This window comes from Stenella coeruleoalba, assembly GCF_951394435.1.
Source record: "Stenella coeruleoalba genome assembly, chromosome: 12".
Lineage (NCBI taxonomy): Eukaryota > Metazoa > Chordata > Mammalia > Artiodactyla > Delphinidae > Stenella > Stenella coeruleoalba.
The window spans coordinates 59,997-204,175 of record NC_137158.1 but is presented as its reverse complement, the minus strand read 5'-3'; the positions used below and the strand labels follow the sequence as shown (position 1 = coordinate 204,175).

Here is a 144,179-nt window from a genome sequence, read left to right as displayed (position 1 = left end):
CCTTTCCTTTTCTTTCCATGAGACCGATCACAACCAGTGCTGCAGATTCCATCGAATTAAGGAATGCTGTGGCCTACATGTGTGAATGAGCTCAAGTGAGTAAAGTACTGAAGTAGAGGACAGCTAAAGTGAAACGTCTTCATGAACGTCCACGTGGCTGAGCAGCAAGTTAACCTTTCCTACATGTGCTAAAGAAGAAGAGTTGGGTTTTGTTTTATTTACTTTTCCCTGGACTGTGTTGAATGACTATCATCTACACGTTCAGGCTACTTTTGGTTGAGGATTAATGCACTGGGAGAGCTGAGAGAAAACTGAACAATAGAGCTGTCTTTTTCTTGACCAGTTCACCTTAGTTTCCCAAACTCTAAGTCTTTCCCGAATTCTTTCTCCTTTTTAGTGTAGTAAAAGGAACATAACACAACATCCACCATTTGGATCATTTTACAATTCACTGCACCATTCAGTGGAATTTACTACTGTCACAGTGTTGTGCAACTATCAGCACTGCCGAGCTGCAAAACATCTTCATCAACCAAGAGGAAACCTACACCCATTTTAAGGAGTCATTCCCTATTTCCCTCTCTTCCAACCCCCTGGCAACCAATGATATAGAATCCTTTCTGTGTGTATGGATTTGCCACTGCTGGACATTTCATGTAAATGGAACCATACAGTATGTAGCCTTTCATGCCTGACTCCTTTCACTTAGTTGCATCCATAATGTAGCATGTGTCAGAAATCCACGCACTGTTATGGCTGAATCCTTCATACCCTTTGAATACAAAATTAAAACTACGCTGAGAGTGAAGCTCTGTTTTAATGGCACATCTATTAGGCCAATTCATTGAAAGAAGCTGAAGATGGAGATATTGTTGTGAAATGATAATCGTTGAGAAGCCTCAGCCAATTGGATAATGAAAAGTTTGGGAAATGTTGCAAAAAATTATCTGCTTTACGTTAAAAGCCTATTAAACAAGGATGCAGGAGATTGTCTTTTTCTTGCAGGTAACTTAAATGAGGCAGAAAGAAATAACTGCCCTTTAGAACACATTTTGAAAGGATTCTATTTATTCTTAATAGACGAATGGGAGTACAGGAAGTTCACATCCAATATGGACTCCCTGTCCAAACACTGTTTATCGTTCGAGCCACCACTATCGAATTATATTTCTTGAGAGTAAGGCAGCTCAATTCCTGCATATTACTTTCTAAAATTCATCCATCACATCCATTAATACAGTATAAACAAGAGTTGTTCATGTTTAAGTGCACTTCAAATATCAGGTATAAAGAACCCCCAGTAAGAAAAAGAATCCTATATCTCTTGCCAGAATGTGGTCAGCTCTGGGGTGCTCTGCTAGCTGAAAGACACATTCATTATTAAGGGGATAGAGGCTGTTTAAGTGGGATGAGAGCCAAAAAATTGTAACTACATATATGTGTGAAGAACAGTGCTAGGTTATCTCATATTCTATATCAGTCAAGGCTCACCGTTTTACATACGTGAAAAGCAAAGTTAAAAGTGTATTAGTAGGGCTTCCCTGTTGGCGCGGTGGTTAAGGATCCACCTGCCAGTGCACGGGACACACGTTTGAGCCCTGGTCCGGGAAGATCCCACATGCCACGGAGCAACTAGGACCACGTGCCACAACTACTGAGCCTGCGTGCTAGAGCCCATGAACCACAGCTACTGAAGCCCACGGCACCTAGACCCCGTGCTCAGCAACAACGAGAAGCCACCACAATGAGAATCCCGCGTACTGCAACAAAGAGTAGCCCCCGCTCACTGCAACTAGAGAAAGCCCGCGCACAGCAACGAAGAGCCTAGGCAGCCAAAGATAAATAAATAAATACGCCTATTTTTAAGAAAAGTGTTTTAGTAACTTACTAAAAGGCACGCAACCTGTAAACGTGAGCAAGAATTCAATCCCAAATCTGTCACACTGAAGTTTAAGCTAATACTTGAGATTAATAAAAACAGCAATAAATTAAAAGTTCAGAGATATTTTTTATTTCATACTTTCACTAATGCTCTTTGGAGATAAATCATGTCATTTATATGGGCCTTAGTTTTCACAACTTTAATAGTTGGAAGCTTGACTAGATGATCTGTATGTAGTCTTCCAATTCTAAAATGTTCCACTAATTTGGATTGCTACAATAATTGCCCCTGCAATACATGCATGCTGCCACCAAGTAGCAGTAGAGACTACTAGTTCCTTTTTTACCCCTAGTGGTGGTGCATTTTGACAGCGGACTTATCCGTCAATAGTACAACCTGTTAGTATAACTGTAAGATAACAAAATAATCTGGTATTCTTTCCTGTAAAAGAGAAGCTTTACATTGTGTCTGTGAATCGTACCAGAATCACCTGTAGGTTTTTAAATATAGAGGAAATCCTGAACCCACTGAATGAGACTCTTCAGAGACAGGACTTGGGCATCTGGAATTTTGGGTTCCCATCATCTGTATATTTTATTTCGTTTTATTTTTGCCTATGTACAATATTTGTCACATCCTTTTGAATCTTTAAAACTTTCTTTTTGTTTTAAATTTTAGAATATTCCACAATCTTCACCTACTTTTCATAAGGTGTTATCTGTTATGTTTATTCGATCTTGTGCTTCTCCTGGTTAAGACTTCTTTCTTTCCTTTTTTTGTTTTTTTCGGGGCCCTGCCTCATGTCTTGCAGGATCTTAGTTCCCTGACCTGGGATTGGACCCCAGGGCCCCAGCAGTGAAAGCGTCATGTTCTAAATACTGGACCACCAGGGAAGTCCCAAGATTTCAGTTGTAAATGACTTCTTTCCCCACTCTAATTCATTCCTGGGATCAGTTTCATGTTTGGACATTAAAGCAACCTTGCATTGCCAGAATAAAGCTACTTTGATTCTGATATATGATTGTTTTACATACCATGGATACAGTTTGTGCTTCTCTTTACACATTTTGCATGCATGTTCAAAGGAGAAACTGGCCTGTGATTCTATTCTCGTAATATTCTTTATGGATTTTTTTGTTGCTTTTTTAAGATTCTATACTTTATGTTTTATTTATTTATTTTTGGCTGCATTGGGTCTTCATTGCTGCATGCGAGCTTTCTCTAGTTTCGGCGAGCGGGGGTCTATTCTTTGTTGCGGTGAGTAGGCTTCTCATTGCAGCCTTCTGACCCCATGGGCTTCTGACCCCATTCGTCAGTGCTACTTCAGGTCCTCACCCCTTCCCTTCTGACCCTGGGCGGTGAAATCCTCTTTCTGCGGCTGGCGTGCGGCAGAAAGTCAATGAGGCAAGAGTAGGTTTGGAGTATCCAAGGAGCAGAAAGGATGTCAGCGTGTGGAAAACAGAGCGAGCAAATTGGAGAGGAGAACGAAACAGTCAGAGAGGAAACAGAGGCCCAGATTTCTAGGTCTGTGGAGGCACTCTGAGGACTTTGCATTTTCTGTGAAGAAGCCACTGAAGAAATTTGAGTGACATGATCTGACTTATGTTTTAACAAGATCTCTCTGGATGCCACACTGATTAGAGACTGTAGGAGAGCAAGGACAAGCCCCAGAAGACCAACAGTTGATTCAAAGAAATGATTACTCAAACATGGTCCCCCTCCTCAGTGAAGACGCAGAGCAGCAATTGGCAAATAATGGCCACGAATCAAATCAGGCTCTCAGCCTGGATCTGTGGGACTGTGAGCTAATAATGGTTCTCACGTTTAGAAAGCTTGTTGAAGAGGAAAGAGGAGGAGAAGCTACAGAAACTGTATATGGCCCACAAAGCCTAAGATATTTAAAATCCAGAAAATGCTTTCCAACACCTGACGTAAAGCGTGTGGCTGGTAGGAGGTCCTCAACCAAATTTGGAAGAGGAATACATGAGTCAGTTCCTGAAAACACTGTAAAGTGATAGGTGTCAAGAAACATTTACCCCTTCACCCTTAACCTTCACAAATGATGCCAGTTCCATTGAGCTATTGAAAAATACATTCTGGCTTTCAGAAAAATACCCAGAGGACATTTTCTCACATACGCAAGGTCATAAACAACTGTCAAGTGAAGTTGAAATAGCAACAAATCAAATAATAACAAAAAACATTTTTACTGAGTTTTAAATCTTACAAAGCATTTTCATGTTCATTATCTAATTTAATCCTCCAATCAACGTCATGAGATAGTTATTATTTCCCCATTAGAAATGACCACATATGAAATCCTGAGTGATTGCTCAAGAAAAGCTGAAATCTTGAGTGTTACATCTATTAAGGCCATGGTTGGGTGTTTTCCCATGGGAACATTGGATGCTAAAATCCACAGGGATTTTCAGCTCAAGATGGCAGACTAGGAAATATATTGACTTTCTGTTCCTCCTGAAACCATATCTAAATAAAACTGTAGAAATACCAAAAGTAATCAACCAATAAAAGCCAAGATATTCTGGAAGTCATCAACCACAGAAAGATTTCAACACATTTCGAGAAGGCAAGCAATGAAATGGAGAAGCCATGAATAAAATAATGAAGAAAAAAAGGCTGAGCCTAAGTAAGGTCTGCACAAAGTCACTCAGCTTTTGCTGAGCTCTGGTTATAGTCAAGGGCAGAGGAAAGAAGAGGGGCTGAAAACAAGGAGACAAACGTCATTTTAGGAAAAACACTTCATTTAATGAGCTCCAGGGAACACTCAGCCTGCTGCCATACTAACTCATGAATTACAATGGATTGTTGGTAAGCAAGACAAGAAAACAGGGAAGAAACAAAAGAAACAAAAATCAAGACACTGTTTCTAACTGAACTCTTCTCAAATGAGATCGAGGAATTATGGTTCAATGCCACAGCTGTAAATCATTTCTGCTCTTGGAGAGGTTACAAAGGGCTTATAATATTTCCCTTGTTTTCAGACAGAATTTAGGTCTGAGCAAAAGCTTTTGTGTCCTCCAACCCCAAAATTTATTGGGGATGGAAGCCCAGATTTGCTGGGACATACCATAAAAAGAATCTCATGAGCAGAGGGTCAAACTGATTTTGGAATATATGAATTATGCCCAGTGTGAGTTTCAATAGGTTATATATATATATATATATATATATATATATATATATATATATATATACACACACACACACATTTTTACTGATCTATATGATTTTGGGTTCTGAAACTTCTGCATGTCACATGAGTGATACATAACAGACAATGTCAGCCCCAGGAGGGAGAAAACACTCCAATGAAGCAAGCCAAAGAAACAAGTTTTAAGCAAGGTCAAGTGATGTGTAGACCAGGATTGTTCAATTCCTACCTGTCATGCTGAAGCTTCCAGCTCCTGAATAACAACACATGCTTCCCTTGTCCTAGACAGCCAAGAGTACGTCTCCTCTCTTGGGCATAAGAATCCCTAGAGTTACATATGTGTAGTAAAGAGTGGACCCAGCTGTCATACTCACAATGACCAAAGTGTGTTGATCGTACTTTATACCAATACATCGCTCCACGCTGAAGTTGCAATAAATGATATATTTGCTTTCTAGACATATGAATGAGACGCCTTACTGGATATACTCCAGGAAGGCCAGAGAAGCTGGCTTCTAATCCATACGGAACAATTCACTGGTGAATTTCTTTCAGGATAACCCATGATTTATCTAGAATATCATCTTTACATATCTGGATCCTTCAAACTAGACAAAGGGAAAATACGGGCTTCAAGCCTCAGTTAGAAATATGGAATGGTGCCATGCTGACAACTGGTGGTCCCTGACCTGTATCTTCTGAGATTAGAACACAGTGTGGTGGATGACCAATTCATGCGTTGAACAAAAGAAGACCTCCTACAGGGCAGTGTAGCTGTTCGTTACAGGTATGGCACTTAGGGCTAAGTACCATAAGGACTACAAGAAAAAAAGAAAAACAAGTAACACATGAAGCATATACGATAAGGAGGCACCACAGTCCAGAGCACAAGCTCTGGAATCACACAGGCTTGGATCGAATCCCGGCTAAGCCACTACCATCTATATACCCTGAAGGACAGGCCAAGGTTTAAATGTTCTTTTACCAAATTGCAAAAAAGAAGTGAAGAAAGAACCTATCTGCCAGGAAGGGACATCGTGGGCTGCAGCATCCAGTCGGATCAGGGCTCTGCATCTCCTGCTCAGAAACCTTGGCCACCTGGCTCATGGTGATGCTGGCAGCTGAGCAGCCCTGGAGAAGGCGATCCTGTCTCCAGGTCTCGCAGAGGAGCTGGGCAGGTCTGCGGACGAGGTGGCCCACACCCTGGTAAGCTCTGGCTGCCTCCTGCCCTCAGGTCTGAGCAGGCTCTGGCCTCTGGGCCCCGTGGTGGGGAAGGCCTGGCCGATACATACGCAGGGCTGAGGGGCCTGCAGAGCCAGTCCCCAGGCAAGGTGAGCTCTGGAGGAGGCTTCCACAGTCCCCAACAGTCTCCGCATGGTGGCCCATCTGGTGCCAAACACTTGCCACCGACAGCCAGAAGTCCCAGCCACTAGAAAGTCCAGAAGGGGCCCCGCCCTTTGCCTTTGGGCCGGGGTTAAGCCAGCAGCTGGGCTTGCATGTGACCCCTGCCTCACCCCCTGCCCCGCCTGCTCTTTCTCTGTGACATGTACAATGGATATGTCATAAAGCCAGACAGAGCCAGTGCTATAAATTCAGAGGAGTTAGAATCTAGGAAGAGGCTCTCCCACTTTCACTCTCTGCTCTCAGATCAGGCAGGCAGTACCTCTAATATGGAAGCTATGGACACCACACCTCCTTCACACGCTGTCCTCTTCCATTCTGCTCCTGTTTTCCCCAGCACCCCATTTACGGCTTTGGCGGGCATCGGTGCCTCAGCAGGAAGCACGTCAGACCCCGAACCTATGGACACCACACCTCCTTCACACGCTGTCATCTTCCATTCTGCTCCTGTTTTCCACAGCACCCCATTTACGGCCCTGGCAGCAATTGGTGCCTCAGCAGTCAGCACCTCAGACCCCGAACCTATGGACACCACACCTCCTTCACACGCTGTCATCTTCCATTCTGCTCCTGTTTTCCCCAGCACCCCATTTACGGCTTTGGCGGGCATTGGTGCTTCAGCAGTCAGCACCTCAGACCCCGAACCTATGGACACCACACCTCCTTCCCAGGCTGTCATCTTCCATCCTGCTCCTCTTTACCCCAGCTCCCCATTTACGGCTTAGGCCGGCACTGGTGCTTCAGCAGGAAGCACCTCTAACACCAAAGCTATGGACACCACACCTCCTTCGCAGGCTGTCATTTTCCAGTCTGCCCTGTCTCCAATAGAAGCACTACCCATTTCACACCGCTGTTCCAAGTTCTGGGAACACACCACCCAGTGATAGCAATGCCTCAGCCCATGCCTCGACTCATTTACCTGCAACGTGAGCCAACAGATAGACCAACACTTCAAAGTTATGACAGAAAGTTGAGTAAGTTATACGCTTGGAATTTCATTTATTATTATTAACAAGCACAACTGTAGTGCTTAGACTATAACAAGTACTATTCTAAGGGCTTACCAAATATTAACTCACTTATTCCTCATAATGGCAACCCTAGAGGTAGGGAATATTCATAATGTTCACTTTTCTGGGGGCAACTGAGGCCCAGAGACGTTGAAGAGCTTGCCTAATGCCACACAGTAAGTAGGTGGCAAAACCCGGGATTAAAACCAGACCGTCTAGACTTTCATCACTTTGCTGTGTCACCGTACTGTAAGTTGTGGTTAGGGAAGGAACTAAATTGACAAGACTCTGAACTAAAAGGAGAAGGGAGAAATGAGAAAATGAGTGATCCTAGAAACTAGAGTAGAGTTAGGCTCAGAAATTTCTGGTGATGAGACCCGGAAGAACAAGAACTTGGTTGGAATATTAACTTGGGGTAGTATCTGAATCCATGGAGAAATGGTTTTGTTTTCTGTAAAATTTAGAAAGGTCAGTTGGATGAAGATTAATGAAGACAAAAGTAGAAAGGAAAAGAAAAAGGTGCCTTAAGGGAGACATAACCACTTCCCTCTACGTACCCACAGGTGGGGTCCTGTGGGAAAGGATGGAGCTCTCTCTACCGGGTTGGTCACCAGGCTGAACAAGGAGAAACATGGCAACCATTGTACTGGTTTTGATGATCTCTCAAAACCAAGGCTTCAGTTTCCAAGAACGACCTACGGTAGCATAACTAGTGTGTGTCACACATGCCACTAAGCGTGTTTCCAGTCACACATTTTAATTGGAGAACTACTTCCTATGAGGTAGGCATCAGTTCCCTATGGCTGCTGTAACAAAGGACTACAAATGTGCTTGCTTCTAACAAAACCCACTTATTTTCTTATGGTTCTGGAAGACAGAGGTCCAAAACCAGTTTCCCTGGGCTGAAACCAGAAGTCGACAGGGCCATCCATCCTCCTTCTAGAGGCTCTAAGCGAGAATCTGTTTGTTTCCTCGCCAGCATTCCTTCACTTCTGGCCACATCAATGCAACCCCAACTTCGTCATCACATTCTCTTTGGAGTACAAATTCCCTCTGCCTCTCTCTTACGAGAACACCAGTGGTTATATTTGGGCCCATCCAGGTAGTCCAGGAGAATCTTCCCATCTGAGAACCATTACTTTCATCCCACTGGCAAAGTGCCTTCTGCCATTTAAGGTGACATTCACAGGTTCTGGAGAGTAGAATGTGGACATTTGGGGGCAATGGTATTATTCAGTCTACTACAAGGTAGATACTATTATCTTTCTCAGATGTAGGAAATGACGTTTAGGGAAGTAGTTTGTCTCAGGTCTACAATTTCCAGAGTAGAGACTTAAATTCTGCCACCGACACTTTAGGACACACCCTAAACAACTTGAATCTGTGTCCTTAACTACTGCATAATCCTTGGTTAAGAGTCACACTTAGGTATCAAGACCCAATTGAATACAACACAAGTACTGTCTCCTCTTTCACTATGTTTGCCTGGTGTACTGATGAATCTTGCCCAGAGCAGAAGAGTTCAGAAAATTGTTATGCAGGTTTACGAAGAGAAAGCATTTACCGTTTGACGTGCCCGGAGTAACGGAAGGCTTTTTCAAATAAAATATGCCACCAAATAGTCAAGTGTCACAACAGAGGTAACCCCGTGGGAGTCACGAGGAGACTAAAATTATCTCCAATTGTGCAGGAGAGAAAAGTTTCACTGAAGGCAGGTGTAGTTCAGCCAAGCCCTATAGCACAGAAGTAGGAATGTGGGTATGTACGAATGGGAAACACTTTAATGCAGAATGGATGAGAAATATGCATTCGACCTATTCTAAAACAACTGGCTTATTAACTCAGTAAATCGATTTAGTCAGTCAAACTAGCTTTAGCTGATTACTTATCCAGGGAATAGCTGTTTAGAGTAATTTTTGTCATAGAACAGTAAATAAAATGGTTGAACTATAGCTTTAGGCTTGCTAAGTGAAAGAGATTGCTCTAGATGATTTTCAAGTGACTTACTTGGTAGTACTCACGAAATTGGGGGTTAACAATTGCTTAAGAAAACAAAGAGAATTGATTTTAAATAAAGTACTTACTGTGTGAACTATCTGTTCAGTAGCTCATGTTAAATGGATGTTTATAATCCCCACTGGACAACCAACTACTTTTTTGCAAATGGCAATGTGAATTGCTCTCGCATAAACTATAGCAATGACCACCTATCTAATTTGTTGTCCAAACCAGAAATCTTCTAACAATACTGGTGTCCTAATAAAAATAAGCACGAAGGGAACACACACTGGGTGTCTCCCGTGTGCCTGTGCATGCATCTATATCTCACTGAAGCCCCATAACAGCCCCCAAGAGAGGGACTCTGAGTGTCCCCGTGCTGCTTGTGGAGAAACAGGCACAGGAAGGTTCAATAGTCTATCTACCTGATATCACACAGAGGGTGGGAGAGCCCGTTTTTAAACCACCTGCCTCCAATTCCAGGTGCCAGGAGCCAGACTCAGCCTACAGCTCTCTTCTGCTCGCCTGGAGGTGAAACAAGGTGTCATGATTAGTCAAATCCCGTCTTCACTCATCAAGGTAGCTTGAACACCTGCACGTCCTCCAAGTAGCATGTAGCATAAGCAATAAGATGTTTGCCCCGTGATCGTCCAGGAACTTGGAATCAGCTGTGCCTGGTTAGGCTGAGCTGGTTTAGAGTGGAGAGGACCACCGATCTTCCACCTGGGCAAGTGCCTTTTGACCTCCTGCCATCAGAGGGCCGAAAACTCCAGCCTGAGAATGTGCTGAGGCCTGTAGCCTAGTTACGCCAGCTCAGAACAATGATGAGCACACGTTTTTCCAATCACCTTTCCTCACGCTCCCCATGCCTCATACTGCCCTGCTTCTTTATTCTTTATCCCACAGATACCCAAAGCCCCTTGCCTTTGGGGAGGCGGATTTGAGACCTATTGTCACGTCACGTCCTCGCCTGGCTGCCCTGTGAATAAACCTCCTCTTTGCTGCAAACCTCAGCATTTCAGTGTTTTGGCTTGCTGCGCCTCAGACGGAATGGTTGGGAGCAGTGGTACAGGACCCTTGCGTGTGAGGGAAGCTGGTTCCTAGTAGTCACATTGCGGATGTTTTCTCCTCTCGGGGTGGGGGTGGGGCAGACATCCTGCTCTTCCGGAAAGGGAGAAACACAGGTGCCAAACCCTTGCCCTCAGCGTCACCGTCACCTAGGAGCTTGTTAGAAGCACAGAATCCAGGCCCCACCCAGAACTACTGAATAGCAGCCTGCATTTAACAAGATCCCCAAGAGAGGCATACCCATATTAAAGTTGGAGAGGCACCAAGCTGTCATCGTCTTCTCCGCAGCTAATGAAAACGAAGCAAAGATTCATCCCGAGCCGACTCTGCCTCAGTCACCTGGATATCCCATGAGCTCATTTAATCCTCCCCAGAACCTGCAAATGAGACTGAGGGTCAGAGTGGTCTAGCACCCAAGGTTCCATAAGAGAACATGACCAAGGCTCACTGGAGCCCAGACTTCCAAAAAAGGCGGCCCCTGAGCACAGCATGGCACCACCGCAGCCCAAACCGTGGGCCTGGAGGGTAGGCCAGGCTCCCCACGCAGAGTTCACACCATTCGACAGATGCCCACGGCAGACCACAAGGCAATATGAGAAGTAACTTCTGATTGTGGAATCTCTGAATTTTGAGATTTAAAGAAAAAATCTGTTTTCGGGGGATGGTTAAAACAGTTCTACCAAGGAGTAAAGAGAGGGCATCTCAAGGCCCCTTCTGGACTAAGAATTTAATGCCTACTTATTGAGAGATGCTCCGTGCATTTGCTCAGCCCTACGTCAAGATGAAGTTCTCTGTGCCCTAGAAGCTTAGGTTCTAAAAAGGCCACAGAAATGGGTGAGACCTAAAACATGCCAGAACAATGCGACGGCCTTAATCAGACTGTCTTTGCTTTGCCGTGCTTACAAGTCACTGACTTTAAACTGAATATGGTGTCATGTCTTTATGTTTCTTGAAGCTTTTGTTTTTCAAAAGATCATATAAAGATTTTCTTCCATGGTAAGACTTTTATATTGTATTTTTCTTAAACTGGACTGTGGCACATTTACCCTCCATCAGATGATTGCTTATAACTCACCTTGCTTTGTTAAGAATACCGCTAGAGGCTTCTATGTCCCTACTAAAGAAAATACAATTTCAGGCCCATTGAAACCAATGAAAATCCAAGATTTCAGAGCACAAGGTAATGAAACTTCTCTCTGTCCGCGTCTTTACTGCTTTTAATCTGTTAACAGTCCCTAAGTGTGTCAGATGAAAGGTACTGTCACGGGAATTGACATCATTAACAGCATTCCATACAGGTAAGTCTTGATTGTTCCAATTTCTCAAAAAGTTGGACATATTTCCTGCCTCTATGACATCTCTAGGGTGTGTGGAAGAAATAAAAAAGAGGCCTGTACAATGTATTTCTCCAAATATACACACAAATAGTTTGCACATACAAACAGGGAAACCTTATAAATAACGTATGGGGAGCAAAGGATTGTCGGTAACGGAACTACTCATTTCGAAAGACAACACTGTCACCAAGTGTCCCCTCACCAAAACTGACTGGGAATTTTTAGGGGCCACCAAACCAGAGATGGAGATTTTTAGGCACATTCTTGCCAGAAAAGAGAGCCTAGGGCATAAACCACTCAGCTTGTTGGCACGAATGCCAGGGCAACCCAAGCAAGGGGATATACAAGCCTACGTAACGCCTGGAAGTAGGAAGCTTTGGGGGACTACACCTGGGCTGCTACTGGCCTCCCTCCCCAAAGGGACAAGGAGAGCAGAAACCTGGATGGAGTCAAGAGAGAGAACAAAGAAAGGCAAGGCTGGGTATGGAGCAACGTGTGGATCCAGGAGCATGTGTCTCAGAACTGCCGGGGCTCTGCAGACCAGCTGCATCCCCATTCTCCTTGACCCTCATGGGTATAATGAACTCAGGATGGGCGCATCCCGGCTGCCAAGTCACTTCCACCTGTCCATGGAGTTGACAGTTACTTGCTCACAGTGAACCAACCTCTCTGGACCTAACAGCTACTGCAGGAGGCGGTAGTGGAGAACAAGGTGACGACAACGACCAGATGCGAAGGAGGAAGAGACGTTCAGCGGACCGACTGGGTGGACTGATGGTGTGGGGTTAAGTCTGCAGAGCTAAAGGGGCCAGATGTAGAAAAGGGAAGGGGAACCATGAGGATATGGTCAAGCCCCATCGTACGGATATTTCATCCATATGTTGTATGCAAATCCCATTCAATTTGCTCTGAGTGAACAAGAGAGAACAAAATTATCCTTTAAACCATGTCAGTGACTTTATTTACCATCTCATTTGATGAGCTCATAGCCCAGGGTCAGAGGGAAATGGGAGCTGTGAGTCTGCCATCTCTCAGGAAGTCTCAGGCCTCAGAGGCCCCTCAGAGCCAAACTACCTCACCTTTTGCACTTTTCAAGCAACCTTATTCCTAAGCGCGAGTCACCCTCTTCATCAGGTTTTCCAAGAAACAGCAATCTCTCCCAATGAGAGAGGAAAAATGGGCTACTTTGGCTTGCTGAGGCACAATAGGTAGTTCTCCAACATGGTACCTGCCTGGGGATTTTTCAAGAAAATTAAGCATCAGTGGTGATTTGTTTGTCTTCACGTAACGTATGACCCAGGTGTGCTGAGAAATAAGAAAAGGACGAACGAATCAAGGGCGGCTGATCCAAGGAGGCAAGGGGCAACTTCCACAGCCTACGTGGAAAGCTAGAGGGAGGGAACATCCAGCTGGTGGGAGCTGAAGACAGGGGCCAGTCCTCCTTGGGCTCGGGATGCCACCCCCTCTTCCTACATCTTCACGCTCTCCTTCTCTGTTGGCCCCTCCCAGCCATATTAAAGAGCCACAAGGAAATGCTCTCCTCCATTCCATACTCCTCTCCTCCTATCCACCCCTCCCTTCTTTCCCTTTGCCATCAATTTCTTGACTTGCCCCCCATTTCTCCCCTCCCATCTACACTGCGGTCTGGTTTCTGCCCCACTACTCTCATGAAACTGATCTCCCTGAAGCTCCCAATGATTTCTCCCTTGACAAGTCCAGGGCACTACTTCTCAATCCTTATCTTTGTGACCGCCAAGCCGAGTCAGATCTTAAACAACGTCTCTGTCTTGAAAATCTCTTCCCTTGGCTTCCGCGCCACCTTTCCTTTTCTTTCCATGAGACCGATCACAACCAGTGCTGCAGATTCCATCGAATTAAGGAATGCTGTTGCCTACATGTGTGAATGCGCTGTGAGTAAAGTACTGAAGTAGAGGACACCTAAAGTGAAACGTCTTCATGAATGTCCACGTGGTTGAGCAGCAAGTTAACCTTTCCTACATGTGCTAAAGAAGAAGAGTTGGGTTTTACTTTATTTACTTTTCCCTGGACTGTGTTGAATGACTATCATCTACAAGTCCAGGCTACTTTTGGCTGAGGATTAATGCACTGGGAGAGCTGAGAGAAAACTGAACAATAGAGCTGTCTTTTTCTTGACCAGTTCACCTTAGTTTCCCAAACTCTAAGTCTTTCCCGAATTCTTTCTCCTTTTTATTGTAGTAAAAGGAACATAACACAACATCCACCATTTGGATCATTTTACAATTCACTGCACCATTCAGTGGAATTTACTACTGTCACAACGTTGTGCAACTATCAGCACTGCCGAGCTGCAAAACATCTTCATCAACCAAGAGGAAACCTACACCCATTTTAAGGACTCATTCCCTATTTCCCTCTCTTCCAACCCCCTGGCAACCACTAATGTAGAATCTTTTCTGTGTGTATGGATTTGCCACTGCTGGACATTTCATGTAAATGGAACCATACGATATGTAGCCTTTCATGCCTGACTCCTTTCACTTAGTTGCATCCATCATGTAGCATGTGTCAGAAATCCGCTCACTGTTACGGCTGAATCCTTCATACCCTTTGAATACAAAATTAAAACTACGTTGAGAGTGAAGCTCTGTTGTAATGGCACACCTATTAGGCCAATTCATTGAAAGAAGCTGAAGATGGAGATATTGTTGTGAAATGATAATCGTTGAGAAGCCTCAGCCAATTGGATAACGAAAAGTTTGGGAAATGTTGCAAAAAATTATCTGCTTTATGTTAAAACCCTATTAAACAAGGATGCAGGAGATTGTCTTTTTCTTGCAGGTAACTGAAATGAGGCAGAAAGAAATAACTGCCCTTTAGAACACATTTTGAAAGGATTCTATTTATTCTTAATAGACGAATGGCAGTACAGGAAGTTCACATCCAATATGGACTCCCTGTCCAAACACTGTTTATCGTTCTAGCCACCACTATCGAATTATATTTCTTGAGAGTAAGGCAGCTCAATTCCTGCATATTACTTTCTAAAATTCATCCATCAAATCCATTAATACAGTATAAACAAGAGTTGTTCAAGTTTAAGTGCACTTCAAATATCAGGTATAAAGAACCCCCAGTAAGAAAAAGAATCCTATATCTCTTGCCAGAATGTGGTCAGCTGTGGGGTGCTCTGCTAGCTGAAAGACACATTCATTATTAAGGGGATAGAGGCTGTTTAAGTGGGATGAGAGCCAAAAAATTTTAACTACATATATGCGTTAAGAACAGTGCTAGGTTATCTCATATTCTATATCAGTCAAGGCTCACCGTTTTACATACGTGAAAAGCAAAGTTAAAAGTGTATTAGTAGGGCTTCCCTGTTGGCGCGGTGGTTAAGGATCCACCTGCCAGTGCACGGGACACACGTTTGAGCCCTGGTCCGGGAAGATCCCACATGCCACGGAGCAACTAAGACCATGTGCCACAACTACTGAGCCTGCGTGCTAGAGCCCGTGAACCACAGCTACTGACGCCCACGCACCTAGACCCTGTGCTCAGCAACAACGAGAAGCCACCACAATGAGAAGCCCGCGTACTGCAACAAAGAGTAGCCCCCGCTCACCGCCAACTAGAGAAAGCCCGCACACAGCAACGAAGAGCCTAGGCAGCCAAAGATAAATAAATAAAAACCTCTATTTTTAAGAAAAGTGTTTTAGTAACTTACTAAAAGGCACGCAACCTGTAAACGTGAGCAAGAATTCAATCCCAAATTTGTCACACTGAAGTTTAAGCTAATACTTGAGATTAATAAAAACAGCACTAAGTTAAAAGTTCAGAGATATTTTTTATTTCATACTTTCACTAACGCTCTTTGGAGATAAATCATGTCGTTTATATGGGCCTTAGTTTTCACAACTTTAATAGTTGGAAGCTTGACTAGATGATCTGTATGTAGTCTTCCAATTCTAAAATGTTCCACTAATTTGGATTGCTACAATAATTGCCCTTGCAATACATGCATGCTGCCACCAAGTAGCAGTAGAGACTACTAGTTCCTTTTTTACCCCTAGTGGGGGTGCATTTTGACAGCAGACTTATCCGTCAATAGTACAACCTGTTAGTATAACTGTAAGATAACAAAATAATCTGGTATTCTTTCCTGTAAAAGAGAAGCTTTACACTGTGTCTGTGAATCGTACCAGAATCACCTGTAGGTTTTTAAATATAGAGGAAATCCTGAACCCATTGAATGAGACTCTTCAGAGACAGGACTTGGGCATCTGGAATTTTGGGTTCCCATCATTTGTATATTTTATTTCATTTCATTTTTGCCTATGTACAATATTTGTCACATCCTTTTGAATCTTTAAAACTTTCTTTTTGTTTTAAATTTTAGAATATTCCATAATCTTCACCTACTTTTCATAAGGTGTTATCTGTTATGTTTATTCGATCTTGTGCTTCTCCTGGTTAAGACTTCTTTCTTTCCTTTTTTTATTTTTTTCGGGGCCGTGCCTCATGTCTTGCAGGATCTTAGTTCCCTGACCTGGGATTGGACCCCAGGGCCCCAGCAGTGAAAGCGTCATGTTCTAAATACTGGACCACCAGGGAAGTCCCAAGATTTCAGTTGGAAATGACTTCTTTCCCATGCTAATTCATTCCTGGGATCAGTTTCATGTTTGGACATTAAAGCAACCTTGCATTGCCAGAATAAAGCTACTTTGATTCTGATATATGATTGTTTTACATACCATGGATACAGTTTGTGCTTCTCTTTACACATTTTGCATGCATGTTCAAAGGAGAAACTGGCCTGTGATTCTATTCTCGTAATATTCTTTATGGATTTTTTTGTTGCTTTTTTAAGATTCTATACTTTATGTTTTATTTATTTATTTTTGGCTGCATTGGGTCTTCATTGCTGCATGCGAGCTTTCTCTAGTTTCGGCGAGCGGGGGTCTATTCTTTGTTGCGGTGAGTAGGCTTCTCATTGCAGCCTTCTGACCCCATGGGCTTCTGACCCCATTCGTCAGTGCTACTTCAGGTCCTCACCCCTTCCCTTCTGACCCTGGGCGGTGAAATCCTCTTTCTGCGGCTGGCGTGTGGCAGAAAGTCAGTGAGGCAAGAGTAGGTTTGGAGTATCCAAGGAGCAGAAAGGATGTCAGCGTGTGGAAAACAGAGCGAGCAAATTGGAGAGGAGAACGAAACAGTCAGAGAGGAAACAGAGGCCCAGATTTCTAGGTCTGTGGAGGCACTCTGAGGACTTTGCATTTTCTGTGAAGAAGCCACTGAAGAAATTTGAGTGACATGATCTGACTTATGTTTTAACAAGATCTCTCTGGATGCCACGCTGATTAGAGACTGTAGGAGAGCAAGGACAAGCCCCAGAAGACCAACAGTTGATTCAAAGAAATGATTACTCAAACATGGTCCCCCTCCTCAGTGAAGACGCAGAGCAGCAATTGGCAAATAATGGCCACGAATCAAATCAGGCTCTCAGCCTGGATCTGTGGGACTGTGAGCTAATAATGGTTCTCACGTTTAGAAAGCTTGTTGAAGAGGAGAGAGGAGGAGAAGCTACAGAAACTGTATATGGCCCACAAAGCCTAAGATATTTAAAATCCAGAAAATGCTTTCCAACACCTGACGTAAAGCGTGTGGCTCGTAGGAGGTCCTCAACCAAATTTGGAAGAGGAATACGTGAGTCAGTTAGTTCCTGAAAACACTGTAAAGTGATAGGTGTCAAGAAACATTTACCCCTTCACCCTTAACCTTCACAAATGATGCCAGTTCCATTGAGCTATTGAAAAATACATTCTGGCTTTCAGAAAAATAACCCAGAGGACATTTTCTCACATAGGCAAGGTCATAAACAACTGTCAAGTGAAGTTGAAATAGCAACAAATCAAATAATAACAAAAAACATTTTTACTGATTTTTAAATCTTACAAAGCATTTTCATGTTCATTATCTAATTTAATCCTCCAATCAACGTCATGAGATAGTTATTATTTCCCCATTAGAAATGACCACATATGAAATCCTGAGTGATTGCTCAAGAAAAGTTGAAATCTTGAGTGTTACATCTATTAAGGCCATGGTTGGGTGTTTTCCCATGGGAACATTGGATGCTAAAATCCACAGGGATTTTCAGCTCAAGATGGCAGACTAGGAAATATATTTACTTTCTGTTCCTCCTGAAACCATATCTAAATAAAACTGTAGAAATACCAAAAGTAATCAACCAATAAAAGCCAAGATATTCTGGAAGTCATCAACCACAGAAAGATTTCAACACATTTCGAGAAGGCAAGCAATGAAATGGAGGAGCCATGAATAAAATAATGAAGAAAAAAAGGCTGAGCCTAAGTAAGGTCTGCACAAAGTCACTCAGCTTTTGCTGAGCTCTGGTTATAGTCAAGGGCAGAGGAAAGAAGAGGGGCTGAAAACAAGGAGACAAACGTCATTTTAGGAAAAACACTTCATTTAATAAGCTCCAGGGAACACTCAGCCTGCTGCCATACTAACTCATGAATTACAACGGATTGTTGGTAAGCAAGACAAGAAAACAGGGAAGAAACAAAAGAAACAAAAATCAAGACACTGTTTCTAACTGAACTCTTCTCAAATGAGATCGAGGAATTATGGTTCAATGCCACAGCTGTAAATCATTTCTGCTCTTGGAGAGGTTACAAAGGGCTTATAATATTTCCCTTGTTTTCAGACAGAATTTAGGTCTGAGCAAAAGCTTTTGTGTCCTCCAACCCCAAAATTTATTGGGGATGGAAGCCCAGATTTGCTGGGACATACCATAAAAAGAATCTCAAGAGCAGAGGGTCAAACTGATTTTGGAATATATGAATTATGCCCAGTGTGAGTTTCAACAGGTTTATATATATATATATATATATATATATATATATATATATATATACATTTTTACTGATCTATATGATTTGGGGTTCTGAAACTTCTACATGTCACATGCGTGATACATAACAGACAATGTCAGCCCCAGGAGGGAGAAAACACTCCAATGAAGCAAGCCAAAGAAACAAGTTTTAAGCAAGGTCAAGTGATGTATAGACCAGGATTGTTCAGTTCCTACCTGTCATGCTGAAGCTTCCAGCTCCTGAATAACAACACATGCTTCCCTTGTCCTAGACAGCCAAGAGTACGTCTCCTCTCTTGGGCATAAGAATCCCTAGAGTTACATATGGGTAGTAAAGAGTGGACCCAGCTGTCATACTCACAATGACCAAATTGTGTTGATCGTACTTTATACCAATACATCGCTCCACGCTGAAGCTGCAATAAATGATATATTTGCTTTCTAGACATGAATGAGACGCCTTACTGGATATACTCCAGGAAGGCCAGAGAAGCTGGCTTCTAATCCATACGGAACAATTCACTGGTGAATTTCTTTCAGGATAGCCCACGATTTATCTAGAATATCATCTTTACATATCTGGATCCTTCAAACTAGACAAAGGGAAAATACGGGCTTCAAGCCTCAGTTAGAAATATGGAATGGTGCCATGCTGACAACTGGTGGTCCCTGACCTGTATCTTCTGAGATTAGAACACAGTGTGGTGGATGACCAATTCATGCGTTGAACAAAAGAAGACCTCCTACAGGGCAGTGTAGCTGTTCGTTACAGGTATGGCACTTAGGGCTAAGTACCATAAGGACTACAAGAAAAAAAGAAAAACAAGTAACACATGAAGCATATACGATGAGGAGGCACCACAGTCCAGAGCACAAGCTCTGGAACCACACAGGCTTGGATCGAATCCCGGCTAAGCCACTACCATCTATATACCCTGAAGGACAGGCCAAGGTTTAAATGTTCTTTTACCAAATTGCAAAAAAGAAGTGAAGAAAGAACCTATCTGCCAGGAAGGGACATCGTGGGCTGCAGCATCCAGTCGGATCAGGGCTCTGCATCTCCTGCTCAGAAACCTTGGCCACCCGGCTCATGGTGATGCTGGCAGCTGAGCAGCCCTGGAGAAGGCGATCCTGTCTCCAGGTCTCGCAGAGGAGCTGGGGAGGTCTGCGGACGAGGTGGCCCACACCCTGGTAAGCTCTGGCTGCCTCCTGCCCTCAGGTCTGAGCAGGCTCTGGCCTCTGGGCCCCGTGGTGGGGAAGGCCTGGCCGATACATACGCAGGGCTGAGGGGCCTGCAGAGCCAGTCCCCAGGCAGGGTGAGCTCTGGACGAGGCTTCCACAGTCCCCAACAGTCTCCGCATGGTGGCCCATCTGGTGCCAAACACCTGCCACCCACAGCCAGAAGTCCCAGCCACTAGAAAGTCCAGAAGGGGCCCCGCCCTTTGCCTTTGGGCCGGGGTTAAGCCAGCAGCTGGGCTTGCATGTGACCCCTGCCTCACCCCGTGCCCCGCCCGCTCTTTCTCTGTGACACGGACAATGGATATGTCATAAAGCCAGGCAGAGCCAGTGCTATAAATTCAGAGGAGTTAGAATCTAGGAAGAGCCTCTCCCACTTTCACTCTCTGCTCTCAGATCAGGCAGGCAGTACCTCTAATATGGAAGCTATGGACACCACACCTCCTTCACACGCTGTCCTCTTCCATTCTGCTCCTGTTTTCCCCACCACCCCATTTACGGCTTTGGCGGCCATCGGTGCTTCAGCAGGAAGCACGTCAGACCCCGAACCTATGGACACCACACCTCCTTCACACGCTGTCATCTTCCATTCTGCTCCTGTTTTCCCCAGCACCCCATTTACGGCCCTGGCGGGCATCGGTGCTTCAGCAGGAAGCATGTCAGACCCCGAACCTATGGACACCACACCACCTTCACATGCTGTCATCTTCCATTCTGCTCCTGTTTTCCCCACCACCCCATTTACGGCTTTGGCGGGCATTGGTGCTTCAGCAGTCAGCACCTCAGACCCCGAACCTATGGACACCACACCTCCTTCCCAGGCTGTCATCTTCCATCCTGCTCCTCTTTACCCCAGCACCCCATTTACGGCTTAGGCCGGCACTGGTTCTTCAGCAGGCAGCACCTCTAACACCAAAGCTATGGACACCACACCTCCTTCCCAGGCTGTCATTTTCCAGTCTGCCCTGTCTCCAATAGAACCACTACCCATTTCACACCGCTGTTCCAAGTTCTGGGAACACACCACCCAGTGACAGCAATGCCTCAGCCCATGCCTCGACTCACTTACCTGCAATGTGAGCCAACAGACAGACCAACACTTCAAAGTTATGACAGAAAGTTGAGTAAGTTATACGCTTGGAATTTCATTTATTATTACTAACAAGCACAACTGTAGTGCTTAGACTATAACAAGTACTATTCTAAGGGCTTACCAAATATTAACTCACTTATTCCTCATAATGGCAACCCTAGAGGTAGGGAATATTCATAATGTTCACTTTTCTGGGGGAAACTGAGGCCCAGAGACGTTGAAGAGCTTGCCTAATGCCACACAGTAAGTAGGTGGCAAAACCCGGGATTAAAACCAGACCGTCTAGACTTTCATCACTTTGCTGTGTCACCGTACTATAAGTTGTGGTTAGGGAAGGAACTAAATTGACAAGACTCTGAACTAAAAGGAGAAGGGAGAAATGAGAAAATGAGTGATCCTAGAAACTAGAGTAGAGTTAGGCTCAGAAATTTCTGGTGATGAGACCCGGAAGAACAAGAACTTGGTTGGAATATTAACTTGGGGTAGCATCTGAATCCATGGAGAAATGGTTTTGTTTTCTGTAAAATTTAGAAAGGTCAGTTGGATGAAGATTAATGAAGACAAAAGTAGCCTTAAGGGAGACATAACCGCTTCCCTCTACGTACCCACAGGTGGGGTCCTGTGGGAAAGGATGGAGCTCTCTCTACCGGGTTGGTCACCAGGCTGAACAAGGAGAAACATGGCAACCATTGTACTGGTTTTGATGATCTCTCAAAACCAAGGCTTCAGGGCTTCCCTCGTGGCGCAGTGGTTGAGAGTCCGCCTGCCGATGCAGGGGACACGGGTTCGTGCCCCGGTCCGGGAATATCCCACATGCCGCGGAGCGGCTGGGCCCGTGAGCCATGGCCGCTGAGCCTGCGCATCCGGAGCCCGTGCTCCGCAACTGGAGAGGTCACAACAGTGAGAGGCCCGCGTACCGCAAAAAAAAAAAAAAAAAAAAAAAAACCAAGACTACAGTTTCCAAGAACGACCTACGGTAGCATAACTAGTGTGTGTCACACATGCCACTAAGTGTGTTTCCAGTCACACATTTTAATTGGAAAACTACTTCCTATGAGGTAGGCATTAGTTCCCTATGGCTGCTGTAACAAATGACTACAAATGTACTTGCTTCTAACAAAACCCACTTATTTTCTTATGGTTCTGGAAGACAGAGGTCCAAAACCAGTTTCCCTGGGCTGAAACCAGAAGTCGACAGGGCCATCCATCCTCCTTCTAGAGGCTCTAAGCGAGAATCTGTTTGTTTCCTCGCCAGCATTCCTTCACTTCTGGCCACATCAATGCAACCCCAACTTCGTCATCACATTCTCTTTGGAGTACAAATTCCCTCTGCCTCTCTCTTACGAGAACACCAGTGGTTATATTTGGGCCCATCCAGGTAGTCCAGGAGAATCTTCCCATCTGAGAACCATTACTTTCATCCCACTGGCAAAGTGCCTTCTGCCATTTAAGGTGACATTCACAGGTTCTGGAGAGTAGAATGTGGACATTTGGGGGCAATGGTATTATTCAGTCTACTACAAGGTAGATACTATTATCTTTCTCAGATGTAGGAAATGACGTTTAGGGAAGTAGTTTGTCTCAGGTCTACAATTTCCAGAGTAGAGACTTAAATTCTGCCACTGACACTTTAGGACACACCCTAAACAACTTGAATCTGTGTCCTTAACTACTGCATAATCCTTGGTTAAGAGTCACACTTAGGTATCAAGACCCAATTGAATACAACACAAGTACTGTCTCCTCTTTCACTATGTTTGCCTGGTGTACTGATGAATCTTGCCCAGAGCAGAAGAGTTCAGAAAATTGTTATGCAGGTTTACGAAGACAAAGCATTTACTCTTTGACGTGCCCGGAGTAACGGAAGGCTTTTTCAAATAAAATATGCCACCAAATAGTCAAGTGTCACAAAAGAGGTAACCCCGTGGGAGTCACGAGGAGACTAAAATTATCTCCAATTGTGCAGGAGAGAAAAGTTTCACTGAAGGCAGGTGTAGTTCAGCCAAGCCCTACAGCACAGAAGTAGGAATGTGGGTATGTACGAATGGGAAACACTTTAATGCAGAATGGATGAGAAATATGCATTCGACCTATTCTAAAACAACTGGCTTATTAACTCAGTAAATCGATTTAGTCAGTCAAACTAGCTTTAGCTGATTACTTATCCAGGGAATAGCTGTTTAGAGTAATTTTTGTCATAGAACAGTAAATAAAATGGTTGAACTATAGCTTTAGGCTTGCTAAGTGAAAGAGATTGCTCTAGATGATTTTCAAGTGACTTACTTGGTAGTACTCACGAAATTGGGGGTTAACAATTGCTTAAGAAAACAAAGAGAATTGATTTTAAATAAAGTACTTACTGTGTGAACTATCTGTTCGGTAGCTCATGTTAAACGGATGTTTATAATCCCCATTGGACAACCAACTACTTTTTTGCAAATGGCAATGTGAATTGCTCTCGCATAAACTATAGCAATGACCACCTATCTAATTTGTTGTCCAAACCAGAAATCTTCTAACAATACTGGTGTCGTAATAAAAATAAGCACGAAGGGAACACACACTGGGTGTCTCCCGTGTGCCTGTGCATGCATCTATATCTCACTGAAGCCCCATAACAGCCCCCAAGAGAGGGACTCTGAGTGTCCCCGTGCTGCTTGTGGAGAAACAGGCACAGGAAGGTTCAATAGTCTATCTACCTGATATCACACAGAGGGTGGGAGAGCCCATTTTTAAACCACCTGCCTCCAATTCCAGGTGCCAGGAGCCAGGCTCAGCCTACAGCTCTCTTCTGCTCGCCTGGAGGTGAAACAAGGTGTCATGATTAGTCAAATCCCGTCTTCACTCATCAAGGTAGCTTGAACACCTGCACGTCCTCCAAGTAGCATGTAGCATAAGCAATAAGATGTTTGCCCCCTGATCGTCCAGGAACTTGGAATCAGCTGGGCCTGGTTAGGCTGAGCTGGTTTAGAGTGGAGAGGACCACCGATCTTCCACCTGGGCAAGTGCCTTTTGACCTCCTGCCATCAGAGGGCCGAAAACTCCAGCCTGAGAATGTGCTGAGGCCTGTAGCCTAGTTACGCCAGCTCAGAACAATGATGAGCACACGTTTTTCCAATCACCTTTCCTCATGCTCCCCATGCCTCATACTGCCCTGCTTCTTTATTCTTTATCCCACAGATACCCAAAGCCCCTTGCCTTTGGGGAGGCGGATTTGAGACCTATTGTCACGTCACGTCCTCGCTTGGCTGCCCTGTGAATAAACCTCCTCTTTGCTGCAAACCTCAGCATTTCAGTGTTTTGGCTTGCTGCGCCTCAGACAGAATGGTTGGGAGCAGTGGTACAGGACCCTTGCATGTGAGGGAAGCTGGTTCCTAGTAGTCACATTGCGGATGTTTTCTCCTCTCGGGGTGGGGGTGGGGCAGACATCCTGCTCTTCCGGAAAGGGAGAAACACAGGTGCCAAACCCTTGCCCTCAGCGTCACCGTCACCTAGGAGCTTGTTAGAAGCACAGAATCCAGGCCCCACCCAGAACTACTGAATAGCAGCCTGCATTTAACAAGATCCCCAAGAGAGGCATACCCATATTAAAGTTGGAGAGGCACCAAGCTGTCATCGTCTTCTCCGCAGCTAATGAAAACGAAGCAAAGATTCATCCCGAGCCGACTCTGCCTCAGTCACCTGGATATCCCATGAGCTCATTTAATCCTCCCCAGAACCTGCAAATGAGACTGAGGGTCAGAGTGGTCTAGCACCCAAGGTTCCATAAGAGAACATGACCAAGGCTCACTGGAGCCCAGACTTCCAAAAAAGGCGGCCCCTGAGCACAGCATGGCACCACCGCAGCCCAAACCGTGGGCCTGGAGGGTAGGCCAGGCTCCCCACGCAGAGTTCACACCATTCGACAGATGCCCACGGCAGATCACAAGGCAATATGAGAAGTAACGTCTGATTGTGGAATCTCTGAATTTTGAGATTGAAAGAAAAAAATCTGTTTTCGGGAGATGGTTAAAACAGTTCTACCAAGGAGTAAAGAGAGGGCATCTCGAGGCCCCTTCTGGACTAAGAATTTAATGCCTACTTATTGAGAGATGCTCCGTGCATTTGCTCAGCCCTACGTCAAGATGAAGTTCTCTGTGCCCTAGAAGCTTAGGTTCTAAAAGGCCACAGAAATGGGTGAGACCTAAAACATGCCAGAACAATGCAACGGCCTTAATCAGACTGTCTTTGCTTTGCCTTGCTTACAAGTCACTGACTTTAAACTGAATATGGTGTCATGTCTTTATGTTTCTTGAAGCTTTTTTTTTTAAAAGATCATATAAAGATTTTCTTCCATGGTAAGACTTTTATATTGTATTTTTGTTCAACTGGAGTGTGGTTCATTTACCCTCCATCAGATGATTGCTTATAACTCACCTTGCTTTTTTAAGAATACCGCTAGAGGCTTCTATGTCCCTACTAAAAAAAATACATTTTCAGGCCCAATGAAAATCCAAGATTTCAGAGCACAAGATAATGAAAATTCTCTCGCTTCATGTCTTTTACTACTTTTAATCTGTTTATAGACCCTAAGTGTGTCAGATGAAAGGTACTGTAGTGGGAATTGACATCGTATGACAGCATTCCATACAGGTAAGACTTGATCCAATTTCTCAAAAAGTTGGACACATTTACTGCCTCTATGACATCTCTAGGGTGTGTGAAAGAAAAAAAAGAGGCCTGTACAATACATACAAACAGGGAAACCTTATAAATAATGTACAGGGAGCAATGTAATGTCGGTAACGGAACTACTCATTTCGAAAGACAACACTGTCACCAAGTGTCCCCTCACCAAAACTGACTGGGAATTTTTATGGGTCACCAAACCAGAGGTGGAGATTTATAGGATCCTGAGATGTTTGAAAAATGGTTTTGGACGTCCTCCTTGAGGAAGGCAACAAGCGCCATCCCAAATTGCAAAAATGGCTCCAGGTTGACTCCTTGTGTCCTCACTCTTTGTAATGTAACATTCCAACTTCTCCCATCAAGAAGCAGACTTGATTTCCCCACCCTTAAAGTTAGGTGACTTGCCATGGCCAATAGAAGGCAGCAGACACGATGGTGTCCCACGATGCTTCTACTCTCCCTCTCGGAGCCCTGCTACCCCCATGAGCACAAGCCCCAGTTACTAGCTGGGACATAAGAGGCATGTGGCCCCGTCAGTCCCCCGGCCCGGCTACAGCCAGCCCACAGCTGACCCCACAGGGGTAGCAGCAATTCCAGCCATGATAAGCAGGGTTGTGAGGAAGAATTAAGTGCATAAGTGTATGCTATAATTTATAAACCACTCTGTCAACCTACGACATTATTTTTCAAAAGCATTTTTGTTATTTTGAATCCCTGCGTGGACATATTGAAAACAGCACTCCAATGATTGCTGGAGAGCAAAGGATGCAACCTGAAATTGAGAGTAAAATATATTAGTTTATCCAGATTCACATATTTGTATAAATTACTAGAAAATCATCTGAAGAAAAACAGACCCCAATGAAAAAAACAGTCCAGGGTCAGCTGGGGAGTGGCTGTGTTTGGGAAAGTGGTCACACCAGGGACTCTCCAACAGGAATGGTAATGTTTCACTTCACACACTGGCTGGAGGACACAGGAGTGTCTGCGATGTTATAATGTGAGCACGTTGCATGTAAAAGCCACTGCTGACCACATCTAGGGGACCTGATGCGTGGGAGCTGGTAGTGGGTGGAGGCATCCAGAAGGTGGTGGTAGAAGAGCAACGTTGTACACGTAACGCCTAAGGCCTGACCAGAGGACGACCACTGTTCTAGAAACTGGACACAAATCCAACTTCTACGGCCAATCTTAGAAGACAAACTGAGGCATATTTAAAGTTTTAACACTTTATGTGAGCAAAAATAGATTCAATTCAGGCACCACAAAGCGGAAGAGGTGAGGAGCACTCCAGCCATAGGAGCTGCAGAGATGTTTATTTTAAAAGGGCAGAAGCAGAGCAAGGAAATGACTGATTTGCTATGGCTTTAACGCTTAGTTGGTGGTTTGTGACTGGGTGTCCTCAGCGGTTTTCGTCACCCTGAGGCGTTGACAGGCTTAGATTTTGGTTGGTTTACGTAGGCAGCCGCATCGCTAGAGCCACTGCGGTCTAACGGCCTCCTTGCAGGGTTAATTTACTGACACCAATCGTCTGAGTCTTTCCTCTCACTCAGTCACTTCACTTCCTACGCCTCAGTTTCTCCTCTGTAAAGTGGATATTCAGTAGTAAATTCTCGGAGTTGTCAGTACAAATAAATAAACAAAGTGATTATTAGTAACCACGATCATGTCCTGAATGCACGGAACACGTCACCGTTTGCCAACCACCGTGTCAAGTCAGCAGAAACTACAGAAATTAAGGGCTCTCCGCAGAAATTCACACACCCGCGCACCAGGTAACGGACCACAGGCAAACGTTCACTCAGCCTTTCCTGTGTCCCTCATGAAGTGCACACTCTCTCCTGGGCGGCGCGAGCACAGACACTTAGTGGGAGTTTACTTTTAAAATGCGCTGATACAATCATGTCTCACTTTTGTTTGGATCAGTCAGCAAACGCGTTTTCGAAACCCCAAATTCTCCACACCGCCTACCTTTCGCGCCGTCCTAGTCTCGAAGCTTCCACCACTGCTCCTCAAGCCGGGTCCCCTTGGGAGGCGGGGCTGCGTGCTGGCGCACGGGGCGTGCGCTGACGTCCTCAAGCCCCGCCCCCAAGGTCCCGCCCGGAAGTTTAAACCGCCGCGCCGCGTCTCGCGGGGCGTTGAGGCCGGCGCCAACAGCTGGCGATGCGGGGTCACGGGGTCGTGGCATGGAGGGGGCCGGCGTAGCTGGGGCCCGTGGCCCTGCGTCTTCCGCCTGCTACATGGGTCCTGCCCACGCTGCGGCGCCACAGCCGCCGGGTGGTGGGCGCCCGAGGGGCCGGGAGGCGAGCAGGGACCGCCAGGCGGCTGTGGGCATCGTGTCCGCAGCCAGCGTCCCCGAGGCCACGCTCCGGCCATGATCACTCGGTGAAGCTGCGCCGCGACAGCGTGGCCGACTTCTGGCGCTGTGAGGAGCTGTGTGCGCTGCAGGACTCGCTGCCTCTGCCCGCCGGTCGCGCTTCCCTGCGGGAGGGCTGCTGGACTTCAATGCCGACCGCCTCCGTGGGGTTGACTGGACGCCGCTCTTGAGCACCCTCTGCCCGTGATCTGTATCCAGAGTTTCTTCCAGCCACGGCTTGGCGAGACAGGTTTGTAGTTCCCGCTTCCAGGGGCCCTCATGTGGGCGCTGAGAAGCGGGGTTTTAGATGGTGCAAGGTGGAGGGTGGGCACTAGAACCGGTGCCCAGTGCCCGGGTGTGCGTGCACTAGACGGGGCGTGCGGCTTAGGACCCCTGCCAGCTCGGTGACCCCGGCCGAGTGCTTTAAGGCTTCTAGGTCTCAGTGTTCTCATCTGTAGCATGGGCTTAACAGGACCCACTCTCTGTGGAGGTTACAAGGTCTCACTCTGTTAATGCTTGTAGACTCTACAATGTAGAACACTTAGCACAGTTTGGAGCGTCGTTAATGGTTGCACAGATGTTACCTGGTGTGTTGAATGACTTTGCCTGGTACAGACCAAAGCGATTGGGAAATTGATATATCCCAGCTTCATTTCCTGTCCATTCAAACAGGGCTCAGGAAAAAGAAATTTTTTTCAATAGTATCCTATAGTGGAAAGAGCACCAGTGTGAAGGCAGCTTAGGGTTTGAATTCCAGGGCTTATGCTCTCTGTGGCCTGGGCAGGTTTCTTTTGCGCTACAATCCCCACACTTGTAAAATGACATTAAAAACCACTCTTTCTGTGGGTTCTTAGAATTAATTAAGCAGGTTATGTGTGTAAAGTATCCTGGTACTTGAATGAGTTGTCAGAACCAAGGGCTGCTGGAGACGACGCTTCTGCCCTAGGTAAGCTCCCCTTCTACTGGGTGGCAAGTAAACACAAGCACAGTAGTCAGTGTTCTGGAAGAAGTGAGTTCTGGTGCTACAAAGCATAGAATCTCTTTTTTCTTTAATTTAATTTTTATTTTATATTGGAGTATAGTTGATTTACAATATTGTGTTAGTTTCAGGTGTACAGCAAAGTGATTCAGTTATACATATATCCATTCCTTTTCAGATTCTTTTCCCGTACAGTTTGTTACAGGATATGGAGTAGAGTTCCCTGTGCTAATGCAGTAGGTCCTTGTTGATTATCTATTTTATATATAGTCGTGTGTATATGTTATTCCCAAACTCCTAATGTATCCCTCCCCGCCATCTTTCCCCTTTGCAGAGCACAGAATCTTGGAAGGGAAAGTTCAGGGTAGGCTCTTGGAGGAGGCGCCATCCTTTCTGAGGATATGTAGAAGCTCCTGGGGTGGCAGGAGGGAGCAGTGTGTGTCAAAGTTTGAGAAATATAAAAAAATATGGCAAAACTCAGGTACAGGACTGGAACTCAGGGTTTGGGAAAGCAATGAGAGTTGATACTGGAAACCTAGTGGGGCCCCACAGAAAGGGGCCTTGTTTGTCATGTCAGAAGTTTGGATGTTTATCCTGAAGGCTGTGGGAAACACCAAAGAACAGTGAAATGGAATTCTGGTTTAGAGGCTCACTGGGACCTCCATGTGGAAGGCAGTTGATTGGGTGCAGCGTGAATTGTAATCAAAGGGTCCCACTTAAGTTATAAAAGGTGGGACTGGATTTTGCAGATCTGAGAGAGAATGGGTGAGGCCTGGTGACCAGTTAGAAAAGGGAGGGCAGCAAGTGTGGGTGACAGTTTACAGCTGCATCTTTTTGTGAGATACAGAGCACAGTAGTGAGGGATTGGAGGTGGGGAGAGGATCTTACTTGATCTTCAGTGCTTTAGAGGGGCCTGGTAGAGGGGCCAGGTCTGGGCCCAAGATACAGATCTGGGCTTTCTGGAAGGACAGGTGTTTGAAGGCATGGGAGAGACTTAAGTTATCCACAAGAATATCCAAAGAGTCATAGGTCTGAGAGTTTTTTAAGTGGGTATATTTGAGGATGTTTATAAGCTGAGAGAAAGTAGCTAGCAGAGGAAGGGTGTGAAGATCTAGGAAAGGAAATGATTGTTCGTTTGTTTTCGAAAAGCTGAATACTTATCGTGTGCCTGGCCCTTTACTAGGATCTGGGGTTCACACCATCTGTTCTCTCTCCTGCAAAGACAGTTCAATTCATCCCCTGGTGAACAGAAGTCAGATTATTCTTTGCATCCCATTCAGGTGTAAGAACTGTTCTGTACCTCTGAAGGGACTTTACTTAAGCAGAGTAATAAGTTAGAAATCAAAAGAAATTAGAGCTGGAAGGGACCTTAAAGGCCACTGTACTTAATTTTGCCACATATTTTACATTGAATGTAACAAAAACTTATTGTTGAGCCCATTCTCTTCAGAGTTCCTTCACTGAACTTCCTTTATGTCTTGCATCCAGTGGGGCTAGCTTGTAGATTTTGGCCTCCTCTTAAATTTGCTTCTTCATCCATATTACATTTTGCCCAGACTATGGCAGAAACTCCTGGGTGGTTTCGCAGCTCCTGGGCTCAACTCCTCTAAGTTCATCTGCCTACTCGGGTTGAGTGATCTTGTAACATAAAAAGCTATGCTTAAAATAATGCTGCTAATGGCTTGCCCACACAGAGTTAGTGCATACTAGCCACGCAGCGTTTGCCCTGCCTAGAGGCGTGTAGTCTGAACTGTGCTGGGCCAAGCCTCATGGGGCTCTTTTTTTTTTTTTTTTTTTTTTGCGGTACGGGGGCCTCTCACTGTTGTGACCTCTCCAGTTGCGGAGCATAGGCTCTGCACGCACAGGCTCAGCGGCCATGGCTCACGGACCTAGCCGCTCCGTGGCATGTGGGATCTTCCCGGCGGGGCACGAACCCGTGTCCCCTGCATCGGCAGGCGGACTCTCAACCACTGCGCCACCAGGGAAGCCCCGTCATGGCGTTCTTTGGCCCTGAGGAAGGGGAACTTTTTGGGATCACTTCCTTTGTCTAATTGGTCCTTCAGCAGCGGGGCGCCTTTTTCTAATCAGCGGAGGCACCCTTACTCAGCTAGTGGTAGTCCCAGGCCTCATCACCTGTGGGATAAAAGCCATGCTCTCTCCCAGGCTTGCTTCTGCCAGCTCCTCTATTTTCCTTTGTGTCTCTTCTCACACTTGGACCCCTGGCCTTTAGTCGTCCCCACCTGAAGTATTTACAGTGCCCAGCAGGAGTCAGGCTTGAGTGTCTTTTCACAGATGTTCCCTCTGCAGTTAATGCACCTCCTACTCCAACTCTGCATAGCCTCATCTTTCTAGATTCTACTTCAGGGTTCTCATGAAGCTGTCACTTAGATATAACTTTTTGCCTCCATAGGCACCTCTGTGCATAAAGGTTATGTTTATTTATCTCATGTGACTGAAATTTTGAGTTTATACATCTTCCTCCTTAATGAAGGCTTTAAGGGCAGGAGTCCTTTCTAATCCTTAGCACAGAGCAGATGCTTTTTTTCTTTTTATTTAGGTGCTTTTTAATGATGATAAAATGTATGGTTTAAACCACTCATTTTACAATATTTTTGCTTTAGGTTGTGACAGAAATGAAGTTTACAGAAGTCGTGTTCCTGCGATAAGAAATAAAGATGTGACCTTCCAGTTGTGTAAAGCTCATGAAGGCTGTGTAAGTGCATCGGGTGCGCTAAGGAACCTGGAGCTAAGTGGGCTAGTTCTGAGAGAGAGAGACTTAACTATGTTAACAAAAGTAAGCCTTCATTGTGTCCTGCCAACCTTTGATAGTTGCTTTTGGGGCAAACTAAAGCAATAAAATTTAAAACTGTTCCTCCCCATTAAAGGGATTGAATATTTGGCCACTTTGGTGAACCTGTGTCTTGCGAATTGTCCAGTTGGAGACGGAGGTTTCGAAAGTGAGTTTCAGTCTTGTTTAAGTCTCTTCCCATTGGACTGGTCTCGTGATTTCCTACACACCATGTCTGTCTACCTTTTCCTGTCTACCTTTTCTTGGTGTTGTGCATGCGTGGCTTGTCTCCTGTACCTGCTCAAACCTGGGTCCATTTTCATTTGTACCATGGAAGTTTGTCATGCTGGATACTGTCAGAATTAATCTTACTTAAGTTTGTGTTAAGCCACAAACCACACGTTTTGTATATTTCCTGTTTTTTGTGTTTCTTTATATTTTTATGGTTTCTCTTCAAGAAATATTATGGGACGGGAAATAGCAAGATGTAAAGAGCAAAAAAGTCATCATTCTCTTTAAATTGTTAGAACATCTATCTGCAATCATAATTATAATGCACTGTGGTATGTGTTCAAATAGGAAATATATGTAACGTCCCGTAGGAGCAGCAAACTCAGTGGTGTTGGTGAGGGTGTATGATGGACCTAATCACAAAGCAGGTGATTCTTGATTGGGGTCCTGAAACATTAGTGTACCTTCCCTGTGTCCATTAGTGGTCTGAAGGGGTAAGGAAGCCTGCCTTTCAATTTGAGGAAACAGAGGGTTTGAGGTCCTCCCTCTTCTATTGCTCTAGTATACTGCATAGCAGCTAATAAAATACTGGGTTTATAGTTGACATTTAAATCGCTGATTGATCATCAAGGTTGGCATGTATCATTGGAACTGAAAATCGGAAGAGTCTTATGCTCTTTAGGTTTTTCTTTTTTTTCCTTTGTCTCAAAAGTATGTAGTACTTTACTGAGTGGTTGGGAAGAAAGTTTGCAGTATCCAGTGTATTCAGTTTTAGTACTAAATAGAATTAAACTGTTGCTGTAAACTGGAATAACTTTGTTACTGACAAGCTTTAGAATGCATCAGTTCATCAATTACCTGTTTGGGAAGATTGTAGTTAATGATTTTAAGAATGTGGCTGTAAACCGCCAATTGACTCAAGAAAAGCAAATAAGTTAAGATTGACAAACGTATAGGCTCTTCATCTTACTGTGTGTGTGGGTTTTTTTTTTCCTTTTAGTTATTTGGCAAGGTGTAAAGAACTCTATCACTCTTAAGACAGTAAACTTCACGGGGTATAATCTGACTTGGCAGGGAGCAGATTACATGGCCAAGATCTTAAAGGTGATTTTATGTTTAAACTTTCATGAAAACATATGTGATTGAAGCACATTAATACATTGACACAGATGGCAGTTAATTTTTGTCTTTTGATACCTGTGAGTGCATCTTTCGTTTTGTTGAAAGAATAAGACCAGTTTTCAGTTTGGGATTCTACCATTTAGTAAAGATAGTCCACTTAATTTTAGAAATAGGAGATTTAATATATAATACATAATAATACTTCTATGTATTTTTAGTTACTGAAAACATTGATTGTGATGCTGTGAAGAAACTATTATAGTTTATAATAGTCTTCAAGATTTAATTTAGTCTTCAAGACTAAATTATAGTCTTCAAGATTTAAATGAATCAAGTGTCTATTAGCTGCTGTAGTTTATAAACTAATAAACATCACTACATCGGCAACTTGTAAATACAGTTTTTAAACTAATGCCTTAACAACTTTACAGTGGTTATAATTACTGTATTGAGGCCTAAGTTATTTAATAATTTGACATGAAGTCTTTTTAATAGTTTGGTGGTGCAGATCAGGGATAGGTAAACTATGGCTGGTGGGCCAGATCCGGCCCGTCGCCTGATTTTGTAAAGATTTTGTAAAGTTTTTTGGAACATAGTGGAACCCATTGTTTACATGGTAGCTATGGCTACTTTCAGCCTACGCCAGTGGGGTTGAGTAGTTGCAACAGAAACTGTATAGCCCACAAAGCTGGAAATGTTTAAATTTAGATTTTAGAAATTGAAAAATTCTTTGAGCCTATACAGGGCAAGTCCATTGACCCCTCGGGTAGAGAACAGTCAAGAACTTGGGTGCCGAAGCCAAATGGCCTAGGTTCAAATTCCCTTTCTCCCTTTTCATAGCTAGTGACCATGGACAAATCACTTAACGTCTATGCCTCGTTGTGAGGTTTAAATGAACTCATTTGTATAAATAGTGCTTGGCACATACTAAGCACTGTGTAAGTGATTGCTGTTATTTCTGCTTGGAGCTTTTATAAGCCATTGTTAATAGGAAAATGACACTAATGATTTTGCTTTTAGAGTGTCAAAGGCACTTTGAGTCTTTTATGTTTTCAAGAATGTAACAAGGCTTTTTTGATTTAAAGTCAGTGTTCCCGGTTACCAAAATTGATTTTATGAATATAAAGAATTGAATGTCTTTAAGACAAGACTTGTGGTTAAATGTCAAACCATTATCTTCCCAAGGCACATCAAACTGGCTGTGCATAGTCCAGGCCTCTGAAGTTTGTGTCCACACCCTAGGTAGCATGTAAGATCCATTTTGTAAATATAGTTTTAAAAATAATGCCTGGGACTTCCCTGGCGGTCCAGCAGTTAACACTCTGCGCTCCCAATGCAGGGGGCCTGTGTTCGATCCCTGCTCAAGGAACTAGATCCCACATGCAATAATTAAATGATCCGGCAGGCCGCAACTAAAGACCCGGCACAGCCAAACAAAGAAACAAATAAATAAATAAATACTTTTTAAAAATAAATAAAATTCAATAATGCCTTAGGAGTTAGGAAAAGAAAATATTAGAACCTATTTAGCTTTGTATCATTTAAAAATATCTGTGTAGTTTATAATGTACCTAAATTATATGTATAGAACTTTGTGTATATAATTTGTTAAAAAATAAGATGCATATTAAAAAGTTTTCTTATGGGTTGCCCAGTCAGGTGTTTGGAGACCATTGGAGGACAGAATGATGAAATTTAGAGCCTCAGCAATGATAGAATTTAGAATCAATTCCCTGACTTAGAAGATAAGGAAAATAATTCTTAGACTGTAATTGAGTTATCCAACTTTACATAACTGTTCAAAAACAGGTCATCCAGTGGCTGGAATCTAATCACTGACCGACTAGAATGTGGGTCACTGGACTCGTAAAGCAGAACTGACTGTTTAATTTCTCAGCTTGATTCTCCTGGCATATATGCGTGATATGTGTGTGTGTAAATCTCTGACATAATAAGCCATGCTCAGTAGGCACATCCTGTTTCCTTATTGAAGCATCTTAATTTCATCCCATTAGATCTTTGAAGTATCAGACTACCAGAAGGCATGAAGAAACCTGAGCTGAGAGTCTTCGTTCCAGGAGACCTGATCTTGACTGTATGCCTGGTTTGAGGCGCAACGCTCTGAACTGTAACAAGCTCATTGGTGACCTGGGTGCTCGTGCTTTTGCAGAATCTCTTAGTGAGGATTTATGGCTTGGAGGTAAATTCTTAAATTGAAAATACTGAATTTTTAATGTAATATATGCTTAGCTTTTGGCATGATACTGTTGTGATAGGACTTTTTTTAAGGCCTCATTTTTCTGATAGCTTTTATGTTGCTTTTAAACTTTCTCTAAGAGTTACATATATTCTTTACAGAAAATACAGAGTAACAAGAGAAAAATTACCTATAAATTTAACACCCAGACATAATCACTGTTCATTTTGGTGTATATATTCTCAGTCTTTTTATTGTTTTCTATAAACATATTTGTACACTTAGGGATTACAAAAATAGAATTGTAGTATACTTGCTATTTCATATTCCTGCTTTTTTCATTTAATGAGGTATCATGTAGTGTTCCATCATATTGATGTCCTATAATCAGTTCTTTGCAATTAGATTGAGACAGTTTGCTTTTCCATGTCAGAAACAATGTGAATACGTTGTATATACATCTCTGTGTCCATCGGGCTTACTTCTGTAGAATAAGGTACTACAAGTGGAATGACTAAGTGTGACATATTTTTAAGACTTTTCATACACATTGCCAAATTACCACCCAGAAAGGCTATGCCAATTTGTAGTCCACCCCAAGAGTGGATGTGAATGAAGCCTGCCTCTCACAAACACTGGCTGGTAGCACTTTTAAAAAACTCTAAGACTACAAAAATGAGTACCTCTCCCTTTTTTATGCAAGTGGGATTACTCCAAATTTTATAACTTTTTTCAGTTAATTCAGTATGACCATCTTAGCAAGTCAGTAAATTTGCATCTTTTTTTTTTTTTTTGTGGTACGCGGGCCTCTCACTGTTGTGGCCTCTCCCGTTGCGGAGCACAGGCTCCGGACACGCAGGCTCAGCGGGAATGGCTCACGGGCCCAGCCGCTCCGCGGCATGTGGGATCTTCCTGGACCAGGGCACGAACCCGTGTCCCCTGCATCAACAGACGGACTCTCAACCAGTGCGCCACCAGGGAAGCCTTACTGCATCATTTTTTTTGTGACCCTTCAGTGTTCCATTATATGAATATGCCACAGTGCACATAGCTTATCCGATCTTGTATAAAAGGTATGTCCAGTTTTTCAGTTACAAAAAGTACTCTGATATATATCCTTACCTATATCTCTGACTATTTCTTTTGGATCAAAAGGATATAGACATTTTAAAGACTTCTCTTACAGAATCTTGGCTTAATCTGATAGGAGAATAACCACATTTTGTTTTATTTTGTATTCATTTGATTTACTGGTGAGTTTTACTGGCTGTTTGTATTCATTTGGCTAGTTGGTTAATTACACCGGGCGTCCCTTCTTCTGTAGTGACAGTTTGTAAGGGTTGTATCATATGCTGTTAGATCCATATGTCTGACTTGCTATTTCTGTATGTCATGGGGCGTTGAAAGACTCTAGTTATTTTAATGTGATGGTCCACTCAACACTTAAATGACTCATGATAGTTTCCTTTCATGTAATATTTTTAAATACCTGTGCTTTTGCGATGATCCCTTTTGATTAAATGAGTAGGTTGTTCAGCCCCAGAACTACTAGAATTCATGATCATTTGTTCTGGTTTTTGTCTGACCTTTTACTGCGAGAGTTCTTGACCATCATACTTTCATGATAGGTTTTTAGTGTGTATTCTCTATACACACGTTGTTTGAATTTGTTAATTGTTTGTATCCTGGAAAACAGTACTTTTCTAATGTTGTACTTCCCTTATGGTTTGAGCAGATAATTCACTGATTAAAGTGATTTATACTTGTAAATTGTTCTTATCTCTACTCTGAATAGAGGTGAACCTAGATACTAAGCCTGCTTCCACCAAGAGCATTATTTGCTTCTTGTGCAACCTCTGAATTCTTGCAAGGAGTACTTTATTCATTTGTCAGTTTCACAAGTAATTTTTTTTAATACCTTCTGTGTGCCAGATACGGGTTTAGGCACTACTGATAAAGCAGTGAACCAGACAGACAAAAGTCTTGCCCTCATGGAGCTTACATTCTAGTGAAGGAGTTCAGATAGAAATTAGTAAAGAGATAAGTAATATAATTTTAGAGAGTAGGAAGTGCAAAAATATCTAAATGTAAGAAGAGTGAGGGGGGCAGGTAGGACTCCATTGGACAGGTTAGTTAGGGGCCAGCTTCACTGGAGAAGTGGCATTTGAATGGAGACCTGAATGAAGAGAGGAGCAAGCCATGGAAGATCTGGGGTAAGCACATTCCAGGACAAGGGGGCAATGAGTATGCAGGCATGTAGGTGGGTGGAGTATTTAAGGAAAAGCAAGAAGGCCAATCTGGGCAGAGTACTGAGTGAAGAAGAATGTGGTGTGACATGAGGTCAAGGAGCTAGCCAGGGGTCTGCTCTTGTAAAGTCTTGAAGGCCAGAGTAAAGATGTGGATTATTCTAAATGAGTAGAGGGTTTCGAACTGGAAAAAGGCATGATCCAAATAGTATCTGAATAAGGTGACCTGGTATAGAGAATGGACTTGGGAGGATAAAGAAGAGAAACAGGGAGACCAGTTAGGAGACTATCACAGGGGTCCAAATAAGAGATGTTTATGGCCTAGGTTAGGTTGGAAGTTTGCAGCAAGTGAAAAGTGGCTGAATTCAGGTTGTGTTTTCAGGGTGTAGCTAACAAGACCTGCAGATAGATTAGTTGTGAGGTATGAAGGGAATAGTAACAAGGAGTCGTTGATGATTATGTGTGCAACTGGGTGGTATCACTTAGAAAAAGGGGGCTGATGGGAGGAGCAGCTTTTGAGGGAATATCAGGACTTTGATTTGTTATCTTAGATGCCCTTTAGGTATCTAAGTGTCTGGACAGTGCTCAGACTGTACTTTCTATCCAAAGGTATCCAAAGCCACTTTAGATGCAAAATGTTTACAGTTGACTTTTGTTGCTGCCAAAATAGTAGCCATTGTGGGCAGTCTGCAAGATGGCATCTTAGGTTTCTGAGGAAGAAATTAGAATACACAAAGGGGTATTAAGGGTATAATTACATAATGTAGATTTCATATTTAAATTTATGGGAAAAGCAATAATTAGTTGGCTTTTGGTTTTAAATGGAAATAGCCACTCATTGGGAAATAATTACTCTAACTTCAATTCATTTTACTTTAGATCATTCTGTGATGAAAGCAATTATCAAAAAAGTTCTCCAGATGGAAGGAGTGCCAAGTCAGACATACATAACATGTTTCAGTTCGCTCAGGAGAATTTCTCTTTAATGGCTTGTTTTTCTTTCTTTCTTAAAAGAAAATTATCAAGGTACTTTCTGCCATCTTAAAACTAAGTTTTTAGTCAAATCAAATGGCTTTTCTGTTTTTGAAAATGTTGTGTGATGCTTTAATTTAGGTTCCCAGAAATGCAGATTGAAAACCTTTTAACTTTTTATTTTCTGGAACATATTATCGTTAGTCACAAATAGTCTTTTTTTTTTTTTGGTGATAAGAATGAATAGCAGGAGCAGCATTTGTGAAACCAAATCTAATATGAAACTGACTCTTTCTTGTGAGTAAATTTGAACTTTGAAACAGCAAAACAATAAGGTTTGATATAAAGCAAAATAAATATTTTATGTTTATGATCTGCCAATTTCCCAGAAAGAGTTTTGTGGTGACTTTAGTTATATACCGGATACATTAAAATCACCAATGGACAACTCATCTTTTATTCAGGTTCCCTCTGAAAGTTTTAAAAATTTGTTGACTTAATATCACTGAACGGTTCACTTTAAAATGGTTAAAATGATAAATTTTCTGTTTTGTGTAGTTTACCACAATTTTTTTAAAATGTGTTGTTTGAAGATTTTTGGGTTTTATAAAGGTATTGTATTAGCATAAAAATGAAAAATTTAAAAGACCACCTCTAATTGCATTATCCTATCTAGCAATATTTACATTTTTATTTTCTCTTCCTGCTGTCTATAAACATAATTCCACATAACTTCAATATAATTTGCCATTCTTATCTTTTCATACTAAATTTAAATTCTGTGATTCATAGTTATACTTTTTAACATTGTATTCACAAGGTTTCATTGAGTTGGTCAATTTTTTAAATTGGTGAACAATTGGAAATAACCTAAAATAAACTATTGTAAACATCTTCATAAATACAGCTTTTTTTTTTCTACTTAAAGATGTATGTTTTTGATTCTCTGTTAATCAACTTGCTTGGACAATAGTGTATTAAATAAGTTGTTAAGAGTGTTTATGAAGTCAAAAAAAAGCTTATGATTGTCTGCCAATTGTTATTTCAAGAGAGTGATATTTTAATAATCAAATAGTACATACAAAGAAGTTAAGATTTGTGGTGTCACACTAATTAGATATTATTATTAAAAATTTATATCATGTGTACAGTATTCTTAAAATAGCTAAGTTGACTTTTGCTATGATATTAGAAATGGAAATATATATATTAATAAAGCATGTATATTAGGAATTCTGTAAAATTAGTACCTGGTGGTATATAATAGGGCATCATGGAATGAGAAGAAAACAGTTAAACGTTTTTTTTTTTATTTAGCATGATGAAACAAAGTGGAAATATAACTGCAATGTACAAACTCATTGAGCTATTTTAAGAGTAATTTTATTTCTTGGGCTTTTTTTTTCTATTTGCCTCAGTTATTTGGAGACATAGAGGTAAGCCAATCAGTATCTGGGTATATACCTAGATCCTGGTGAGTGTAGGGTGAAATAATGGTGTGAATTCTGTCACATTTATATTGTCATGATGTATGCCTAAAAACAGATGGGAACTTTTATTAGAAATTTTTTTTATCTCCTAACAAGAAAAGTGTAATTTAAAAAACTTTTAATACAAATGTATTTGCATTCGTTTCTGAAAGTAAAGGAAGGGTATACACATACAAACCACATGCATACAAACATTTTTTTGACCGTAATTAAGTTAAAAAACACAATAAAATAGCACAAAATGAACTGAGCTCCTATATATTTTTAAGAGGCATGTAAATCACACAGGATCGTGTGGTGATTATCAATAAGCTACACTCTATGAAATATTTGTCCTATATTACCACATACACTCCATTTTACCCTGCATCCTAATGTTGCTAAACTATAGTAGAAAGCAACAGCATAGCACAGGGAGATCAGCTCCGTGCTTTGCGATGGCCTAGAGGGGTGGGATAGGGAGGGTGGGAGGGAGGCTCAAGAGGGAGGGGATATGGGGACATGTGTATGCATATGGCTGATTTGCTTTGTTGTGTAACAGAAACTAACACAGAATTGCGAAGCAATTATACTCCAATAAAGATCTATTAAAATAAATAAATAAAATAACACAAAATATAGTAGCTTTGAAGGATAAATATAACCATTTTAACCTATGATGTTTGTTTTCAGTAAATTCAAATTCAATATTTAAATGTGAATTTTAATATGTGGCTTGTTCTAAATAAAATATTAACACGTAGGTCTAGTTTTTGCAACCAAATATTTCATATAAAGATACTTGCCTCTTTACTACTGAAATATAGGATAAGTATCCACATTTCACTCTTTTATCCAGTGGGTTTCATTTGTTTTTTTGTGTGATTTCTGTATGAAATCAAAGGAGCAGTGAAGGTTGACAGGCTTATAGGAGAGTAACATTGACTCACCTACCACCCAGCAACTTGCAGCCTTATAACTTTTATTGTTTTTACATAGAAAAATTCATCTTAAATTGAAATTTTGGTCTAATTCTGAAGATTCTGTTTGGCAGAAGTCATGGGTGTATCTGTGTTTCTGTGTCCTTGAGATTCAGAAATGCCAAAGGTGTTCTAAGATTCAGTAAACTTGAGTGTTTCTGCATAATACATAAAATGTATCATACTTCGGGATTATTTTAAAAATTTATTTTTGCATTTCTGCACATCTCAATACTTTTAGTTAAAATAACTTGTTACTGTAGAGAACTTATATTTTTTAAAAATGCTGGCTTATGTAAAACCTTTGTACAAAACGATCCTCTTTTTAATGGCCTTGGCATCATTGTCAAGTGCCTGTTTGATTCCTTTCAAAGTGTACACATGTGACAGTTGCTCTGTAGACCTTTGGTGCATCTTGATTCCTTCTTTTCATGCTTTGTCAAACATAGGCTTGGCCGCAAAGCAACCTGTAAGTAATGGAAGGAAACACTCTGCTGGTAAAGAATGTTATGGTCCTGAACCTCTACCACCTGGTGTGTCTGGTTTCCGGCCGTGGCGTACTGCAGAACGTGCAAAAAGCAACAGGTAACGTGTTTGCATTCCCTGTCTTTTTCAATCATTCAGAGTCCTTTATTTTGGAACTTCTGTTATGTGAGCGGTCTCTGGTGCTTTCTATAGAGGAAAAAAGATAACTCACACATGGCTTCTGCCCAATGAGCCCTCTAAGGAAGAAAAACAAAAAGTAATTAGGAGTTTCAAGTTGTTTCTCAAGTGTCACAACAGAGCTAACCCCGTGGGAGTCTTGAGGAGACTAAAATTATCACCAATTGTGCATGTGAGGAAAGTTTCATTAAAGGCAGGTGTAGTTGCGTGAAGCCCTACAGCACAGAAGTAGGAATTTGGATATGTACGAATGGGCAAAAAGACATTTTAGACAGGGGAAATAGTTTAATACAGAATGGATGAAAATTATGCATTAGACCTATTCTAAAACAACTGGCTTATTAACTCAGTAAATCAGATTTAGTGAGTCAAACTAGCTTTACCTGATTTCTTATCCAGGGGATAGCTGTTCATAGTAATTTTTGTCACAGAACAGTAAATAAAATGGTTGAACTATAGCTTTAGGCTTGCTAAGTGAAAGAGATTGCTCTAGATGATTTTCAAGTGACTGACTTGGTAGTACTCACGAAATTGGGGATTAACAATTGCTTAAGAAAACAAAGAGAATTGATTTTAAATAGTACTTGAAGTAGTTACTGTGTAAAATATCTGTTCAGTTGCTCATGTTAAATGGATGTTTATAATCCCCATTGGACAACCGACTACTGTTTTGCAAATGGTAATGTGAATTGCTGTTGCATAAACTATAGTGTTGAATCCCCAGTCTTTGCACTTGAGTTTAGCAACTTTGTGGTTTCCTATCTTCTTCCTGAGACACTTAATCTCACATCCATCCTCCTCACACAGGGTGGTAAATTAGAGAATGATTAATATCACCATTTAAAGAAGTGAGACTGAAATCTCAAGCATCCTGAACATAGGAACTGAAGGGGCCTCTCAGCAGTTCAGAGAGTTATTACCGAGCCAGTCACCTGAATTCTGTTCAGTTTTCTCCATAGCAGAGCCCTCCAGGTCCTTGTTTTGAGCTTATTTATTTTTATACACAATTCTGTGTGGATACTGTACATAATACTAAATAGTTGTATTAACTGGGTTTAACTGGTGATGTATTTACATGAAGATCTAACTTCGTTTTGTTGATATCTTTTTAGGGGCTTTCCATTCATCAAAGCTCGTGATGTATGTAATCAGTTGCTGGTGTTTAGCTATCATATTTATGATATATAGGACTTGAATTGGGAAAGGTGGATGGTCATTCTCCTTGCTTTTTAAACTGACAGAGCCTTACAAGAAGCATTTCCCTCTCTGAAATAAATCCATGTAAAACATGTTTGGTCGCTCTCCCAATGCAACTGTGTAGTTGTGTGGATTTGGCACACAACTGGCAGCCTTGTGGTTATGCCTGTAAACAAGGAAGCCTGTTTTCCAGTCCGCAAATCAGCTGTTACCCAGTGAAACGAACTTGAGTGCCATTTCTGACCCCCTCACATGGAGCTCTCATACTGAAGAATGTTCACATGTTTTCAAGAAACGTTGTTTGCGGGCTATATGTACAAATTCCTGATCTGAAAGCCAATATAAAGCAACATCTCCCAAACCTCTGCTCTCTCACCAAGGCCACACACATTCCCTCGCTTACGGCCTCATGGCAAGCTAATACTGTCAGTATCAGATTCTCCTTCCCAGTGGTTCGGGGAGACTGCATAGTTGCTCTGTGAAAGGCACCACTGCTGAGGTTGAGAGAAGAGCACCTTAGGTGTCAGTCCTGCCCTTGCATGCCCAGAGAGAGAGGTGTGCACCTCGTTCTCCTGTTACGGTTTTCCTGTGCTGCAGGGTTTGCTGCTTGTTGTCACAATGATGTCCTAGTGACTTGTCTTCTGCGTGGTTATATAATCCCAGCACGCTTCTTTATGATCTGTAGACTTTTATGGGGTTGTGGCCAGGTCAGGTTTTAAATGTTTGGAACTGTCCTATTGAACAACATTGCAGTGGCAGTGAATCTTGATGGGAGAATTGTATTACTGTTACCCTAGTTTTGGCTTAAGTGTGGTGAGAAGATGAAATTTTTGATGGGTTAGTTTTAGTTGTGTATGTGTATGTGATTTCTTTTTTAAAATGCTAATGTCTGTTATTCCCAGCTTAGATATGTTGACTTTCTGATTATTCATCGGTCCCTTTACTGATGTATTTTCCTCTGAAAAACTACATTTTCTTCCAGACTGTTTGTGTCTGATGGTGAAGAATAAATTTTTCATTTGCAGTATAAAGTTGATCTGAGAAAAAATGTTTACCTTGGCTCTTCACTTGGCTTCTGTGAAAGAAACTTAATAAAATAATATGGGCAATTCCCATTACTAATCCTAACCATGTACAACAGAGGTCTGGACAGTAACATAGCAAAAATAAGTTCCTGTAATTTTACTTAGTCATTGCCTGTTTTAGACTAAGGAGCAGTGAGAGACATTTATAAATAATGATACCTCAGATCACTTTTGTTAAATGTCCTCTAATATTTGGATATTTGGATCTGGCTTGTGTTATCTTTTTTTACAATCTTGTCTTCTTTCTTTGCACTTTAGTGTAACAACTCTGTGATTTCCTATCTTCTTCTTCAGACACTCAGGTCCATCAGAATTTCCTGTGACTGTGACAGTAGAGAGTCCTTCCTCCTCAGAAATCGAAGAGGCCGATGATTCCTCAGAAAGTGTTCAGGAAGAGCCAGAGAAAATCCGTTTGAAACAAGAAGCACTGCAGGTACAAAGTTATCACTTTAAAGCTATAGAGAAGATTCTTTTTCAAATGGAAGCCTGATTGCAACACGCCACAGCTTGTGTGAGGGTTCTGTTTTCCCCTCCCATCTGCATTGTATCCCCTTGAATGGTTCCTTAAGCTTAGACCAGGGTGAATGGTGGACATTTGAACTCTAAGAAATAAAAATCAAAACATGTCGTTAGTAATATATTTTCCTTTCCTTAGAACCTTAGTATATTAGATTTAGGGAGAACCTTAGTGATCATACGATAAAGAAATTGAGTTCTGAATGAATATAGTCAGCTGATTCAGTGTTTTTGTTTTACAGATGAGGAAATTGACAGTTCTAGCTGAACTCTGTTTTTATAAGAGGAAAATATGGCCTCATTTTAAATAAAAGTAAAAAAAAAGTTTTGATGTTGATATTCTCCTTTCCTAAAATAAAAAATATCAAGAAGCTACATTCTATTACCAACTAAACCTGACCTCTAATGTCATTCCATATTTTTGTTTGTATGGACAGAAAAGAAAAATTGATTTTCATAAGAAACTTTTGTACCTCAAAAATAATATATTTCTTTTTTTTTCAGCTTTAATGCAGAGCTGAACATTTCTAGTAAATAAAGGAACACCATTTGGGGGGACCTTGTCTTTGTGCTACAGAGTTCATGTTTAATTTTTAAAAATTATTTAATGTGATTTTCTTTTCATATGAAACATGAAACTTGACAGGTTTCAGAACTAATTATCCCATTATTGTAGGACTATGGGAATTACTCTTTGATTTTCAAAAGAGAAAGTTAGATTTTTATTTTTTTAATTAAAATTAATGATAATATAGAGAAATTTTAAGAAAAGAACTTAGAAAATTATGAAATGTTAGAGTAGGAGAAATCTATAGTTCGTGTAGGGTTACCCCCCTTTCGTTTTATAAATGAGCACCTACAATTTGTAGCACGTAGTGGTTTATTAGTAAATGGCAGAGTACGACAAGGCCCTAGAGCATCTAACCCTTCCTTGTCATTCCTTGTCATTTTAGATGTGATGTATTCATTTCCTTCACGAATAGACCAGGAGATTGTATTTCTAAAAGCAATGATAGACACTGGGGAAGACCAAGAAGTTTAAACACTGGACCACAGAATAGCAGATTCAGAAGGTACTGAGAACCCTTTTAGCTCTTCTCCGTTTTCACAAGACACTACAATGATGGTATCAAAGTGTTTAAGTATATAAGCCCACAAGAATCAAGAGATTTCAACATAGTTTTGAAAGACGGAAGACAAGTGGAAGAGTGTGAAACTGAAGCAGTAGGACAGAGGAAAAGCATCACCTAGAATATGCACAGCGACCACCTGCAACTGAGGAGGATTCTGACCCCACCTGCAGAAGTAGGCCCATGCTCAGATGCGCATGTAGGAGAGAGGGTGGAGTTAGTTAAAAGTGTGACTGAAATAGGGGAGCTCATGGAAGGGTTGTGTTTGGAGGAGTGGACTCCCAGCCCCTCCCTCACACTCCTGAAATGAGATGATTTCATTTTGAAACCAGTGAAACTGGCAAGAACTAGGGCAGCTAGTGTGAGTTTTTACACCCTAGAAAATTGTGTTTGGGGGAGATCCTATTACAGTTACTCCCCGCTTTTTCCTGCATAAGAAACCAATCAATCGTTGACTTCAGGGAGCTTTCTGCACTCATTCTTAAATAGAAAATAACTGTCATTTGCGTGATAGTTGAGTAAAGCTTCCAACGTGAGAGGGGGAAAAAGAGTGAAAACGTATCCTAGTAGGACGAGGGACAATTTAGGGAACAAAATAATTTAAGAAAAAACCCTAATTAGTATCCTGAGAGAGGTTTAAAAAGAGCTGTAAAAAAGCTATAAAATAAGACTAGGGTGTTAATTAAAAAGAGAATGGTCAGAAAGCAAGAGAGGTCTCTTGGAAATGAAAATATGGTTGCTGAAATAAATTCAGTAGGAATTTAAAAAATTTCTCAGTATATAAAAAAGAAAGACACAATGGAAAAAGTGATAGAAATATGTTAGAGAGGCTGCATCTGGGAGATCCAACATGTTACTATTAGAAACTCCAGACCCAGAAAAAAAATGGAAGGAAGCTGTCAAAGGGCAACAAAATTCCCCACAGCTGAAAGTAGACATCAGGCCTCAGATTGAAAATAGTTACGCAAGATGAGCAAGAATAGACTCATACCTAGGCACCCTTCATTGTGAAACTTTAAAATACTGAAAAAATAAAATAGAATAAAATACTGAGAGGATACATCCATTCCAGAGAGAAAAATACTGGCCACCTAAAAAAAAGAGTTAAAATCTGACCTTATCATACCTGTCATCAGCACCATGGATCCTGGAAGGCATTAGAAAGATACCTCCAAAGTTTTTCAGGCACATAATTTTCACCCTAGGGGTTTGTATCCAGCCAAACTATCAGTCATAAGTGGAGGCTGAAGAAGATATTTTGTACACAAAGAAATTTGAAAAATTGACCTCCTGTGCTACACCTTAAGCTATTTATAGAAATAATCCAGCAAAATGAGGCAATAAACCAAGAAGGAAGGTAATAGGGGATTCGGTGCAGATTGCAGCTAGTCTAGAGTGGAGAGGCTTCTATTGATTGTGTGATTGAGAGCTGAGAAACACCTTGAGGCATATTGTACTTACTTGGTATTAGGCACTGTTGGAAGGGAGGAGGGAGAGGAAGAGGAGAGGGAACTTGAACTCCAGAGGACGAAAGGCTATATGGACATAAACATGAAGCAAACTAAACTATCATTGATTTTTAATGTACTATTGGTGAGGAAGAGAAGAATCCACTTAAACTTGACACTATAGATGTCCCCCTTTTCAGTGACACACAGGGGTAATGACCACCTGTCTAATTTGTTGTCCAAACCAGAACTTGTCCAAACTCCTTACACTTCAATAGTGTAAGGAGGCGCTCTAATGCTGTAACATCAGGACAACAGGTATAAACTGGAACAGCCCAAGGCGGCTTGGGGTATGTGGTCACCCTGCACAAGGGCAGTGACACTGGCACAGTATGGAACAAGGTGTAGTCTGTACACAGAGACACAGTACATCTGCAGTGGGCAATATTAATTTAATTGTAATAATGGCAATACTGTCTTGGTTTGCAGCTTTTATCGTCAACTTGCATGTAATCACTAATAACTAAAGTAAACTATACTTAGTATGTATTAGTATTAAGTTGGTATGTACTGAAATGTATTGTGTACTAGTATGTACTTAGTATATATTAGGCTCTAAGTGTTTTTGCATATATTAACTCATTTAATCCTCTGAATAGCCTTATGAGGTTGGTGCTAATATCATTCCCACTTTTTTTTTTTTTTTTTTTTGGCGGTACACGGGCCTCTCACTGTTATGTCTTCTCCCGTTGCGGAGCACAGGCTCTGGATGCGCAGGCCCAGCGGCCATGGCTCACGGGCTCAGCTGCTCCGCGGCATGTGGGATCCTCCCAGACCGGGGCACGAACCCGTGTCCCCTGCATCGGCAGGCGGACTCCGAACCACTGTGCCACCAGGGATGCCCCATTCCCACTTTTGAGAACAGGTAACTAAGACAGGGAAGGAACTTGCCCAGGCTGTACCTATTTTAAGGTTGGATTGAGGCTTTGAGTTGAGGCTCTCTGCCTGTTCTCTTAAACCTTACTCCTTACTGACTCTCGAATAACAGAAGACTTAACTGCACATAGAACAGAATATAAATTTCAACTTTGACAACGTAAAAGCTAGGTTTGGAAGGTAGACAGGAGGTAGAAAAAAGGGAAGATGGTATGAATGTCCTCATTTTACAAAGCGTGACGTTGAGAGAGTTTATAGTTGATCAACAATGTAGGTTTTTAAGTATATCACTACAAGTCAAAGAGATCATGAGCAGTGGAATAACTCATGATGACATTACAGAGCAGTGTGGACATAGGAAAGAGTGTAAAGGAACTAAACCCTTACTTATTAGTAAGTTAGAAAGTGAACAGATAATGCCTCCAAATTAGTGAGAAAATAGTCATGTAAGAGTATTACTTGGAAATGGAGAAGAATTCAAATAACAATAGTTGGACCTCCCTGGTGGCGCAGTGGTTAAGAATCTGCCTGCCAAGGCAGGGGACACGGGTTCGAGCCCTGGTCTGGGAAGATCCCACATGCTGCAGAGCAGCGAAGCCCGTGCGCCACAACTACGGAGCCTACGCTCTAGAGCCTGCGAACCACAACTGCTGAGCCCACGTGTCACAACTACTGAAGCCTGCGTGCCTAGATCCTGTGCTCCATGACAAGAGAAGCCACCGCAATGAAGAGTAGCCCCCACTCGCCGCAACTAGAGAAAGACTGCACGCAGCAACGAAGACCCAACACAGCCAAAAATAAATAAATAGTAATAAAAAAATAAATAAAAAATAACAATATTGATGTAAACCTCATGAAAAAGGAAATCCAAACAGCCAGTAAACAGAGAAAAGTGTATGACTTCATTAAGTAATAAGAGAAAAGTGAGTCAAAACCAAGGAAACTACATGCCAATCGGATTGACAAATACATAAAGAAAGTCTGGTAGTTTCAGGTATTGTAGACCTGAAGTACTATGAGAATCTTCTACCCTGTTTATACTGGAGTATAAATCGACACAACTACTTTGGAAAGCATTTAGCACTCTCCATCAACTGAAGGTACATAAATAGCCTGTGAGCCAGCAGCCCTCACCCCCGCCCTGTGTAAATGCACCAGAATAACTGGTACAGCAGGATTCCTGTCCATGATTTGCATTAGCACAAACTGAAAACAAACCAAATGTCCATTAAGAGTCAAAAATTAAATAAATTTTGTGTATTCGTACAGTGGCAACACTATCCAGCAATAAAATTGAATGAACTAGAGCTACAGGCAGCAATGTGGATGAATTTTTTAAACCAACGTTGAGAGAAAGAAATAAGATAGAAAAGACTTCCTATACTATGATCCTCTACATGAAGTTAGATGTTGACAAAACTAAACTCTTTTGTTAGGGATGCATGCAGGTTAAAGGAAAGGATTGTCAAGAAGTGAGGATGGTGTTTAACCTGGAAGAGGGAAGGAGCTTGTGATGAGAAAAGGATATGGAGGGGGCGGTTTGAGATGCTGACAAGTATCAATACTTTCAGATTCGAGTAGTGTTTATGTGAGTATTCTCTTTTTATTTGTCACATTGACAGTTTTTTTCTGTGCACTTCTCAGTACACATATCGTATTTTACAATTAAAAACCTGCGTAAAGAATCGGTCGCTTCTTGAGTGCTGGATGTGGGAGTGGGATGAGACCATTTCATTTTAAGCCCTTCACTACTGTTTGCATTCACATGTTCATTCATTCAGCATTAATTGAACATATTCTATGTACCAAGCACTCTTCTAATTTTATATGTGTTTTAACTCATGTAATCCTCACAAGAGCTCTGTGATATGGGAGCTTATCTCCATTTTATAGATGAGGAAGTTGAGGCCTAGAGTTATAGAACTTGTCCAAGGTTATATAGCTAATGGGTAGTGCCAGGCCCATTTGCCTCAGAGAATCTGAATTTTTACAATATAATCTAAAAGAGAAATTTAATTACTAATTATAAGCAAAAAAATTGCACATTAAAGAAGATGACACGTTTTCATCTATCCAGTTAGAGAAAAACACACAGTCTGTCTTTCACACACATACAACTTGTATTGGCAGGGATTTTCCTTATTAAGCAATTATTTATTGACCGTCTACGCTGTGCTAGGCACAGGTGCTGGGGGTAAACACTTAATAAAATACACCCCTATCTTCAAATAACTTGCACTCTAAGTGAGGAAGTAAGCCAATAGTTATAGTAGAGGTTATATACCAAGTGATACATCGCTGATGGCAGTGTAAAATCTCAGAAATCTTTTGGAAAGAAGTTTGGAGACAGGTACCTCAGAGCCTTAAAAATGTTCATTTGCTTTGATCTCAAACTCATTTTTATGGATTTATTGTAAGAACGTTATTCTCAATATGGAAAAAAGCTTTCATGCATAAAAACGGTTATTGTCTGATAATATTGAAAAGTTGGAAAGAATTTAAATGTGTAAAATGGTTAACCAGTAAACCCACTCAGTGGAATATTTTGTAGCCCACAAAAAAAAATCACGGTTATGAATCCCCGATTATATGAGAAATGATTGATTTCAATGTTAAATGGAGAAAAGTTGAACATAAAATTTGATATCTAATATGATGGAAGCTTTGTCCCAGAAAAATCACCCTAGCCAGTGTACAGAAGGGAGGAAGGAGAGCAGATGACAGGAAGGAAAATTATTCCAAAGCCTTATCATTAGTCTTACTTAAGTAATAGAATATCAAGCAATTTTACTTTCTAACTTTTTTGGTTCCATATTTCCGTGTAAGGGACATGAATTATGAATACTTTGTAGGAGGAGGATACACTTTTTCACAAAAATTTAACACTTCTAACACAACTAGAAGATTGATTAAACCATCGTATTAAAAGTAGAGGAATTTTGCATTTTTTTTTCCTTTTTCCCCATTGAAAACTTGACTGGCTTTAGTAATGGAACATTAAAGAATTTGAAGTTCTTAGACTCTCAATTTTTTAAACATGTTCTGAATATAAAAATATATGCTCATTGAGCAAATGTTTGTAAACAATGAACAGCTTCTTGAAGGAAATAGAAGCCACCTCTGCATGTACACACACCTAATCTGCTCTTTTGTCTTAAAAAAGTATCAAAAATATTTTGCCATGTCACTAAATACTCTTCTACATCAGAGAATTTGATTGATTAAGCTTTTGCATCATCTCCCAGGAAAAACGCACAGATATATTATGAATGTAGAACTCCTGAAGCCCATTCATTAACTCTGGTTGAGACCTCTTGTCATTCTTTTCTTAGTGGCTTCATGGTGCATTCCTTCAGACGGTGAGCTGTTTTTCTTTAAACCAGTCCCAATTTGGAGGCTCTTAGCTTTCTTCTAGGGTTTGGTTATAAACAATCTTATGACATCATGTTGGTAGATAAATCTTTGCCCACATCTTTGATTTCCTTAGGGTAAACCCCTGATGTAGGATTATTGTTAGGTACCAAGAGTTACTCTTCAGAAAGTGATACCAGTTCCTCTCCCAATGATGGCATATAATAGAGTTCCTCATTCTTTAAGTGATTGTTCAAAGCAGTTAAAAGGTATAAATATACCGTACTGTTTTCATAAGTATAGGAATTCTGATTGATTGTTTATCGCTGCATAAGAAACCACCCCGAAACAGTGGCCTAAAACAATGACAGTCATTTATTTTGTTCACGAACCTGGAGGTTGAGTAGGATATTGATTCTTTTACTACACTCTTACTGACTGAAAACAATACCTATTTGACTAGCTCACAGCTCTGCAGGTCAGAAGTCCGGGCACAGCATGACTGGGTTTCCTGCTCAGATACACACGGGAACATGTGAGTTCCCTCCTGAGAATGTTAAAGCACGTGAAATTTAAGTGTAAGACATTGAGCCCCAAACGTTGGATGTTCACCATAGTTTGTGTGGGTCACAGAGCTGAAATCAAGATGTCAGTCTGGCTGTGTTAGCATCCAGAGGCTCTGGGAAAGAATGGCTCCGAGATTCTTCGGCTTGTTGGCATAATTCAGATTCTGCAGTTGCAGGACAGAGGTCCCCATTTCCTTGCTGGCTGTCATTCAGGGGACAGTCTCAGCTCCTAGAGGCCTCTCACTTGCCTTCCCTGCCACACCATTGGACTTCTTCAGAGCCAGCAATGGAGAGTCTCCCTCTTGTCCCTTTTGTACTTCAATTCAGGAAGAGTTCAGGTCCTTTTCATGGGGTGCCTGAGTAGGTCACATCCACCTAGAATAATCTCCCCATCTTAAAAAAACAACTGATTTTGAACCTTAATTCCGTCTGCAAAATCCCTTCACTGCAGCACCTAGATTTAGAGTTTGATTGGATAAGTGGAAGGTTTGTGTACTTCAGTAAGTAGGAGTCTTAGGGGCTCTGTTAGAATTCTGCCTATTGCAAGCAGTGTCCCCACTTCACGGACCGAAGTGTCTTATTTCCTGAAACTCCTAAGGGAGTTTATCAGTGTTCATTTTATTTCAGTGACCTTGGTGAATGGGAAGACTACCACCTCCGTGAGCAGGAATGGCACCCAGCTTCCTGAGTCCACAGTGTGGCTCTGCTACTTAGTGGTGTGACCTTGGCTGTGCTGCTCTACTTACTCTACTTCTCTGCCTCTGTTTCCCTCATCTGTAAAATAACATGGAGTTAGTGATTGTTCTTTCCTCGTATGGTTTGTTTTTTAAATAAATTTATCTGTTTTTGGCTGCGCTGGGTGTTTGATACTGCTCTCGGACTTTCTCTACTTGCGTCGAGCGGGGGCTACTCTTCGTAGTGGTGTGCGGGCTTCTCATTGCGGTGGTTTCTCTTGTTGCAGAGCACGGGCTCTAGGCGCGCAGGCTTCAGTAGTTGTGGCACGCGGGCTCAGTGGTTTTGACTCGGGGGCTCTAGAGCGTAGGTTCAGTAGTCGTGGCGCACGGGCTTAGTTGCTCCGAGGCACGTGGGATCTCTCTGGACCAGGGCTCGAACCCGTGTCCTCTGCACTGGCAGGCAGATTCTTAACCACTGCGCCATCAGGGAAGCCCCCTCTTAGGGTTTTGATGATTAGATTTAATGCCCAGGGAACTCCAGGAACAGTGCTTGACTGTAAATTGCTTTAAAAGTGATTACTTTTGGAGCTTCCCTGGTGGTGCAGTGGTTGAGAGTCCACCTGCCTGCCGATGCAGGGGACACGGGTTCATGCCCGATCCGGGGAAGATCCCACTTGCCGCGGAGTGGCTGGGCCCGTCAGCCATGGCTGCTGAGCCTGCGCGTCCGGAGCCTGTGCTCCGCAATGGGAGAGGCCACAACAGTGAGAGGCCCGTGTACCGCAATAAAAAAAATAAAATAAAATAAAGTGGTTACTTTAAAAAAAAAATGCTTTTGAATCTGCAATTATGCAATTCAGGTGTGTTAAGCATGTTCATTAATAGGAGTTCCTACTATAAAGAGACCCACAAATAAAAATAGAACTTTTCTTTCTCCTTCTTAACTATTTCTGACTTGCTATGTTATACGTATATGCCTTTTATGGTGGGCTGCCACAAATTTATGTTGGAAAAAGTGGAATTTAAATAAATCTTTACTATGCTAATTTGATAGATTTTGATAACTCATTTCACTAGCATGGTACGATATTACCAGTAGCAGACTAAAATCTGAGTTCACTTCTGGCTCTGCCCCTAAATCCTGATGAGTCCTATAGCTGGAAAGGCTTTTAGATATTATACTACGAATTAGTTACAACATTTACTCTGTTTGTTTAGGAAAAACTGGAGGAGTGCCTAAAGCAGTTAAAGGAGGAAAGAGTAATAAGACTTAAGGCTGATAAATGAGTCAATGAAGTAAACAATTTCTTATACTTTTGGGAGTGTTTTGGTTTTATTTCGATTTGATTTTAATCCATATACACATAGTTTGTAAACTTTAAAACTGTAATATGTTGCAAATTGGTTGTATCATATGGACTTTTGCATTTACTGGTATTTAGTGATCATATGATCTATATTCCAGAAAGCATGTTTTTAAAAATATGAAAATCTCGTTGTGTGTGTGTGTGTGTGTGTGTGTGTGTGTGTGTGTGTGCGCGCCCACATGCGCTTTATGACATTAGCTTATGATCTGTTCATGATTCTTTGATTCAAGAAAGCACTTCTTGTGCATATACTATATATACAGTAGCATAAAAGACATGATGAGACTCTCCTGGCAATGAATTAGGAAAGTGAATCATTTAAATAAATTTAAGGTATTGGAAAACTTCTAAGAATGCAATGAAAGATAAAAATATATACTATAAGAATTACATTAGGTAATGTGCATGAAAGCAGGGCATAATCTAAAAAGTTCTAAATATACTTTATCAGAGGTTGAGCGTAGGGAGGAATTTTTCAAAGTGCATATCCACTGGATTGGCGGACACTCATTCAATAAATGGTGAGCACCTGCTTATATAAGGCAAAAGGGGCATCATGAACATAACAGCCTTTCTGAGAAATACTGGAGTTGACCTTATAGGGGGTTTTAAGTGCATAGGTGATGAGCGGAAGGGGAAGAGTGCACGGGAGTGAATATTTTGAAGGAGCCAAAGAAAACATTGGTGATCGTACATTTAATAAATTGGGTTGGGTATGATTTAGGACTTTTAAACGTAAGCATTAGATATTTTGTTCACTAAAGTTAATTCTTAACATTCAGCAGAGTTGTAATATGTTTTGTTCAGATCAGATTCTATAATTCACTTTCTAATTTAAGGGAAACTTAAAGCAGGTAATTTTCTGATGTGGAATGAGGCTCCATTATGAACTGGACCAGTTAGAAATGTGATCTTTCGTGAAAGATCATTAATAAAACGATAACTTTGGTTTACTTATATACCACCTAAGCGTTATATAGGAAACTTTGTTGGGTGCCTGGGGGTTTTGGTTATTATGTGATAATGGTCTCTGTCTTTACTGGTGGAGAGTTAGGTTAATTACAGATTAATTACATTTTGAGTGTTTTAGTTTTGTTCCTTGAAACTAGGCAAGACTACTTTTGATGACAATGAGAAAAAAATCATGTCAGACATTTTCCGTCTTCTTTTATAGCTAGAACATGAAAATGCCCAGTTAAGAAATGTAACTTTCTCTTTGTCTGAAGCCCTTCATGTCCACAAGCATGATCCTGGATGATGAAGGTGTTTTGGGCAGCATTGAGAATTCTTTTCAGAAGTTCCATGCTTTCTTGGATCTCCTTAAAGATGCTGGGTTAGTTCATTTCTCTTCATGGCGTTCTTCTCTTTGCGACTATAATGGTAGTTTGCTGAGGAACTGGAGCAATTTTCATCACTTATGTGGCCATATTTAGCCAAATTTAGTGTAATTATAGGTAATATAGTTGACGTTTTAAAAGGAGGAATTAAATTTTTTAAGAAATGCAAATAGGGGAGCCTGCTTTGGTAGAGTGGGGAGCCCATTATAAAAGAGTAACCTGTAGACAGAGTAATTAGTAGGTACAGTTTTTTGTAAAGACTAAATTGAAAGCAGTTTTCATTGAAAATATTCGGGAATGGATAAGAATTTTCCTATCTTTCATTTACTTTGCTTGTTTGATAAGTTTGAATTAAAGTTATTTTTGTCTTAGACATAAAAATTATTATTAATCTGCAGGGAAGATATAGGTCAGTGGTTCTCAACCGTGAGCAATTTTGCTGAAAGAGGGAAGTGGAGATTGATAGTTGATGGAGTGGTGTTTTGTCAGTGAATGAGTTGGTGTTGGGAAGGAAGGAACAAACACATTCTTGGAAACTGGAGGAAAGGTGGTAAAGAAGTGTGGGAATGGAGGTGTGACTGGCAGTGGACGGGGTGCACGGTACATGTTGAAGCTGCTAGTGAGACAGTGGGATGTCTCCTAGAGGATGAATCTGGAAAGGGCTGAGAATTTGGGGGAGAGAGAGGCTTGTAGTATGGAGTAGGATGTTGGCTTTTAAGATTTTAGAAGTATTTCATGATTGTAGGTCTGGGGAAATCTAAACTGCTCTTCTGTGATTATAATAACCTTTATCTTTTCTCCTCTCCTCCTCTGGTCCAGGCTTGGGCAGCTGGCCACAATGGCTGGTATAGATCAGTCAGATTTTCATTTACTAGGTCGTCCCCAGATGAACTCTACTGTTAGTAGTCCACCTAAAGAAGAAAAGAAGGCACTTGAAGAAGAAAAATCAGAATCAAAGCAGAGTGCCCCAGGACCAACGCAAAATCTCCAAGTAAGTGGAGAGGACAGCACTTAAGGATTCTAAGAGTGATTAGCAAAAAGGAAATGACCAGGTCAGAGAGAAAATAATAATGGTCAGTCTCTAATAGTTCACGTGCTCGGGAGCTAGAAAACTCTGGAGTCCTCCCCAAATCTGAGATTAGTAAATGTGGGCCCGTTTCATGATACTGTATTGTTGTACATAAGAAAACTGGAAGTTCTTTAGAAAGTGTATGAGTTAAAGCAAACTCTCCTTAATGAAGAAAGAAAACATTACAGAAAATATTCCAAATTTTAAGTTGTATAAATGTCTGTTCTATTCATATTTTATCTAGGTTTCTATTTGTATGCAGTCAGCTTAACAATGAAGGAACACTAATGGAGGTACACGTACTGATACAATTTTTAAAATAAGTAATCTTGACATAGCTGATATGTAAGATATTACAGTGACTCACCTGGTCATGGGAATGGGAGGGGAAACCTTTCAGCTTTTCCTCCAGCCTCACTTGGAGCCCCCTTCGCCCAGCTCAGCCAATCTCAGACTGGTCTTAGGAACTGACTGGTCTTGGGAACTGACAGTCTGGTCACAAACTATATTATATACTGTTTACATGTGCCTGGAGGATAGCAAAGAAATTAATTTTCTTACAGAGTAGGGTTTTATTTTTAGTGAGGGGAAGGAAATGGGTAATAACTACCCCAGTCACCAAAGTCTGAAAATGTAGCGGACATCGCCTTGGATATAGCTAGGTTAAGCTGAGAATCACTTGGCAGGATATAATTAGAGAAAAACTGGCTCTGAAATCTTCTGAATAATCAATTGACTGTGTTAATAATAAGATCACCGAGTAACACTGAAGTTTTGAACTCTACTTTTTAATGGTTGGCTTTGTTCATCACTGAATTTTTGCCTTGTCTTTTGTCTTTCCCTCCAGTTTCAGAAAATTACAGGTGATGCTGGGATTCCTTTGCCTGTCGACTCCTTCCATGTTCCAGTCTCTACTCAGGAGGCCTTAGAAACTTCCAAAGACAAGCTGGGGGTCGCAGTCACAGAGCAGCGGCAGGAGTCTTTTGAAGATTTCATTGCTAGAACATGTTCTCCTTCAGCAGACGTCATTTCTGGAACTGGAAGTCAAAGAAAAGAAGAGGAATTACCTAGAAATAGCAGCTCTTCTTCAGAGAAAATGACCAGAGCATAATATACCAAAAACTACTCTGCTAAGAAACAACCTGGGAAGGACCTGCATTCCTGCTCTGACTCACCTGTAAAGCAGAAAAGCAAAGGAATTGGGCAAAATAATTCTTTGCTTAATGAACCAATTAGAAGTGAGTCTTCGAAAAAACACATTTCTGTTAAGAAAGAGAGTACAATAGTGACTGTTTCTTCAAAGACAACTAAAAGTAAACTCAGTCTACTAGAACATTCTGAAAGTGATACTCTTGGGTCTGATTGTGAATTTCCAGAAAGCATCCATATTCCATCACGCCTAACATAGGTCTAAATCTTTTAAAATCTTTTAAAATTATGTTTTTGCCTTCAAATTTTAATAAATTATTTATGTTTTTATTATAGCATATGGTGTTTAAAAATACTTGACTGGAAGCCATTAGAGAAAGATTTATCTATACTTTTTTATTATAATGAAAGTTTTGGTGTATTTTTCCTTGTGACAGTTTGCACCATTCATTCAGCTAGTGTTTACTGAGGGCTTCATATGTACAGTACTTTTCTGGGTGCTATTGCTTTCAGCAGTGAACAAAATAAAGCTTTTGCTCTCCTGGAACTAACACTCTGTGGTGGGAGAAAACATAAACAACAAAACAGGGTAAGGGGTAAAAAGAGATGGGAATAATAAATGGCATAGTTTTACCATTTGGTTAACTGTCAAACTATTATAAATCGTATGGCCAGAAGCCATTGACATATTTTAATTCACAATAACCAGAGAGCATCAAACAATTTACCAAAGCACTTAACCGTGTTTATGGATTACAGCAACAGTATGAGGTAGGGAACTACTACCATCCCCATTTATAGATGAGGAGTCTGAGGAGACACTATGTGAGTTGCCCAGAATTACACAGCTGTAAGTAAGTGGGAAGCTGGGATGTGACCAGAACCCATGCTCTTTTTTTTTAATGTATGGACTTTTTTTAAAGATTTATGTGATTTTTTTAAAGATTTTTTTTGATGTCGACTATTTTTAAAGTCTTTATGGAATTTGTTACAGTATTGCTTCTGTTTTATGTTTTGGTTTTTTGGTCGCAAGGCACGTGGGATCTTAGCTCCCCAACCAGGGATCGAACCCTCACCCCCTCCATTGGAAGGCGAAGTCTTAACCACCGGACCACTAGGGAAGTCCCCCTTCTGTGGTGATTTTTATGGCAGTTTTTTTAAATTTTATTTTTTATTGACGTATAGAATTACAGTGTTGTGTTAATTACTGCTGCACAGAAAAGTGACTCATTTATACATTTATATACATTCTTTTTCATATTCTTTTCCATTATGGTTTATCACAGGATATTGAATATAGTTCCCTGTGCTATACAGTAGGACCTTTTGGGGTTTTTTAAAATACATCCACTTTTTAAAAAATAAATGTATTTATTTTATTTTTGGCTGTGTTGGGTCTCCATTGCTACACGCGGGCTTTCTGTAGTTGCGGTGAGCGGGGGCTACTCTTCTATGCGGTGTGCAGGCTTCTCATTTTGGTGGCTTCTCTTGTTGCAGAGCACGGGCTCTAGGTGCATGGAGTTCAGTAGTTGTGGCACACAGGCTTCAGTAGCTGTGACTCGCAGGCTCTACAGCGCAGGCTCAGTAGTTGTGGCAAAATAGTCAATAATTTAATGCTGAATGGAGAATTAAGGACTCTAGAGCTAACCTTTGGAGAAAAGTAAGAACAGAAAAGATTTGGAACACTCATTATCCCTGTTTTCATACAACAGGGTTTCTTGTCATCCAACTATTCGTTATCTACATCCTAATTTTAAGGTGTCTATAGATTCCAGCCCTTCTAAGTCAGCAAACTGATCATCCTGTTTCAGCAAATTACTCACTGATGGATTCATAACATAAACATAATACCATATAATAGAAATAAAATTCAAATCAACTTTAAAGTGGAATTCTGAATTTTAAAGATATAATATCATGAAGCCATTGTAAATAATACCAGAGATCTGCTGGGTTAAACATACAAAGCCATTGATAAATGAGGATGTGTAGTTAACAATTTAAAAAAGAGATACAATAGAAGTAAAAGAAAAAACAATTGAGTATCAAATAATTAAGAGAAGGCCTCGGAAAACTGTTGAATTTTTACCAGAATTAGCCTGTTTGAGCTGCTAACATTGAACATGCAGTGAAGGACAGTTTACTGTCCCATAAACCAGTTTTGCTGAAATAATCACTCAAAACAAAATGTAATTCTTTTTTTTTTAATTGTGGCACTTGTGCTTAATTAAAATTTAACCTAAATTTTACTGGCTATAACAGAAAATATACTGGATTCGTTTATATAATAACATATTTTGACATAAATTTCAAATGAAAATTATTTTCAAATGTATTTTCAATTACTCTTCAGTCACTACAGATGACTTTAAGTATATGGATTTTTTTTTTCATGTACAAATCATCCTTGAAAAATAAGGATTCTTTTACTTGAGTAGGACTTATCTTAATCCAGAGATCAGATCTAGGTCCAATAGACAAAATTTTAAAACTTAAAATTTTCTAATAGTAAAAGGCACTTAAAAGGTTAAAACCTCCTAACAGACCAGCATTCCGACTATAGAATCAGCTGATTTATGGGTAGTGAGCATTTTGTTATCAAAATACTCATCCACAGCTGAGTGAGCCTATAGCATGGATACATGGTAGATTTCTGTACCAGAAATTGGATGAGCTTGTGTGTGGATCTCCTTCCAAATGCTAAGATTTCAAGGGCTTAACTGAGACCAGAACAGCATTTTCCAAAGTTGCTGGAAACAAAGAGGCCTTTAAAATGTTCCACTGACAAAGGGTTGTAGAGCCAAATAAAGTTTAAAAACACTTCAGACCAAACTCTACTTAACAGTGAAATTCACAGAGCACATTATAGCTCATTCCACATCTCAAAAGCCCTCCAGTCACGAAACATGTTTAAATTTACTGAACCCAGGATTTCTCAAGTTTATTTTACTACAAAATCCTTTTTCTTACTTTTTTTTTCTTTTGTTTACTTCACATTCACTAATGTCCCATGGGAGCATAGGTGATATTCAAAATATTTAACAAACTTCAAGTGAAGGCGCTAAACAATCAGGAAGCTGTCTGACTAATTAGACTGACCCTAAAACTAGTGTTCTTTGGATCACTATTTAGAGGAAAAATCTGGTTTAAAACTGAGATCTTAATTGATAATCTAACTCCATCAATCTGCAAAGTTGCCTTAATTAGTAGGGGTTTTTTTTCTTTTTTTTGGTTACAGTTGCTGGACTTTGTGTAGCTGATATAATGTAAATCATTTCAAAAAGGTCAAATGTATGATGTCACATGTTTTCTAGCATCAAATCCATTTCACTAAGTCTAAAATAATCTCTTTCAAGAGACGCAATATTTTTTTAACCCTGGAAGGTTCAGTTCTAACCTTAAAATAACTTAAAGACACTTTTCAAAACTAAACTAAAAATTGAAAAAATAATAAGTAGAAAAGGGCAAGAGCTGAACTAAGAGACATTTTCACTGGCCATTAAAAAAATTCTCTTCTTAAATCTGATTTTTAAAAATTAATAGAAAAGACTGGCAATTAACTTATTTTCCCTGGTGACTACTGCCTGTTTGGGGTGATACAAACATTTACCTAGATAACTGTGCTTTAGGAGTAATAAGAATTATATTTTTGGTCTCTGTCCCAGTTTCTGCCACAGAGTTTCTAAAACCCTTGGTATTTCCTAAGTGATGAGATGATAATGGTGTCTTTTGTTATGTTAACAAGGTGATCTTTAGAAAGCACCTAAGGATGGGAGCGGGCAGCCTGTGGAGTCAACCTTGTGATTAGAGGTTGGACCTTTCAGTCCTACCCCCTTGCCCTCAGGGCAGGGAAGAGCCACTCAAGACTGAGCTCAATCGCCCATGGCCAATGAGTTATTCAGTCACGCCTGTGTACTGAAGCCTCCATAAACCCCCAAGGACAGGGTTCAGGGAGCTTCCCAGTTGGTGAGCACATGGAGATTTGGGGAGAGTGGGCTCCATGATTTCTCCCCATACCTCGTCCTATACATGTTTCCTATCTGGCTGTTGCTGAGTTTTATCATTTTATAATACACCGGTTAATCTAGTTAATAGAATATTTCTGTGAGTTCTATGAGTCACTTGGGCAAATTAATTAAAGCTAAGAAGGGGGTCGTTGGAACCTCTGATCCGTGGTACAAGGGTCAGAAGCACAGGTGACAACATATACTTGGTGACTGGCACCTGAAGTGTGTGTGTGCATTCCTGCTGGACTGAGCCCTTAACATGTGAGACCTGATGCTATCTACAGGTAGATAGTGCCAGAATTGAGTTGAATTATAGGACACCCAGCCGTTTGAGCACTGCTACGCTCTCTCATTGGAAATGGGGTGCTCAGGACCACTTAATGCTTTCCAGGCTCTGGCTTCTGTGAATTCATGACAACAGTAACCTCTGAAACATACACATGTACCTTTGCCACAAAAAACTTCTGATAGACACGTAAGAAATTAATAAAAGTTGCTAAGAAAGGGGGTAAGGGACCTAACATTGGTTGGATGAGGGGGAAAAATATTCCAGAAGGAATTACTACTACTATCTATCTTTTGATAGTATGTGATTTTTAAATATGTGATCTCATTAGATTTTCCAAATACAAATAAACAAGATAATTATCTTTTTTTTAAAAAAAAAGGCTGAAGAAAATGTAGTTTTATATACTTCAGGAAAAAGAAAATTGAGGGCGGATTTGATTATAGTGTTCAGTAGGCCAAGAAATGTGAATAAAGAAAGAATTACTATAAAGGGGCCAGAAAAATGATTTAGGAGACAAGACTTTAGGAGACACTTTCTGATAAGCAGAGCAGTAACTCTTGCCCATTTCCTTTGTTTTTGGCCACGAATGGTTAAAGGCTCCTGTGAGAGGGCTACAAGGGGACTAGTGTCCACATCAAGTGGATAGCTTAGATCCTGATACCAACTACTGGAAATTATCCAGGGCCCAGGAAAGAAGTACTGGTAAGCTGCAGTTGCCAGCACGGTGCTTGGTAGATGTAAATATTTGTGGGTCCGCTAAATTAATGGTAAGACTATAATTCATAATATCTTGCACACAAACTAGATTGGTAAGTTTTCAGTGGATGACTTTATTACCATTCAGAACTCAGTTAGATGGAACAGTACTCCTCAATGACTGAGAAATCAATCTTCCTCAATCTTCATGTATCACCATCTGCAAACATTGCTCTCTGTCACAGATTACCTGCCTTCAGCTATGGATGAGACAGTGAGATGCATTTCATTCTCCTCTTCCGGGACACACAGAACAATGACCTTTTCTAACCTCCCTTGGAGCCAGGCAGAGGTCAAGTTCTTGCATTCTTGTTGAAAGGGTATGGGTCTACCACTTTCAGGCCTGGCCAGGAGATATTATGCATGATTGCCCATGTTCCCTTCTGCTGTAGTTTAGGTAGTCATGCATTTAAGACAACACCTCAAGGTGGAGGGGGCATGGGTTCCTGATTCACTACTTGAAAGCAATCTGCTAAGAATGAACCACCTAATTCACACGGGTCTCTGACAAGAGAAATAAGCATTTATTAAGTTAAGACACTTGGCTTTCAGGAGTGTTTGTTATACCACCTAGCATCAATTACCTTGAGTAATTCATTGCTAGACTGGTACACTGGTAATAACCACGGACTAGTGATGAGTCTACTTAATTCCAATCCTCTCCATTTCTCATTGATGATTTACTCTATACTCACCAGAAATTATTTTTCATAGGACTTCTTGATGACCATGTCAGTCTAGAATTATCCATAGTATCTCTGTCTATCTCTTCCTCCAATTCAACTTCCCAGTAGGGGACTGGCATTACCCCTCTGTGTAGATACAACCATGGAGGATCAGGTCCTAACGAGATCGTATCTAGAAGGGCCCTGTTCTACAAGGTTAATGGTTTATTTTGCTATACCTTGGATTCATACGTTGATTTAAAATAAAAAGTGACATGATTTTTGAAGGTTGAAGCTGAGTGGCTGAACCAAATTTCTATAATCAAGTTAACATATATTTTCCCCCTGAGTCTGTACTAGGTCATTTCTTAAAAATTATTTTTTCTATCCTATGAATCTATATGTTTACATGTGCATTAGTTATTATTCCCAACGTCTATGTTATGGACGGAAAATAGGATTCTTCTCGTGTCCCAACTCAAATCAAACAGTAAAGCATTGTTTACATTATACAAGGTTTACATTGCACAGGACTGTTTATATTCTACAAGGATCCTGAGGTCATGTCTAGACCCAATGGGGAAAAATGTCATAATAGATTAGTAAGGACTGTAATGCAGATGGAAGGGGAAAGTGGTGGCATATGTGCTAGGCATTTATTTCCCCAACTGAGGTCATTTCCTTGTCATGTATCACAATGCTACTGTAGTTGCTCATGTGCTGCAATCCACTGCCCACCCATCCACCCATCTAACATTTCTGAGGACTTAATCTGTGCCAAGGACTCTACTCTCTGCCTGAAAGGCAAGTGAAAAGTACAACCCAGGTCTTTCCTGAAGGAGCACATAAAGGAAGACTGATCTCTGAATAGTAAGTGACACAAGATAATGGCTGAATGGGTGGTTGCTTTTTATCGTGTACTTGCAGGATAGAAAGCAGAGAGAAAAATAGCTCCAAAGAGTTGGACAGTTATATTATCATTGATTTTCGAGTGACCACCAATTAAAGGGCATGCTTAGCAGCTAGAAATGAGGACCTCATTAGATGACTACAAGAGCCAGACACTTTCAAAACTTTCCCCTAAACTCTCAGTTCCATTTTCATTTCATGAAGAGACAGCTTGGGAAGTCAGAGGTCATGCTCTTGTATGTCCACAACAGGGATGATTTAAGGCACCGGTAAGCTCCTGCTGAACTGCCACCTAAGGTCATACGACTGTGAATCATGGCGGGATATAATGACTTGGGCAACATTCTTTCCTGCAAATACGTACAAGATGGATGATGAACAGTATTGAAGTATAATATATGGTGCCGATCATGAATTTAAATTCCCTCAGAAATGGAGGAGAAACAATTAGCAAAGGGCATTCTTGACTTCGTTGAGCAGCAATGCCTCTCTGACTCCCGAGACACTCATTTTCAGCAGTCAGGCCACAAGATGTGTCTTCAATTTCTGCAAAATCTAGTTCTAGCTAGATTTGGGGAACTAATGGGAACATGATCTTAATGGATGTCTCATGTTTCTCATGCAGTGTGGCTGTGGAATTTTATGGGATGGAGTCAACAAAAAAGACAGGTCCTTTTTTAAAGCATTCTTTGTATCTGTTCAATCTTGTCACTACCATAGTGTCCTAGTAAAAGGACGTTTCAGGGACTGTGTGAGGCCTGGTACAGTGCGTTTTTATAGTCAGAGTGGGTCAGCGGATGGAGAATCACATGAGAGAAAACAAGAGGATGAGGTGCTATTCCTGGCTCCAGCTTCACCTCAGAGAATGACCTTGGCAGAAGCACTTAACCTCACTTTGAATCTTTGAACCTCAGTTTTCTTATCTGTGAAATGAGGAAAGAACATCTGCCCCTTTGCTCCCTCTCAGGATTGTTGGAGGATTAAACAGATCAGGGCTATAACCTGAAGTACAGTGAACTCATGAGGAAAAAAATTAGACATCACTTAACTGTATAATATTCTTTTTAATCATTACTAATTTCCAAAGGTGAAGAAAACCTTGTTTAAAAGAAATATGTAAGCTGATTGTTTTTCTGGAAACAAAATAAAGGCTCAACTAGCAACCCTGCATTATAAAAGAGAACCTGAAATGCACATTCCAAATCTACTTCGAGACAGAAAGACCCCCAAATTCCTTCCAGTTTCCTAAGATTTTTCCACTATAATTTTTTTTGTTATTGTCTTCTTCATAAAATGTTAGTTATATTTTGGGGTTTTGCTATTGCATAGTTTAGCATATATAAGGAAATCGTCTTTCCAATTCACTAATAAAAAAGGGAGTACAGGAGAGAAGAAGGAAGAGAGGGAAGACAGAAGGAATAAATAGAGAACAAACCCACGTGGCTAGAAGAAACTGACCTGAGAAGACAAAACAATTCATAATTTAAAATACTATATAATACAAATGAAGTTAAAGATGTGTTTGCCCAGAAGAGGACTGACTTGAAGTAAACTGATATGATTTTCTGGATAACACCCTGTATTTCCCTGCTTTAGTGAAACAGTCACTCATAGAAGAGCTCTATCTACAGGGAAATTATGAAAGAAATAATCTTCATTTCTCCATGATTCTTTAAAACCAAATTGGACTTTATTCCTTCTTATTTCTCTCTCAAGCTCCACTCTTTGACATAGAAAATAGCATTCTGGAATGACTTAGAATTAGAGATCAGTCAATATTTCATGATTTTAAGGTTCTTCATTATGAACAATGTGAATTTGGACCCAATAATCCTAATCCTAGCTTTTTCTTTAGTTCTATAGTTCTATTAGGCCATGTTGTTAGAGCACTGTTTACACTTATTGCCAATAGTCTCTGGATTGGAGGTCAAACTGTTACTTACCTTCTTCAGCATACCCTTCAATGATTAAATGCCCCCAAGGACTTTTAAGAATCATTTTCATCTTGTAAATATTTTTAAATTGACATCTTAACTTTATAGTTGCTTCCCCTGTGAGGGAAAGAGACTAGGGTGATGGAGGGTTTTTGCTTCTTACTTTGTATTTTTTCAAGTACTTATTACTTTTTAAATTAAAATCAAGGAACCAGCACAAGAATGCTAATAAGGTGTAAGTGAGATGTAATGCTTGGTGCATAAGGGTTCAATAGTCCACTGTGAGAATGCAGCCTTTTGAACAACCTCAGTGATAAGTGGGAACCACTTGTCCACGACTATTTTATTTAAGATGCAATACTCATTTCTATCCTCTTCAATACATTTTAAGTACCCCAAGCTAGAATAATGGGGCTAGAGGTGCAAGAAGAATATTATACCAAACAGGGGCAATATAAAAAAACATTACAATCAAATTTTCCTTATTAAAAATATAAGTCAAAAACCTAAATACACTATTATTCCACGGAGTTTTAAGGTATATTAAAAACATTGTGATAGGATGTTTCAAAAATTATGGTACAATCCCCTTCTGACACCCTCATTCCTGAGTCACCACTTCAGCAGGACTGGGCTTTGGCATACTCGACCCACATGATGAGACAATAGCAAAAGAGCTTGATGGCTCAGTTGCCGAGGACTAGCCCACTAGGTTCTGAAGACAAGTGGACCAGGTGCTCCCACTGTCCATGCCAACCACCAAACCTGTGAGTGAGGCTGTCTCAGACCAGCTCTCACTCAGCTGATCCATCAGTTGACTAAAACTGCACGAAGGAGCCCAGATAAAACCAAAAGTAAACACTACCCAGATGAATCCAGTCCCAAATTGCCAAGTAATTGCTATTTTAAGCCACTAAGTCTTTTGTTGTTTTGTTTTTTATATCTTTATTGGAGTATAATTTCTTTACAATGGTGTGTTAGTTTCTGCTTTATAACAAAGTGAATCAGTTATACATATACATATGTTCCCATATCTCTTCCCTCTTGTGTCTCCCTCCCTCCCACCCTCCCTATCCCACCCCTCTAGGTGGTCACAAAGCACCAAGCTGATCTCCCTAAGCCACTAAATTGTGAGGTGGTTTGTAATACAGCAAAAGCTAATCTATACTCTAATACGATGTGGTCAAGTGGGTTTATCCTTGAGAATGCAAGGTTGGTTCAGTATCAGCCAATCAATTCATGTGATTCACTGTATTAGTTAAAAAAAAAGGAGAAAATCATATCATCATTCTTTTTAGATACAGGAGATAAAAAGCATCCCATGAGGTTCAAAATCTATTGGGTAGGGTAAATTTTATAAAACTAGATCCAAATAATAACTATCTTTCCTTGATAAAGGCTATATACCAAAAATACATGGCACATGTATACACTAACAAAAATTATTATACTACTAATTTTTTTAAAAAATTAGCATTTCCTTTAAGGAGAGAATTGAGATAAAGATTTCTAACATTACTGGTCTATTGGAACTGACCTTTTTGGAGCTGTGTATTGAGAGAAATAGAAAGAGAGAGAAGGTTTAGAAGAATATAGATAAAAATGTCATATTTATAGATTGTTTTGATTATGTATTTCATTGGAAACACAGGAAAATCAATAAGCTATTAAATCTAAGAAAAGAGCTCAACATAGGGGCTGGAAAAAAATTAATACACCAAAATCAATTGTGTTCCTCCATAGCATCAATATCTAGATACAATACAAGATGAATTTACCATAGTAACAAAACCTATAGAGAGTATGGGGTTTCACCTAATAAATTATGCAGAAAATCTTCATAATGAAAACTTTATTAGAGGACACATGAGTAAAAGAAATATATATCACAGGTACGGATGAGATGACTTGCTATAAAAATATAAATGTCCTTATATTAATCTATAAAATTAAATGCAACTGTAATAAAAGGCCAAGCTGTTTTTTTTTTTTTTTTGAGGGACAGCATAAAAAAGTGATTCTAAAATGTATCTGGGGGACTTCCCTGGTGGTGTAGTGGTTGAGAATCCGCCTGCCAATGGAGGGAACATGGGTTCAATCCCTGGTCCAGGAAGATCCCACATGCCACGGAGCAACTAAGCTGGTGCACCACAACTGCTGAGCCTGCACTCTAGAGCCCACGAACCACAACTACTGAAGCCCACGAGCCTGGAGCCTGTGCTCCGCAATAAGGGAAGCCACTGCAATGAGAAGCCTGTGCACCACAACAAAGAGTAGCCTCCTGCCCCACCCCTCGCTGCAACTAGACAAAGCTCGCACACAGCAATGAAGACCTAATGCAACCAAAAAAAAAAAAAAAAAAGAAAAGAAAAAAAAAAGAGCAGATTGTTCTATCTCCTATAAAAAAATTAAAATAAAATAAAATAAAATGTATCTGGAAGAATAAAGTTCTCCATACAGCTAAGGTAGTTTTGAAAAATAAGCTCAAAATGGAGAATGTGCCCTATACATTAAGATATATTGGGAAGTCATGATAGATAAGAACTGTGTGATGCCCTTGGAAGAAACGGCAAACAAGAAAACAAATCAAACAGGTGGCCTAGAAATAGAGCTATATACAGATAGGAAGTTGGCACATGAAAGAGATGGAATCATAGTCCAATGGAGGAAGCTGAATTACAGCTTTTGGGGAAACAGTCTCATTTTAAAAAGAGCTATGAGACTGGATCTTAACCTAGTGATATCACTTATGTTGTACCCAGTCCTATATAGCTCACCTAATCTTCACAAAAAAATCCACAAGGCATAAACTATTATCCTCATTTTACAGGTGGAAAAACTGAGGTATGAGAGATAAAATGACTAGCCTAAGAAGTACATGGTGGAGCTGGAACTTAAACCCCACAGAAATCATTCTATTAACCATTATGTTATATAATTCCACCTAATGTACAAAACTAAAATACAATAGTTTTAATATCTAAATGTGAAAAATAAAATCTAGAGACAATAAAAGAAATTGCAAGGTAATTTATTTGTGATTTCAGGGTAAGAGATGAAATAGATCTTTGAAAAATAAAGAAGCATACATTGTATGAAGCAAAAGTGATGAATTTAACTATATTAAAATTATAAATTTATTAATATAAAAAATCTGATTTAAAAAAATGGGCAGAAGAGCTGAAGAGACATTTTTCCAAAGAAAACATACAGATGGCCAACAGGCACATGAAAAGATGCTCAACATCACTAGCCATCAGGGAAATGCAAATCAAAACCACAATGAGAGATCACCTCACACATGTCATTATGGCTATCATAAAAAAGAACAAAACGAACAAGCCTTGGCGAGGATGTGGAGAAAAGCGAACCCTGGTACACTGTTGGTGGGAATGTTAACTGATGTAGCCACTAGAGGGGTGGGATAGGGAGGGTGGGAGGGAGACACAAGAGGAAGAAGATATGGGGACATATGTATATGTATAGCTGACTCACTTTGTTATAAAGCAGAAACTAACACACCATTGTAAAGCAACTATACTCCAATAAAGATGTTAATAAAAACAGAAACAAAACAGAACAACCATATAACCCAGTAATTCCACTCCTGGGTATATATCTGAAGAAAACAGAAACACTGATTTGAAAAGATGCATGCACCCACATCCAGTGTTTATAACAGCATTGTTTACAATAGCCAAGATATGGAAGCAACCTAAGTGTCCATCAACAGATGAATGAATAAAGAATGCATGCCATATATACACAATGGAACACTGCTCAGCCATAAAAAATTATTAAATTGTGCCATTTGCAACAACATAGATGGACCTGGAGGGTATTATGCTTAATGAAATAAGTCAGACAAAGACAGATACTGTAATGATATCACTTATAAGTAGAATCTAAAAAATAAGACAAATGAATGAATACAACAAAACAGAAACAGATTCACAGATATAGAAAACAATCTAGTGGTTACCAGTGGGGAGAGGGAAGCGAGAGGGGCAAGATACAGACTGGGAATTAGGAAGTGCAGACAACTATGTATAAAATAAATGAGATACAAGGATATATTGTAGGGCATGGGGAATATAGCCAATATTTTATAGTAACTTTCAATGGAGCATAATCTATAAAAATATTGAATCACCATGTTGTACACCTGAAATTAACATAATATTGTAAATCAATTATACTTTAATAAAAAATTAGAATTTTATGTACAATAAAGGATACCAAAGTCAGACTGAAAAACAGTTGATGGGTAGAAGACATAACATTATCTAAAACCCAATAAAGGACTCAAAATCTGAATACAAAAACTTCTACATCTCTAAAGACACTGAATACTCAATAGAAAAATGAGCGTAGGTCATGATAGGCAATTCATAGAATGGAAAACATGAATAGCAAGAAAGTATATGAAGACCTAACTTTTCTAGAATCAGAGCAATGCAGAATTAAAACACCTTACTTCATATGAATCCACACATGCCAAATTTCCAGAAGTTAAAATGCAAATTATGCTGTGGAGCAACTACGCCTGCGCACCACAACTACTGAGCCTGCGCTCTAGAGGCTGGGAGCCACAACTACTGAGCCCACGCGCCTAGAGCCTGTGCTCCGCAACAAGAGAAGCCACTGCAATGAGAAGCCTGCGCACCGCAACGAAGAGTAGACCCCTCTCGCTGCAACTAGAGAGAGCCTGAGTGTAGCAACGAAGACCCAATGCAGCCAAAAATAAATAAATTGATTACTTTTTTAAAATGCAGATTAACAGCATGTGGTGACAAAGGATATGGCAAGAGAGAAATTCCAAGTATTGCTGGTGAGGGGAAAATGGTACAGCTATTCTGGGGAGGAATCTGTGAAATAAGGCATATATATGACTTCTACCTCAGCCATTCCACGGCTGCACTGTTACTCTGCACTGTTACTCAAGGGGACATGTGGAAAGAGTGTATTAATGCTTTATGGTGGACATAAAGTGTTGAAAATAGCCTAAGTATGTATCACCAGGGTAATGGATAAGCAAAACATGGTATTAACATATGGTGGAATATTAGACAGTGGCCAGAAGCAATAATTTCTATGAAGCAACATAGACAAATTTTAAAACAATAATTTTGTGTAGAAAAAATAAAAGAATAGGATGTGATTTTTAGTCGATACTACTTTTGCAAAAATTAGAAAATACAAAACAATTCGGTATTTCAAATATATACATATGTTTAAAATAACTATGAAAGGTGAGTTGGGAAATTACATATTAAATGGCCCAAATGGTGCTATATAGGGGAAAATAAAGGAAATAAATCTGGCAGAGGAACATCGGGGCCAAAACCAATCTTAAAAGTATTAGAAAATAGAGTGACCATACACACTGATGATAGAGTGACATGAACTGAGGCATATGGTCCCTTTTGAGTAAATGCCTTAAATACAAACTAAAAAAATAATGTCATAAGATTTACAAGCACTATAAAAATATTTAGCATTATTGCAGTAGATAGTAGAAATATATAACCTTTCAACTTAAATAAAAACAAGACTGATGAAATATCATCTTTGTTCCCATGTCATCCATGCAAAGGAAGAAATAATAAATCAGCTTTTAAGATAGAATTTTTTACAATGAAAGATAAAAAAACAAAGAAAAAGAAACCCTAACTGTTTATCCCATGAAAGGAGAAAAAAACAATTTGAAAAGTCAGAGTAGAACTCTCTGAGGACAATATTTAACATCAATTTTTGTAAAACAGAATTTTAAGAAGCTGGTTTTGAATTGTTTATAGAGTTTCTAATTAGCATGCTGAGGAAATACAGGGTCCATCTTAATCCAGAAGCAAATAAAAAGTTCTGACTCTTAAAATTCTAGGCTCTAGAGTAGGTGCGTGCTGGTGTGCTGGTGTGCATGTATGTGTGTGTGCACATTTGCTGTGTGTTTTCAATAAACTCAAGAGTACATAACGGTGTATGTTATTACATTGTAACAATTCTTGAGCAAGTCTAACTGAAGGTCAGTAGCAGACAAGTAGATGCCACTTAGGTGGCCCCCCAAACTCTCAGGTAATGCGCAGATCTGGCTTGGCAATCATGTTCTGCTTTTAGACATAATGCATTTTTATGTTCTTGTTAGCATTGAAAGACTAACTTGAATATTCTGCAATTGATGAAATGGACAACAGAGCAGTAACCTAGAGTTTACAAGTATTTGGGGCAGTAAAACTTTAGTTCTAGATTTAACTTGGATTTTAGTCCTAATTTAACTTGGATTTTCTACAACGCATTTTTTTTCTATAAACTGGAAGTATATACCACCATAATCCTAAAAAACCTGTGACTTTGGGCTTCAGGGGTCTAAGCCTTCTCTCTAAGTGACTGAAAGGTACAAGTGGATATTAGACCCGTCTAAAAATTGTCCTTTTCTGCCCTCACATACAAGGGTTCAGCTTGATTTTTGGATAGCTGTCATTTTAAAAAAAAAAATGTGCAAAGAGCTAATGCCTTTTGCTACAAGACAAAACAACTTCTCCTGGACATGCAGTAATAGGAGGCAATGCCATGTGTTGGAAGCACGCACATATTTTATGAGAGATATTAATCTGGAGGTTAACAGCTAGGTGCTCTGGTTGAAGTAGTTTATTTCAAACATACATATAATGTTAACCCACTTTGTAACAAAGCCTTCAACATTTCATATGCAAATTCTTTTTTCTTTCTAGTTTAAGCCCAAGGAAATCCCTATAAATCTTGTCACCAAAGAGAAAATATAAAGAATTCATAAGATTAAACAGTTCTTATCAATTGTATAAGAAACTAGAAATGTACTAACTAGACAAAAATGTAGATGTCTAAGAGAACGTCCAACAAATAGAAAAGTAGAGGACTGCACTGAGATTGCAATCCTGAGAAAAATACATTATTTCTAAATGAAAAAGTAAAAGGAGATAGTATAAATTGAAGCCAGAAGAAAAATTTAAAACCTACAAAAATACGAGTCAATACAAAGTTAAAAACCTATTAATTTTACTATATACCCAAAGGCTTCACAAAAGATCTCATGAATATCACAAATTAAAATAAAACAAACAAAAGTCAGAAATATTGTTTTCCCCAAATTGTACTACTACCTGCTTATTGCTTCAGTGGTAAGAAGAAAAATTATCTTCAAATAGTTAAATTGTATACCTACTTATATTTTAACTCTTAGGTGGATTTGTTATATAATATATATGATCTTTAAAGAAAACTTGTTGATTGTTTATTTTGGCATCTGTTAGGAAATTCCTATTTAATTAGATAAATCTCCTTAGATAACTCTTAAATAAAAATAGATGCAAATATAGTATGTTTCATATCATTCATTTTAGACCTCTAAGAGTTGGAAAAGCTCAACCTGGAGAAGAAACTAGTTTTATTGAGGGAAGAAACTACTTTCCAGTTTAGAAGAGGAGGGATTATCCCATTTCTGTAGAGGAAGCAATCAGGAAGATACAAAAAGAATGATCCTTGCCTAGTGCTAAGGCCAGAACTACTGTGAATATTGTACCAGATCTTGTAAAAACAGCCACTGTGCTGGCACTCACAGGCCTGGGTCATGGTGTGTTTAACAATAAAACTTTGTTCCAAAGGATGGAACTCCTTTGGGCCAAAAAGCTTTCACCTGCATTACTCCATTAACCTCACTGTTTTGTTATGGGAAATGTGTTTATTTTTTGAAATGACATTGAAATATATCCTTAAAAGAACACGTTAGGTCTCAACAAGATTCTCTTCTCTTTCAGCCAACACATTACCTTTTAGAAATCAACAGTCTACTTCTTTCTTTAAGTCATCACATTTCAAAGCTGTAGCAGCTAATAAATGTTAATATGATTTTTCCAAAACTGCAATCTCCCTAAATTTCTATGCTGTCTTCTTTATCCTGTCTTTTCAAGGTAAAGGTATCTTTCCAGTTTTCTTAGCATTAACAGGATTATGGATTTTGTTCACTGTTAAAGTTCGTTATTTATGGACATAAGTTAATGTAAATGCAAAAATATCTCATATTATTCACAAGCTGGCTGACTTAAATCACTCGCTCTTAAAACAACTTTACTGCTCTCCAATTTGTTCAAATGCACGGAAATATAAATTCAGGATGATGTGGCTTCTCTGCAATGCTTTCTTTTCAGGCTGCAGTCTACATGACAGCGTTATATCTTATCCTTGCTGCTGTTGTTGTTCAATCTATAAAATCTCTCTTGAAGACCCCCAAAACAGCTTGTAATTTAAACTTTTACTTTTGGTGACTCACTGTTTTCAAATTGCCATCTCTGATCATATCCCCCTTCCAGGGGAATTTATGCAGACTCTTAACCCATAATTGCTGTACTCTTTACCTCTATTTCTGGGTTCTTAAATTAACTGTTACATCAGTGTGCTTCATTACTCAAATTATTTTTTCTTAGGAACTTTTCCTGGAAGTAAGTTCATGCTATTTTTGACAAGCAAACATTTGACTTCTGAAAGAATTCTTATGGAAATGGGTTTATATCCCAAATGCACCACCACAAATCTTTGTGACCTTGCATAAACGTCCCTTACCATTTCAGGTGCTATCTTTACTTGACTCCAAAGTGAACTGATTAAAACTATGAGCATCTAGCTGTTATGCACTTTTGTCTCAGTTTGGTCAGTGAAACTCTCAAAAATCCATCAGATTTTTATTATTTTTATCATTAGCCTGTTTGTATAAAATAAGTTACCATTTATGGAGCCAGTGTTCTCCTTTATTCCGGCATCCAATCATTGTAAATATTTCTCATGGACACATTCTTAGAAGGCCTATGAATAACCTGGCCTCTTACTGATTCTCCCTTTTGGAGTCTTACTAGCCAGACTTCCCCAATAACTTTCAGAGAGAGTTTTCCCCCTTTCCGGGTCTTCTTTTTGACTTCTATACGCCATAGAACTTTCAAAAGTCATCACACCAATACTAATATTACCACATACCCTCCAAAAAGCTCCAAGCTGTTTATGCCTATTCGTTAAGTTAATACTTTATCAAAACTTGCCCAATTAAATAGTTTTAGCACAGATATTTTACACATTTTAGCACAGACATGCTCTGTTTAAGGCTGATAGACCCATTAGGAATTAACTTTCTGGTACATTTTCCCTCTGACATTTTCCTCACAACTGCGTTTCCTCATAACTGAGCCATCAGTTATCTCTTGCCTATAGAAAGGCAGATAAGAGAAAAGAAAGCTAAGTGAGAAAAGATATGTAAATAGACTAGCACAATATTGGACACATAATAAGTATTCAATAAATGATAGCAAGTATTCTTACCCTTATCCTCACATTAGTTTATATGTATTAAAAACTGATTACTGGACTCAACTCTTACTTCCATTGATCATTAGATCCTCACAGAAACCTTGGAGGAAGCGAGGTTTCATCCCCATTTTACAGGTTGGGAGACTGCAGCCTAGAGGGCTTAAGTACCTTAACTGAAGTCATATAGTCAAGAAATAAGCCTGTATTTGTCACAATCACTTGCCCATGCTTTGACATGACACCACCACCCATCATTTACCCAGCTTCACCAAGGTACTACTAAATTTTTTACTCTTATTCTCTTCTCTTTGCTTCATACTGCCATTGTCACCAGCCCACTCAAATTCACTTTTAATTTTCCAATGTTAATGAAGCGAGTAGAAGGTGGAAATTGAGGTTAAAGGAGGAAACTTTAATGTTATTCAAGGATGACTTCATCTTAACTTCCAGCCTTCGTCTACCCATTCTCTGCTCCAGTCACACACAGAGTATTTGCTATCTCTTCCATGAGTCTTGACTTTCCTTGTCTTTATGCCACTTTTCTTTTCTCCATTTGCAATGAATCTCCCTTTCCCTTGGTTCTTCACCATTTCTTACTCCATACTCTCCATTAAAATTCAAATCTACCTTTAAAGCCCAACTCATATACCAGTTCTGTCCTGCAGTCTCCTGGATCTGCCAAGTCAGAACTAACCACTTGCTCCTCCGTGCTCCTGCAATGGCAATGATGTTAGAAGGGCGAGTGATTTTACAGCTCGCTCACCACCTGCGGGAAATATGTCCTATTTGCCCTTCCACATCCTTTCTCCACCCAACTCTATATGGATGGCTTGCATGGCCTATCTTAGTAAGTGTCCTTGCTCTGGCTTCTGTTTGGCTCACCAATGAAGAGTACCAATAGAAGATTGTAGGGAATGAAGGAGGGGAGTGAAGTTAGGGTATTAATTCTTGCCAAATTGCTGGGAGTTGGCCGCATCCCCCAACTAACGTATAGTGCTTCTCTGTGGGGCGTCACAGCATCTTTGGGGAGGACTCTCTCTCCAGCAAGTCTTCCTTTCTCTTTCATCTCCTATAAAGTAGCCACACTTTTACTGAACCCAGGGCACTACACTATCTCTTGATTCTCTACATTGGGCTCAATTTATCCTTATTGATGTACCCCTGATTTCCTGCTGAGACCCTGTCTGATGAACTTCGTAATATGCTCTTCTAAGCTGTTAATTTTACAAACCACATTATTACACTTATTAGAAGAATGTCTTCAGGACGTGTCAGTAAGCTCTGATTGATGATAATGGTAAACAGCTAGAATTTATGGAACATAAAGTATGCTTTGGTTACTCTCGAGTACACCGTGTGCATTATTCTAATTAATTAAAATCACTATTAGCTAAGCAAGGCACACAGATGCTAAGAGGTTCCCAGAAGTAACTTGCTCGTGGTCACTCCAGTGTCTCAGTAGTGTTTAGGACTCAGATCTGTCCAAAGCCTAAACCTTAAGTTCTAGGTCTAAGCAGTGGGTCTCCAACTTGAGTATGCATCAGCATCACCAAGAGAGCTTGCTGAAACAGGTAGTGGGCCCACCCCCAGAGTGTCCGAGTCTGTAGGTCTGGAGCAGGGCCCAAGACTTTCATTTCTAAAAATTCCTACGTGCAGCTGATGTGCTGGTCTGGGTACCAGACTTTGAGAACCACTAGTCCAGGCATTTTAGGTCCAGAATTTCAGGTGTTAGAATAATTTTCTGGTGATAAATGTCCAAAAAAAAAAAAAAACCACTGCATTTTTCTGTTTGTAAGGAGGTAATACATTCAATCTTAAAGAGTCAATAATGGGGCTAAGTATTTAAGAAAGAAGAGTTATTCTCCAGGAAGATGGGAGGAGATGGACATTCTAAGGACAGGAATGCCCTTTCAGGAAACTTGCAAAGGGAACAGAAAAATAACATAGTAAGATTCTGCTATCCAGTGTTCACAGAACATGAGTGGGGTACTCTTGACGGTAAAATGGGAAGCCAACTTTTGCTCACCACATACATACCTTATTCAGTACAAATGTTTATTAAGAATCTCCAAAAGCTAGACACTAGGCATCAGGGCTACACTGATAGAGCAGATAAAGTGCCTGGCCTCAGGGAGCTTGTGCTTCAGAGGATGTACATCAGCTAGATAGACTGAATGATGGATACTATATTGGGTTCACACTTCATCTCAAGAAAAACATATATCCATAGACGTGATCCAGGAGTCAAATGGCAAAAGACCTAGCCTCAAAGTGAGTGTTAATTTCATTAAATGGTAGGTAAAAATTATTTTATATGCCGAGATAGGCTCTGCTTAAAAGACACACTATTCCTCCAAACGTATTACACAAGCCAGCTTATGAACCTGTGACTTTTTCTAGGAGAAATGTTGCCTTCTTTCCCAAGAAGGGAGCGGTAGGGGTCGGGGTGGAAATAGTTTCATCATCAGAGGCACAGTCTCACTACTACTGCTCAGCCCCAATTCGCAACCTTCTGAATGGTTTCCAGACTAAGTAATTTAGCAAAGTGATGAAGAAAAAATGGCCCATTAATCTTATGATGCGTGTTATAACTTAACTCTGGGTTTAGCATAGGAAAAATTTTATTTGCATTGATTAGAAATATGCTTTATGGCTGCATATATTATTCACTCTGAACATTCTAAAATTATTAGCTGGGTTGACATGATGAACTGCACAGGAGTACTTCTAGATGGCATCTCAATGTCATCTGTTACTCACATCATATAGGTCTAGGAATCAATATGTATTTTACTCAATATGAGATCTTATTCCAAACACCAAAAATATGCCTGTTTTTATTCGATGGTTATCATCATGAAACTACTAGCTAAACATCATTTAGAAAATTCAAAGCAAGTAAATTACTGTATTAACTGTCCAACTATGATTATGACTTTCCTCCACTTACAGCTGAACCTAATATAATGATCTGGTCAGTCTGACTAGGAGGATTTATTCATTAATTTACTCAAATGTTCTGAGGTATATTTTGAAGGACTTAAATTATGGTCTGGTTTGTAGGATCCAACAGTAAGGGTGCAGGTTTATCTCCTACAAGCTCTGTGACCTTGCCCAAGTGACTTAGCATCTCTGAGCCTCACTTTCCTAATCTGTAAAATGGAAACAATAATAGAACCCAAGTTGTAAAGCTGAAGGAAAAAAAGTAATATGGTAATGTATTTTGGCACAAAAGAGCAGTTACGCTGATGGTCATTATTTGTGAATACTGTTGCTAAGATTACTGAAAACCTGTTGTGTGTTAGGTGCTGTTCAAGGACTAGAATTTTAAGACTGTTCTTCACCTTTATCCCAGTTTTACCTGCAAAGTTCTGCCATGCACTGGAAAAACATACTGGTATTTCTAGGGAAGGGGACCACACAGGTGACATTTTTGTTTCACCAGGTAGATAAAGTATACAAAGGTTATAGTGTACCTTTTAAGTCCTTTGGACGTCTAGTTACCTTTCACTAGAATGATTCTAGTAGATTCTGATAGATACCTGAGACAAGGTCAGGTCAGTGATGTTGGTACCTTTTCTGGCTTAAGAGCATAGGGCAGAAACACAGGAAGAGAGGTCTTCCTTTTCCACTCCTGTTACTAAGAACCCTCTCGAATAATGACAATCTGAAACAGATCACTACATTGTTGCATGTTGTAGAATCAAAGCAGTGTACAAAGCAAAGAGCACTGGCCTCCATTATACTTGCATTTCACTTGAGATTCACTTTTCTAGACCGTGGAGAAAGCAGATGTTTCAACACTTTCCAGGTACTGGAATATTACCATCTGGCAATCTCCACCACTGCATGTTTGATCACACTATTCCCTGCAAATGGAATGCTGTTCCATCAAGGTCAGATTGACCAATGCAAATACCTGATTTTATCGTACGGTCAGAACCAAATTAACTTACTGAAATTCTGCCCAGCTCAGGGTCTACCTTCTCTGTGAAACCTCCTGTGAGATCCCAAGTTACAAACAACTCTATCTTCTTCAGAAGACATTGTATACTATATAAATAGTAATTTACATATAAATATATGTATATGTGTGTGTATTTCTTTGTTACATTAAGTTATAACTCCTGTGGTTTCTCGTCTTAACTAAACTGGACCCCCTTATCATCACAGTGGCCATGTACATCATTGTATCCTCCAAAACATCCAGATAATAATATCATGGATTAAGTATATAGTTGTTTAATAGAAAACAACTAACCACTGTAGAATACTAGTGTCTCTCAAGGTGTGTTCAGTGGATCATAAATCCTACGAGACAGTCCATGACGGAAGATTTCAAGTAAATTTGGGATCTGTTGTCCACTACATCTCCTTATCAGAGACTCATAATTCACAAGACTCGTAAAAAGCTCTGTAGCCAAAGAAACTGTTGACTTAGTTTGACCCAGTATTTCTCTTACAAGAGTATCAGTTCTGGAGGTCAAGGACATTTTCCACCTCTAATACAACATCTCTACTGCCTAGTAGAGTGCCTGGCACTTAGACACCTAATAAATATTTGAATAAGTTTCAACATACATTCCCCTTTTAAGCTATAGAAGAAAAACATAGTATATAGTAGATTTTGATTTACTTGGGGAGAATAATCATATGAATAGATAAATTTACACAAATAATTTTAAAGTATATATATTTGATAATACTTTTTTCCACAAATCTACACAATTGCACATTTAGTGGTGATAGTAAACGAACTACATTTGCTTCTGAAAACTTGCTAAGAAGCATGGCTACTAAAAACTACAACTTGAACCCAAAACAATTGATTTAGTTCATCGGTCCCCACTCCTTAGCAGTTTTAATATAGAAGAAAATAGACGCATATATTTCTTTTCTGCCATAATATGACATCATATAAGGAATGCTATTTCATTAGCTAGAAATAAGATTTGCTTTTGTTATTTTAGTACATTTGATCACATAAGAATAATTCTAGATTTTTTCCCCTCCTGTGACTCTCATAGCATCCCATCTAAAATAGACTTTGGAGATTTAGATCAAATGTCATATCAATTGTCCCAGACTGCTTACTACGTGCTTTCACTATAGATTTTAATGTCAATAGAGAAAGGAGAAGGAAAAGTCAGAGGGAAATGAAACAGGTGTATGCAACACCCCTCTCTACTACCAACATTTCTCAGAATTCTGGGGGAAGTTGCATCTATAAGGGGAAAGTTTTTCACCATGGAACTCACGGTGGTTGAACTTCTCATGAAGAATTTTTTTTTTCACGACTGAAGAAAAATATGTTTGATTTTACCATAACTGAAAAGTTCTCCTGTTTCTACTTCTGAGGTTTGCCCTCAAGACTACTGTTTACCTAATGGAAGTGACTCCTATGCATGGAGGAAAAAGTGCACCATTTGAAGGAAAAGCTAAAGGAGTGATATTCAGGTAGCTCCTCATTCCACCAATGAAAACATACACATAGATTTTCCACTTTACACCTCACTTTCCACCTTATTTTCATGATTTTGAAATGAATATGTAGGGTCTGATGAGTTTGTTGATAGTCTATAATTATTAGTGTTATTGAAATAGAATACAAATGATAAGCCATATGTAAAAATGCTGTGTGAATAAACTGCTATACCCCAAATAATACAAATGAGTGAATGGCAGTAAATGCAAAGAGGGATTAACAACATAAAGGATATTAAAAAAATGATGACCGTATTTCATATTTCTGTGTCTTTTTCTCTCTTACTCTTTTTTTTTTTTTCTTTTTTTGCGGTATGTGGGCCTCTCACTGTTGTGGCCTCTCCCGTTGCGGAGCACAGGCTCCGGATGCGCAGGCTCAGCGGCCATGGCTCAAGGGCCCAGCCACTCCGCGGCATGTAGGATCTTCCCGGACCGGGGCACAAACCCGCGTCCCCTGCATCGGCAGGCAGAACACTCAACCACTGCGCCACCAGGGAAGCCCTTCCCTCTCACTCTTACTCAACTCCTAAATAACTAAGAGAATATGCTCACAAATGGTAAGCATGTTTTGGATGTTCGATGTGTGTTTGTGGGAAAGAACAAAAAAAAAAACTGCCTCTATCAGGTCAAATATCATACAAGAGATGAATGAGATTAGAGATGGTATTGGGATTTGTGTTAGTAATTCAATAGCTAACCAATCACAGATATGACAGTGTAGTGCAATATGCAAATATACTTTTAAACAGCTTCTCTTAAGTTATCTACTGTCTGTAAAGACAAGCACACTCAACTGCTCTGCACTTAACCCCAGAGCTTCTGAGTTAGAATCTGTTAGAAATAGGTACACGTTTCATTGCTTTGGCAACATTTACATGGCTCTGCATCAGGCAATACAACTGCTAAGATCACACTCTGGGAATTCAGAAAAGGCTAGTGTCCAGTTCTGGTCGTTCTACCACCCAACTGTGATGTAGGATAAATTCCTGATTAAAAAAAAAAAGAAGAAAAACCCTGAAGATGCTGAAACAGTATTTCCTACTTCACAGGGTTGTCATGGGGATAAAAGGTCATTAGGATAAAGTGCCTCTTACCCAGGAAACACTGATAAATGCTACTGATGCTACTATCATCATCATCATGACCGATCAAGAACATATTGCCACATGGAAATTCCAACATTCCCTGGGCCATTCACAGCTTTCCTTTAAAGGACTCATATTCTATGTGGGGTCTTAACACCTTCAAATAACAGAAAATACAAGTCTTTAGCCTTTTTTTCTGTAGCTAATTTTGGCATCTTTCACCTCTGTCCACAAGTGTTGGTTTAGCATATTCTTGTCACACAAAGAAACTACTTCCCAAAGAGAGGAACAATGTGTCAAGTGACAAAGACATTGAGTGAAGTCTTTCACATCCTAGATTGTCCACGGTACAGCTCAGCTGGTCTCTGGGTTGGAAGGCCTGGGTCTACTTTGCTTGTCTGTTACAGGGGAAGGGACATGGTCCTTCGCATGTGGTCTGTGAAACAGAGGCAGCTGCGGGTAGAATTATAACACAAGCAGAACTGGCTTCAATTCTTCCTTCTTAGGTCTTTTCCTTCTTGTTCAGCTGTTCAAGGAACTTGCCTGCCCTCTGTCCCTGCCAGGACGATGTTACATCTGCCTGGATAAGTAGGTCACCATTGTATATCAGGAAAGGTCTTATTTGTAATCATCAGGAACCATATATGGCTAATTTGAGCAGAAAAGGAAACTTTTGGTAGTTTATAGTTAGGTCTCAGTAACTAGAAGCAGACTAAACAACCGAAAGCCAAGGCTATGCTATTGCAATTATAGGATCAGGCCAAAGTGATGTTATAAGTCCTAGCTGGCCTTGCTACCAAGCAGGAACAGGAAACAGGAGGTTGACCCAGCACTGCTGGCCTTGCTTCTTTACATCATTTATTTGTAATTCAAAATCCAAGAGAGGAGTGCAGTTGGCCAACCCGAGGTCGCCCGACTGTTTTCCATCTGTAAGGGAGACTAAGCATGTGAGTAAACGGTGTATCTGACATGTTCAGCTTGTATAACGAGAGGAAGGCTCTGTTTCTCATCAAGACCCACAAAGTGGAAAATTCCCCAAAGAGAAAGGAATTTCAGATGCTTGAAAAGTTAAAAACAACAACAACAAACAAATGCAGATGTGGAATTAAAGACATGGAGTAATTAAGAACCTATATGTGGAGTGATTCAGACCTGAGTTCATATCTGGAGCAAGCTACTCAATCTTGCTGAGCTTCAATTTTCTTTAAAGGAAACAACGTGGAAGATGATATCCACATGTAACTTGTGGTACACATGAAGGAGGGTAGTACAGTATATGATGCCTGGCACATCCTATGCATTTTCTAAAACTACTAGTAGTACTATTATTATTGTTACTTATTATACAATTTATTGTAGAAATTAACAGGGAGAGTATTAATAAATGTTAATACAGTGCTAAGTGTCACATTTATGATCTCAACTAATTATTTGTTGATTCAACAAACATTCCACATATCAGAAAATAACCTGTTAGTGTGTATATATATATATATATATATATATATATATATATATACATATTTTTTTTTTACAGAAGAAAAGAAACCCTGAGGCTTAGAAAGTATAAACAATGTACCAAAAGTCACTCATTTAAGAGGTAATGGAATATTATTCAGCCTTAAAAAATGAAGGAGATCCTTTCATTTGTGACAATATAGATGAAACAGGAGTGCATTATACTGATGAAATAAGCCAGACAAGATAAATACGAATGATATCATTTATATATGGAATCTAAAAAGAAAAAAAGCCACACTCATAGAAAGAGAGAGTAGAAAACTGGTTGCCAGAGGCTGGGGTGTGGGTGGGGAAAAGAGGGGAAGATTGGTAAAAGGGTACAAACTTTCAGCTGCAGGATGAATAAGGTCTGAGGATCTACTGTATAACATAGTTACTACAGTCAATAATCCTGTATTGTATAACTAACATTTTCTGAGAGAATAGAACTTAAGTGTTCTCACCACAAAAAGAAAAAAAGGAAAAAGGTGTCATGAGCTGTTAGATGTATTAATTAACGTGATGGGAAGGATCCTTTTGCCACGCATATGTATATCAAATCATCATGATATACTCTTTGACTATCTCACAATTTTGTCAATTATACCTCAATAAAACAAAAAAAAGAGGTAATAAAGATGAGATTCCAATCCAGGATTATCTAGCTCAAAAAACTACACTCTTAACCATTACAATATAGTATCCATCCATATGTTGTAACTGTAAAATGCTTAACACAAAGGAAACGTTAAATAAATGGTATTTATTCTAACTCTAATGCTTACTAGATATTAGTTATGTGGTACGCTTTACTTCTAACTACAAGGGTATAAGGTGCAAATTCTTGCTACAGAACATAAAAGCCCCTGTGGTACCCTGTAGGATAAACACAGTACCTGTAAATCTCTCATCTCTCAACCCAGAGTCTCCTCAAGTTGGAGGTCTTTACCCCCTTTATAATGTGGGAATAATGCCTTTCCCACATTTGCACTGGGCATGAAAATCCATACTTCCAGGTGTATACTGAACCTCCACTTAGCTCCTCGTCACCTTGGAATCACCAGACCAAAGATCATTTATTCCATTAATATAAATGATGTAGGGATAGAAGTACAGAATATACAGAGAGTGTTGGAGGAATCCAAACAACAAGTCCTCCACTCTCAAAACAAATTTTAGAGTTCCAAAAGTAAAGAGCAATGTTTGGAAATAAAACTAAAAATGAAACTAACATCTACAATTAGCCAAGTATTTATTATGGGCCAGGCTACTTACTAGGCACTTGATAAACATTACAGCTCATCTTCCTGCAGTCCTTCAAAGCATATAATATTGTTTCTATTTTCATAGAGAAGAAAATTGTATCTAAGCAGGTTAGTGATTAGCCCAAGACCACAGGGCTAGGCTGTAAGAAAAGAAGGCCAAGTTTCAGTGGTCAAGATGGTGATGGATGTTATAACTAGAAGATTATGGCTAAGCAAATAAAAATATTCAAAACGGTCCTAATGTATTATTAGGATTTCTTTAGAATAACTTGGGTGCCTTAGTGAATACAGTAGTGGTAGGCACTATAGTCTCTTTAATTTGCTAATCATACAAATCTACTTTAATATTCTTGGTGACAAGGAGCTAACTACTGATAAGACAGCTTCTTCAGTTTTGGGGCTACTCCAGGGTGAAATGCCGGAACGTCTTACTGTCTGCAATGCTATCTAGTTCTACCAGGGGGAATAAAGCAGAACAAGTAGCCACTGTTCTTGACAAATGGATACAGTTTCAGTTTTTCAAAATATGAGTGTCAGATTCATTCACTGTATCAGATAGATCTGTCAAATGGCTTTGCCCATTTACTAATGGATGGCACACTGCAGATACACGTTGGGTCAAAGGACTCAATGTCACCTCATTGATACTGTCATCAGTATAATTTGTATTGGCATTTTGTCTCACCCTGACTTTAAGGACTATGTGAGGAGATCCAAGTCTCCAGACCATGGACTGATCACCTCCGCTTGACACAGTATTCTCTGCTCACTTCCAGAGGGGACCAAGGATGAGCTCTTGTACCTCTGAGTCTATTCACCCTACCTGGCAACACATACTAGCTGGGCTGACTGGATCAAGCAGGAGCCCCAGAGTTTAAATTTCCAGCTGCATTGGAGGAAACAGAGGCTATGCCCCAATCCCATAACCCCTCACTTCTTACTGCTAGCCTATCCTAGGCTGTTCTTGCTGATAGGAGTATTTCATGCTAAAAATTAATTTTGCCTACCTGATGGCAGTCACACAACCTCAAATGCCGTTTTTATAAATAAGGCAACCACCAATGGAGTGTGATTTAGGGTTTTTTCTTCTGTAGACCCTGCCTACCCTATAAAATCTCCCATTACTGCATCATGGAGACTATAATCCCTTTCCAAGGGAATAGATTCTTTCCAACCATAAGATGAAATAAGAACCTACATTTCCATACTGCCCAAAAGGAAATAAATTGATTACAAAATGCAGGAGAATGACTGATTTTCCACATTTGTTGTGTTCATTAAAGGGTTTTTGAATAGACTTGACAGTATTAAAGAAGTTCAACACACACAAAATAAAAATTAATAAATGAAGAGAAAAAAATTGCATTTACAACAAAATAAACACATTGATATAGAAAAGGCTGTTATACATCGATGAAAATGGATGCCATAAAGTCACAAACTGAAAAGTATTCACAGCCAATAAAGATATGAAAATATGTTCAACCTTGCTATTATTAATCAAAGAAATACAAATAAAATAATTCAGGTGTCATGTTTTACTGACTAGAATGACAAAGTTTTAAAAAACTTGATACTACTGGTATTGATATTGATAATACTGGTACTGATGAGTGTGTGTAAGAAACCACACTGGATGTTAAATTCTTGGTAGAAATAAAAAGCACGGTAACCTTTCTGGAAGACAACATGTCAGTATGTACCAGAACTGACAACCAGCCATTCAAGTTCTAGAAGTCCACTCTAAGGAAATAAACAAATGCTCAAAGACATATGAACAAGGATGCTTGTCTCATTGTTTAGCAAAGCAAAACAGGAATAATCTAAATGTTGAACAGTAGGGACTGGTTAAATAAATAATAGAATGCTGTTAACCATGAAAAATGATGCTGCAGATTTTTATTAGGTGATAAGTAATCATACTTATATTACTAAATAAAAATCTTATAGAACTGTATTGTAGTTTGATATAATAATTAAAGGTATTTTATACTTGCATTGTATTTATATGCACCCCGTCACAAAAAAGTTTCAAAAGATACCCTCAAAAATGTTACAGAGATGATTTATCAGAAATGGGATTTTGAGTTATTTTTCCTTTTTTCTTTAAATCCTTTCAATTTTGGAGTTTCTGCAATGAGCCTGTATTATTTTTACAATTAAAAATATTTAAATTTACAACAAAAGGATCTAAATTCCTCCAATTTTCTATTTATTTTCCACCCTGGCTCAGGGTATTTGTGTAAAAAAAAAAAAATCAGCTTATTTTCTCTTTTGTATCAATCTAAATTTACTTTTCATACGTTAATTATTTTAGTCTAGCAAAAGTTTCACACAGGAAAATTGTTAAGGTCTGAGTATTCTATTACCTTTAAAAGCACTGGAAACTTTGAAATTATTTCTTTCAGAATTTTCATATAGTACTGAAAGGCGGGGGGGGAGGTAGCAAAATGAAGGGAAATAGATAGTAGTAGTCAACTTCAATTAAGAAAAAGCACCAAGAGGCAGTTTGTACTCTTTTGATACGGCAGAAGCCCCATGTGTCAACTCATGCTAAAAAATGTATATATACACACATATATATATATGTTTGTGTGTATTATATGTATATGTGACACACACACATAATTAATCCACAGTCTTAGGCTAATCACTCATTGTGGCAGAAACAACGAGCTGTTGACTACACTTTAATTAGCTCCTCCAGCCTGTAGAGGCCTCACTAGGACCAAGATAGGAACAACATTCTCCATCTCCACTTGCATCTGGGTATGGTTCTATTCCAAAGAATGTGACCAGAGGTGACCTGAAGAGTTTATGTCTGAAGAAAAACGAGTTGATAATTGTAGCTTGCAGCTACCTCTCTCCTTTCCTTTTTAGGACAAACGTAGAGCCACTTGATGAAGGCGGTGGGTCCCTGAATAACTGAGCAGAAAACTGACCCTCAGACCACCAAAGTCCATACTACACTCCTGAGTGAGTGAGAAATGAACCGTCCATGTGTTGCTCCACTGAGGTTTAAGGTTTATTATTTAGTGTTTAACTAACGCATTTTTTCTTTAAACCTCAGTTGCCTTCTCTGTAAAATAAAGTATTTGAAAAGGATCCACTGTAAGTTTTTTCCATTGCTTATGTTTTTATCTTAGTTTTTAATTCTCAGAAACATTGCACGCATTTTAAGTTAGTAAGTCTACTTTTTTTCCCACAAAGACGGGTTCTTCAAGTTATGGAGAAGTCATAGCAGACTGTTGCTTCAGTTTAAGATACACATTCACATATGAGATGAGAAGGGTGAGGACCCAGAGAAACGCCTTTGACAGAGGGGAGTGAGAGCATACTGAAGAATGTTTAGTAATAAAGAATTCAGATGGGAGAAACGGATGGGTTACATCTAACAGATTTGCTCAAAGGAATTCTGGAAAGGAAAATATGTGAAAATGTATAACAAAGACATAAAATGCCTTTTGGTCCCTAAATGGATTTCATTTCAAAGACGTGCATATTGCAAATACATGTACCATAACACTTCTCTGTCCACTTCTAGAATTTTCTAAAGCCTGACAGAACATCTGCAGAGAGAGGATGTCATTCCAAGATAATCGACTGCAAGTTACTAAATTAAGATAAAAATGTCCTTAACCTTGAACAGTTTTTAAAGAGATTTTAGAAGAAAGGAGCCCTCCAGGGGGTTGTATAACTATATAATTGTACCCTTTCTAAAAGGCTATTTACAGATACATAATGTTTCCCCTCCATTCTTTAAAGTAAAATATAGGATAAAAAAATAGTTTGGGGATAATATTTGTTTGGGACAGCAGGCACTGCTAATCAGTACCACTCTCTCCTTATTCCTTACTATCAGAGCCCTGGTTTAGGAGACCCCATTATCCTTAAGGCTAAGGTGGCCAGTTTAAAATCCGAGCTGATGAAATCTAAGTGCAAGTCTGCTGACCATCTGTGGTAAAAAATTTGCTCTCTGATTTACACACTGCCTTTTCTTTCTTACTTAATTTCTTTTTTTTTTTCCCTTTTCTTTCTTCCTGCCCAAATTGCTGGAACACTATTGGAGATTCTGGGGTCACTTTGAAGCTATGTGGACGTGCTAGAGATGTGGAAGCTGGAAGAGCTAAGCAACGCAGTCCCCTGGTGATGCCCTTCAGCTGCTGGACTAACGCTAGAGGGACTAACTCCAAACTTCCTGCTACCCGTGGAAAGTAAGGTAAATCACTCATTCACTTTCTGTTACCTACTAACTGATCCAGAACTCTAACCTCAGGTTTCTAGAACCCTTCTCAGTATCCCATAGTCATACTCATGTTCCAGACTCCTGATCATCAGACTTGCTTATAGCCGATGTATGGGGAGGGTGGGCTCTTCTGGAAGCCCTGATACTTCCCCCCTACCCCCACCACACACAAATAATGATCTTTATGTCCACTCATCCTTCTATCTACACTCAGAGGCCAGGGCCCCCAGGAAGGCTTCACTGACAACCCTTTACTCCTCTCTACATGCAGAAAGGGTAGAGGTGTGGGCTCTGGAATCAGACTTCCTAGACTTGAATTCTTAATCTGTTACTTACCAGTTTAGGACGTGGGCAAAGTAGTTACCTTCTCTGGACACCCCTGTAAAAGAGGAACACTAAGTAGCACCTATGTACCTTACTGAAAGGATTAAATGAGCAAATGCAGGTAAAGTTCTTATAATTTTTTCTTGGGTCAACCAATTCTAGCTGCTATTGTTACCTTTGACTAATTTAGGGCAGAGTCCCTTTGCCCTCCTTTGGTTCTCTGGGCCCGTCTCGTTCACAACACACACAATCGCATACTGCAGAGTTTTGAAAGGTGGTTCTCAAAATGTGGTCCCTGGGCCAGCAATATCAGCCACACCTGGGAACTGGTTAGAACTCTGGCACTGCAGCCCAGCAATCTGTGTTTTAACGATATTCTCAGGCAAATCTGATGCACACTAAAGGTCGACGACAACTGAGAACATCTGTCTCAGACTCTCCTGGAGGCATTCACCAAAAATAGAGTTACAGGACCTTACACCTGACCAGCTGGAGAAGGGGTCTAGTAATTGCCCTGGTTATCATGCTTGTCATGATTTTTCAGCACATAAATGTTTGAGAATCACTGCCATTTTGAATGTGTGTTTCACTTGTCTGCTTTTCCAGTGGACTTTACCTCCTTGCAAGGAAGGTTTGTGAAGATTTGTTGTTGTTGTTTGCATTATTAGTTTTATTATGCTAATTCTAGAATCTCTGGTGCATAGTGCAATCTCAGGCAGGAAGTAGTGGCTCATTAAAACAGGTATCCCAAAAGTCTTAGTAGAACTTCAAGATTAATTCCTTCAGAAGAGGTAAAATTGTCATTATATGCAGATGATATGATACTACATATAGAAAACCCTAAAGACTCTACATGAAAACTACTACAACTGATAAACGAATTCAGCAAGGTAGCAGAATACAAGATTAACATACAGAAATTGGTTGCATTTCTTTATACCAACAATGAAATATCGGAAAGGGAATGTAAAAAAACAATGCCTTTTAAAATCACAACCCCAAAAATAAAATACTTAGGAATAAACCTCACCAAGAAGGCAAAAGACTTATATGCTGAAAACTGTAAAACATTAATAAAGGAAAGTGAAGATGATTCAAAGAAATGGAAAGACATCTCATGTTCTTGGGTTGGAGGAATTAACATTGTTAAAATGCTCACACTACCCAAAGCAATCTACAGATTGAATGCGATCCCTATCAAATTACCCATGACATTTTTCACGCAATTAGAACAAATAATCCTAAAATTCATACAGAACCATAAAAGACCCAGAATTGCCAAAGCAATCCGGAAGAAAAAGAACAACGTTGGAGGCATGGCCACCCCAGACTCAGACAGTACTCCAAAGTCACAGTAATCAAAACAGCGTGGTATTGGCACAAAAACAGACATATGGATCAATGGAACAGAATACAGAGCCCAGAAATAAACCCACACACCTCAGTTAATCTTTGACAATTAATCTTTGACAAAGGAGGCAAGAATATATAATGGGAAAGAGACAGTCTCTTCCGCAAGTGGTGTTGGTAAAGTTGGACAGCCTTATATAAACAAGTGAAGTTAGAACACATCCTTTCACCATACACGAAAATAAACTCAAAATGTCTTAAAGACTTAAACATAAGACATGACACCATAAAACTTCCAGAAGAGAACACAGGCAAAATACTCTCTGACATAAATCATACCAATGTTTTCTTAGGTCAGTCTCCCAAGACAATAGAAATAAAAATGAAAATAAACAAAGGGGACCGAATCACACTTACAAGCTTTTGCACAGCAAAGGAAACCATAAACAAAATGAAAAGACAACCTACAGAATGGGAGAAAATATTTGCAAATGATGCGACCAGCAAGGGCTTAATTTCCAAAATATACAAACAGCTCATACGACTTCATGACAATAAAAGCAAACAACCCAATCAAAAAAATAGGCAGAAGACTTAAAGAGACATTTCTCCAAAGAAGAAATACAGATGGCCAATAGGCACATGAAAAGATGCTCAACACTGCCAATTATTAAAGAAATGCAAATCAAAACTACCATGAGGTACCACCTCACACCAGTCAGAATGGCCATCAGTAAAAAGTCTACAAATAACATATGCTGGAGAGGGTGTGGAGAAAAGGGAACCCTCCTACAACACTGTTGGTGGGAATGTAAGTTGGTGCAGCCACTGTGGAAAACAGTATGGAGGTTCCTCAGAAAACTAAAAACAGACCTACCATATGATCCAGCAATCCCACTCCTGGGCGTATATCCAGACCAAACTATAATTCAAAAAGACACATTCACCCTGATCTTCACAGCAGCAATATTCACAATAGCCAAGACATGGAAACAACCTAAATGTCCATCAACAGATGAATGGATAAAGACGATGTGGTACATATATACAGTGAAATACTACTCAGCCATAAAAAAAAGAATGAAATAATGCCATTTGCAGCAGCAACATGGATGCAACTAGAGATTATCATACTAAGCAAAGTAAGTCAGAAAGAGAAAGACAAATACCATGATACCACTTATATGTGGAATCTAAAATATGACACAAATGAACCTATCTATGAACCAGAAACAGAATCAGAGACATAGAGAATAGACTGGTGGCTGCCAAGGGGGAAGCAGGTGGGAGAGGGATGAACTGGGAGTTTGGGATTAGCAGATGCAAACTGGTATATATAGATTGGCTGAACAACAAGGTCCTACTATATAGCACAGGGAACTATATTCAATATCCTGTGATAAACCATAATGGAAAAGAATATGAAAAAGAATGTATATACCTATGTATAACAGAGTCACTGTGCTGTACAGCAGTAATTAACACAATGCTGTAAACCAAGTATATGTCAATAAAAAATAAGTTAATTAAATTTTAAAAAAGATTAATTCCTTCAGAAGAAGAAGTACTACACATTCACAGAAAAAGCACTCTTTGAAAGTTTAAATTTTTGAATTTCTTTGCCACTTCCTTAGTTTTGATCATCCTGGACAATATATTTTTAATATTGACTTTTAAAAAGAATTGTGTTTCAGTGTTTGCTATCCTTAGAGAGACAGAAACAGATAAGTACAACTAAATACTTATTTTTCAAAAGTCTCAAAAGTATAAGGGAAATGAAAGTAATTATATCTTCAAATAATTTTGGGGTATGTTTCTAATTTCATACTTCTGATGCGATTCAAGATTAAAACTGTATTAAGACATTTGAGACATGCTGCATTGGTATTAAATGAATTTAATTTTGTGTAAAGTGGTAGAAATATTTTCTTCAGCAAACATACCTGCAGATATAAAATCACAACCATAAATCTACAAAAAAGCAAGCTATTGAATGAAATCTGATTGGTTATTTCCCTGCAGTATGGATCTGCTAATAATTTAATTTACTACTTGCTAACAGAAGCCAAAATTTAAATATACATATATATATGTGTGTGTATATTTATATACATATATGTGTGTATATTTATATATATTTATATACAAATATATGTACATATATATATCTTCAATTTTAAATCATTCATATATATGAACAAATATACATACACATATATAACAATTGTTCATATATATATATATATAAACGATTTAAATTAAAGAAAGTACATCTGGTGGCCTATTTTTTCCCCTCGATTTCTAAAGAACACCATATTCTATTCTAGACAGTGGAATGTCAATCCACCTTAAGGGTTGTTCAATGAGCGTATCTGAGAAACCACTGGTTTAGCCAATGATGTACTTATTGAGGGAGGCCCTAGTGCCACTGTCAAGAGCTTATCCACAGGAGAGGTAAGAAGGTACTTGTTTGGTTTGTGAAAAGGAGTAGTGAGGAATGGCAGGTAGCTGCAGGCTGATGACACGTGATGTCCATATATATGTAGAACCAACACGCCCATAATTGCACCCATTTTCCATACCCAAATCCAAAGCCTTTATATCATTAATCCCAGGCAAAAATGGTAAGATTCATGTGTGTTACTATCCCACGGCTTCAAGATGCCTATAAACTCATATGAGTATGTCTTAGTTTTATCAGCGGAGGACAAACCAGGCTTCTATCACCAAGCCCCATTCCATAACAGGCAAACCAGTCCAAGACTTCTCTGAGTGCTGCAGGAGAGTCTATGGAAGGGGCGCTCACTCCACTGTGATGCCTAAAATGCCTTTGCACAGAGCAAACATTCAATACATGCTGAGTGAATGAATGAGTGAACTGGTGTCACAAAACAGGCTTATTTCAGGGAAATTCCATTCAACAGGCTGGCATTCCTTCCTACCCATCTTAATTGTTAAGCTTGCAATCAGACAAAAATTTAATTATAAAACGTTAGAGCTGAGGAAATTTTAGAAACTATCTACTCTCCAGAGGTATACAACTTTAATTTAGTGGTAAAAATCACTAGGAGTGATTTAGGAGTCTATCAGACCTGAGTCCAAATTCCACATCTACCATATTTTCATGAGCAAATAACTACTTCTGAGGCTCTGTTCCATGTATGCATTATGGGATATCATAATAATACATACATTAATTGTATGACTATCAGGGGATGAAATGACACAACCCATTTGCCATGGTCGGCTAAGTAATTTGCACCAAGTAAGCACTCGAGACATTAGCCAATATTAATAGCGGAGAGATGAAAACAAAACTCTGGGACTGATGCCTACCCTAGTGGCCCCAGTGGTCGTAATGACTTTCTTCCATTCAGCCTGCTCTCTTCTCACTGAGACTAAGGAAGAGAAGATGAACAAATTAGGAATAACAATTTGAAAATGGTTTTATACTCCCTGAATGAATGGAATTATAATAAAATGATTCATGAGTTCTGCAGAAATATGATGAGACTTTAGATCTTTATGTTAGTTCTCTACGAAACCAATTTATGGCCCTAAGATGTACCTTCCCACCCAGCCCCATCCTTACCAGGATCAAATATCATTGTAAATGGAAAAGTCAACAACACATAATCAACAAGCTAAGTTACAAGCCAGTGAAGTCTCGGAGCTTTGATAGAGAAAATTCAGATTTATCATTATATGTAAAAATAAGATGATATGAAGAACTCAATCTAAAAAATATTACCTGGAGATCTATAATCTCTATAATAGTGCTATAAAAAGTAAACAGCTAGAAATCTATTTAGATGGTTTTCCTTATAAGAAAGCACTTTCTGTATAACTTTTAATGTACTATTGATGAGAACAATTCAAAAAATTCAAATAAATATCTGCAGATGTCCTACAAGAAGAAAAGAACAGAGTTAGATGCGACAGGGGATAACTGGACTTCAGGATGAGTAAGACCCTATACTTGACCTCAATAAATTAACATGAAATACAGTGGATGAGTCATGTACAGAACGTCAGAATTCTAAAACGCCAAGCTAAGTACCAAAAGGAACATGTGGGGACTCTTAAGAAGGAAGTAAAATATTGGTTAGTTGATTATGAAAAGGCAGAAGGGAGAAGGCTCCCTTTGGCTGCTCTTTGAAGAGATCACTTCCTTTCCCCCCCTAGTCCTGAGGCTAGGATGGCATGGGCAATAGAGGAATGTGGGGATTGAGAATCATTTCTACTCTCACCAGAGTGGCTGGAAGCAGATTTTCTTACCAGGATGTAGTAGTAGGCTAATATTTAAGGGTTCTTGAGGTCAGAGAGAAGGGTTTGAATACTCCGGCTCCATCTCTTGCTGTGGGTCAAGTTTCTTACCTTTCCAACACCTCAGCGTCTTTATCTGAAAATTGGGGATGATGATAATGTCTCCCACCTGAGTGTGAGAACTACATGATATAGTGCATACGCAGGGCTAAAATTGGTGCCTGGCACACAGAAAGTGCTCAGTACGGCAGGCGAGTGTAGTGACAATAAAGGCAAAGATGACGAGGGTAGTGCCGGTGTTGCTTCTGCCCCCAGAACAGGCTCTGACTGCGAGAGAGTTAAAGCACCTTTGGGTTCATGGGGGTTTATATATAAGCAACGGTTGATCAATGTGAGCTGGTTGTCCAAACGATTATGTGCAATCTAAGAAAAAAATGGGCCTCAGATTTGCTCAGCTACTTAATAACATTAGCAGCGGTAGTAGTCAAAGAAGCTAAATTTTATTAAGTGTTTATATGCCAAACAACGTGCTGAACGCTTTAAAAGGATTTACTCACTTATTACAACGAGGCTATACGCTAGGTCCTGATAATATTATTCGTCTCTTTCAGATGTTGACTGAGCCTCAGAGGGGTTACAAATGCACCTAAGATCCCGTTGTCAGTACATGACGGAAATGAGTTCAAATCCAGCCTGTCTGACTTGTTCTTAATCACCAAGGTATGAAATTAAGCATGTTGCCCTTTGCCTGATTCTCCTTCTGAGGCCTGAATATTTCACTTAGCTCTCTGAGTGCAGAAGAGAGAAAATTCTCTCTCCTTGACCCAACTTGGCATCAATATCCAACTCCCCTTCTCAAAATGGGTTGCTTCAACGAGCAGCAATGAATGCCGGGTCGTGGACCAGTCACCTTGATGACTAAGAGTCAGACACTAGGGAAAGAAAATGCTCTGTGACAAACCTACCCTTGTACAGAAACAAGACAGAAATGGGGGGACAGGGCAGAAGATAATGGAATAAGGAATAGGAAAAATAGCACCTGGCATCGTGATAGTAATAATAATAATAGTAGTAGTAGTAGTAGTAATAGTAATAATAATAGACTTTACTATGCTCTAGGCATTGTATTAAGTGCTTGGTGTAAGTGACTTCATTTCAACATTGAAAACAAGTCTATGAGGATGAAATATTATTAACATCATTTTATAGGCAGGAGTATTGAGGTTCAGGTAATCAGGTAAATTGCCCAAGCTCATATGGTTAGCAAGTGGAAAGCAGAGATTTGAACCAGCACCTACACTCCTAACCATTATGCTATAACCATTATGCTGAAGACATAAGAATTCCAATGGTCTTTCCCCATAACCCACTCCTGCACTCCAGACTTAAATAGTCCAAGATCAAGAGAGAGCAAACTTGGAGTTGCCACTCTTCAGTGAGTGTCAATCATTTCAAAACAGTGTATTTGCTAACAAGATGCAGTTCCTGTGATAATCTTCTCAACCAGGTATCAAGAAACAGGAAGCAAAGATTCAAGTAACAGTATGTTCCTACTTACGAGGAAGGTGGGACAGCACAGTTGACACTGGGCTTAACTGTTCTGGAAAACGTGGTCCCAGTAGGCATACACACTGGTACATTTTCCCCACCTACCAAATACAAAAGAAGTATTTCATTTGCATGTTGCTCTTCAAGTTCCACCTCATTCGTGCCTGTCATTCATCCTCTGGCCTCTTCCTGTCTCCATTTCTGTACAGAAAGGTGCCGAGTCTCTGCTCTCGGATACAAACAGGGTGTGTTAGGAGAGGGAGCCATGGTACCTCAATGTCTTTTTTTTTCATCTTAATTCTATTATGCCAACTCCACTGAACTTAATTAGAGTGAATACAGAATTACACAATTACCCTCTGTTCTATTCTTCAGATGTTATATTTTGATAAAATTTACGACATGCTGCTCTCCCCTTGAACACCAGATGAACACTAGAAATGGATGTGTGTTGACATAAAATCTGTTATAATTACAATTAAAGTATAGCTTACATAATGATAGTGCTAACATAAAATTATAGATGTGTAGAGACAACGTGGTCATGCATTTTTTAGTATAAGTACATGCTTAGACCAATATCTGTTAGCGGAATGAAGATGGAAGAGAATTTTGGTTAAGCCACAAAGGCTGTTTAAGGACTTGCAGATAGCTAAGGGGAACTCAAAGACCAGTAAGATAATATTTCCCCTGCCATGTTTTCAATTGCAAAGTGAAGGGAAGATGTGAAAGTAAGTACCCCTATGGAAATTACAAGACAAGTACATTTTTTTCCTTGAATACCTGGGTAAATGCTTAAATTCTAATGTATATCAGTGATGCAAATTTTCAACTGAGTTTGATAAATCATAAAATAGTAATTATACATATATGTATATAAAACTGCATGGAACTAGACAGTTCAGAATTACTTCTAATTAAAGAGGTACCCTATAACAACTAACTTAAACCTTACAAAATATGGTTCCAAGTACCCTATCAGAGTGAAAAGTAGGAGATCGAAAGGTTTATTGTAAATGTTTGTAGTCATGGTGTCTTAACTAAAACTACTGTGTCACAAATACTATTAAAATAATTGTGACGTTTTATTCACTTTTACTGCGAACAACAAAAGAAACTATAGGTATTTTTTTCATTTCAGGTAATTATTTTAGCTAACAGTTATTAAATGTTTTGAGAAGACAGAGTGCTAATTGCATTACTTCATTTTATCTTTAAAATAGCGCTTCCATGTAATTATTCTTAATATCTCCATTGTATTAAAGTGTATCTCTAGTTTAGACCTTTCTTCAGAACTGCAGACTTGTGTATCCAACTGTGTACTCAGCATCTCTACTTGGACGTCACGAAAACATCTCAAATCTAATACCTCCAAAACTGGTCTTTAATCCCCCAAACATGCTCTACCCCAAACTTTTTCCATCTTAGGTGACAGTAACCACACCTTTCCAGTTCCCCAGGCCCTAAATCTCGAATTCACCCTTGACCCCCTCTTCCTTTCCATTCTTGCATTCAATCTACCACGAAATGCTGTCACAACCTTCCCAATGTGCCACTTCTGAGAATTACCAGCCGCTAGCAGCCTGGTGCAGGCCACCAACATAGACCTCGAGGATCCTGTAGTCACCTCCCGAGATTCTCCCTGACTCCACTCTCTCCCCACATCCTCAAGACCAGATAGAGTTATGCTTTTCAAACAAGAGACAGTTCATGCCACACCTCGGCTGAAATCCTGCCCCTGGCTGCCTACATTTAGAGTAAAAGACACAATGCATGTGATGGCCTCCCAGGACTTACCCAATCCATCCCATCACATCTCCGACCTACAGCCCTCCTGCTGTTTCTTCCTCCCCACTGACTAAGTCAGCCAGGGTGGCCTCCTTGATATTCCTCCAAGCTGCCCGGCATATTTCTGCCTTAGAGTTTTGGGACTGGTTATTCTTGCTCCCAGGGAGTGGTCTCCCCCTCATACATTCTGACAACTCCCTCACTTCAAGTCTTTGCTCAAATGTCAACTTATAAAATCCACCCTGACTACCCTATTTAAAATCAGAACCTACCTGTACACTCCTCCAGCACTCCCAACCCAAACCTCTTCAGTGAGCTTCACATCCTTTTCCTTATCCCGTAGCGCCCATCAACCTGTGACAAAGCATAGAATTTATTTATAACATCCGTATCGACAGGAGAGTGTAAGGAGGGAGAAAGCATGCAAGAAGGAGCACGCAGGCAAAGGCTCTTGTCTAATTTATTCATTGATACGTCCAAGCATAGAGAACAGGAAGATGCTTGATAAATAGTCCTGAAAAAGATACAGATGAGGAAACTAGTAGTGAAGCTCAGAAAGTTTAAGCAACTTCCTCAAGGTTCTAGAGCTAGAAGAGGGTCACAGTAGAATTCACACTTGGGGATGTCTAACTTCAAACCTCTTAGCCTCTCTGCTATCTTTTTTTTTTTTCTTTGCGGTACGCAGGCCTCTCACTGTTGCGGCCTCTCCCGTTGCGGAGCACAGGCTCCGGACACACAGGCTCAGCAGCCATGGCTCACAGGCCCAGCCGCTCCACAGCATGTGGGATCTTCCCGGATCGGGTCACGAACCCGTGTCCCCTGCATCGGCAGGCGGACTCTCAACCACCGCACCATCAGGGAAGCCCCTCTCTGCTATCTTAAGTCCATGCAATTCAGGATTTGTTTTAATCAGTGCCATGGAAATTCTCACTCCACTGAATAGGATCACTAAAGTGTTCTCTGTCTAGATTTATATATATATTTTCCATTTAAACAAAGGAAACAGAAGAGGGGAATTCATCATGGGTTATTGCGGTAATTTTACAGCAATTTTAGCAATAATGACATTTAAGTAATAGTGATATTTAATGATAGCATAATAATAAAATAATAGCTCTTTAATGTATTGAAGACGAATCGCACGCTAAACTCGGTGCTAAAATATTTCCATGTGTATTTTGTGCAAAATCCTTATGAATATTCTATCAGATGAGCTTTATGTGTAACTCCACCAGGCATACTTCTCTTATTCCGCTTTCAAAGATAAGGAAATTGATGAGAAGTGTGGTAACTGTTTGATCAAGATGAGACTGGTAATAAGTTGTGAGTATGAATTTAAATTCAGGTCTAACTCCAGAATTTGATTCTCACTCCATACATGAAAATTTTGATAATTCCTTTGATAAGAGTATGTTTTCTCCTGGAAAACATCCCCCATTATGTCTGCCTGTGCTCATACCTTCAGAACACAGTCAAGTTTAAAACATGATAAAAATGTTTAAACAGTGTGCTTTAATAAATGGAAATATCTTCATCTAAACAATAACACAAAAAGGCAGGCTGAGCCCTTTGAAGTGGCTTCGTTGCTATCCTCCATCCAGAACAAGAGAAGGAATCAACAGCTGCAGAGTAAAGAAAGCATGAAACCCAGAGATGGAGGATTCTGTAAATGACCAATTACAAGACTATTAAGCCACACTTTCATAGCAAGAGGCAAAATATTCCATTAAACTGAAAATTCTTCTACCCCTCACTCCAAGGCCCACACAAACATTAATGTTGCATTTATTAGGATGTATTTCCTGTGCTCTATCAACGTGACTTTCAGCAACTGTATTAATACAGTCCTTTCGCTTTGCACATATATCTGAATGATGGATTCCATTACTGGAGCTTTGCAGAAAGAGTGGAGTGAATGAAGTAAAGTTTGGGAAGAGCCATCATAATCCATAATGATGGGCACTGAATCAGGACAAGAAGAAACCTCTCTTCTCATTTATTTGAATGAAAATTCTACTATATATTTATTGCCTCTGTACAGGGCCATCTGTTGAATAATGGAAAAGAAGCATCTTTCATTTGGAGGTAGGATTTGTGTGCTCAAGTTTCGATGGGCCTGCAGAATTAATCTTGTTTTAGAAATGAAATAAAATGTAATTTCTTACTGTAAGTAGATGTGGTTAAGCAACTGGCAACTTTGATGTCTTTAAATCACTGCAGTTTCAGGGTAGGCAAATCTATAATTATTTCAAGCACTTCTTTATTGGTGCAACAACTGAGCAGTGTACACAGCGGTCAACAACCTGGGCATTGTCAGACGACTCTAAGTTTGAATCCAGACTTTGCCACTCACCAGCTATGTGACTTTCAGCTATGAGAATCACTTTCTTCAGCTTTACACTGTGGATTATTATATGCCCTTTGCAGAACTACTGTAAGAACTAAATGTATATGGGCACAGTGGCTCATAGTAAGGGCTCAAATTAGTACTGTGGTCACTACTAGTAGTATTGAAAAGAAATTAGAACTTCTATTCTCATAAAGTGGGATATGTGTCCCTTTATCATTGTAATTTCATATCATTTTACTTTTGACCTTATAATTTAATAGCTTGATCCAAGAAACATTTAGCAGTAAATATAATTGAAAGAAGATTACTTGTCAAACATGAAATACTGTAGTATCAAGTGTGCTGGCACAATACTCTTCTCAGATAATTAACCTGTAAAAATATGTTATTGTCTTTTTTTTTTTTTTTTTTTTTTTGCGGTACGTGGGCCTCTCACTGTTGTGGCCTCTCCCCTTGTGGAGCACAGGCCTCTGGACGCACAGGCTCAGCGGCCATGGCTCACGGGCCCAGCTGCTCCGCGGCATGTGGGATCCTCCCGGACCGGGGCACGAACCCGTGTCCCCTGCATCGGCAGGCGGACTCTCAACCACTGCGCCACCAGGGAAGCCCTATTGTCTTCTTTTTAATTAAGCACATTGAACATATATATTTACTGTGCCAATTGGCGAAAGGTCCATTAATTAATCAGTCTAACTATATGTTGCATAAATGTCTTCTAAACATAATTGTATATGTATTTTATTTGTTGGGAAAATGTGTTTGAGATTGTTCTTTTCTGCCTATTTAAAGTAAAAGAGGGTGAGAAGTAGAGTTAGGCTTAGTGTACTTTGTACTCCATTATGCCATGAAAATGCTTCTGTGCCCTGGAGACAACAACAAAAGATTTGCTTTAATGACAAGAATCAAGTATGTTCTAAAGCTTCCAGGTAGGAGGCGTATAGGTTGCGGTTTATATCAGAAGTATTTGCTCTCTCTCTCAACTGCGTCTAGATGGGAAAGATGTGGTCACAAATGCTTCAAGGTGATATAGTAAATGTTGGAAAGAGAGGGGTAGGAGGCAGAGTTTTGAATATCTCAAACCTGAGCTAGAAGGATTTTATTTAAAGAAAATAGCGGATATTATTTTTCACTTAAGGAATGCCACTCAGCAAACCTGACATTAATGTAGGAAATTAGCTCTTTTAGCTATGATGCTTTCAAATGCACATGGATGAAAACAAGTTCAAAATAGTCAAAGGAAATTTAAAAACAAAAACCAAACAACAACAACCACCTCAACAAACAAGTACTAGAAATTCAGGGATGCAGCCATATTCAGATACAGTTGGATCTGGAAGTTCCAGAGTGTCAGCAGGGTTCCAGCTCTCTCTCCATCGCTCAGCCCTGCTTACCTCTGCAAGACTTTATTTTACAGAAAGTCTCTTCTTGTGCTGGACGGTCACTGGGAGTCCCAGAGTCATATCTCCCCAGCTTAGAAATTCCAGAGAGAAAAGACAATTCTTCCATTTTTCTCTGAGAGTAAAGTCCTGGGGAGGAGTCTGATAGACTTAGCCGAGGTCAGATGCCTACCCATGAGCCAATCACCTGCTTTACTGGAGTTCAGTCCCTGGGCGACTCATCCCCGGGGCCAGTGAGGAGGCAGGATAGCATTATGTGGCCGTTCTCCAAGAAAAGCCTGCTGTTTTTGTAAGATGAAAGGGGAGAAGACATGGATAATGAAACCTGTATCTGCTTCTGTAAAATCCACAGAATCTTACTCCCTGCCCTGTGTCGATGACCATGCAGTAAGCTGACCCAGGAGGTCATTTTTCCCACAACAGTCTTTATATATATGACTAAGGAACACACTGGTAAAAGAATATGGGAGAAAGTCTGAGTATGACAAGTCAGCTAGACTGATATTAACTAAAAAAGCTGTGTGAAAATATCCTTAAAAAGTTGCCCCCAACTCACTCAAAGTCCAAAGTTGGAGCTGGAAATACAATGTCATGGAGTTTGGATAAGAACAGGTTTTCTCCAAGCTGAACTATGACACAGAGATTAGAGACTTCTAGAAACTATACTTTTTCAAAGAAAAAACATCACATGAGAAAAATGAGGCCTAGAAAAATTAAATGACTTAAGCTAATTAATGGCAGGACTGAGACTAGAGTATACTTTGTGTAATTGGCTATGGTCTGTTTTTTTTGTTGTTGTTGTTGTTATCACTTCAGAACGAGACAAACTTAAAGAAAGGAAACACAACCAAAACTCAGTGGCTGGAAAAGAGATGGATGTGAACGCCCACTTGTTTCTTACGTATAAAGTTACCCCTCGCAGTGTTTTGGAGGAGAAAACGCTGGCTCTTCCCAACGTTGGTTACATACACAAAGATTCCAAAGACAAGACAAGTGCTTTGCAAACAAAGTAACTAGAACCAGCTCAGGCTTCCCCGCGCCGGGTCCTACGTTCCACGGTCAGAACCACCAACTGTATCCCCCCGGGTAACAAGGTGATTCAGAAAACCTGGCGCCTTCAGAGAAGCGAGAAAACTTAGCCGGGAAGAGAGTCAGGAGGAAACTTGCTCAGCTTCTTGCTGGGGTCTGAAACGATCCCAAGAGAGTCCTCACACCCCTCAGGTTTCCACAATCAAGCACCCTCGCCTCCAACCTGAGCCACCCCAGATCTGACTATCAGACGACAGAAGTCCGCGGACGCACGGAGAGCTGACCACCCCACGAGAGGGACCTACGCGCGGCCGCGCCCACTCACCCGCCGCTCCCCGGGAGACGGGAGACCAGCCCGGGGTCCAAGTCCTGGGCGTGTCAGACTCGCCCCTCTCCGGGCCCGGCTCCAGCTCACCTCGGCGCGGCCCGCCTGGGCGCCGCCATCTTGACCACAAAGGGGGCCTCGCGCCGGAGGCCCCTGAGAGGGCGCCCTGAGCGGAGCCGGAGCGCCGGGGAGCCTCAGGTCGGCGCCCTACGTCCCCCGCACGCTCGCTCCCTGTCCACGCGCGACGAGAGTCCCGTACGCAGCGCCCGACCCAGGCTTCCGCGGAACCGGCGCCCCGCGCAGCCCGCACCGCGGCTCAGGCGGCGCCGAGGGCGGCCCGGGCGGAAGAGCGGGCGCGGGGCACGCGCTCGGTAACCTGGCAACGCGGAGCAACCCGGCGTCTCCGGCGAACCCCAGCCCTCCACCGCGAGGAAGCACGGACCCCCGCGCCCGCCGCCCAGCCCGCGCCGCCCCTCCGTCTCTCCGCCCGCCGCTGCCCGCTGGCTATGGTCTTTTAAATCCATGATACAACGTCTATATGTAACAAATCTGTTAAACCCTAAATGTTTATGATAATTCAAGTAATCCATTATCTGAATTATTCTTGAAGATAAAACATCCAAAGACTTCTTAATTGTATGGGTATACATACATAAAATACACGTGGAGGTAACTTCAAATATAGAATGTGCCTGTCTCTATTCCTTCCCTCTCCGCTCTTTTAAAAAATGCCCCTTTAAAAATTGCCCACTCACCATCTGTTAGGTAAATTTGCTGAAACACAGTAAATGTGGAGACAGAAATTGTTATAGAGACTATTCCAAATGGCACTGACACCTGTATTTATGAAATTTTTAAAAGGGTAAGTTAGAGTTGTTTTTTTTTTAAAAAAAAAAAATCCCACTATAGTAACACCACATCATCCTAGGTGCCCAGTTCTATCCAATTACATAAGATGGAGAAAGAGAGAGAGAGAGATAGAAACAGAGAGAGAGAGAGAGAGAGAGAGAGAGAGGAGAAAGAGAAAGAAGAAAGGAAGAAAACCAAGTACTTATGTATAAAGTGTTGCTGCCAAAGTTTGAGATTATACTCAAGCATCAATGAACAGAAGGAAAACACTTACAAATTTACAAATGTATTTCATTTACGGTATGAGGGACACAGGTTTAGATTTGCAACACGCTCCCACAAGGGTCAAATTGACCACTTTTTTCTATCTAGTTGCTCTTGAGAGAACGAAACAATTGAAACAGATGCCATTCAATTCCAAGTCTATAGCTTAGACCATGTCGCTGCACATGAAATATTGTTCATTCAGAGTCAGCACATAGCAAGATTAATTTATACTCTCAGAGTGTTTGCTCTCGTCAATAGCAGAGAAACCTTGAATAAAAATGTTCCCATTACTTTCCATTGTAATATATCTTACTTATAGCCCATGAAACAGTGGTCAGAGGAGATTTATTCTTTGGACACCATATTATATAATCTCTCCACTTTAAGCCATCCCCCACTCGGCGATTATTTTTTAAATATGTTACTCGTAGTCAATATTAATTTACATTTAATCTTTCTTAGCATTAGGAGAGTATTATTTTGTACAGGCTCCGAAACAAATCTCCCGAAATTCCTCCCTGATGCTCCCTTCAGGCTGAAAATGCATTGCAGGGTGGCTGCAGTGACTTAATTCTAGTTGGCAGAGCCCTGGCCACACACTAATTTCATTAGCCTCAAACTCCTGGATTTGAAAGATCCACTGAATATGATTCATGTCCTCTGACATGTCACTTACTAACCAATTCAGTGTGCATACAGAGGAGAGAAAGGACTTGCTCAGCTCTGGCCCACCGGCAGGCAGATGAGAATTCCCAGTCAGAGACACTGTTTACATCTGAGTGGTCATTCTTGCCCGGGTCCTCATTTTCAGGAAGGAACTTCAATCCAGGCTTTGCTGGCAGCTGCAGCATTTGTTACATCCATTACTAGCTCCTTGTTCCTTCCTGCCCCCCAGTGCTTAGCATCCCCCATTTCAGTCACTAAGTCTTCCTTCCCCCAGCCTAGAAGCTTACCTCACCATAAATTTTTATCTCAAATGATAGGTTTGGCACATTCCCCACAGCAACCCGCAGGGACTGGGGAAAAGAAAACTCAAATCTCCGGAGAGCTAAGAATTCAACCATTTAGAGGAGTTTCTTTTATACAGGACAGTCTTCATTGAGCTGAACCCTGCAATCCCAGAGAAGATTCACCTACCCGTTCTTTTCCTCTTTCCCTAAAGTGACTGTGTCTTTGAACAATAGGTCTGTGTTCCACTATTCTCTCTATTCATTTTGCAGGTTTACAGAGGCTGGGAAACTGGGGACTGAACTTACATGCCAGGAGCTTCTAAGATCACACGCAAAAATAAGGCTACTGGAAGAGATTGTTGGAATCTATCTCTGTATATTTGAACATGGGCAGTGGTTAACCAGGATGCTCACACCAAGCTTATATCCAACTTGCAGCACAAGCTACAAGTTGGTGCATCCCTCCTACTACCAGCCTCTTCTCAATAAATGCAGGTGAAAACTGGGGGCTCTTTTCCCTCAGCTGTTCAGTCCAACATGAATAGCTGCAATTTGCAAATTAGAGGAAAATGACAGTGTTTTCTCTGAATGGTTTTGGTCCCAACGCACACTGCTAATGCTGGCATTCAGTTCCTTTCCTTCCCAGCCCAGGGAACGGGGGAACTAAGCATAAGGCAAGCGTTCTCTTTTCTTGCAGGTGCCTCAGATCCACACACCAGAGAAGGAATCAGCTCCCCCTGGAATCTTTTTCAGCAAACACAATCCTTCAGCCTAGTCTGCAAGCTCTCTCTTGACTTTAAGATTTCTCTCTTTTTTCGACAGGCAGGCCCATCTGCAGTACTGCCCAAGCTACAAGTGAAGGCACCAAAATAATTTTTAAAATGTCAAACAGCAAATGTGCCTTCAACCCCCAGAGCTCCAGTAAAAATACTGTGAGTTGCCCCTGTGGTTCTCAGGTGACCTCTGGCCTCATCCTCCCTGCAGCGCTGCCTCCTCAGGTTCTCTAGTTTAAGCTCAGAGGTAAAGGAAGTGCTTCTGGGTTTTGCTTACAACAACCCAGGCTCTTCCTGAAAGCATTACCTCAAAGTGAAGGCTGCCCAGAAGCACTTTTGGCCTTGCAAACATCTAGATGTGGCATACTCAACAGGTGCTAGGGATGCTCAGAGGCCCAGAGGGGCCATACCAGGCTGCAGCCTTAGACAGGCACCCCTCCTTCTGGCACAAACACAAACTTCATACCCCTGGGTGCTGATGTAGTGACAGCTTGAATCTCACAAGGAGTCCCCTCTAGAAACCCAACATGCTTCAGGAAAGGCACTTGAGAGGGAGCCAACTTTTTAGCTACGGGGAGCATAAGGGTCAGCCAGAACATCTGGAGAAGGGACTAACTGACCTTGGGTCCTACCAGGCAGGGAGAGAGCTGTGCATTAGGAAAGGATCACTTCAAGACAGAGATGAACAAAAAACTTGGAGATAGGGGTAGAGAAGGAAAAGAGAGGCAGAAATTGAAAGGGAGAACATAAAAACAGAGAGACAAAAAAAAAAAGGGAGAAAGAGACACAAGGAGAGAGACACACAGGAAGAAAGACAGAGAAACAAGAGAACCCATAGTCACGCAGACCCTGAAACTCAATTTCTTCATCCAGAAGCCATCCATCTATACCCAGGGCGGCACAGGAGCCGTGGGGCCGAGGCTGCGGGAGCAGGCGGTGAGAGAGCACTGCAGCACCGCCCACCGCTCAACGGGCCCGATCCGCCGTCCTCGCATCTTCCGCCGTTGCCCGCCTGCGCCCGGAGCTAGAGGACCGCCCGGCCTTGCTCAGCGCACCCTACTGCCTCCCTCCAGGCGCCTTCTTGTCTGGCTCTGAGAATCGTCCTCAAAACCCAGGACTGGGGCTGGGGGCTGCGTTAGGGAGGTCGTGGGAAAGGATGGGCACCGGGTGGGTGCAGAAGAAGCGACTGTGTTTCGCAGTTAGCATGAGCTCACCTCCGGGCTCTGAGCTGGCAGGAGTAGAAAGCGGATCGCCCGGCTCCTGCCAGTGGCCGGATCGCAAAGGCAGTTTAGACGGTGCAAACAACTGCTCAGAGCAAATCACCTGGGGGCACGTCTGCGGGTGGCTTCTCCCCGCTTGAAGACAGTCCCCACGCCTTCCGCCCCATGCCCTCGCAGAGACAGGTTACAGGTCGGGAAATCCAACCCAAGCGAAATGGGCAATTCACGTCCAAATGTAGGTGAAGACCTAGCCTTCGGTTTAAGAACTGCCTCCCTAAGCTCTTTTCGAAATTTTCCAAGGGAGCTGCAGCTTGTCGGGCGGCTTGGGGCAGGGAAGCTGGAGAGTTGAGAAATGCCTAGTTTCTAGGCGTCTTCTCATCTTTCATATTCCTTGCGCCTAAGTGGCTCTCACAGGAGCCCGGCACTTTTACAAGCCTGTTTTGGAACCATATTTCACTCTAATGCAACCCATTTAAATCATCGTCTTGTTTTTCGGAGACTGTTTCTTGTCAATGGGGCCATAAATCCAGAATATCAAGCCGGATGGAGTGGAGCGCGGACAGGGGAGAGATGGAAGAGAAATGAATCAAGCAGGGAAAGTACCTCCTCGGGTGAGGTGGGAGGGATTCGGCAGGATCTCCAGGGTGGAAATGAGCGAAGGCTGACCAGACCCCGCACCCCTGGAGTCCAAGCCAGCCTTCAGGATAAAGAGCGCGGGGACCTACGGCGCGCTCTGCTCCGGAGGGAGCGCCTCCTACCTGGAAAAGCCTCAGGATATTGGCTACCATGATGGAGACCGAACTCCCCGAAGCCCCAATCACTCCAACTACTTTCTCGGGCTTGACGAAAACCGGAGGCTCGCCGTTGCTGCAGCGCACTTCGGAGGTGTCCTTCTGGATGAGCGCCTGGACGAAAGTGAGCGACTGTTCGAGCGCATAAGTGTCCCTGGAACAAGTGTCCAGGATCCGCGCTCCCAGCGTCACGTTGGGCAGCAGGTTGGGATCGCTGTTGATCTGGTCCAGGGCGTAGAGTATCGCTTCCAGCCTGTGGATCCCGTTCTCCCTCTTGATGTCGCCGCAGGGCACTCCGCTGGGACCCTTCGCGTGCACCGGGAACAGCTCCCCGAGGGTGATGTCCCCCTCGATCCGAATGGAGTACGGGGCGTACATCTCCTGGCCGCGCGCCGCCACCGCCAGCGCGCACAGAAGCACCTCCAGCACGCAGCAGGGAAACTTCATCAAAGTCAGGGCGCGGAGCAGCTTCCCCAGCTGGACCATGCTGCTTCCGCGGCTGCGGTGGTGGCGGCGGCACTCGAGGGGACGGTGGCGGGCTCGCCGGAGTCCTGGCCCCTTGGGGTGAGCTCCGCCGGGGAAGCCCAGGGTCTCCTGCGGGCGAGGAGGGTAGGGGCGCCCGGGGAAGGGCAGCCGGCGAGGGTGGGGGCTCCCGCGGCGCCTGCCAGCTTGGGGCGCCGTGCGCTCTCGAGTTCCCCGGCCAGCGCGCCGCGCTCGAGCTCGCGCTCGGTGGCTAGCAGCTCGAGCTCTCCAACAGCCCAGCACTGGGGAGAGAGCGAGGATGGCTATCGCTTTAAATGCGCGTTCGGCTCCCTCTCCTCCTCCGCCCACTCCCTCCCACACTTCCCAGCGCCCACCCTCCCCACGGTTTTGTATCATCACGCAGGGAGGGGCTGCATGCTGAGGTAAGGGGGGAGGGAATGGGTGGGCGGCTGCGGGGGGGGGGGGGGAGTACCTCCGATTGGGAGTTTCGAGGTCCCCAGGGAATCGGGATTGCAGGTCGCAGGCGAAGGCTGAGCTCCTGCTTCGGTCTCACTGTAGAAGCCGCTCGCTCGCCCGCCTGCACCCACACGCACATTCTAGGCACAGGGTGGCATCAGCCCCGGACAGGGCGGTTCTAGCTAGGGCTGACTGCTTCCAACCCTGAGGTCCGGAGCCGGGGCTGTCAGCGCCCGGAGAATGCGAGGTAGTCGAAGGTGATGCCACCAAGCGTGAAGGGTAGTAGGGAGACCCCAGTCTCTACTGCTAATTCGTCTGTGCCAGTTTTTCCTAAGAAAAACACACATACACACAGGAGCCTGATTTATGACCTAAAGAACCTTTACGCAGAGACTTCTCCGGGGCCAGGCACTGGGCTAGTCTGTAGGGAAAGACGCCAACAAGAAATGCTGGGAATGGAAATGCATCTTTGGTCTTCAGGGGTTACTGTGGCCGGAGCCGGATGGAGTAACCCTGGTCTCCTGTAAATCTGTGGCGGATTTGCTCCTTTTCTTCCTTTCATCGCGAGAGATGGAACAACTGAGAACTCTGCAGAGCGCACTTTCTTCTCTGGCGCTGACAGGCTCCCTCCTGCCCATTTCCAGAGATGCTTTTGGGCTGATGTCAGGTTTCCTCGGGTAGGAAATAGCAAGAAAGAGGTGACAGTAGGAGGAGCAGACAGAAATCTCCCCATCGATCCAGTGATCCAGTGATCCATTCTTTTTTTTTTTTTTCTGGCTGAAGATTTGGGGGGTTTGGGGAGTGGAATCAGGATGCCAGAGCAGGCTGTAGTGCAGTTAGGAAGCTGTTTTTCAAAGGTGTCCCCTCCTGTAGGTCATCAGTACCTCAGGCTATATTTGATAGAGACTGTATCCTTATTTAGTTTTTAATTTAAGGCTATTTAGTAGGCACTTGGTGCCAAAAAATATATTTGAAGAGTTGTGTTACAAGTAATAACACTTGAGTTTTCACCTGCCCATGTGAAGATCTATGTTCTCCTCTTCCATTTCCAGGTCACAGCTTGCAATTGCTCAACAAATAGTTCTTGGCTGACTGTTGAATGTTGCATTATTCTGTGTTCTCTCTTTGCTCTACTCATTCTCCCCAAACATCTGGCAGCAATCATTATCTTCTTTTTGTTGCAGTCATCTGTGTGCATGTTTTATTTCCCTTGCTAAGCTGTAAGATCTTGAGGGTAAGGGGCTAGGTATTATAAGGGGCTAGGTATTATTTATCTTTTTACCTTGGACAATGTTCAGAATGGTGTTTTGTACCTAAGAAGCACTCATGTGTTGAATGAATCAGAATTGGTTTGCCATTCCTCACTGCCTTTATCTCACAATAACAGAAACATAAAGTGGGCAGAGCAGAAACGACAGCAAATAAATTGTCCTCTTAGTCACAGAATGCAGTTTCTAGAACTTAAAGAATAATTAGTAGATTTTGAAATAATTTTGTTTTACAAAAATTTCATAAGATTGAAATACTCTAACCTTAAAGCTCTTGATCAACTCTAAAGGAGGGCTTTAATTGGCTCTTCCTGAGTCAAGTGTTTATTCCTGGGCCGATAACTGGGGCCATTGTCATAATAGAAAGTGTGATTTGTTACCAGAGAAAGAGGAAAGTGACGCTGGGCTTGCAAGATATTTATATCTTCAGCCAGAGTGCATAGGATCTGGAACTTAATTGATGACGCAGTATTTGTTTGAGATTATATGAATGAAAAATCTTTGTGTAAGAGTGATTAATCTAAAACTTGGCCAGTCATTGTCCTAGTGTCATATTAAATTGCAGGAGAATCTAGTTTTAGGCACAAAGATCATAAATATAAAATGTGTTCCCAGGCTTGGTTCTGTGTAGTCAGTAATCTATACTCACCCAGTCATTAATAAAAATGAAAGTTAAGAACTCAGTCCTAACTTATATGCTTAGCATTGTATTTTGTTAACAATCTCAGTTTTATTTTCTTTGTTCTCCCCTGTCCATCATCTTCTCCAGAATATAATGTCTCCACTTTCAATTCCCTGTCTATTTAAATCCAATTTGTAATTTATAAAGTTGTCCTCCTTAAGGGCTGTTGCTTCTGCCAGAATAATGTACTCTGACCATTATTATACTCTTCCATCTTTCATGTAGGTCTCCATCCATAGGTTTTGTTTTCATAGCTTTTTTTTTTTTTTTGGCGGTACGCAGGCCTCTCACTGTTGTGGCCTCTCCCAACATGGAGCACAGACTCCGGATGCGCAGGCTCAGCGGCCATGGCTCACAGGCCCAGACGCTCTGTGGCATGTGGCATCTTCCCGGACCGGGGCACGAACCCGTGTCCCCTGCATCGGCAGGCGGACTCTCAACCGCTGTGCCACCAGGGAAGCCCGAAGAAATCAAAATCTTTACAGACAAGCAAAAGCTACAAGAATTCAGCACCAGCAAACCAGCTTTATAACAAATGCTAAAGGAACTTCTCTAAGTGGGAGACACAAGAGAAGGAAAACACCCACAAAAACAAACCCAGATTAATTAAGAAAATCGTAATAGTAACATACATATCAATAACCACCTTGAATGTAAATGGATTAAATGCCACAAACAAAAGACACACACTGGCTGAATGGATACAAAAACAAGATCCTTATATATGCTGTCTACAAGAAACCCATATTGGACATAGAGACACATACAGACTGAAAGTGAGGGGATGGAAAAGGATATTCCATGCAAATGAAAATCACAAGAAAGATGGAATAGCAATACTCATATTAGAAAAAATAGACTTTGAAATAAAGACTGTTACAAGACATAAGGAAGGGCACTATATAATGATGACGGGATCAATCCAAGAAGAAAACATAACAATTATAAATACTTATGTACCCAACATAGGAGCACCTCAATACATAAGGCAAATGCTGACAGCCAAAAAACAGGGAAAATACAGTAACACAATAATAGTGGGGGACTTTAACACCCCATTTACACAAACAGACAGATCATACAGACAGAAAATAAATAAGGAAACACAAGCTTTTAAATAACACAATAGACCAGAGAGACTTAACTGATACTTTTAGAACATTCCACCCGAAAGTAGAAGAATATACTTTCTTCTTGATTGCACATGGACTGTTCTCCAGAATAGATCACACCTTGGGTCACAAGTCAAGTCTTGGAAAATTCAGGAAAACCGAAATCATATCAAGCATATTTTCCAATCACAACGCTATGAGATTAGAAATCAATTACAGGAAAAAAAAACAACAGTAAAAAACACAAATATATGGAAGCTAAACAGTGCGCTGCTAAATAACCAACAGATCACTAAAGAAATCAAAGAGCAATTTTAAAAAATACCTTAAAACAAATGACAATGAAAACACGACGGTCCAACACCTATAGGACAGAAAAAGCAGCTCTAAGAGGGATATTCATAGCAATTCAAGCTCACCTCAAGAAACAAGAAAAATCTCAAATAAACAATCTAACCTAAACCTAAAGCAATTAGAAAAAGAAGAACAAAGAAAACCCAAAGTTAGTAGAAGGAAAGAAATCATAAAGATGAGAGCAGAGATAAATGAAATACAAATGACAAAAACAATAGCAAAGATCAATAAAATTAAAAGTTGGTTCTTTGAGGAGATTAAAAAAAATTGATAATACTTTAGCCAGACTCATCAAGAAAAAAAGGGAGAGGACTCAAATCAATAAAACTAGAAATGAAAAAGGAGAGATAACAACCGACACCGCAGAAATACAAAAGATCAAAAGAGACTACTACAAGCAACTATATGCCTATAAAATGGACAACCTGGAAGAAATGGACAAATTCTTGAAAAATTACAACCTTCCAAGACTGAACCAGGAAAAATTAGAAAATATAAACAGACCAATCATAGGTAATGAAATTGAAACTATAATTAAAAACCTTCCAACAAACAAAAGTCCAGGACCAGACGGCTTCACAGGCAAATTCTAACAAACATTTAGAGAAGAGTTAAAACCTATCCTTTAAAACTCTTCCAAAAAATTGTGGATGGAGGAATAATACCAAACTCATGCCACAAGGCCAGCATTACCCTGATACCAAAACCAGATAAAGATATCACACAAAAAAGAAAATTATAGATCAATATGACCAATGAAAATAGATGCAAAAATCCTCAACAAAATACTAGCAAACAGAATCCAAAAACACATTAAAAGGATCATACACCATGTTCAAGTGGGACTTATCCCAGGGATGCAAGGATTCTTCAATATATGCAAAAGAATCAATGTGATACACCATATCAACAAATTAAAGAATAAAAACCATATGATCATCTCAAAAGACGCAGAAAAATCTTCTGACAAAATTCAACACCTATTCATGATAAAAGCTCTCCAGAAAGTGAGCATAGAAGGAACCTACCTCAACATAACAAAAGCCATATATGACAAACCCACAGCAAACATCTTTCTCAGTGGTGAGAAACTGAAAGCATTTCCTCTAAGATCAGGAACAAGACAAGGATGTCCTCTCTCACCACTATTATTCAACATAGTATTGGAAGTCCTGGGCACAGCAATCAGAGAAGAGAAAGAAATAAAAGTAATACAAGTTGGAAAGAGGAAGTAAAACTGTCACTGTTTGCTGATGACATGATACTATACATAGTATCATGCAGATGATGGAGCAAGGTAAAAACACAGCAGATGATGCAGCAAGGTAAAAACCCACCAGACCTAACAAATGAAGAGGAAACAGGCAGTCTACCTGAAAAAGAATTCAGAGTAATGATAGTAAAGATGAGCCAAAATCTTGGAAATAGAATGGAGAAAATACAAGAAACATTTAACAAGGACCTAGAAGAACTAAAGAGCAAACAAACAATGATGAACAACACAGTAAATGAAAATAAAATACTCTAGAAGGAATCAGTAGCAGAATAACTGAGGAAGAACAGATAATTGACCTGGAAGATAAAATGGTGGAAATAACTACTGGAGAGAAAAATAAAGAAAAAACGAATGAAAAGAACTGAGCACAGTCTCAGAGACCTCTGGGTCAACATGAAAACACCAACATTCGAATTATAGCAGTCCCAGAAGAAGAAGAGAAAAAGAAAGGGACAGAGAAAATATTTGAAGATATTATAGTTGAAAACTTCCCTAATATGGGAAAGGAAATAGTTAATCAAGTCCAGGAAGCACAGAAAGCCCCTTACAGGATAAATCCAAGGAGAAACATGCCAAGACACATATTAATCAAACTATCAAAAATTAAATACAAGGAAAAAATATTAAAAGCTGCAAGGGAAAAACAACAAATAACACAGAAGGGAATCCCCATAAGATTAACAGATGATCTTTCAGAAGAAACTCTGTAAGCCAGAAGGGAGTGGCAGGACATATTTAAAGTGATGAAGGAGAAAAACCTACAACCAAGATTACTCTACCCAGCAAGGATCTCATTCAGATTTAACAGAGAAATTAAAACCTTTATAGACAAGCAAAAGCTAAGAGAATTTAGCACCACCAAACCAGCTTTACAACAAATGTTAAAGGAACTTCTCTAGGCAGGAAACACAAGAGAAGGAAAAGACCTACAATAATAAACCCAAAACAATTAAGAAAATGGGAATAGGAACACACATATCAATAATTACCATAAAGGTAAATGGATTAAATGCTCCAACCAAAAGACACAGACTGGCTGAATGAATACAAAAACAAGACCCATATTTATGCTGTCTACAAGAGACCCACTTCAGACCTAGGGACACATACAGACTGAAAGCGAGGGAATGGAAAAAGATATTCCATGCAAATGGAAATCAAAAGAAAGCTGGAGTAGCAATTCTCATATCAGACAAAAGAGACTTTAAAACAAAGACAAGAGACAAAGAAGGACACTACATAATGATCAAGGGATCAACCCAAGTAAAATATATAACAATTGTAAATATTTATGCACCCAACAAAGGAGCACCTCAATACATAAAGCAAATACTAACAGCCATAAAAGGGGAAATCGACAGTAACACAATCATAGTAGGGGACTTTAACACTCCACTTTCACCAATGGACAGATCATCCAAAATGAAAATAAATACAGAAACACAAGCTTTAAATGATACATTAAACAAGATGGACTTAATTGATATTTATAGGACATTCCATTCAAAACCAAGAGAATAAACATTCTTCTCAAGTGCTCATGGAACATTCTCCAGGATAGATCACATCTTGGGTCACAAATCGAGCCTTGGTAAATTTAAGAACATTCAAATTGTATCAAGTATCTTTTCCAACCACAACGCTATGAGACTAAATATCAATTGCAGGAAAAAATGTGCAAAAAATACAGACACATGGACGCTAAACAGTACACTACTAAATAACCAAGATATCACTGAAGAAATCAAAGAGGAAATTAAAAAATACCTAGAAACAAATGACAATGAAAACATGATGACACAAAAACCTATGGGATGCAGCAAAATCAGTTCTAAGAGGGAAGTTTCTATCAATACAACCCTACCTTAAGAAAGAAGAAACATCTCAAATAAACAACCTACATGTAAATGAATGAAATTAGAACACTCCCTAAAACCATATACAAAAATAAACTCAAAATGGATTAAAGACCTAAATGTAAGGCCAGACACCATCAAACTCTTAGAGGAAAACATAGGCAGAACACTCTATGACATAAATCACAGCAAGATCCCTTTTGACCCACCTCCTAGAGAAATGGAAATAAAAACAAAAATAAACCAATGGGACCTAATGAAACTTCAAAGCTTTTGCACAGCAAAGGAAAACATAAACAAGACGAAAAGACAACCCTCAGAATGGGAGAAAATATTTGCAAATGAAGCAACTGACAAAGGATTAATCTCCAAAACATACAAACAACTCAAGCAGCTCAATATCAAAAAAACAAGCAACCCAATCCAAAAATAGGCAGAAGACCTAAATAGACATTTCTCCAAAGAAGATATACAGATTGCCAACAAACACATGAAAGGATGCTCAACATCACTAATCATTAGAGAAATGCAAATCAAAACCACAAGGAGGTATCACAGCACACTGGTCAGAATGGCCATCATCAAAAAATCTACAAACAATAAATGCTGGAGAGGGTGTGCAGAAAAGGGAATCCTCTTGTACTGTTGGTGGGAATGTAAATTGATACAGCCACTACAGAGAACAGTATGGAGGTTCCTTAAAAACCTAAAAATAGAACTACCATATGACCCAGCAATCCCACTACTGGGTATATACCCTGAGAAAACCATAATTCAAAAAGAGTCATGTACCAAAATGTTCATTGCAACTCTATTTACAATAGTGAGGATATGGAAGCAGCCTAAGTGTCCATCAACAGATGAATGGATAAAGAAGATGTGGCGCATATATATATATACATGGCATATTACTCCACCATAAAAAGGAACGAAATTGAGTTATTTGTAGTGAGGTGGATGGACCTAGAATCCATCATGCAGAGTGAAGCAAGTCAGAAAGAGAAAAACAAATACCGTATGCTAACACATATATATGGAATTTTAAAAAGCCATACTGATGAACCTAGTGGCAGGGCAGGAATAAAGATGTAGACATAGAAAACGGATTTGAGGGCACAGGGGAGGGGGCAGGCGATGCTGGGATGAAGTGAAAGAGTAGCACTGACATATATACACTACCAAACGTAAAATGGATGGCTAGTAGGAAGCTGCTGCATAGCACAAGGAGGTCAGCTTGGTGCTTTGTGACGACCTAGAGGGGTGGGATAGGGAGGGTGGGAGGGAGGCTCAAGAGGGAGGGGATATGGGGATATATGTATACATATAGCTGATTCACTCTGTTGTACAGCAGAAACTAACACAACATTGTAAAGCATTTATACTCCAATAAACATGTGAAAAAAAAGAAAATATGGGGCAATCTAAATAAATTATGTAAATTACAGGTTGCGCAGGGATCTGGAGAAAACAATGGCAGTGGTACACAATCCCTGTCATTCAGACAATTCTGCTCTTGGTATCGGTAGGCAGGAGTGTTAGGTATGTGAAAACATGATGCAAGAACATATGCTAACATGTAAAGGAGGCCAGGATTCATCCCTGTGAATGGAGGTGTTCAGAGACATTACTATGCATTCACATGAGGCATATTCGGGAAAAGGGAGATCGCTTTGGCCAAAACGGAGTTAGTAAACCAGAAGCAAACTGCAACTGATCCTAACAAAGTGAACAGTAATGGTGGAAATATCAGCAGAGGCTAAATTATGAGGAGCTTTGAATATTAACTTTAGACTTGCTTATATAGTTACAAACGCTCATGGTATATGTCATTTTTTTCTTTCAACTTTGCATATAAAAGTGATACAAGCTCCTAATGAAAATTGCAATCAGTAATTAAATGTATAAATTTTTAAAAATCTATTTACATTTATTTCTAAGAGGTAGCTGTTTTAATAAAATAGGGTATAGCCTTCCAAACTTTGTACATACAGATGTACATATGTAAACACATACTTATTTTCTCAACTAAATTGTGTATCTACTCTAAAATCCCTCATAGCTTGCTTTCTTATTTGACAATCCATCTTGGGGATTTTTCTATGTTAAGCCAGGTAGATTTATCTCTTTTAATAGTTACATAGTATTCTACTTTGCAGATACAGCATTATTGATTAAACCAAGCCCCTGTTGATTGGCATTTGAGTTCACTGATGATTTTGAATAGACAACAAAAACTTTAAAGAAAAGAAACTGTTTAAATATAACCATTAAAATATCTCACATACTAAGAGTGGTAATTGTTCTTTGATCTAGAATAAAACATCCTATTGCACAGATGAGCTGTCCACTCTGAACATCCATACAGACTTGTATAGAATAATGTTAAAAATTTAAAGCAATGTGCCAGAAGATGATTTACAGAAGGAATCTTTAACTTTTTTCTAATCATAGATTTCCTCTAAAAATCAGATCAAAATCTGATTGTAGTATTTTACATTCAACTTCAGGGGCTGAACCTTTGAAATTTATAAGTGGAGAACATCATGTATTATAGAGAGGCAGGACTCCAGATAGTGAAAATAGCTGATAATTGCAAGTGCTTAATTATGGTAGCAACAATTAGAATAAGGGGGAAAAGACTGATGAGATATCAAGGAAAACTATCAATACAGCTTGATAACAAATTGCACAAGAAGAGTAAAGAGGAGTGTATACTCAAAAGTGGTTTCAAGGTTCTGATTTGGGGTGAAATAATGATGGTTTTAATTGTCACTTGACAACTTTTTCACATTAGAAAGAAGATAGAAAGAAAGAAAGACAGGAAAAGGAAGGAAGGGTGGGAGGAAGGGAGGGAGGGAAGGAGGAAGGAAGGGAGGGAGGAAGAAAAGAAAAGAATACCTCTAATGTCACTTGGTCAAGAAAAGTGGGAAAGGTAGTTACATGATTAAGGCAAATTCATATTAAAAGAACCAGGACCCTACAAGAATCTGATACAAAGGGGTAATACTACTACACTGAATGGAAAGACTTCCCTTCCAAGGAGACACTTTTATTTACCTAAAATATCAAGATGAAATAGAATCCTCTTCTAACAAGTACTGTGAACCATTAGGTTTCAGGGAAGTCAAACAAAGACAGTCCTACAAACAAAACCTGCATTCTTTGAAGGAAGTGTAAACTGAGACAAGCTGAAAAGAAACCATTTCACTGATCTCAGGCTATCAATAATTCACAGGTAATGATCAATAACTGGCCACCCTAGTTGATCTGTAAATCAAAGCTGTACCACACAGCACTCCATTGCTCTTCATCAACATTTTTATACATTATAATGCAACTTTTACTCTGTGCTTTCAATAATCAAATCTGCCGATATGAGATCTGGTTGTAGTTTCTAAGAACAGAAACCCATGGTGGTTCTAAATTATTAAATGCAATTTTAAAATGCAAAAGGTTCATTTTTCTTCATCCAAAAAAACCCTTACCTACCGTGTTGATAGCAAAATGGATGGTATTAAAGTTACAAACTAATGATTAAAATCACAAAAGCAGATAGAATGGACCTGATTCTGGTTGTTATGAGGAGAATGTTAAGGAGATGGGGCATGGAGGGCTTTAGAGTTTATGGCTCATCACCATTTGTTGGAAACAAGCAATCAATAGGATATATGACTCTGACAAAGATGGGAAACATTTTGAGCCATTATTTTCACCCTCTCTCACAGATGAACGGGATATGAGCAAAGAAGTGTGGACTTGTATATTTTCCAATGACTTACAAATTTAATAAAAAAGAAAGAACATCCATTGATCCTTTTTATGGTCCTAAAGTATGGATGTTCATAGAAAGAATTGTAAGAAATAAAGCATCACATCTTTACTCACTACTTTAACTGCATGCTTCTAACGGCACATTTGTTTGAATCAATTTTTAGACTGCTATTCCTTTTAGTAGTATTTCCCTCCCTCACTAGCAAGATTCACTATGGAAAAATATTAACTATTTCTCAAGCACGTGCTATATTATAGTATGAAAAGTCTCCAAAGGTGTTTTGGGGGTAGAAATTGGTTTAAACCCAGCATGTCTTATCCTATCCAATTGCTCTTCCTTACCTCCCACTAACTCATAAAGTCAGCAATGAGGTAATAAGAGCTGCACCCAGAAAGCTTTCTCCCAAAACTGTCATTAGGCTATCTAGTAGAGCAGGTCTTATGGTACATGTCCTCACATCTTTTGGAGACAACAATTAAAATACCCTCAGAACAAAAGAAATAGGCTTGTGTTTTGAGAGCAATCTTTTGTTTGAGATTAAATTACAGAACCCACCCAGTAAAGGCAATTTCAGTGTAAGCAAACTGAAGTTTGGTGACCTTTTCCAGGTGTCTGAGGTACCACAGGGCACTTCTGATAGCTGGGGCAGGGGGTGGGGGCAGGTCAATGTAATACTGTGATGCTAGAGAACTGTCCACAATACCACCCTTTCTTCTGACACCATCTAAAAAGTCTGGGCATTTCCCTAATCACCCTCACTTTTGACACAAATTACAAGTTCAGAGATCCCCAAGACCACCCGCAAGTTCGATAATTTTCTAGAAAAACTGACAAATATCACTGAAAGCTATTATACTCATGGCTATAGCCTATTACAATGAAAGAATACCAATTAAAATCAGACAAAGGAAAAAATGCAATTGGTAGACTTTAGAAGGTCTCCAAACATGGATCATCCAGCTGTCCTTTCCTGGTGAAGTCATGGACAGTGTTAACTCCTCTCATCAATGACGTGTGCTAATAGACATGAAGAATTTGCATTCAGGAAAGCTCACCTAAGCTTTGGTTTCTAGAGTTTTAACTGGAGCTTCGTCACAGACCCAGTTGACTGTCTCCTGGGGGAGTTGGTCGGGGTTATTCTATCTATAATAATAATATAATAATATCTATAAAGATATTATTAAGAAACTGACAAAATTGAAAGATGCACTGTAGATTAAAGGATTATATTCATGTAAATTTATAAAGTTGATAACTGTACTATGATGTGAAAATGTAAGAGGATAACCCTATTCTTAGGAAACACACACTGACATATTTAGGGATAAAGGGTCAAACTATTATACATGTGTAACTTACCCTAAAATAGCTCAAAATATTATGTGTATATGTATATATGTATATATATAATTACTTACATATATACTCTGTGTGTTTATATAGATACACATATATACATATATGTGTGTATGTATGTGGTGTGTGTATGTCATGTATATGTGTGTGTGTATATATATGTACACAAAGACATATATATGTTATAACATGTTATAATATATATGTTAGAGAGAGAAAGATGGAGAAAAACAGGAGGAGAGAGAGAGGGAGATAAAGAATAGATGGCAAAGCAAATTGGCTAGAGTGTTAAGACAGGTAAAGCTGGGTAGTCTGTGTAAACAATGGTTTTTCTTCACACTATTTTTATTATTGCAAATTTTGTAAATTTGAAACTACTTTGAAATAGTAAAAAAATAGTGAAAAAAAACCCATCTAAAACTGAACAGAAAACACTGCTCCACTTCCAATCCTGTTTCAAGATAAGGCAACAAAACATTCTTGTATGAGTGAGGCTTTCAGCTGCAGGTAATGCTGAAAACTCAAAGGAGCTCACACACTAAATGGAAATAATAGAGAACAGGAGAAATGTCAGGCACTCTGAATCTATGGATTCCAACTATGTCACACAACTCCATCTCTGTCTTTCTTAAATCCGTTTTCCTCTTTGTTATCTTCACCCTTTCAGATACTCGAAATCCTTGTGGTAATAAAGGTGTTCCCCAATGACTCTTAGATTCAAGTGATTCTTACAGCTAGTGATTGCAGCAAAAAGATTCAACATATTTCCTAAAAATTCCAGAAGAAATAAAAATTAAAACGAATTCTCTAGGTTTTCAATGGTTTTGCATGTATTAAACACCGAGGATTAAGCACTATGGACGGTGTGTGGTACTCTGATTCGCCAGGTCTGAGTCACATGACCACCTGTGAGCCATGGGGGGTGGGAACTGTGGGTGTCAAGCATGCAGAAACCACCTGATTGAGAGATGGAAGAGTGGTTCCCAAAAGAAAATAAGGAGTTCTGTTACTATACAAGAATAGGCAAATAATAAAATAAGAAAATCCCCATGACCACCATTCAATGAACTTTACTATACTATCACACTTCATGTTCCCCTACCTCTTAACACCTTTCCTCACAGCAGCATCTTTTGTTGAATCTGAGAAAGAGGCTTTGTATCACAAGACTGCCCACAGCGAGCGCTCAGGGTCTACTTACACATTCAGTAAAGACCCACCCTGTGGACACAGTAGGCTCGGGGCTATAGGGGTTGGCACTGCAGGAGCTGAGGAGTAGGCCAGCCATTAACTCCACAGGCAGAAGCACTTGAACAGTTCTTCCCGGTGAAATTTATGACATTCACGAATCCACAAGCACTCTGAGAGTTTTCCTCTTACATGGGCAATCTATAAAACCAAAGCTTCTGGATGAGACCTGCAGGTGGTTTATTTCAATTGAAAGTTGTATTCGTTTTAACATGTATTAAATTTATCACACAATGAATGCATAATATATGCATATTTAATGAGCATTCAAAATATATTTAAACTATCAAATATTCATGAATAAATATCCATATACTACCAGAAAAACAGAATACATTTGCCAAGAGAGTTGATATCCTTTATTTGGGGGACTGCGATATTCATCTCAATACTATAAGGATATAAACTGATTTAAACAAAAACAACTTCTTGAACTTAATGTTATCAACGAAAAAAAATGTTGCCTTCCATATCAGTAAACAAAGGATGTTGTAACCTCAAGCCATTACATTACAGCAGCCTGAGGGTGAGCCCTGAGGGAACTCGGGATAGAAACAGGATGCCTGCCATCTACCAGTCAACTGCTACAGCCACCCCCTGAAGGTGCATCCTGAGGACACTGAGGATGAGAAAGCACAGGACTGGCCCCAGATAGCTGAGATGCATATCAAAGGAATAATCTCAATGAACCCTGACGTTTGCATGTTCCCATACACAGAAAAGCACTAAATTCCTTAACTTGAGATACCTGGTTTTCTTTAATTAACAGTAATCTTTTCACATTCAAACTGCCTGGTCTTTGTTGCAAAGTCCTGTATATCCTGGCTTCTCCCTTACCTCTTCTGAGCGGTCTCTCAGAGCTATCTGAGATGCTGTGTCCCCAGCTTAAGTCCTCAATTTTGTCCACCAAATAAAACATAATTCTCAACTTTTAGGCTGCGCATTTTTTTCAGTTGACAATGTTAACATGACACTTCTGTCAGATAAAAAATGATTTAAAAACAATCCTTGTAGAGTCTATTATTTGCTGGCAGCAAAGCCAAAGACTTGGTTCTCAGCTAACTGGTCCAAAGGAGAATCTAGTAAAATAGCTTTCTAAATGAAGAAGCACCAACTGTAACTTGCAGTGCAATAATGTGTTTCTTCTTTCCACAAGAGAGCACTTAAAATGAAATCTCTACCTAAATGCCAGTCATATGATAACAGTCACTGGCTTTATAAAAGTAATTGTCCAAATACAAGATAATTTTTTATGTCACTATCCATCCAGAATGAGGGAAACAAAATTATTCCTATCTCCAATTAAAATATTTTTTGTCTCAAACATTTCATATGAAAGTCCACAAAACAACAGGGTGTAAGTGGTAAAAAGACAAATAAATAAAAATAAACAAAAAATTTGTGGTTAAAAAAAAAGGCAAATTTTCCCACATCACAATTAGAGCCATGTTTAGTTTTCCTCTGTCTGTAACTACAAAATTAAAGTATATATTCCTGCTTTCCTTTTCTCCCTTTTAGCTAAGCTCTGGGGCAGTAAACAGGTATATTTGTGGAACTAGGGAAGTATGGGAAAAAATGACCAATCTTTGATATTTTTCTAGCCAGTTCCCATATCCCATATCCTGAAATTAATATTTCACCTGCTGCTCCGTTCTACATCTCTGCAAGACTTCAGAAAGATGCTCACTGATCACTTCTAGAATGGAGATACAGGGTGAAAAGAGAAGGATAGAAAACGTCTGACAGCTATGATTTGCTACAAATGGAATGGTGGCTCATCCAGAAGAGATTAAATAATTTCAATTCAATAAATACTTATTTTACTAGACCTATCACTTACATGCTATGTTCAAAATCCCCTTGTAGCTAAACAATGCATTTGCTCAGGCAAAGGATACCAAGCTACTCTATAACCTGGTTTACTTATTTCATGGGTTGAGTCATAATCTAAAATTATTTTGATTACATAAATATATGTTTGTATCTTCCACACAAGCTATGCCCTGTAAATGCAGAATCTTGTCTGTTTTGTCCTCTCCTTTCCCCTGGGTGCCTGTCACCTAGTGGATGCTCAGTAAATATTTGTTGATTAAATGAAGATAAGGTGTTTAAGAATTAGGGTATACCAATAGCTTTAATAAGTCACCCCCACCTCTCAGTGGCTTAACCCCAAAATAGATTTACTCCTGGGTCACATAAGAGTCCAAAGCAAGTCAGTGGGGATGGTAGATACCGGATCATCCTCAACATACAGCTGCTGATTTTTTTTGTTTTTTAGGAAATGACATCCAGCTGGCAGATGCAGGGGGTGGGGGAGCAGAGAGATAGAGAGAGAGAGTTAAAGGCACTCCCTCTGTTAAATTATCTAGGCAGAAGCAACACATGTCACCTGTGATTTTTATATAGAAATATAGTGACTGAAACTTGAATAAGAGTTTCTTAGAAATAAAATAACCCAAATTAAAAAAATTGTGTTTTGAAATTGAAACTATATTATTTTTATGCACTCATATATAAGGACTTTTTCAGGCAAGTTTTTGCTCCATTTAAAATAAATTTGATGGAAATTCTCACAGTTCAATGCCCCCCAAAACAATCATACTCTACCTTTTAATATGAGAAGGGTTCTATTTACTGAATACAATTATCCTCTATTAATACAACACTGTTTAATTGCTTATATTATAATCAGCATTTCTGACATAGAATAACACAATAATTTTGTTTCTAATAACAACTTAAAATTACTTTGCATGATTACAGTAGTTTCCCTTATTTATTTCATTATTGGCATCAATTATAAGAAAGGCTCATGGTAAGTCCAATAAAATGTGAATCCTAAATTTCAGAACCTAAACTCCAATATGTTTCAACCATACTGTGGTATTCCTAAAAGGTTTCATGTTAAAAAAAGTAAGATAGATTTACAAAGTAATGTTTTAAAGTCCTATAATTTTTAGAGGACACTCACATATTACTTCATATGATCCTTACCAAAAGCTTGGCATATACAGGTGGAACTTTTTTTCATGTGTCCATCTTAAAAATTAGGAAAGTGAGTATGCAGTTGGTCCAGTGACTGAGGTGATCTTCCCCTCTGCTCCCTATCTAAGAATAGGAAATTCTCTCCTCAAGAAAATACAGTTGACCCTGGAACAATGTAGGGGTTAGAGACGCTGACTCCCTGTGCAGTCAAAAATCCACATATAACTTTGTGGTCGGCCCTTCTCATCTGTGGTTCTGAATCTGAGGATTCAACCATCCACAGATCATGTAGTACTGTATTACTTATCGAAAAAAAAATCCATGTATAAGTGGATCTGTGCAGTTCAAACCCAGGTTGTTCAAAGGGCAACTGTAATGTCATTCAGATTCTCTACAACTTGTCATATCCCAAATCTGGTATTCACTGACGAACAACCAAGACTACCAAGAAAAGGAGAATTAGAATAAAAAACAAAACAGAATCAGAATCATAGATGACCTAAACATTAAATTTCATACATATTTTGGTAAATATTATCAAGTTCAAGAAAATAGATGACAAGGTGAAGAATTTAACTTGACAACTAGAAACTAGAAACTGATTGAAGTTGAACTGATAGAAGTAAAAATTATACGAAATTTAAAACTCGGTAGTGGATTGGACACAGGTAAAGAGAGGTAAGTGAACTGGAAGATAGAGTAGTAACAATATTAAGACTAAAGCACGGGAAACGAAAAGAATAAAAAGGACACAAAAGCGCATTTGAGACATATGGGCCACAGTAAACATTTTTATCATATGTGTAAACTGGAGTCCAAAGAAAAAAGGAGACCGAGATTGGGGTGAAAACAATATTTCAGAAATGTTAACAGCTGAGAGTTCTCTAAAACTAAAAAGAATATATGGAGCCATAAATTCAATAAGCACTAAAAAAACGCAACAAGAACAAATACAAAGAAAACCACACCTAAGATCACCACAGTACAATTCATGAATGACAAAGAAAAACATGACATCTTAGAAGCAGCCAGACGAAAAAGAGAGAGATTACTTTCAAAGGAACAATAAGATTAAGATTACAGCTTACTTCTCAGTGAAACTGAATGGATACTAGAAAATAATGGAATAACATTTTTAAGTGCTAAAGAAAAGAACTTCCCATTGGGAATTCTAGAGGCAGAGAAAATGTTGTTTGGAAGGAAAGATGAAATAAAGAAATTTGCAGACAAACAAAATTTAGAAAATATTTTCTCATCAGAACTGACTGAATTAAATTATAAAGGGAGACCTGCAGGCAGAAGGAAGATGAAAATAAGGACTTTATAAAGAATTATGTATAACAGAAAGGATAAATAAGTGGATAAACCTAAATAAAATCTAACCGCACAAAAGAGTAATAATAAAATATATGAAAAATTAGAATGCATTAAAACAAATGGAAGAGGAAAAAGTAGTAAAAGAAATTTAAGATCTCAGCATTGCTTGAGAAGCAGTAAAAGAGCTAATAAGTCATGGTACATGTGTAACTGCTACTTGCAAAAATAACAAGCTAATACAAGGGAAAATGGAATTTGAAGAAATCTCAAAGGAAGAAAGAAGAGCAAAAGGAACATAACAAGGTGGGACAAATAGTAAACAAGGAGTAAACGGTCTATAAGAAAATACATTAACTGTAAATACTCAAATTAAAGGACAAGGATTATTGAAACAAACAAAAAACCTAATTCTATGCCACCTACAAGAGACAAGAGTCAGATTGAAAATGAAAGGATTCAAAAATTATGTCATAACAACAGTAAGCAAAATTGAAGAAGATTTTTTAACGTTAACATAGATTTGAAAGCAAAAAGTATCACTGGCGATAAGGCAGGATAATAAAACCCACTGTTACTTTACAAGGAATATATTATAAATCTAAACTTCAATGCAATATATGAAGGGAAATTCCAAAAATCTAAGTAGAAATAGAAAAATCTGAATTACCTAGATCAGTAACATAGAACCACAGCAACAAATCAGCAGATTATAGGAGATCTGAATACCATCATTAAAAACTTTGGCCTAAATTTACATAAAACACTGAACCAACAATGATGGAATATATATATTACGCAGAAATTTTTAGGTGCGAATGGCACATTTATAAAATTGACTACATTCTGGTTATAAAACAAGACTCCGAATAAGCAAGAAATTTAAAACTATACAACCAATATTTTACCAAATAGTTGGATATTAAAAACATACTTCTGATCATTATGTAGGTCAAAGATAAAGTCGCAATGGGAATTAGAATTTTATTAATTGAATGATAATGAAAATATGCCATAACAAAACCTGTGGGTTGCAAATAAAGCTCTGGTCACAGAGAAGTTTATGTATTCCAATTATACTCTCTAAATGTAAAACGGAAAGGAATAAAGCAACTAGAAGAGAACCTATCACCCTGAGGTAGGCAGCTCCTGAACTGTACCTGGTGGGGAAGGCAGGGCAGAACTTCAGGAGGCCAGCTGGGAGCACGGTGAACCCCATGTCAGGAGCAGTCTCCAAGAAAGAGAATTTAATGTACAAAGGGATGCCTAAAATATATTTAAGAGCTAGCACCCTGACCCCTCTTAAGGATGACTTATGCTGCTGGGGAAAAAATAAGAAGTGCTCGATGTAGAAGGTGAATAGCTTTATAATTCCCAGGAGAATCTTGGTACCAGGACCACACAATGAAGAACTTGGAGTCCCCGTGGCTAACCCAGCAGAGAGAAAATGAGAAACAGAGATGCGAGAGAAAATAAAGGGAACTCTTGGTGCAATTTGGTGCTGCTGCAGGCCCAAGTCCAGGTATGTGCTCTCTATCTCCACATCTTAAATAAAAGCCACCATGTTCCTCAGTCTTTCAGGTACTTAGAATTTCTCTTTAGAACATGAAAACGGGGTCAGGTTTGCTGTCTGCATCGCTACAGTACAAAATAGAGGCAGGATGTTTGAAATACTTCTCCATCTGGCAGAGGAGGCCTTGAAGCTGTGAGCCACTCGCTGCAAACCAGCAGGACATGAAGGATTCTTGAGAAGATCTGAAGCTACTGGGAGGCCTTTGAGGAGTTAAATCCCATAGTAAATACTGTACCTTCAATGGCCCCTTCTCCCTCTCTGTCCAGTCTTCCTCCACTCCCGTGGGGACCCAAAGGGGTTAAATGAGCACTCTGATGTAATCAATATAGCAAATTACTGGTATCTTCTATGGATTATTGAGATCATAAATGCCCTATATACAGTATTATATAGAAAGCAAGAGAGTTGACATAATACTTATATAAAACCATGAAGGTGGAACTATCGTCCTTGGTCCTTACCATATAAACACACACACATAGACACACACACACTTAATGGAGATTGAAAATTTACATATTTATTGTTTTCCAAACCAATAGATGCACACCTAAATCTCCAATGATAATGTCTATGATAAGCTTTTCTAGTCAGGGTATCACATGTAGACATAGCAGTTTCAATTCAAAATCAGGCTACCACCTGTTAAATATACAGGAGTCCATGTTTATGTGCCACGATCCATCACTGTTGTGCGAAAGCCATGTAAGCAAATTCAATGGGGAGATCCAGGAATCACAGCTACTACATTTTTCATACCTTTGACAGTAATACACATCTCTTCAATAATTCCAGAAATGCAGTATCGCTGTTGATTTCAAGCTTGTTGGAATGGGAGACAAGTTCAGTTTAGTTTCGTTTGGCTTTCCTACACAAATTTGAAAAGCAAGACAAGGGATGTTCTATCACTAACTGTGTTTTCCCTCCCCACTTATATATCAGGAACGGGATAAATATCCACAAATTTCATTATGAGCCAGTGAGCACACTGTGAGTTGGGCTTGGGTCAGAACTCAGTTTATCACCTGACCTCCATATCTCTCATGCTAACAACTTGAGAGGGTATCACTTATGTTTAATAGATGTTATTGATACCTCAGACCACTTATCTAGATGTTTTTGAAGTGTCTGAATGTTACTCCAGGTCAGTGTCAGATTCAATAATTCAGTTGCTGATTCAAGACTCTTATAAGATACACATATGCATGTGCACGTGCACACACACACACACACACATCCATTCATTCATCTATCTGTCATCTACCTATCCATATCTATAAATATTTTTTGACATAGCATTAAGTGAAAGAAGTGTGAGAACATTTCCCAGTTTGTGGATTTTCAATTTTCCCTTGTGAAGACTGAGTTGCTATATTTATAGAAGCTTGAGAAGCTGGAGTTACTAGGTCTTCTTAATGATTCATACATTTTATCATAGTAAATATCTTTTAATCCCTGATAGTATTTTTGACTTCTTTTTCTGATATTATTATAACTAAATCCATTTCTTTTTGATCAGTATTCTCCCCTTAGATTCTTTCTGTCACTTATACTTCAGACTTTCTATGTCCTGTTAAATTGGGTATGTCATAAATAAATAATAATAATTGTCTATTTAGCTAAATTAAATCTTACGTTTAATGTATTTATTGTGATTTTAATTTTAACATTTTCTTTCTTAAGAACTTCATTGGATATTTTGCAAATAGATATAGACTTTTTCTTGATTTTGTCTTTATTTTATAAAATATTTTATATAATTTCTTTACATTTAGAACTGATTTTTCAAAAATCACTGGATTTATTGAAAGACATGGTATGTATATCAGTTCTTTTTTTTAGTTGACTTTTATTTATGTTTGACTTCATTTCATCTATAGTTCATATTTGATATTGAGGTCATTTTTTTTTTCAATTTAGTTTGTTGAAAGTCTGAGGGCTTAAGTAGAGAATAATTTCCTCTAAAATAGGTTTAAATGTGCTTCTTCTGGGTTCCAAGGAACACTATTAACCTGGGAAACTATCTTGAGCTTAGCTTCAATTCATCAATATATGATTTTTATGATTAGAGATCTACTTCTAATTTGAACTTCAGACCCAAGTGAGATCTGTAATTGCAAACATGCAGGGCATATTATTATTAACCCCCAGCCACAGCATAAAAATATGATTTCTTACAGCCTTCCATTAGTGATAGGCACATTTTTGTAGCCTCCTGTTTTAGCCCCCAGTGAGACTCTGCACTTAATATACAGGTGTAAGATTCATCCCCAACTTAGCAAAAGTCCATGATTTAGTCAGTTTTTCCTAAACTGACATTGAATTTGCCTCTAAGACAGTCTCAGATTTCTTTGACTAAAATCACTTCTCTGATTACAAGCCATCTTTTGTTATTTTTATTATTTTGTGTTTTATTTCTTTGGTGGGAGAACTTAATTGCCTGCCTTATCATCTTACAATCTCAGCAATTTATTAACTTTTATGTTATTTTATCCTCTCTCTAGTAATACTGTGGACTGGTATTCTTTTTAAGACCTACTCTAATACACTTATTTATATATTTTGTAAAAGGTATGTTTATATTCTTAATATCTTTTTTTTTTTCTTTTTAGCACCTTGGTAAAATCCACCATGTACAGACAGGCATAAGGAAGACCAGGAGTTTATTCATCATCAGAAACTCATCCTATTAGAAACACCATGTATTGGATAATTCGATAATATCTAATTGGCCCAATCTGATTCTGTAGCAGATAGAATTCCCTTGGAAACAGACTCTAAGAATATGAGATTTGTATGTAGTAGAGCTATTAATGTGTGTTCTTGGGAACAATATCTGTTAATAATATAGTAAAACAATGTAGGAAGAAATACAACATAGTTCTCCAAAGAAAATACATCTAAAGTTAGTTGAATTTCCCGAATGTCTTGTAATCATGAAAAACTATATATGGAGTCCCTATGATTACTGTACTTACCTATGGGGTAGTACTGCTCTTATATTTCCATCAGTTCTATCAATCTTCATGTCCTAAGCCTTAATACATTTTTTTATCAAGAAATCCAGTAATTTCCTAGTGTCCTTACAGTAGATATGGTTGTTTGCTTAAGCCATAGCATTGCTTCCTTTTACATACAACTCTGATTTTGATTAGATATCAACCTTCCCACAGGCAGCTTGGATATCCATAGGCTGTGGATGACACATTGGAAACCAATAACATGTCATTCAAACATTCTGGTTAAGCTGTCATTCTACTTGTCAGTGATCTTTTATTTTTCAGGAATAGAAATGTAGTGAAATTCAGATCACAGAGAATCATAAAGAAATTTGCTTTTGGAAAAATCATTTCTCTGTAATTAGCAATGATTTCCAGAAACATTTCTTCTTCTATCACTGATGTGAAGGAAAATGCAGGTAATCATGATCATTCTTGGCAGTAATTCTACAAGTATGTACAGAACCAATTTTAGGGTGGCATCAATACTGTGGCCAGGAGAGCTGAGAGATAGTAAAACTTGAGCCTTTATAATACTAATGAGCTCCTAAATTGATAAATTCTGAAGATTGTCTTTCTCCTAGACTTCTTCTGTATCAGCTTAATCATAGCAATCATAGTTAAGCTGTTTGAATCAGAGTTCCTTGAGTCAGCATCCTAAATGAATAAAATATTTGTGTTAGAAATGGAAATCTGAAAGTAACATTCTAAAATATGGAATTGAGTAAAATTGATACAAGGCAATAAGGATAATATTTTTCTGTCACAGGAATCTGAAAATACTAGTTATTCTACAGAAAAGTTCTGTTTAACTATTGCCTATCGTATATTGAGATGTAACAACTTTTGATGATGGCTGAGTCATCCTGAATCCTAGTAGGAAATATTTATGAGATTGAACTAGGTTGAATCATTTCTTTGGCATTACATAACACCTTAAATATGAGAAAACTTTTGTCTGCAAGTGACTCATATGAAATCTGAGCGAGAAAAATATGTCTCTGCTAAGAGAGGTCATCTTCACTTATGCATTATAATCAAAACATTTGGAAGTTTAGTAATCAGGGGCCTGGATAATTTAGAAAAGCTAAGGCTTGTAAGAACGATACTCTAAATGTTTGGGAATTTGAGAGAAAATAAGATTAGAACAAAACACATGTCCCCCCCAAACCTCTTCCAAGCACCTCCTGTAAAGCATTGTGTGACTGATGAAGGGCACAGCCTGATTATTGTGAAGATACAGCTGTCTAAAGCAGCGATATTCGTGCCAGAGGCAGTTGGTTAAATCACCTGGTAACTGAGACCAAGAGGAAAGGAAAGTGTTACATTAAGGTCTCATGGCACAGACAGAGCACAGAGCTTGTTATCATAAACCAGAAACTTCCAGATTCATAGGCCCAAATAATTGCTGATTGTGTATTAGTATTCATGCAGTTAATTGAAAACAAGTAGACTGTATAACTAGTTTTAAAAGAAATGTATACCAAAGTGATGCCAAGCCTGGTTAGAGTATGATTGCTAAACCTTCTAAAGTAAACACTAGTCCCAAGAATTTTCACCTACAGAAAGTACGTTGCTAAAGTGGTGCAGACCCAGAAAAGAAATTTTACACTGTGCACTCTAAGGTCACAGAGACAACAGACATGGCTATACTCTGAGAGAGGAGAATAAAAGCTCTCTGATTCACAAGCTATGAAAATCACTTCACTGACAGAACAGGAAGTTTTTGTATCCCTGTCCAACATGTAAAGTATATTATAGACAACTGCATATTTTCCCATTGTCCACCTTTACAAAAGGGAGTTCTTTATTGTAATTATCATGCTTTTTACCACTTTGTGTACAGTTAAGGAAGATAAATCACCTTATCACTGGACCATTGGGAGCCATGTCAGAGGACTGAATACTACCCAGAGATCTTGTACTTCAGAATAAATGCAGTAATTGACTTTGGATTTTCTCCCTTTGGGAAGGACTTAAGACATATTTCAAGTGGGCACGAATTTTTTTAAATGTATTGTAGAATGTGTGGAATGAAAATATGTATGTGGAATAAGTTCTTGGATAGCCAAAGAGCTTGTAATATTGGATTTTAATTGTTGCTTATCCATTTATATTCCATATTCCCCCTTCATTTCCCTACTAGAAACTGAATTCATTTTCCCCAAATATCCAGTTCATTCTATGAAGCTTTATATAACTTAGTAGAGACTGAGTGGGCACTGTTTAGTCTAAACCAATCACAATATTTATCTTTACATCTATCAGTGATTGGTTGGAAAATAGACATGGAATTTACTGAGAATTAAAAGAATTGGGAAGTCAGCTAAGGGCTTCTGGGAAAGTTCTTTGCTCTTCAGTCAAGAATCTAAGAATAGGAATAAGCCTCTAAAACTGATTGCTACTGGCAGTCACCTTGTAACCCTGAGGGCAACCAGTCTTAGCATAAAGCTAATCTGAGGACAAAAGAGATAAAAGACAGATAAAACCAATGACTCTGATGACCTCATTAAGTCATGTATTCAGTGAGCTTAGAAATCTGCTCCAACTTCCAGTTTTATGAGACAATAGATGATCTCATTGTTTTAGCAAGTTTATATAGAATTCCTATTAATTAATCCAAAAGCATTCTAAATAATATAATCATATTCCCCATCTATTCCCTCTGGAAAACCTAGAGGGTGCTTGTGAAGAGATTCTATATAGGACAGTTTTCCAGGGGTATCCACAGTAATTCCATACATCAAGCATCTCTGTGGCCTAGTTTTACAGAAAACTAAGTGCTTTTTACTCCATTCTGTCCTCTTTTATGATAACCCCCTGTAAAACTGGATGGTCTATATATGTCTGTACTCCATTTCTGGACTATTCAGGTACTGAGCCATGTGACTTCAGGTTTCCTTGAAGAGCAAAAAATTACACTGGGTATTTATTTCAGTGTCTGGACAGCTCATGATAAGAATATTCTATTTCATTTTAGTTTTGTCAATAGGGAGGGTTCTGTGCCCAGAGGAGAATGATAATCAAAACAGTATAATGTTTTCTCATGCTTGAGAATACTAATGCTGTTAAATATTTCTCTCAAACACTATGTGTAATGAATGACTGGAATTCAATCCTAGGTATAAACTTTAATTTACTCCACCTTTCCCCAGTTTTTATACTTACATTTTTTATTGTCCTTTGCTTTTGTAATTAATGCCTCTATAAATATTTTTATACAAAATCAGTATTATTCAATAGAATTATTTTTGAATTCCTATCTTAGCAAGATGCTTATGTATTTCAAATTTAGTACTAGGTATTCATTAGTAAATTTGATTCTTGTTATCATGGAGCTTACAAAGTACTGAGGAGAGAGATGCGAAATAAAATCTCACAATAACCTATTTTTCTGTGATGAATACTATCCAGAAAACATATAGTATTTTATGAGACTAAGAGTGAAAGAACAAACGTGTTTTCCATTAAGAAAAAATCTGAGAGAGACCTTCAAGATTGCAGAGGAGTAACACGTGGAGATCACCTTCCTCCCTACAAATACATCAAAAGTACTTCCACATGTGGAACAACTCCTACAGAACACCTACTGAATGCTGGCAGAAGACCTCAGACTTCCCAAAAGGCAAGAAAATCCCCATGTACCTGGAGAGGGCAAAGAAGAAAGAAAAACCAGAGACAAAAGAATAGCAATGGAACCTGCACATCTGGGAGGGAGCTGTGAAGGAGGAAAAGTTTCCACACACTAGGAAGCCACTTCACTGGCGGAGACGGGGGCGGGGTGTGTGTGTGGGAAGTTTCAGAGCCACGAAGGAGAGTGCAGCAATGGGTGCAGAGGGCAACGCGGAGAGATTCCTGCAAAGAGGCTCGGTGCTGACCAGCACTCACCAGCCTGAGACGCTTTGCTCACCCGCCAGGGGACTGGGGACTGGGAGCTGAGGATCGGGGGTCAGATCCCAGGGAGAGGACTGGGGTTGGCGGAGTGAAGACAGTGTGAAGGGATTAGTGCACCACAGCTAGCCGGGAGGGAGTCCAGGAAAATGTCTGGACCTGCCTAATAGGCCAGAAACCATTGTTTCGGGATGCGCGAGGAGAGGCGCTTCCTGCTCTGTGTGCCCACAGACAGCAGAGCACAACCTAAGCAAGTTCCAGAGATGGGCATGAGCTGCAGCTATCATCTCAGACCCCAGAGTCATGCACGGACCACTAATGCTGCCGCTACTGCCACCAAAAATCCTGTGTGCAAGCACAGGACACTACCACACTCCCCCAGGAGCCTGTGTAGCCTGCCACTGCCAGTGTCCCATGATCCAGGGACAACTTCTCCAGGAGAACACAAGGCACGCCTCAGGCTGTTGCAATGTCACGCCAGCTTCTCCCCCTGCAGGCTCACCCCGCATTCCAATTATGACTATCATACCTTTCCTCCTCTCCGACCTGAGTGATCAAGAGAGCCCTAATAACCCGCTGCTTTAATCCTTTCCTGTCTGGGTGGGGAACAGATACCTGAGGGTGGCCTACACACAGAGGCAGGGTCAAAACCAAAGCTGAACCCCAGGAGCTGTGCGAGCAGAGGTTAGAAAGGGAAATTTCTCCATGCATCCTCAGGAGCAGTGGATTAAATCCCTGCAGTCGACCTGATAAACCCTACATCTGTGGAATACCTGAATAGACAATGAATGTTCCCAAAATTGCTCTCTTCCTTTTTTTTCTTTTAACGAGTGTGTGTGTGTGTGTGTGTGTGTGTGTGTGTGTGTGTGTGTGTGTATGTTTCTTTGTGTGATTTTGTCTGTCTAGGTTTACTTTTACCATTTAACCTAGGGTTCTGTCTGTTCATTTTTCTGTTATTTTTGGGTTTTTTTTGTTTGCTTGTTTGTCTTTTCTTTTAATGAGTGTGTGTGTCTGTATGTTTCTTTGTTTGATTTTATCTGTTTAGTTTTGCTTTGACCATTTGTTTTGGGGTTCTATCTGTTTTTTTTCTTCCTTTTCTTTCAAGGCATACAGATGGCAGGGTCTTGGTGATACAGCCAGGTGTTGCGCCTGGGCTTCTGAGGATGGACAGCCGAGTCCAGGACATTGGGCAACTAGAGACCTCCCAGCCCCATGTAGTATTAATTGGCAAGAGCTCTCCCAGAGATCTCCATCTCAACACTAAGACCTAACTCCACCCAATAGCCAGCAAGCTCCAGTGCTGTATGCCCCATGCCAAACAACTAGCAAGACAGGAACACAACCCCACTCATTAACAGAGAGGCTGCCTAAAGTCATACTAAGTTCACTGACACCACAAAACACATCACCGGATGGAACCCTGCCCACCAGAAGGACAAGATCCAGCCCCTTCCACCAGAACACAGGCTCCAGTTCCCTCTAACAGGAAGCCTACACAGCCACTGAACCACACTCAACCACTGGAGATAAACACAAAAATAGCAGGAATGATGAACCTGCAGCCTGTGCAAAGGAGATCCCAAACAGAGTAACTGAAACAAAACGAGAAGACAGAGAAATATGTAGCAGATAAAGGAGCAAGGTAAAAACCCACCAGAGCAAACAAATGAAAGGGAAATAGGCAGTCTACCTAAAAAAGTATTCAGAGTAATGATAGTAAAGATCCAAAATCTCTGAAATAGAATGGAGAAAATACAAGAAACGTTTAACAAGGACCTAGAAGAACTAAAGAGCAAACAAATGATGATGAACAACAAAAGAAATGAAATTTAAAATTCTCTACAAGGAATCAATAGCAGAATAACTGAGGCAGAAGAATGGATAAGTGACCTGGAACATAGAATGATGAAAATAACTGCCACAGAGCAGAATAAAGAGAAAAGAATGAAAAGAATTAAGGACAGTCTCAGAGACCTCTGGGACAACATTAAACACACCAACATTCAAATTACAGTGGTCCCAGAAGAAGGAGAGAAAAAGAAAATGTCTGAGAAAATATATGATGAGATTACAGTTGAAAACTTCCCTGACATGTGAAAGGAAATAATCAAGTCCAGGAAGCACAAAGAGTCCCATACAGGATAAATTCAAGGAGAAACATGTCAAGACACATAAAATCAAACTATCAAAAATTAAATACAAAGAAAAAATATAATAATCAGCAAGGGAAAAGCAAGAAATGACATACAAGGGAATGTCCATAAGGTTAACAGCTGATCTTCCAGCAGAAACACTGCAAAGCAGAAGGGAGTGACAGACATATTTAAAGTGCTGAAAGGGAAATCCTACAACCAAGATTCCTCTACCCAGCAAGGATCTCATTCAGATTCAACAGAGAAATTAAAAGATTTACAGACAAGCAAAAGTTAAGAAAATTCAGCATTACCAAACCAGCTTTACAACAAATGCTACAGGAACTTCTCTAGGCAGGAAACACAGGAAAAAGAAAAGACCTACAATAAGAAATCCAAAACAATTAAGAAAATGGTAATAGGAACATACATATCAATAATTACCTTAAATGTAAATGGATTAAATGCTCCAACCAAAAGACACAGACTGTCTGAATGGATACAAAAACAAGACCAATATATGTGCTGTCTATAAGAGACCCACTTCAGACCTAGGGACACATACAGACTGAAAGTGAGAGGATGGAAAAAGATACACCATGCAAACAGAAATCAAAAAAAAAGCTGGAGTAGCAATTCTCAAATCAGATAAAATAGACTTTAAAATAAAGACTATCAAGGGATCAATCCAAGAAGATGATATAACAACTGTAAATATTTATGCACCCAAAATAGGAGCACCTCAATACATAAGGCAAATGCTAACAGCCATAAAATGGGAAATCAACAGTAACACAGGAATAGTAGGGACTTTAACACCCCACTTTCACCAATGGACAGATCATCCAAAATGAAAATAAATAAGGAAACACAAGCTTTAAATAACAAATTAGACCAGACACACTTAATTGATATTTATAAGACATTCCAACCAAAAACAACAGAATACACTTTCCTCTGAAGTGCACATGGAATATTCTCCAGGATAGATCATATCTTGGGTCACAAATCAAGCCTTGGTAAATTTAAGAAAATTGAAATTGTATCAAGTATCTTTCCTTTTCACAACACTATGAGACTAGATATCAATTACAGGAAAAAAATTTGTAAAAATACAAATGCATGGAAGCTAAATTATATGCTACTAAATAACCAAGAAATCACTGAAGAAATCAAAGAGGAAATAAAAGAATACCTAGAGACAAATGACAATGAAAACATGATGACCAAAAACCTATGGGATGCAACAAAATCAATTCTAAGAGGGAAGTTTATAACAATACAATCCTACCTTAAGAAACAAGAAAAATCCAAACAACCTAACCTTACACCTAAAGCAATTAGAGAAAGAGGAAAAAAAAAAACCACCCAAAATAGCAGAAGGAAATAAATCATAAAGATCAGATAAGAAAGAAATGAAAAAGAAATGAAGGAAACAATAGCAAAGATCAATAAAACTAGAAGCTGGTTCTTTGAGAAGATAAACAAAATTGATAAACTATTAGCCAGACTCATCAGGAAAAAAAGGGAGAAGACTCAAATCTACAGAATTAGAAAGGAAAAAGGAAAAATAACAACTGACACTGCAGAAACACAAAGGATCATGAGAGACTACTACAAGCAACTCTATGCCAATAAAATGGACAACCTGGAAGAAATGGACAAAATTCTTAGAAAAGTACAACCTTCCAAGACTGAACCAGGAAGATATAGAAAATATAAACAGACGAATCACAAGCTCTGAAATTGAAACTGTGATTTAAAATCCTCCAACAAACAAAAGCCCAGGACCAGATGGCTTCACAGGTGAATTCTATCAAACATTTAGAGAAGAGCTAACACATATCCCTCTCAAACGTTTCCAAAATATAGCAGAGGGAGGAATACTCCCAAACTCGTTCTACGAGGCCACCATCAGCCTGCTACCAAAACGAGAAAAGATGTCACAAAAAAACAAAACTACATGCCAATATCACTGATGAACATAGATGCAAAAATACTCAACAAACTTCTAGCAAACAGAACCCAACAGCACATTAAAAGGGTCATACAGCATGATCAAATGGGGTTTATCCCAGGAATGCAAGGATTCTTCAATATATGCAAATCATTCAATGTGATGCATCATATTAACAAATTGAAGCATAAAAGCCATATGATAATCTCAATAGATACAGAAAAAGCTTTTGACAAAATTCAACACCCATTTATGATAAAAACTTTCCAGACAGTGGCCATAGAGGAAACCTACCTCAACATAATAAAGACCGTATATGACAAACCCACAGCCAACATCATCCTCAATGGTGAAAAACTGAAACCATTTCCTCTAAGATCAGGAACAAGACAAGGTTGCCCACTCTCACCACTGTTATTCAACACAGTTTTGGAAGTTTTAGCCACAGCCATCAGAAAAGAAAAAGAAATAAAAGGAATCCAAATTGGAAAAGAAGAAGTAAAGCTGTCACTGTTTGCAGATGACATGATAGTATACATAGAGAACCTTAAAGATGCTACCAGAAAACTACTAGAGCTAATCAATAAATTTGGTAAAGTAGCAGATACAAAATTAATGCAAAGAAATCTCTTGCATTCCTATACACTAATGATGAAAAATCTGAAAGAGAAATTAAGGAAACACCCCCATTTACCATTGCAACAAAAAGAATAAAATACCTAGGAATAAGCCTACCTAAGGAGACAAAAGACCTGTTTGCAGAAAACTGTAAGACACTAATGAAAGAAATTAAAGATGATACAAACACATGGAGAGATATACCATGTTCTTGGATTGGAAGAATCAACATTGTGAAAATGACTATACTACCCAAAATAATCTACAGATTCAATGCAATCCCTATGAAACTACCGATGGCATTTTTTACAGAAGTAGAAACAAAATTTTAAAATTTATATGGAAACACAAAAACCCTGAATAGCCAAAGCAATCTTGAGAAAGAAAAACAGAGCTGGAGGAATCAGGCTCCCTGACTTCAGACTATACTACAAAGCTACAGTAATCAAGACATTATGATACTGGAACAAAAACAGAAATATAGATCAATGGAACAGGATAGAAAGCCCAGAGATAAACCCATTCACATATGGTCACCTTATTTTTGATAAAGGAGGCAAGAATAGACAATGGAGAAAAGACAGCCTCTTCAATAAGTGGTGCTGGGAAAACTGGACAGCTACATGTAAAAGAATGAAATTAGAACACGTCTTAACACCATACACAAAAATAAACTCAAAATGGATTAAATACCTAAATGTAATTCCAGACACTGTAAAACTCTTAGAGGAAAGCATAGGCAGAACACTATGACATAAATCACAGCAAGATCCTTTTGGACCCACCTCCTAGAGAAATAGCAGTAGAAACAAATGGGACCCAAATGAAACTTAAGAGCTTTTGCACAGCAAAGGATACCATAAACAAGATGGAAAGACAATGCTCAGAATGGGAGAAAATATTTGCAAATGAAGCAACCGACAAAGGATTAATCTCCAAAATGTACAATCAGCCCATGCAGCTCTATGTCAGAAAAATAAACAACCCAATCCAAAAATGGGTAGAAGACCTAAATAGACATTTCTCCAAAGAAGATATACAGATTGCCAACAAACACATGAAAGGATGCTCAACATCACTACTCATCAGAGAAATGTAAATCAAAACCACAATGAGATATCACCTCACACTCGTCATGAAGGCCATCATCAAAAAATCTGCAAACAAATCCTGGAGAGGCTGTAGAGAAAAGGGAACCCTTTTGCACTGTTGGTGGGAATGTAAACTGATACAGCCACTATGGAGAACAGTATGGAGGTTCTTTAAAAAACTAAAAATGAAACTATCATATGACCCAGCAATCCCACTACTAGGCATATACCCTGAAAACCCATAATTTAGAAAAAGAGATGTACCACAGTGTTCACTGCAGCACCATTTACAATAGCCAGGACATGGCAGCAAACTAAATGTCCATCGACAGATGAATGGATAAAGAAGATGTGGCACATATATATAATGGAATATTACTCAGCCATAAAAAGAAATGAAATTGAGTTATTTGTAGTGAGATGGATCAACTAGAGTGTGTCATACAGAGTGGAGTAAGTCAGAAATAGAAAAACAAGTACCATATGCTAACACATATATATGGAATCAGAAAAAAAAAATGGCTCTGATGAACCTAGGATCAGGACAGGAATAAAGATGCAGACATAGAGAATGGACTTGAGGACATGGTGGGGGGACGTTAAGCTGGGATTAAGTGAAAGAGTGGCCTTGACATATATACACTACCAAATGTAAAATAGATAGCTAGTGGGAAGCAGCTGCATAGCACAGGGAGATCAGCTCGGTGCTTTGTAACCACCTAGAGGGCTGGGATAGGGAGTTTGGGAGGGAGGTGCAAGAGGGAGGGGATATGGGGATATATGTATACATATAGCTGATTCACTTTGTTATACAGCAGAAACTAACACAACATTGTAAAGCAGTTATACTCCAATAAAAGTGTAAAAAACATAAAATAAAATGAAATAAAAATTAACAAAAAAAAACCCTTTGAGAGGGACTAATGTTTTTACTGAAGTTTGAGTGCGCTGTTGAGGAGAGTGGGCTTTTCAGGGAGAAGAAACATTTTTCAATGATGTCTAAGTGTCTGAAAGAGCTTTCTGCACTAGAGAAGCTTGAAGAAATACACTGTGCTTGAAGAGGCAAGAAAGTACACAAGATAAAGGTGAAGAATTGGAAGGAACTAGAATATGCAAATCTCAGATTATGTGAGGAATATACTGGTGTACCAATTACAGATTGCTTAATATAATAACTGTTTTACATACTTAAAAATATCTGGTGTAGGGAATTAGAATTTTACACAGTATTATTCTTAGTTACCAAGACATAGTGTAACTCAACATTATTTGTCTAAGAAATTTATAAATAATAGATTGGCTGCAGTGTGTAGGAGGAGAATGTACCCAAAAGGAGCCCAGGTTTCTGATGTGTACAACTGGATAGGAAAAGCAGAGGAATGGTTGTAACAAAGAAATTAAGCATTTGATTCTGAAGAAAGAAAATGAAATGTGGTATAATATTTCATATAGAGAAAAACAGAAGAGGCTTGTGTGTTGATGCAGTTATGGTCTACTGGAAAATTCCAAGTGAAGAAACTAAAATACAATAAAGTAATAATGATTATATTTTCTATGTATTTCTTTATAATAGCTCAGCAAACATTTTTCATAAAGGGCCAGAAAATAAATATTTTAGGTTTTGAAGCCATATGGTCTATCTCAACTCTAGAAATCTACCATTGTAGAATTGAAGTAGGCATAGTGTATAGGTAAAAGAATGAGACAAAACTCCACAGATGGATTGAAATTTAATTACGAAGTGTTATCTGGAACTATATTTCAATAAATTTGAAAACATAATAATAATTTATGTGTAAAATACCAATCTTGATTTTAAATTAACTAGCACACTTGAATAGATCAATCACCTTAGAAAAGAGATGCAGAAAAAGATTTTGCATCTTTTTTCAACATTCATTCATAATAAAACCTGTCAACAAAGTGTAGAAGGAACTTACCTCAACACAATAAATGTATATGAGAAGCCCACAGCTAATATAATTAATGGTGGAAAATGGAAAGCTTTTATTCTAAGATCCAGCACATGGCAAGGATGCCCACCCTTGCCAATTCTATTTAACATAGTACTGGAATTTCTAGCCAGAGAAAGTAGATCAGAAAAAGGAATAAAAATCATCCAAATAAGAAAGAAAAAATAAAATAATCTCTGCTTTCAGATAATACAGTCATATCTGTAGAAAAATCTAAGGATTCAATAAAAAACTCTGTTAGTATAATAAACAAATTCAGTAAATTGCAGGGTACAAAATCACTGTACAGAAATCAGTCACATTTTCCATTGTCAATAATACTGTATTGTATATTTAAAAGTTGCTAAGAGAGTAGATCTTAAAAGTTCTAATCACAAGAAAATAATTTTTTTAACTTTGTATGGTGATGAGCTTTCTGCAATATATACAAATATTGAATTATTACATTGTACACCTGAAACTAATATAGTGTTATATGTCTGTCATAACTGAAAAAAAATCAGTCATATTTCTACACATAAACAATAAACTGTTCAAACAGAAAATTAAGAAAAATTTCCCATTCACAGTAACAACCAAAAGGATAAAATACTTGAGGATAAACTTAACCAAAGAGGTGAGACACAGTCAAATGGAAAGATATCCAGTGTTTGTAGATTGGAAGAATTAATACTGTTGAAATGTACAGAGATCTACAGATTCAATGCAATCCCTATCAAAATCCCAATGATGCTCTTTGTAGAAATATAAAAAACAATACCAAAATTCAAATGGAACTACAAAAAACCCCAAATAGCCAAAGCAGTCTTGAGCAAGAAGTGTAAAGCTGGAAGAATCACACTTCCTGATTTCAAAATACATTACAAAGCTACAGTAATAAAAACAGTATGGGACTAGCATAAAAACAGACATGTAGAACAAAGGAACAGAGTAGAGAGGCCAGAAATAAATCCAGGTTTCTAAGGACAACTGATCTTCAACAAAGCTGCCAAGAACCCACAATGAGGAAATGATAGTTTTCTTTAATAAGTAATGCTAATAAAACTGAATATTAACATGCTGGAGAATGAAATTGGACACTTATACCATATACAAAAATCAACTCAAAATAGATTAAAATATTAAATGTAAACTTGAATCTATAAAATTACAATAATAAAACATAAGGAAAAAGCTTACTGAAATGGGTCTTGGCAATGAGTTTTGGGATATGACACCAAAAGCACAGGCAACTAAAGCAAAATAGACAAACAGGACTACATCAAACTAAAAAGCTTTGGCACAGCAAAAGAATCACCAGAATGAACTGGCAACCTAAGAATGGGAGAAAATATTGCAAATCTTATATGTGATAAGGAGCTAATATCCAAAATAGGTAAGGAACACATACAAATCAATAGCAAAAACACAGACCAATTTAGAAAATGGACCAAGGGCCTGAATAGAACTTTGTCAAAAGAAGACATCAGAATGGCCAAAAGTTACATTAAGTGCTGCTCAATGTCACTAATTAAGGAAATTCAAACTT

The 144,179-nt window shown here is 39.6% G+C and overlaps 1 protein-coding gene and 1 long non-coding RNA gene across 2 annotated transcripts; one reads left to right on the top strand and one right to left on the bottom strand.

Annotated features, from left to right (window-relative positions):
* Positions 1-27,787: 27,787 nt before the first annotated feature.
* On the top strand, positions 27,788-60,019 carry LOC307195071 (centrosomal protein of 78 kDa-like). The gene is given in 10 exon segments (XM_079938756.1): positions 27,788-28,342; positions 31,693-31,784; positions 35,228-35,412; positions 41,526-41,661; positions 44,316-44,454; positions 55,233-55,339; positions 56,163-56,334; positions 56,657-56,680; positions 56,682-56,705; positions 57,260-60,019. Coding segments are annotated over 8 exon segments (969 nt in total). The 5' UTR covers positions 27,788-28,342; positions 31,693-31,784; positions 35,228-35,309; the 3' UTR covers positions 57,524-60,019.
* On the bottom strand, positions 56,125-104,334 carry LOC307195072. The gene is made up of 5 exons (XR_013830712.1): positions 103,406-104,334; positions 98,577-98,658; positions 96,527-96,617; positions 56,780-57,449; positions 56,125-56,254 (listed from the first exon to the last, which is right to left on the bottom strand). It is a non-coding gene; the product is annotated as an uncharacterized lncRNA (long non-coding RNA).
* Positions 104,335-144,179: the final 39,845 nt, after the last annotated feature.